The following is a 104,199-nucleotide window of genomic DNA, read 5'->3' as shown; positions in this document are numbered from 1 at the left end:
TTAACAAGTTGCCCAAGTACACTCCCACCCAGGAGTTCTTGCATGAGGAACTGAGCCCTAAGGTGGTATGCACACCTGCAGAAAGCCTAGCTAGGACTGTGTCCCTGGGCCAAGCAGCCAAGTCTCAGGCAATATACAACTGGCTCTGACCAGTCAAAGATGACCAGCTGCTCACAGGTAAGTGTGAACTGGAGCCAGCATGACCATCATCCCCATTTGTTTCCTTCTGTCCTTCCCCTGTCCCTTTCTGTCCCCAGACATCTTCCTAACCCTAAGCAGGTCGGGGTTCTTCAACCCTGTCTATAATAGATTTGCAAATAAAAGCCAAGTAGACTTTCAGCTTTGCTGCCATTTTGTGGCCATTCCACAGGTCCCTAGGCCCCAAACAACCACCAGATAGTCTCCCTGCGTCCACAGACCCTGAGCTCAGACAGCAGCACCCCCACTACACGTCTATGTTGGGGCCTCAGTGAGTAGGGGGCGACACAGGGGATTCCCTCTACCTGCCCAAGTGAGTGAGTAACAATTAATTAAGTTCTTTTCAGAGAGAAGCCACAGAAGGTAACCACGAGACTGTCCTCCAGGGCACAGTGGGATGAGAGGGCTCCTTGTTCTAGGAATAAGAGGCAGTGAGCCCCCACGTCTCTGTTGGCGCCCAACACTGGGACACTGGTAAAGGAGGATGTGTCAAACTTTTCAGTGTGTCACAACCTGATGCTACAAAGAGTGACTGCTACCACCTTCCCACTACATCCCTTTCTATAGCCCTAACAGTCAGCCTGAGTGTGTGGCTGCTTTGGAAGGAACAGACAACCACCGAAGCAGCCAAGCTCCTGGCCAGCCAGAGGCTATGGGCCTAGTACTTGAACAGGGGCTAATGTTTATCAGAGAGCAACAAAGTTAAGCCAGTTGATTCTAAGTGTGTGTTGGGGGGAAATGCCTGACAGACTTGTTTACAGGTGAAGTTAAATTTGATTTTCTTGTTGCTAAGCAGGGAAAGAGGCACTGTCAAAGGAGCTGAGGGGGCATAAAAATAGAACTCTGGGTTTGCACACAGCTGACTGGGAAAGGTGGATTCACACCCACCTAAGTTAAAGAGATGCAGCACACAAGCTAAACCTATGCTAAAGCAGAACCTTAACCAACTGTGCCCCAGGGGAGTCAGGACTGTAGTTAAAGAGGCAGCAACCATGGACCAGCCTTCCTGACCCCAAGGACAACACAAGCCACATCTGAAACAAACAGAATTCAGCCGTTTGAAAGATCCAGGGGGCTGAAGACACGCATCTGAGGGTGTGATGGGTGGACTAAGATACATTTTAGCAAAGTAGTTACACAAGTACAGTGAGAATGACCCATGCTTAAGGCTCTAGTCTAGGAGACCCCAACTACTGCTGATGTGGTTGTTATTTGCTACTTTGTGGGTTCTTCTTTATCCCACCCTTTATCACCGACCCTCTGTTTTACCACCTATCACTACATAGGACAGAAAGAAGATAGAGCAGAGAGAGATAGAGCCCTGAATCTAATGTCTTTCCTTTTGTTTCTTCTTTGAACACATCTACTAATAAACCACAACCACTGCCCCTTGAACGACCAGCAACCACCAACTCCACCTATCGGGGCTCTAGCATTTATATACCCTCTGAAAAGTTCCCAGAATTTCAAAGGGCACACAATCTCAGAAACTAGCTGCAGTGGGCAAAACCACACCTTTACTAGAGCATGAGGCAAATCACAGTCAGCTGCTGCAGACAGTCTGAAGCAGCCCCACATCCCCATACCTGGGATTAAAATGAAAAACACATTCTTATAGTATTGCCAGTATGCTGATGTGGGAGCAGGCACTCTGTAGATGGTGAGGGATGAGCCCGCAGTGAAAACTATGAGCTGTGGTGTGCTACAGTGAGGATAGGTTTTAGGGTCAAAAGCAAAGTCAGGGTTACAGTGGCAAGGCCAGAACATGAGGGTGGGAGAAGAGCTTGCTATGAGATGGACAGACTGACAGACTGACAGACTGACAGACTGGCAGAGAGGAGGATGGACAGGGCTCCAAACCAGTGTCGGCAGGTTGGCAGGGCCCTGAAGCTCTGAAACAACACATGTAGAACACTGTTGCCCTGTCATACATTCTTGCTTCTAATGTAGCTAATTGTAGCAAACTAAGAGAAGCTGGCTTCTGACAACCCCAACAGGAGGGGTTAAACGAGGGCCACGGCATCCCAGAGGGACCCCGTGCTCTCAAAGGAAAGGCTACCTCTCACTAATTTGAGATGTGAGGAAGGAAAGCAAGAGCTACTGTAGTGGGAAGCCACATGCGTCATTAGTTTAGAATAATTTGTTGTTACAGTAAGGTATGTAACCACAAATGTTCCCACTTACATCTGCATAATTTACCCAGCAAAACAAAAACACTGACCTCAGCAGGCGTCTCTCGTCTCTCAGCTCAGCACAGAACTCCAGGGAAAGCTTCCCCAGCACAGTCTACTCTTCCTAATGCTGGACCAGGCTGCCAGGTGACCTGGTACAGGGACCTCCACCTCGGATGTCTCAGTCTCCTCATCCCTCAGGTGAGCAGGGAGCACTGAGCCCTGACCATTTTGTCCAGTTTTAAATCCCCTTTGGTTTCATAAATACACATTGGGTTTCTCAGATGATGCTTATAACACAAGGCAAGTTAATCCAACAGGCCTATTCATGTGCGGCACTAGCTGGAGAGACCTAGGGTCCCCTTTCTTGTCCTCAGCTTGCTGGCTTGTAAAAACAGGTCTCAAGGTGCATTGCTCAGTATTTCTCATGGAATGAATTTTGTTTCGAATGGGTCTCAGCATCCATTCTTCAGTCTCATGTCTGTGTTGTACCAGCTTCCAGGCAGCTGCTGGGGGCCTGTCATGTCTGGGACCAGACTCTCTTGCACATATCTCCAGCACCACTTGAAGTTAATGCCCACCGTAGGTAGTAGAAGCAGGATTAAACATGTGTGCTCCCTGGGAAGGTGCTGTGGCTGTCTTTGTAGGAAGCACCAGGCTCCAGAACCTATGAAGGGGGCTAGCTAAGACCTGCCTGCCACAGTGCTCACTGACATCCAAAAGTGGTCCAAGATCTTCCAAAATCCACCTTGAAGATGCTGTGGCTGACTCTGTGGTCATAAGTATATGCTTTAAGCATGTTTTCATTTAGAAGCTTCTCAGCTTTATGTTGGAGGCTGTCACACTCCATCTTGAAATATTTTAAGTATGTATGAAGCTAATTCACGCCGTTGCTTCCCATGCTGCTTGTTGAGAAGGCTTTGCTGTCCCCACTGAATTGCCTTGGTGACTTTATTGGGCACTAAGCGATATGATTTCATCATTAGCTGCCACGGGTTCGGCTTTTGTTTGCTGTTTTGCTAGTCTTCCAGGTGTGCGCTCCTTCCTAGCTCTGTACATATTTCATTCTTTGTTAATGTGGTGGGCAGTGTGGGCATCGTGAGAGGCTCTAGGCTAGGCTGTCTTCCTGTAAAGAGTTGAGGTGTGATCTAATTGGATTTCCTCGATTCTTTATTTGGGAGCTCTACTTTGGGCTTGAAAATAGTCTTGAGGAAAAGTTCTCCTGAGGGGCCACACCTGAGGCAAGACTTCTCCACTGAGCCTGGCCAGACAGTGGACAGCCGAGCAGCCTGCCTGCTCTGGAATAGCTAGATCTCTTACAGCACACTTGTTCCTCAGGACTCAGACACCTCTGCTAGTCCCTCATAGCTCATAGCTAAGACCTCAAACAAAGACTGACAGCAAGCATGCTTACAGACTTCCAGACCTTTTCTCTATGACCCAGATTGAAAATGTCAGCCAATGTGATAGGAAAAGACACGGGATGCTCCCACCCCAGCCTGTCAAGAATACCTCTCTCTCAGGTTTCACAAAAATGCCCCTATGCCAATCACCTCAGGGTCCTCCTATTCTCTGAACCACGGCTATTGCATTGTCTAGCCCCTGGTACCATTTATCTCAGCCCTTTACCCCACCTCCTGAAAGTCGAGCCCGTACAGATTATTGTCTTGTGGTTGCAGGAGAAGGGATACCCGTGGCTTGTCTGGGCTCTACCTGCAAGCTCTCTGCCTGGCTCTCGAACAACCCCCTCTCATCCTAAGTCAAGAAAAGATTTGTGTGAGGCTAGAGAAATGGCTCAGTGGTTAGGAGCACTGGTCCTCTTCCAGAGAATCCAGGTTCAATTCCTAGCACCCGCACGATGGCTCACAATCACCTGTAACTCCAGCTCTAAGGGATCTCATACTATCTTCTGATCTCCATGGGCACCAGGCAAACATGTGGTACCTAGACACACACCCATACACATAAGATAATAAAAAATAATTTTTAAGAAAGGGTGTGTGGAGGTCTTAGAACATTGCAGGTCTTTGCACTTAGGTCAATTTTATATGGTAATACTCAATTCCCTAATACTCAATTCCCATGGGCATCACTATGCCCAGCTATTTTAAAACAAAGTTGTGGGGCAGGAGAGATGGCCCAACAGTTCAGAGCACTGGCTGCTCTTGAGAGGAATTCAATCCCCAGCATCCATGTAGCAGCTCACAACTATACAGCTCCAGAGGACCTAACACCCTCTTCTGGTCTCCATGGATACCAGACACATGTGGTGCACATCTACACAAGTAAAACACTCATACATATAAAATAAAACTAAATGTTAAAAATTCCTTCTTCATTTGGAAGATACTTCCTCACCTTGGTCAGCCAGGCTAACAAGCATCGTTTTTCACAGTTGGCTTTGTTTAGACAATTATGCAGGATGCCCCATCTAACAGAGGAAAAGGATGTCCTCATCCTTGTGGACCTGTGCCAACTTGTAAGCATGCAGAATTTATCGAGTCAGTGGTTCCACTAAGGAGCCAATGGTAGGAACCTAAAACACCAACTCCTTTACAGCCCAAACGCTCGGTGTCTGAGATGAAACTCCTAACTGCCCTGACCGGCAGCTTCCTGGGAATGGGCGAACCTTGGATCATTTCCTATTATCTCTCAGCGGCCCTTCTGCAGCGACCCTGTTAGGATCTTGCCACGGACCATTGAAACAAGCAAGAGGGACTGGTTTCAGGTGGTCAAGGGGTCAGAGAATGACAAACAGACACAGACGCAAAGTGGTCTTGGATCTGAGTGCAATTTTACTATTAAAGCATCAGACTTTGTTGTGGCCTTTACTCTGCCTCAACACTTCTGCCTCAACGCTTTGGGGCTAAGTGCTCTGGTCAAGAGAGAGTGAGAGAGTGGGGCTCTTGGGGCAAGAGACGCAAAGAATGAAGACAAGACAGGGTGTGATCAAGTCTCTCCTCTATTTTCTCAAGTCTCCCCCATATTGAAGGGAATTCTGAGGTATTTATATACACAAGCAGGAGAACACAGGTGAAAACACTTTACCACGTGCACCATACAGCTGAGGTCACTAAACAGCAAAACAAGCTATGTGGGATAAACAATATATTTATCAGAGTGTGCTTCAGCTGTTATAGGCTTTTGACAACCAAGTCTTTCATCAGGGTATATGGTTCCAGATGGCTGCAAAGTTGATCTAGCCGCTTTCTACTAAAGTCGGCCCCCAACAAGACTTTTGTCTGATAATAAAGCAAAGAGAAAAGCAATGTTGCATAAACACAGGAACAGAAAAGACAAAGGTTCTCAGGAACATTTTTTACAATGTTCTTATTAGATACTCATAAATTGGACCCAATTCTAAGAAGTCAGTAAACTATTCATTTGCAAGGCACATATGAAGTTGATGTTATCTCTAATGTGTGAGACAGTGGCCAAGTTGGCAAGCCACCCAGTGGGACTTGTGGTCAGCAGTTAACTATCTGAGATTATAACCTTCAGTAACCTTTAGTAACCTTCTTCTTGTTGCTTTGTGAGTTGCCAAATTAGATTCATTGTATATGGGCTTCGTATGTATAACATGTCTGGGGTCTTCTCATTTATTAATGTAATCTTTTATGTTAACATCTTTTAATCACTAGGCTTCTTCCTAATTTCCTCTAATATGTTTAATTCTAACACTAACTCTACTTAGGGGCTTTTGTAACTGTCTAATGATACCATCTCTATTCTCTTTAAATAATAAACACCATGGGGGTCGTGATTGTGCCAATTTCTCCATAAATGGGAGTGAATAATATGATACCTTTTCTCCATTGTGATTGGCCCATCGATTCCCAAATTCATCATCACAGGGGGTTCTGGTAAAATAATTCTTACTGCTGTAGTTCTGTCAAAAGTCCCTATTCTGTAGGATTAATGGTGACATTTTCCCACAGAAAGACTAAATCCAAAATAGGGTCAGTGGTCACCTCTATTGCGCTTTCTGTGACCTTTCTTTGTCCATGGGAGGATAGGAGGGCAGGACGTGCCCTGAACAAAAGTACACAGGGTAGAAACAAGACAGCAAGAAAAGATGTCCCAAGCATGGCAGCCATGACGTGTGCAGAACATGTCCTTCTCAGAGGACAGCCAACCCCTCCAGGAGACTTCCTTGAAGTCATCGCCTAGGGAGAGCGTGCCAGGCTTTCGCCCAGTCACAGACTCTACTGGAGGGGCTGTAGCAGGATCTGACATCAGGTTATGTTCTGACTGCTTGAGAAATGCCTGGCTTCTAATTTCCCACAGCCCATTCATTAAAACCAGGTCCTCAGCAGCACAGTGGGTGTCTCAGTGGGACTTCCCCTAAGCACCCATTCAACATTCCTCTGTAGCACTCTGATATGGACAACTCAAGTCGGGCATGGGAGCTCAAGCTGTAATCTCAGCACTTATAGGGCTGGAGAAGGAAGATGGCTGTGTTTGAGGCTAACCTGAGCTACATAGTGAGTCCCGGATAACAGTTTCTGGGCTAAAGACTGAGAGCCTGCCACAAACAAAAACCTACAAATAAAAACAAACGAATGACCTGGGCACCCTTATATTGTCCTGGCCCAAGGTGCTCACCTGGATGAAGCCCAGGCTTGGCCTGAGGTGCTCACTGATTGCAGAATGCTGTGTGCTTACACGCCTGTGGTCTGACAGAGTCCATGGGTGCACGTGTGTCTGAGACTTGGCTGCAGTCTGCCCGGGGAGGGAGGGGCGGGGTAGATTTATAGATTTACATAATGGCTTGGTATGTCCACAGCCAATCCATGCCCAGCTATGTTATTAGAAGTCCCAGGGATTTAGGTAGTCATGCTAATCCTGTCCATTCTGGGATGCTCTGGCCCTTGGTGAAACGAACCCACTCCTGGAGAGGCTGGCCTTGCCCTTGGTCAGGCCCTCTTGCACATGCGTGTGTGGCACACGCCCTGGAGCTGCCACACAGTGGAGTGATATGACCTCAGAAAGAGCTGTCCTCTGCAGGTCCTGTGAGTTACCACCCTCCTGCCGTCTCTTCCCTCTGAGAAACCACCTGGCAGCCACACACCATCCTTCTCCCCCCAAGGCTGTCTGCTTACAGTTTTGGGCCAGCATTCTGTCAACACCCTTGCCTCCATCTCTGTCACCCATGTTCTTACTCACCTGGATGGGTAAGCCTGGCTGTACCGTGTCCTTACTTCCACATTCTTGATAACTAGAATGTGTCGTTATCAAGGCTGTTGCCTCTGTCCCTTAACCTACTACCCCTGACCAGGTAGGCCACAGGTACATCCCAGCCTCAGGCACTCTAGCAATGGACTTCCTTCTGGTTTGATAACTCAGAGATGATTCTCTTCTGACTCCTTAAAGTGAGATTCTCAATTAGCAAAAAGCCTATAGATGGGACTGGAGGCTGGGTATAGTGGCACAGGCTTGTTGCCCCAGCATTTTAGAGTTAAGAGGCAGAAGAACTGTTCTGCTCAGGCCTGAGGTTAGCCTGGTTTTCATGGGACACAGACTGTTTTAAAGGACAAAACCAAAATAAAATCAGAACCAAACACCCAAAACCAAAACAAAACAAAGCAAAACAAGCCAAGCTTCAGTATGAGCAGACAGACAGACAGACATACACACATACACACATACACACATACCAATGATGCACGGAACTATAGAATCAACAATGACATATCTGTGACTGGTCCTATTAGTCCTGCCAAGTTCCCAACACATACTTGAGAGGTCTGTGTCACATTCTGATGTGATGGAGCAACCTGGTATGGAGACAGGGGGCCTGTGCTCCTCTGGTCCTGTATTTCCAATACCCCAACCCCTGCTCCAGCCTGAGACAGGCCTTAGCCTTAGACTCAGGCTAAGAGGGCTGGCACTTTGCCCTGGGTTGCATCGGATACTGGGAAGATCAACTTCATTTCTCAAGGACCGGGATTCCTTCTCCAGCCTCTAGACAGCCTCTAACAGAGAGGCCTTAACAGAATCTTCGAGTCCAAGGAGGGAAAGGGATTTGAGAAGGTGATGAAGAAGTTCCAGGAGAGAGCTGACAAACTTAGGAATGGTCCCAAGAACCACTGGTGGGATCTGAGCTGGGCCCAAGCCTGGCTCTCCCTGGGCATCCTCTCGCACTGGCTAGTATCAGAGACAGCTGATCCCAGTGAGTAGACTTTCTGCATTTACCTTCCACTGTGCCCAGAGAGCCTGCAACACTGAGTGCGGCTGTTGTGCTTAGAGTCACATTCACAGTGCTGTGGAGAGGCTCCGAGCCGGCAAGCAAGCCATGTGGGGGTACACAGCCCAAGGTCAGCCGGGGTGAAAGGCTGGGGCCTAGGAGGAGGTCCAGAGATAGGGCACAACCCTGGCCAACAGTGATGAGGTCACATCCTGTGGCCAGCACAGCACAGGGGGTATCGAGATAGCCTGTGCCACCTACCTTCCCAAAGCATTGCTTCTGTTTAAGGCACTCTTGTGTTGCAGTCTGTAACACTAATACACACACACACACACACACGCACACACGTAGTTCACAATCTACTCCTTCAGGATGCTCTCTGGCAGGCACCCGTGATCCACGTAATGCTCAGGAAGAGATGAGTCAGGAGCCCCAAGCATGCTTGCCTGACACAGCTGCCCTAAATCATACAATCTTGTGGTCCCTGCCCTGCTCCCAGCATGGCTGCTGCGCTATCCTGAGGTTGCCCAATTTCTGCTACAGGTGAGCCTCAGGTGGAGCAGCAGTAAACAACCTTTCGGATTCAGTTCATGGACACAGTACACGGCCTCCTGGTGTAGGAGGCCCGAGGCGGTGTTTGTCGGTTGAATGCATGAGTGAGTGAAGAAGTGGGTAAGGAGTAGCAGGAGCAGGTCTAATGCAACCACTTTAAGAGGATAAGAGCTCTGGAACAGCGCAGGTTTGGCCGACTGTAGCAGAAGATGCTGCCAAGGACCAAGGCTCAGACCAGGGCTTGAGCCCACCTAATGGAGCAGAGGGAGTTAAAGGTGAGCGCCAGGAAAGCTCAGAGCTCAGGTGGTCAGAGAGATGGGGGTTCTGTGCACAGTAATCCTGACGTCATGCTTAGGACCGAGATGCAGTCAAGGAAAAGCAAGAACCAAGTGGAACACAGTGGATTCGGTTTGATCAAATATGTACAAAAATGTAAACTGTGAGGAGGTAGGCAAATGTCACCGAATGTCAGGGAACGAGACGCAGAGACCTGGATTAAAGGAGACAGGAATAGTGTCCTTGCTGGGGCTGATCCTGCCCATGCCTGCGTCCTGTCTGACAGGACACGTGTTCTAACGCTAAGCGCACACCACCCTTGATCGTCACGCTGTCAGCCCTGATGGAAGTCGCAGCTCAGTGGTCTGTCTGCCGCGCATGGCGTTAAGCAGACTGTTAACTTCCCCTGGATATGAGCTGAATCCCTGGAACCTGAAACATGGTGTCCACTGGCTCAGAGCCCCAGAGGTTTCATCCATGGTTCCTGGATCTGATGATCCTGACAGGGTAAGGTGGAGATCACGCACGACAGCAGCATGTGGTGGAGGCCGCTCAGCTCACGTCACACAGGAGGCAGAGAGAGAAGACACGATACAGTCGCAAGAATTATGCCCTCCGTGAACTACTTTCTCAAGGACTCACCTCTCAAAGACTCTAGAACCTTTCAAAATGGCCTTCCAAGCCTCAGTGGGTACATGAGCTCTCCAGGAATACTTTGCAAACATACTTAGAACCAGGTTAGAAAACACTCGAGAAAAGGCAGAAAGAGCAAAGCCTGCTTCTCACCCGACAGACATTAAACACTGTTCACTGATCCTACCTTTAAAGACCAACGGCAGGCAATCCAGTTTCGACCTGAGTTTTAGAGGGGTGTCTCATAATTCTAAAAATCCCATAATTATCATGGGGTACAGAGTGTACATTTTAACTTCAAGATGTGGACATCCTTCCTTCCTCAACAAGGTCTCACTGTGTAGCCCTGGCTGTCCTGGAACTCAGAGACATCAGCCTGCCTCTATCTCCCTAGTGCTGGGATAAAAGGTGTATGTCACTACCCCTCGCTGTGTCATCTCACTATTAAATCTTGCTCTCCAAATATGAGACTTTTGTTTAGGTCGTCTATGGTGCCTTTCAATGATGTTTTATAATTATATGTATGTCTTGCACTCTGAAAACACTTAAGCATTCTATTCTTTCGGGTAATAAATGGAATTGTTATCTTTTAAAAAATTCTATTTTTCTGTGAATGCGATATTTTGTCTACATGTGTGTCTGTGCACCACATGTCTGTGCAGTGCCCACGAAGGTCAGAAGAGGCTTTTGGGTCATCTGGGACCAGGGCTGGTCCCAACTGGTGGTTATAAACCACCATGTGGATGTTGGGAATCTAACCTGGGTCCTCTGAAAGAGCACACAGTGACTGTAATCATTCCAGTCCCTAAGCTGTCTCCTCAACCTCCTGTCCTATCTTGTTCATCACTGATGAACTGAGAACAGCTGATTCTCAGGCTAGGGTGCGGCTCAGTAGCCAGAGTGCAGAGTCACCACATGCAGGAAGCCCTGGGAGCAATCCCTAGCATGGCATAAGCTGGGCATGGGACATACCTGTAATCCCAGCACTAGAGACAGATGGAGGCAGGTCAGAAGTTCAGGGTCATCCTCAGCTGCACAAAGAACTTAAGGCCAGCCTGAGAGACATGAGATCCTGTCTCTAAAAATGAATTAAGGAAAAAGGAAAGAAGCCAGAAAAGCAGAGGCCAACCTCTGATCCACTAACCATGCACCCAGCAACCTTTGTTTCCTGGTCCTGCTCAGTTGTCTCATAAGAATTCACAGTGCCATGCTGCAGGGGGCTGCTCATGTGCAGGGGGCTGCTCGTGAGGACACTTTCTGCTCCTTGAGACCGAGTTTCTTCCTTAGAAAGAGAGGCAAAGGTTACGCCCCTTCTTGCCTCATTGTGCCATCCACAGCAGGAAACAGCCCCTACCCAATTCCTGATTTTAATACAACGCCATTGAGGATGGGCCACACTCATGCCACAGGGATGCACCAGCCCCCAGCCCCAGGCCTGAGAAGAGGTGACGCCACAGCAGAGCAGACCATAAAATGGTTTGGGCAGATTTGGAGTTTATTTGCTGCAGTTCCTTGGAGCTAGTTTACAAGGCAAAACCAAAACAATAATAATAACATTTTTTAAAAACCCTGTCAACAAGTTTCAGTCATTTCTTTGTATTTTGACAAATCTTTTTTTAAACAAATACAAAATAATCTAAAAGGAGAAAAACTATGTATGGATTATTTACACCTCTGATAAATAGACTGACACTGAGCCAGGTGCTGGCCTGCCTAGGACACACCAGTGAGAACTGGTGTGAAGTAGGGGCTCTGGCACAGGCCTGATGCCCCGCACAACCTGGGCAGGCATTGACTGGTTCTGCTGCAGGAGGCTCAGGTTTCCAGCCTGGACCCTCAGCAGTCACTGTCATCTTCACACACTTGAGCATCGAGCACCTGAAGCCACTCGAGGCCGGATCCTGCTGGATCCACAGAAGGGGCCAAGTGCCATCCCCACACCCAACCTTCTCTGCAAAGCTATTTCCAGAGATGCTGACCTCCTTCTGAGATCAGAGAGGCTGAGCTCACACAGCCCAGTGGGGACCCATGGCTCCTCCACCTGCCTGGAGGCAGCATTCTGCCACCAAGGCCTTGGCCACGTGGAGGAGTGTGCCAAGACACCGCCTGCCACCTGCTCTGCCTAGACTGGCATGCTAGCCCTGGCCAAGGAACAGGAGCTGCCCTTGAGAGTCCCTGAGAGAACGGCAGGAGATGCTGCGTTTCATGGCTCCCTTCACCTAGGAGACCAGGGTTCACTCACGTGTGTGCTGTGGTATGCCATAGAGGGCAGGGGACAAAAAGGCCACCTTACCCTTGCCTGACTGCACTGCAACCTGCTGAGCAAGGCCCCTGCTCCTGGAGGCTACCACAGAGTGCACCAGAATAGTCCAGTTGGGGCGGCTTTTGAGGCAGAAAAGGCTGAAGTCCCAAGGGGATCAGGTAAGACCTGCTCCTTCCTCTAGAACGAGGAGTGGAGCTCTTGGGGAGGAGAAAGAAAAACCAGCTATGAAACAGTCGTCACCCAGCACCATGGGTGAGCTCCTCACAGTTTTGGTTGTTAGGAAAATGCAGACTTTCCACTTTAAAGAGCAGTGGGCCTGGGTACTGAGGGCCAGGCAAGGCGCTAACCACCTTCACCCTGTCCACTGCCCTGCTGGGGCCCTGAGGCCTCCCCATGTCTGCTGGGCCCTGCCAGCAATCCTGTTTCTGCCCCTCTTACACACACAGTCATGAGGCAGCAGCCCCTGGGGTGCCTGCAGCCCCAGAGCCCCCCTTTTTAGAGGAAGCTCCCCAAGCAGGGCACAGGAGAGCAGAGTACAGTGCTATGTTCACTTTTGCTTTAAAAAAAAAAAACAAAAATAAATCTTTATAGTGCGTGGCTTCTCTTCCTTTCCTCCTCTCTCCTTAGTACATTGGAGTACACCTTACAGGCATTCACGGAGATGAGGTGAAGGCCCTTGGCCAGGAACACTGAGAGGTAAAGAGCGAGCTCCCTGCGGTGCCCTCAGCCCTGCTGAGCTGAGGCCTGTGAAGCAGCTGCTCTGCTGCTAGCAGCGGCTGGTTCTGAGAGTGGCTCCAGAGCCATGAGTGGCAGCAGAGTCTCCAGCCGAGCCCTCACCGCCCACCCTTCTCCCACTTAGAAAACTGCAGAAGCTGAAGCAAGTCTCTAGAAGAGGAGCAGGCAGGAGCTGGCAGAGAAGCCCTCTGCTCTCCTCTGCTGGCTCCACAGCACCCTCAGGGGAGGCAGGAGAAAAGGCCACAGCTTGCTTCTTGGGCTGGCCGTGCCCCAGTGCACCTCAGTGTCTCTTTGTGGAGGAGACCTTCTTTTTCCGTGCTGCAAGCATCTCGTAGAAAGGGTCTCTGCTGATGGCAGCTCTGGAGCACAGAGAAGGAGAGAACAGGTCAGCCCGTGCTGCCCAAGAAGCCTACGCTGCCCCAGGAGCCTATGTTGCCTCAGGAGCCCGGGCTGCCAGCTGTCACCAAGAACACCCACCCACACTCTGTCCACAGGACAGCTTAAGGTGACACAGGGGGACATGTAACAAAGTAACCGTAGAGTTTCTGCCTTTTTCCCACTAACATGACTTAACATTTGAGAGTAGAACCATGTTATGTTCCTCAGCTGAGTTCCAAGTGTGGGAATTTGGTTTTCTCCACGAGTGCCTGAGCTCTGCAGCCCCAAGTGCCATGGTGTAACACATGCCACAAGTCACTCCACACACGGTGGTCAAGAGGCTGCCACAGACTGCATAGGGACTTCTGGGAGCCTATGTGGGTGATGGCTGCTGCTGGGGGTCTCTCTCTCTCCTTTTTCCTTTACTCTCTCTCTCCCCCACTCTTCTGTGTGTCTGTATGTATGGGGGGGGGGGTGTATCTGAGCTGTAGTCATAGTCCCTGTCCCTGCCCCAGCTCTGCCGAGCTAACTGAGTCTCACCACCACAAGAACTCAGTCTCCAGAGGAACAAGGCTAGCCAGGTCCTTCACTTCCCGGAGTAGGTGATTCTACCTTGGCTTTTGGGGGTGGCCAGCCCTTTCCGGTAGCTTGTCCTTGCATAGCAGTACCCATGGTGCCTAGATGAAAATACGCTCTGCCATGTCTGACGCCTGTTAAGATTTTTGGAGCTGTAAATCACACCTCTCTACACCTGTTGGGCACAGACTCCCCATGGCTGACAGTGGGCATCCCTGGCCTACCGACCGTCCCCATGGCTGACAGTGGGCATCCCTGGCCTACCGACCGTCCCCATGGCTGACAGTGGGCATCCCTGGCCTACCGACCGTCCCCATGGCTGACAGTGGGCATCCCTGGCCTACCGACCGTCCCCATGGCTGACAGTGGGCATCCCTGGCCTACCGACCGTCCCCATGGCTGACAGTGGGCATCCCTGGCCTACCGACCGTCCTCATGGCTGACAGTGGGCATCCCTGGCCTACCGACCGTCCCCATGGCTGACAGTGGGCATCCCTGGCCTACCAAGTGTCTGCTTACAGCCTGCACACTGTTGGATCCAGTGTGGAGATAAACTTCCTTAGGCTGCTGGGAACCTCTAGGAGGAGCAGCTACTAAGAGAAAGATGTGTCTTGGCCTCTACAATGCCCTGAAGTATACTTCCCAGTGCTCTCTTGTTCTACCCTCTACATCTCAACCAGGGGCCCAGGAAAGGCATCACATCCATGCTGAGCACAGCATCCTCCAGGTCACCATACAGGTTGGAGCCTAGCCTACTACTCTACGTTCTTAGCCTTGCCGTATCTCAGTTCCTCATCTATGGAGTGGGGCTTACTGTCTTCTGGGTTATCCCCTGGGGGTGGGATACAGAGACTATGCTACAGGGCGTCCAGCATTTGCACATTCTCCACAGAAGCTGAGTCAGAGCTTCCAGGGAAGCATCAAGAATATGCCCCCAGTGGGATGGTGGTAGGGTGGTGTCAGAAAAGCTTGGCAGCCCCAGAAGGCAGCCTACCATTCACCATAGAGGCCTAGCATCCACAAGGCTCCACACGGACTTTAAAGAACATTCCATTTTCTTGACTATAGCAGCAAAAACTTATATGAGACTCAAAATGTACAAAACCAGCCAGAATTCTTTTGAAAGAACACTGAGGGGAAGGAGCCTCTGCCAAAGCACATTCTACTAACAAACAGTGTGTGTTCACATGGGAAAACAGCAGCCCCCCAGGGCAGCCTGCGAGTCAGTGTCAGACAGACAGCTACTGCACTGAGACCACAGTTCCAGCTCTCACCCTAGACCACTGGCAAGAATTAGCTCCCAACAATTGACACGCAAGGCACAGGACATGCAGTGTGCTCTGTGTTCCCTGGTCTCGAGTTTTTCCCAGACACACAGCCAGTGATGAGAGGACTGGCTGTTCTGAGCCTCCTCCTCATATGTGACTTGTAGCAAAGCACCAGCCTCGCCCCTATCTGAGACGCAGGATGGGCACAGTGGCTGTCACTTGGGGAAGATACCAACTGAAGGCAGCGTGCCGCAGCCATCAGCCTCAGCACTCCACATCAGTCCTCAGAGCAGCTCTTGAAGTCTGGAATCACAGAGAAGAGCAGCATGCCCCAAAGACAGCAAAACTCCTCTGGTGACCCGAGTCCACGCCCCGCCTGTCTGCTTCCTTTCTCTAGGATTTTGATCCGCATCTTTACAGAGTCATCAACTCTTCCAAACGAGTTCACTGTTGCCACATTCAGAACTCTGTCTAATCTTGGCCAAAATACTACACTGGTTAGAGCGAGGTACCCAACACTAACTCAGCTAATGTTACGTCTGAGAACAAACAGCCTGCAACCTGATGGCACATCTTCCTCACTGCTTAGGTCACTGAAGCCCAGATAGCAAGGAAAGCTTTCTAAGGAAAATACCTGCATATTTCCTGATGGCCACAGTACCCAGGACTGTGATTAAGTGTATATTACTGGGAGAAATAATTGCCCAGAGGGCGGAGGAGCCAGGGTGCTCAATGGCTGTCTTCCTGTCAGTCCAGGCTTCATGTGACTTCTAGGCTGACAAGGCTATCAATGGCTTTGCAACACCGGTTTCCAGTCACATGCCACATGGGAAATGCCTGTCCCTGAAGTAAAGCTCACGCCGTGGGACTGTGGCTAATGGTGGACGCCACTCAGGCTGGCTGTGTTCTCACAGCACATGGTGAAGGTTTGGGGCTCTGCAGCAATGCTCTGGAACCTTCTACAACTCAGAACCTGTGGGCCTCAGTTTCTGTGTCTGGAACTGGAGAATGGTTTCACTGAATGAAAAGGTCCAATAAAGCCAAGGCTCCTCACACTGAGCTGGCACAGGAAGAGATGCGCCCCACTCACAGTGGGAGTAGGTGGTACGTATCCCCACTCTGAGTCTGGGTGCCTAGGCTGGAACCAGGGCTTACTAATTCTCCAACAGGCAGGGATTCAAAGGCCCGCTGGGAAGCAAGCTGGGAACCTTTCTGCAGACCTTCAGGGCTGGCAGGACAGGGAGTGCAGAGAGCACAGAGTGTCTGTGAGGGAGCCACCTACTTGATGCATTTGATCCAGTCTTCCTTCTCCTCAGGAGTTGGGGCTGAGATGCGGTACACAGTGTGGTTCCCTTCCACCACTCGCCCGTCTGCCTCCGTCTTACAGGCCTTAATCACCTGGTCTTTATTATCAGGGATATAAAGCTCAAAGCAGTTCTGAGAAGAAAACAAGAAAGTGGCAGTCAGATGTTAGGAAGCTGATGACCAAGGAAAATGTTATTTATCTCCCAAAAGACTCTTTATCTTTATTCTCGAGAAATATGTATCAGAGAACACCTTCAGAACATGTGCTTTCTGAGGGCAGAGAACATAAGTCAGCTAGTGAAGTGCTTGCTATAGAAGGGTGAGGAGCTGAGTCTGATCCTGCATTTACAAAGCCAAGCATGGACGAGTGTGGTGGTGCACACCTTTAATCCTGGCACAGAGAGGCAGAGGCAGGTGGATCTCAGTTCAAGGCCAGCCTGGTCTACATACCTAGTTCCAGGATAGCCAGGGCCGCATAAAGAAACCCTGTATTGAAAACCAAAACTAAACAAACAAACATAAATAAATAAAAATAAATAAAAAATAGCAAGTCAGGTGTGGTGGCAAACACACAGACTTGCAATGCCAACAATGGGGGAAGGAGGCTGGGAGCCTGCTAAGAATCTAGGGCTGGCCAGCCAGTCCAACAGAAAATCCAATTCCCAATAAGACATCCTGCCGTGTGTGTGTGTGTGTGTGTGTGTGTGTGTGTGTGTTTGTAAATGTGCATGCGGTATACCGTACGGGATGGAGCGCAGAGGACAAGCTCCAGTGTCAGCTCTTGTCTTCTTTGAGACAGCCCCCGTGTGTTTTCCTTCTCACACACTGCATTAGCAAGCCCATGGCTTCTGGAAAGTCTCCTTTCTCCATCTTCTACCTCACTGTAGGAGTGCTGGGGTCACAGACAAGCATGATAACACCTGGCTTCTCTGGGGATCTGAATTCAGGTTCTTGTTCTTGCCAGCTCTTGTCTCACCCACCAATCCATCTCCCCAGCCTGAGACCCTGTCTCAGAAAACAAGGTGGACAGTTCCTAAGGAGTGACAAGGTTGACAGCATACACACATGGGCACACAGACACCATTTCTTCCTATGGAAAAAAGAAGCTCAGAATAGATGTCAACTGTGTTTTCAGGCCTGCTGGCTGATGCCGGCCCGATGCTTGCTCCACTCCTGCAGACATGAGCACATACAGAGCTGCAGGTGAGGTGTTCCCAAGCTGTACAGTACATGAGAATTATAAAACTGGCACCAAGCCGGGCAGTGGTGGCGCACGCCTTTAATCCCAGCACTTGGGAGGCAGAGGCAGGTGGATTTCTGAGTTCGAGGCCAGTCTGATCTACAGAGTGAGTTCCAGGACAGCCAGGGCTACACAGAGAAACCCTGTCTCGAAAAACCAAAATAAATAAATAAATAAATAAATAAATAAATAAATAAACAAACTGGCACCAAACTATGGGTGCTCACTGCTGTGAGACAGTCCCTAGATTTTGGTTCAAAGTCTTGGGCACAGGAGCAGGACACTCACCGGCTTCTTGGAGTCCTCCACTTCTCGGATACTCAGGTTCTCCAGGGGGATGATCCCGCGGGGCTCTTTGTCCTGGGACAGGAACAGGGAGAAAGGCTTTACTCTTCATGGAGGAGACACCTCTTTTTCCTCCCTAGGCCCATCCTGACCCCTCCCACTCAGGTCTGAAGCTTCCAGGTTGGCTTCAGGCCATGCTTGGGTTCTACAATGGGCCAGGGTCAGGAGTATGTGGTGTGGCTGGGGAAATCCAAAGCCTTCTATAGATAAAAAGGCCAGAGGGCTCAGCAGGTGCCACCTAAGTGTACCTGATCCATGGGGCCTCAAGCAGGAAACCTGTTAGCCTACTTTTCCTAAGAAAGGGCCTTCCCCTCTTCCACATCTTTGTCTGATTTTCCCTTTCCTTTTCCTGGTCTTAGTTCTGTGCCAGGAACTCCTGGGAGCCTTTCCCAGGCACTCCTGCCCACGCCTGACAGAGGGACTCCTACTGAATTTCAAATTGCCTCTTGCTGACTGCACATCACCCAAAAGTGTGATCCTTACGGAAACACTGTCTTTTGGACAGCTGCTCCAAGATCCATATTAGTGCTGGAGCTCAGGTCCAGAGGAATAGGTCTCCCCACTCCCTCCACCTCAACTGGCCCTCTTAGGGACTGTGCATCTCATCAGCCAAGGCCCTCACCACAAACAGACTTCTACCCCTCCCAGCCAGCTAAGCTTGGTCAAAGCCTGTTGCTTCTCAAGCATACTGGTTAGAGTTACACATGCATAATATGTCAATAGCAAACAAACCCACCAACTAACCAACAACCAAATCCAGTTCTATAATTGTATAAAAGAAAAACAAATGTCTTTCAGACATCCCTCCCCCACCCCCCCCCACCCCCAAACTCTATGGGAAGTTATCCTCTTCCTGCCAAACATTTTAGTGCTAGCCTCAGGACACTGGATCTGAGTGTCCAGTATGAGAGGACACCTACAGGAGGCACAACTCCTGTTTCATCTCTCCTGAGCTAGGGAATGCTAGGTTACTACCAGGTAACCTATTCCACCTTTGCTCTCCTTCCCCCAACTCAAAGCCCACCTTCTAACTGGGTGGTTAGTGTTACATCTATTACTTACTTTTCTATCACAATAGCACTGATGTGTTTTAGAACACCAATGATATGTTTTATAGAGTGTGGTATGGTGTGGTGGGAGGGGGTACCTTAGCAGACCGTTGCTGAGGCATCCCTTCCCTGAGGTACCAGCCATGTGATGGTATAGAATAGAGTTTATTTGGAGGCATGGGAAGGGGAGTTGAGAAGAGAGTATAGGCAGAGAAAAAGAAGACAATGAAGGAGAGAGAGAGAGAGAGAGAGAGAGAGAGAGAGAGAGAGAAACCAGTCTTGTAGCAAGCCAGGTCTACCTGGCTATTGCTAGGTAACTGTTGGGTGGAGCTATTGGGCGGAGCTTAGAAGGAATGCCAACAAGCACATGTGCCTCAAGGGTTCCTTCTTAGGCTAATTCATATCTAGTCTTCTACTCTTAACTTCTAAGCAAAGTCCTTTCAGAGCCAGGGTGGGGGGCTGGGGGGTGCAGTGGGGGGTGGGGAGTGGTGTGTGTGTTAAGGGGAGACTCTAAGCCTGGGGACAGATCATCCCCGAGTTTGCAGCTCTTCACTAGTGCACTGCCTGAGGCCCACTTTCCACAGCATCCTGAGGAAGGGCACAAAAGGCAGAGAACCCTGTTAAAAATCCCCATGGTTCAGAAGGTCTCACCTGGTTGAGAGCTTGGCTAAGTGTGGGGGGAGAGCACCACCCTACTGTGACACATGGCCACATGGCCCCTCCAGTTTTCAGAGCTAATTCCACACTAAGGTTTCCTGCTGGCTGAAGTTTCTCTGTCCTACAGGACTGAGACTCAGGGAGGACATGGACTTGGTGAGGATCTCTTTTCAGCCATTATTCAGGAAGCACATTTCCCACTTGGGGATGGTCTAAAGCTACGGTCAGTGCCTCACGGCTGTCACCCACTTGGGGCCTCCTCTTAGACTAGCTCTTGTCTCCTGTATCATTTCCTGCGTGCTTGTACTCTTTCTGTGAAACCGTTGTTTCCTTCCAGCCTTCCTACTGCTTTATAATTGGCATGCTTTCTTTTCAAGAGCATGTCTGTCTATGCATCTGCTCCTGGGCTCACTGTGTCCCTGTTCCTGGCTTCCAACTGCAGTGGGCCAACTCTCGGACAGCACTAGCAAGCAGTCCTTTCCCCACCTGCGAGCGGCTTTAGCCTCCAGCTGCTCTCAGGTCAGAAGCCTTCTTAGCCATCTGGCCCTGCCACCTGTGTCATTTGCAGAGTGGTGGACTAAGCTGAGCAAGCTGTGGGTTGCAGGCTCTCTTCTCACGAGGTTCCTCTCAGGCTGACCACCGAGTCTGCCTGAGACCCTTGCAGCCCTCTCTGGGGGCATCAGCCACTCACAATGGCAATTATGAGGGAAGATAGTGCATTTACCCACAGTTCTTCTATCCTTTTATGTTACCCTAATCCTTCTATGCACATACAGTGCCCCACCTTTAACAGTGCTGAGAGGATCCCTTGGTCCAGAGACTCAGTGTTCCTTCCTATCTGGAGGGGGAGCCCCCAGGCTGCTGCAGGGAGGGTGGCTGCCAGGCTTCCTCAATAATTTCCAGCCCACTTTCCCATTCCTTTCTTTCCTCTCTACTCTCATTTCCAAGCCACATGGTACCCGAACCTCTTAAGGATTCTGATGTTGAAGTGGGTTGAGTCAAGTCATCCTAATGCAGACCCTGTACCAGCATATTCCCCTGCCCCCCCCCCCCCCGCAAGTTGGGAGGAGTAAAGAGAGGAAGAGGATGGAGAGGAGGAGCTAGGAAGGCAGAGAGATAGGAGGATGGAGAACCACGCTTGGATCAAGAGCAGTCCTGAGTAACAACTTATAACTAGGTTAGTTAATTGGGAAACACCTCCAGTTGTGTGGGCATCTTGTTATTGAGCATTACCAAACATATAAAGCCTTTGGATAATCTAAGCATTAGAGTCTCCTTTCTACCGGGCCTGTGTAGATGGCGGGATGATCTAGGCTCAGCCCAGCCTTGTGGATACAGTGTGGAAGATTGGCAGAGCCATCTCCCACGCTGGCATCTTGTGTGTGGCAGGGCTGGTGTCTCTGGCCTCCTGAGCTGGTGGTCTGAGCCAGTGGCCTTAGCTAAGAGGCGGTGATAATTTGCCTAATTTGCCGCTGCCACTCGTGGCCTCAAGCCTAGGCTAGTCAGGAAGATGGTAGCTGATTAAGAACAAGCCAGATTGGGTGCTGCTGTTTTAAATATTACCTCAATAAGACCCTTGTGAAGCCATGGCGTCTTTACTCTCTAGCCTGCAGGGGTCTGAGGTAATGAGGCACGGTACACAATCTGTGTTCTGAATGTGCAGCCTGCATAAAAAGCAAGGGGGCTTACACCATCTTCTGCCCAAGAGTGAGGACCAGCTATGAAGGCCCTTGTGACCAGCCAGGGAGACCACTGCGCCCTCTGCTGATCTCCCACAGGGGTTCTGCAGGCTGGTAATGGCTGAAGTAAGCCAGGACACTCACTATGCACATTGCACAGAAGCTGCAGAGCACTGAAAACTGTGGTTCCCAACAACTGAAAGTTATGTTCCTGGCTAATAATTCAAGTGCAAAGTATGAAATGGGGTCCCTATGCAGAACTCTTATTCTGTATCTCTATGTGGACTTCCAGAGGCTCAAAGAGCAGTTCAGTTGGAGAAGCTAGGTCCTATCCCCTGTGCCAAAAATAAAATAAGCAAATAATTCTATACCAAGTTCGGGAGCAGAGCGTTGTAGCCCTCACCACTGGTTCATCTGTGCTCCCAATTATCTGTGTTCCCCACAAGGACAGAAATAGCTAGCCCTCATGCCTTTGACCTATATGATTTCTTAAAACAAATATCGCTATCTTTGCAAAAATATTACTTGCTCATTATAAAGAACTTAAAATACTGCAGAAAGAATCAAGGAAAAGTTTCAAAGCACTGCAAGCCAGATCATGAATGATGACCACACAGACAGGAGCCGGAATGACAGTGTGGTACAGAGACAGGGCCAGCTCTGCGAGGGTGGGCTACTTCACAGAGTGTTTTCATAAAGGATGTCCTATTAAGAAAAAAATTTAAGCTGCCCATGCTGGTACACGCCATTAATCCCAGCACTCGGGGGCAGAGGCAAATGGATCGCAGACTTAGAGGCCAGCCTGGTCTACAGCGCAAGTTCCAGGACAGCCAGGGCTACAGAAAAACCCTGTCTCAAAACAAACAAACAAACAAATAAAAGTAAATAAATAAAGGTACAAAGAAAAACAGAAAAAGAAAAAAATGAGGCAGAAAATGAAACACTGTAGAACTTCAAGGTAAATGTTTCCTGCCACAAAAGCCCATTTAAAAAGCAACCTTATTTAAAAAAAAAACAAAAAAAGTCTAGTGTTCAGTCATTTTGTTTCCAAAAGTATCACGTGGTTCAGCATTAGCAGTTTGAAAGATGCAGTATTTTTCCTACTGCTTGGTCCCTGTTGTCACTGGCTTCTTGAAACTTTCCAAGTTCCTAATGCTCCCAGCCTGTCCTACAGCCACAGGGTCCAGCTCCTTAGCGCTGGAATGAGTCCATTCACTGTCCACCCTGTGCCTTCATGCTGCTTCCGTACATGCGATGTTTTAGCATTAGCTCCACAGCACCTGAGTTCCAGCTGTTTGAGTATCTCATGAGTCTTTGTTTAAGAGAATGTCAGCACTGGTTCAGCACTGGTTCTGCTTTTCGTCGTGGCTGGCAGCAGCCTGAGTGCAAAGCCACACTTTGGTAGTCTTGTTTTGGTTGCATAGCTCAGTGCATGATGCCTGGCCAGTTCTCCCATCTGTACAGTTCAGCACTGGCCCTATGTCAGCATACTTGGCCTGCTGAGCTCAGCAGTTCTATTCCAGATTTAAGTGAAAGAAGTTAGCATCCATCCACCCCACCTTCTATATCCTGGGAACAATCCCCTCCATACATCAAAACTTTGATTTTGCAGGTATCAACTGTTCTGGCACAGAAATAGTCTCCTCTCCCTAGCATCTGTTAGCTCACTTCTAATTTTGTTACAGCTACCTTCCCTGCAGGCAGTGAGGGCATCATTAGCTAGTGTGTCCCACTCCTTAACGTCTCCACAGTCTTGCTAAAGGATGAGCAACAACTCCACAACCCTATAGTGATTCAGAAATACGCAGCTTTGGCTCTGATGAGCTGAAGTCCTGTTCTGCCTTCTAGGTCATTCTGGTCATTGTTCAAATGACTCTACACTACCTTCCTGGAGTCTCTGGGGCCCATGTTTGACGTTCTAGGCTTCTCACAGTGCCCTAAGAGAACTGGAGGGAGCTCATGTGAGCATGCTCAAGGGAGCTGACTCCATCTGTTGGCTCACAGAAGCCTGTAAGGCAGCTTCCCAGATGAATGCACTATCCCATGGCCTGTCACAGAGAGTAAGACATCTCACCTCCTCACACCCTTTCCACCCACAGCGGACTTTCCTCCTCTTACAACTCTGCTTCACTGGCACCTGCCTGTGTTTTCCTTCAGGCCAAGGGCAGAGTGAGCTGACCTTATGCGCAGGTGCAGGAGAGCCACTCTGCAACTCAGCTACAACGTCCTTCCCACTGCAGAGAGCAGGATGGCAAACCCAGCTGTGCCTTTTCCTGTCTGGCTGTCCTCACCCCCCAACCCCCCCCCCCACATCCACAAGTTCACTAGGGTTATTCTGTCAGTGTTTCCTAGCCTTTGGTAGGAAACCTGTCCTGCTGTCTCGAATATAAAGTCAAAATAAGGAGGGCTTGGGAGGGTGGGGGGCCTAAAGGGAAACCCACTGAGCCTTTGTCCACAGTACCCTGGGGATGAACGAGGGAGGCTCTTACTGGCGATTTTCCATATCAGAGTATCTTAGTGTTGGAGAAGACTAAGTACAGAGAAGCAACGCCAGTTGCAGAGCTTGGGTGGTGAGTGGGGCTCTGGGGAGAACGAAAGGCCTCGAAATGGTTTTCTGTCATGTCCACAGCACACCATCAGCATGAAGGAGAGAACTGAACTGTAGGCAGCTAGCCTGGAATTCACTATGTAGCCCAGGCTGCCCTCACATTTATGGCAATCCTCCTGTCGACTGTTCCAACTTCACCACAGAGGAGGCTTCCTTCAGCTGTTTCCTCAGTGGGATCAACGGCTTTTACTCAGTGAAGACCCAGCCAAGTTAGCTACCCTGACCCAAGTCCAATATGCATGCAAGAAAAATCACCTGCGTGCTTGCAGGTGCCCAGGAAGATGTCACCAGTGTGGAGTCATGGCCTGAGAGCAGCAGCCTGTGGCTCTCTGAGTGCTACAGAGGGCACCTGCCAGTCACAGGCTCCTGCCAGGAGATCTCATCCCAGTGAGTAGACACCAGCAGAACTTCCATGGTATAAGGAAGTGTTATTTCCCCAAGCCCCCAGACTTCCTCAGGTGACCTGCTCCCTCCCATTCTGTCCTGCTCCTCTTCCTCTGTTGTCTCTCTCACACTGAGATTGTGTCTTCTGAATCAAATTCTTCAGCATGTCTGAGACCACAAAAAATCTAAATTCACCAAATCACAACTATTATCCCCTTTACCAGGTTTTTGGCAACTGACCCCAGTTCCATGTTTCCAGCCCAGCTCCAAGCAAGTGCTATGTTCACAGCTCCCTCTCAGATTTGGGACTTGGGCCTCCTGTGTGTCTAGAATTGGGTGCTACCTCAGGGCCACAGCCTCCTGGACAGCCTCCACATCTTGTTCGGGTGCTCTACTCTGAGATTTAGTTCCCTCTGACCCCATGGAAGTAGAAGGCAGATCTGACTGTCTCCCTAGGGCCCCCTCTAGCTTTGTTTGGCTCATTCTGCCCCAGGTGGACCAGCAGATGCTCACCGTGGTATATTCAAAGTAGTAAAGGCAGTTGTCAGTCAGAATGAACCATCGCCTCTTCCAGGTCTTTACTCTGCCACCTGAGAGCAAAAAGGAGACACTCTTGACAAAAGACACCCAAGCAGGTGCATGCTAAACACACGCAAAGCTTTCTTCCCAGGGAGGGTATGGGGTGGGGTGGGGCAGGGTATCAGGAGAACATTTAGACCATGGCAAAATTTACATCAGTGACAAGACACAGCCAAGACAGAAGCATCTTTCACAGAGTGAAAGTCTATGGTATGAGCAGAGCAAGCGTGTCTGGTGACACTGTGAGATGTCCTGGACAGCAAGATGAGAGCATGGGCTGGGGAAGAGGCCCAGGGTGACGATGGTGCAAAGCAAATGTACCCGAGGCTGGAGAAGCCAGCCACAGCCTGTGACAGAGATGTACCTGAGGCTGGAGAAGCCAGCCACAGCCTGTGACAAAGACAGGCCAAGAAAGGAGAAAGGAGGGGTCAGCACCCTGACGCAGGAGGCATGGGTACCTCAGGGGTTCCGTGGAAGTGACAGGAGAGAAGATACAGAAAGTGAGGTACTGTGAGCCCTTTAAAACCATATCTGTGACTTCCCATTACCCACTTGCCTATAGTGAAGTTCCACACTGATTCTATCCCCCTCAGTTAGTGCCCTGAAAGTCATGTCCCCAGAGATGTGGGTATGAATCACAGCAGGATTCCTTCACCAGGAAAGGACTGGCTTGTCCAAGAGGTAGACTCGCATGACTCTTTAAAACTAAGTGACTACTAGAGGCAGCCTAGCAGCGGGGAGGTGGTGACTAGCTGCTGCTCAGAGCCGTCCTTAGCCCTCCTCCATGCTAGAAGACTGAAGTATCGAGTGTGGGGTCCTCTAGGCTGTTCTACACTGGTACATGGAGGGTGGGGTGTGCTTAACTGGGCCCATTTTGCAGGAAGCTGTGTCCTCACTTGCATCATGCTCAGGATCCCCACTTTCCCCACTTACCTCAGGTGGAGGAAGACTGTCTTGACATGAACTACTCAGAATTGCCCAGGCCTTCCCGTGCTGATACACACGTGGCATTGCACAAACACACTCTGTCCCTGTCCCTTGTACTTGCCCTTTGCTAGGCCCCAACTGTGGAGAACACCGTTTCTCTAGTCTCTGGGGGGTAGGGGAGTGGCATACCTGCCATGCCTACTCCTCTGCCCTTTTGCTAACAGACATGCAGGGCCAGGCAACTTTACAGAGACTCTCTCTAATGCCAGCATCTGCCTGCAGGCTCATCCCTGAACTGGGAAGGAGGAGGCCCAGCAGAACAGGGTAGGGCCCAGACTTCTCTGTGCTATTCTATTTTACAGCTCTGCCTGGGGGTCTGAGCTGGGGGCAGGGGGAAGAGATGTAAGCGGCCATCGTTAACTACGTGATTCTACATGACTGAGACCTAGGCTCCCAGATGGGGTATGCCACAAGCAATCATGTGCTGTGGCATGTGTGTGGTTACGGCAGTGAGGGAGTCTGTAAGTGTCATGGCATGGATAAGTGGCATGGATGGGAAAGCCACAGGAGCAGTATGACATGCATGTCGATAGCAGGAGGGCTGGGAGGAGCTGAGAAATGAGAAGGTGTTCATATCTGAAGGCAGTGTGTCTGAGAGCAGATCCTTTCCCACTTCTGAGCCTGAGAGTGACTGTCTTCTAGTCTCTTGGAGAGATCATTTCCCACCCAGGCCTTGATACACAAGAATGGTCCACCCATGCTGACCTCCCATGCACTCTGTCACAGGACTACCCCAGGTGACAATGAACTCAGGAAATGATGAAGAGAGTGAGTTCGATACCAAAAGAAACAAGATGGCAGGAAATTGAGGAGAAAAAGCAAAGCTGGGAGGTTCTGTCTGGTAAAAGTTTCATTATGTCCCCTGGATGGTTTACTGCACCACAGAGCCTTCTACCATAAAGCATCGCTGCGGGCCCACGGGGAACACTTCCACGTGGAGAGAAAAACAGACATGGGACAAGCAGACAGATCAATGTGCGCCTAGGACAGTCCCTGTGGAACTCACAGGACCCCTCCCCTGCAGGGCTTTTCAGGCCTCCCTTAGACAGAAGGGCTGACTGTCCCAGCAGTCAGCCGCCTGCTCCCAGCACTGAAGGAGGCTGTGTTTGTTCTCTGGTTGCTTGGCTCTGGTCATGCTTAGGTACGACCGAGGAGCATTCTGCCCTGCAAATGTTTCCCCATATTGGCAACCAGAGAACTACAAGGCCGACTTGGGTTTTGAGGATGACTCTTTGAGACAGAGGACGGTTTACACCAGAGGAGACACAGACAGAGGATCCAGGCTGTGAGTCCTTCCCTGATACCCAAGAAATGCAATCAAAGGACTATAGGTAGGGGTTTCTGGTTTTGAGGTTTTAAATTTTCTAGTTGTGAGTTTAGAAGATAATACTTGTCTTTTTTCATGGAAAGACAAATGCCCCCATATGTCAACTGTTTAATCTTGTCCTAATTTTGTCAACCACGGTGTCAGAAGCACGTGACTTCAGGAAGTTACAAGATAACACCCTCTTCTTTGCTCCTTCACTTCAGAAATCATGTTGTTGCATAAATGGTAATTTAAATTCAGCAGTCCCCACGAGCATGCAGCCGACTTCCTCTGCCTTCCTTGGCTGGCTCTGGGCTAGCACTGCTGGACTCCGTGGTGAGCTCTTAGAGCTCTGACCTGGCGGCTGCAGTACTGCCTCTGTGAACACTGCCCCGACCCCTGACCCTGGCCAGTTCCCTAGGGACTGTACAGTAAGTTAGAGAAGCAGCATTAACAGTACTACCAGCAATTAAAAAACAAAATAACCAAAAATAACAAAACTAAAAAAAACCAAAACGCTGCAGCAATGACAGTAGCCTGGCAGGTGAGCGAGCAGGTGCAGGGTTACATACCTCCTGGAGTTTGGGGCAAGGAAAAGGAGAGCCAAAATCATGGAAACATATAAATGAGGGAGAAAAGAAAATTAAAACAAAGAAATCAAACCCGATTGTTTAATCTTAAAGTGCAGCGTACCAGTCACATCTATGTATGCCTGGGGAGGGAGGTCAACCTGGAAACGCCGATGGCCAGTGACCACCATGCTGTGTGCAAGACTGGAGGTGTTCCCTACACGGGCTAACAACCCAGAACAAAGTGTGCACTCTGAGAGAACTGTCTTTCTTAAGATTTCCAAAATGTGTGCAAGGATGCACACATGTACACCCATGGCTATACATGTATATATGTGTGTACACAAGAACACACATGCTTATGGCTCTCTGCACACAGGGACATATACAGACAACTACAGATGGCACAAAATCCTACCCTGTGCAGCACACAGACACACGACCGAGTCTCAGTGTGTCACACAGAAACACTTTATTGAGAGGTTAGAAATGTGAAACGACGGTCTCATGATGAATGAGCCCCATGCTGTTAAGTTTTTTATTCAAGGTGAGGCCTTGCACTACCAGTAAGCTGGCGCCTCGATTTCCTCTGTCCTGTGTGTTTGGGACTACAGGTGTGCATCGTTTCACTCAGCTGAAATTTTTGAGTTTTAAAAATATAGGCTGTCTCATGAATTTACATGGCATCCTGGTACAAGAACCAAGATAATCTCTGTTCTAATTTTAGTATCTCAGCTGTCAAAGCTAACACTTAGCATTCGCATGGAAACAAATTTCCCTGGAGGGGGAATAAGTCTAAACTCGAACACTTCCCAACTTTCCAGCACACTTCCTCTTTACCCTCTGGCTCAGGCAGGAAGACTATGGAGCAGAGGCCGCCTGTGGGCTAACAGTTCAGAGCCTTTTCTTTAGACCTTCTGCTTAGAGACTGCTATTGGCCACATCCAGACACTGCAAGGCTCTGTAATTGGTGAAGTGGTCTTAAAGAGAAATTATGAATCGTCATGTATAAACATAGGTTTTGGGCCTTTTAAATGAAATGTCAACCCTACGATATCTGGAAGAGTTATCAACAGAGGGTGTGTCAGTAACTCTACTGGACGCTGTCAGTAATGGCCAAGAGTGGGAGGGCTACTTATCACAGATCAAGTAACCAAAATGGAAGAGGAGTGTGTCTCTAATGGCATCTGCCCTCCTGATACGGGATTCAGCTCACCCAAGGCCAAGGCAGAAGGATACTAGAACATATGGTCAAAAAAGCCTCCACATTTTCATGTGCAGAGAGTTCAGTGACCTCTCTGTGTCTGACAATTAATAAGGCAGTCAGAAGTGGACATGGGTGTATATGAGAACCCACTGGTTTTCTTCTCTAGTTGGCTACTCTGTCACCTCTCTAGCAAGGCATGACCATACATCTTAACTATACAGGCTCACTTCTGGCAGAGGGAAGAGAAACACTGCAGCTTTTTGAATGACACAATCATTAATGTGGTTGATCGGGACTGCAAAGGGCCCATTGCCAGAGCATGAGGAAGAGTGCTGTGGATTGCGCTGCAGCCAAGGGCTCTAGGTTTGCCATGCACACTGCCTGTGGGAGCCAGATGCAGAGGAAGTGATGATGCACTGGGTGGGCAGGAGTGCCAGGGTAAGTCTGGGATGAGAATAGAGAGATGGATATGGCTGCTTACCCACCCAAGGGTCCGGTCCCTGGAAAGTGCCTCAGAGAATATGGCCAGCTGTTTGTGAGTGGTCACACAGGGCCCAGATACATATGGACAGTGTTTATAAGGGGAGAGTCTGTGTCCAAGAGTCTGTTCTGTGGTGACTGCTTGCCAACAGCTCCAGAATGGTCTGGAGGTAGACTACTGCGACCTCTCCCTTCCCCACCCCCAAGCCTGTGTGTACACAGCCTTTCCTCCTAGACTCTGTTGCAGGCCCAGCTGGGGAAGGGGACTTACCAAGCTTGAGTAGCCAGCCCTCTCGGTCTGGATTGAAGAAAGTGTGAGTGAGATCATTCCCGTCATCTTCTGGGATTTTAAAGGGTTCGTTTTTGATGCTCTCATAGAGATTCTGGATAAAAGACCACACTGCATGTCTGATTCGAGAAGTGCCTGCTCTTCCTCCCCTCCTCTCTACTGTGTCCACAGGCGTTCTCTGTGAGCCTGCAGTAAGGCACAGAGACTAGAGAGGAGCATGGCCATTCTCTGCTAATCAGCAGCTCACAGGGACAGAAATAAGATGCCCGGTGGATAATTAAGGAAAAAAAAATAGCTGCCTGGAGCCTACTTGGGCCTCTCAGCCAGGAGCCTACTCAGGCCTCTCAGCCTGGAGCCTACTTGAGCCTTTAGTTTTCAGTTTCAGATTTAGAAGCCACCTCCCATCTTGATTCTCAGCTGGCCTTTGTGAAATTCACATATTTAAATAAATTAAGTGAGCAGGAACTCAGCAAGTCTCTTTCTGTCTCCTCTCCTACAAAAAAACGGATCCTGTTCCGAGTGCACGCTTTGCCAGCAGACATGAAGCAGCTCTGGCCCTGCTCACCCGAAGCAGCTCCTCGGGCAGGTCTCCTCCGTCGTTGATGCCTCGATTCATGGCGATGAACCTCTCCACCGTTGGCTTGTCTTTGACGTTGGGGTTGTGCAGGCTGGTGTTCAGCATTATGATTGCAAAGGACAGGACATAGCAAGTGTCTGGAGAGAGAGAACAGGCCGTGAGAGCAGAGGAGACGTCTATCCAGGATAGGAGACACTGAATAAGACCAGGAGTAAAATCCCTGGCAGGAAGAGCAGATGAACCAAGTGTGCATGTTCTCAGGCTTGTGTCCTGAAAGGGCAAGGCACATGACTACACTAAAGACACTCATTTTATTTTCAGGTATAAAAAAACGGGAAAACAATAAAATGGCTGGGAGTAATGAAGCATGACTTTAGCCCCCATACTCAAAAGGTATATTTCTTGTGAATTCCACGACAGCCTGGTCTATAGAAGGCCAGCTAGGGCTACACAGCAAAACCTTAGACCACTACAATGTATCAAAAAGAAAAAAATTAACTGCAATTCTATTTAGTAATAATTTGGTCTAATTTATCTCTTCTGTATAAATGTGCCTATAAATTCATTTTAAAAATGCTATAATTCACTATCACCCAAGCATATGCATGGGATAGACACATACACAGAGGATAGGTATATACATATACACACATACGCATGGGATAGACACATACACAGAGGATAGGTATATACATATACACACATACGCATGGGATAGACACATACACAGAGGATAGGTATGTACATATACACACATACGCATGGGATAGACACATACACAGAGGATAGGTATGTACATATACACACATACGCATGGGATAGACACATACGTAGGAGATAGGTATGTACATATACACACATATGCATGGGATAGACACATACACAGAGGATAGGTATGTACATATACACACACACATATATGCTTTTTTGTTAATCTTATCATTTTCCCATGCCAATATCTTCATAAGAACATGATTTTTCTTTCTTTTAAGGCAAGGTCCTGCTTAAGTAGCGTAGCTAACTATATTCATAAATTTGCTTTTCAGACAGAGTTTCTCTGTGTAGCCCTGGCTATCCTGAAACTTGCTCTGTAGACCAGGCTGGCCTCAAACTCAGAGATCTGCCTGCCTCTGCCTCTTGAGTGCTGGGATCAAAGGCTACTGCTGCCCCATGCAGAGACATCTTTAATGGTTATGTGCTTTGTAATTCTGAACCCAGTGCTTTGTGTGCACACATGCACGCGCGCGCGCGCACACACACACACACACACACACACACACACACACACACACACACACACACAAAGCCAGAACTCCTCCACTAAGGACAGCAGGTGCTCCTTGTAGCTCAGTACTGGTCTTATGGATGCTTTCAATCTTTTGTGGGTGTACACACCATTACATAACTGTTCTTGGCATGGACTCAGCCTCTTGTCCTAGCTCCCCTTCCCCAACTCACACAGAGGCCCCTCACTCACCTGTAGACTGAAAGACCCCAGTATTACACTGACAGTACCGCTGGGCAAAGGCCTCCATCATTCGGTCAATCTTCTGGGCCTCTCCAGGGAGCCGGAAGCTCCACAGGAACTGTCTGAGGTGAAGACAGGAGCATTATTTGACCTGTTCTGCTGCTAGTGTGGCTTTAATATCACAGGGGGAAGAAAGTGGGGGGCTTCAGTCCCTGTTAATATCACAGGGGGAAGAAAGTGGGGAGATTCAGTCCATGTTAATATCACAGAGTAAAGGAAGTGGGGGGCTTCAGTCCCTATTAATTTCACAGGGGGAAGGAAATGGTGGGCTTCAGTCTCTATTAATATCACAGGGGGAAGGAAATGGGGGGATTCCGTCCATGTTAATATCACAGAGTAAAGGAAGTGGAACTTCAGTCCACTTTCACAGAAACTGAACAGAAGCAAATTTAACCATTGCCCACAACTGTGGCCGTAACTGAACTGAGAAGTGGAGAAAAACAGCCCCTCTTTAGAATAACACACAAAAGTGAAACCTGGATGTTAATCATTTAAAATGAACTCTAAAGGAAGGAGTCACTCAGGGCGTTCACTATGGAACCTGTAAGTCACATGGGTCCCCACCATGGCCACAAGTTCAGTTTTGCAATACTGCATTATTAAAAATCATAGCTCAAAAAAGTCATCTTAGGATTTATAACCATGGCAGGAAAAAAAATGACTTTAAAGGGCACAAAACAAACTTGGTGAAAAACTTAAAGTTGAATCATGTGGTGGTGGTGCACACCTTTAATCCCAGCACTTGGAAGCAACAGGCAGATCTCTTGAGTTTGAGGCCAGCCTGGTCTATAGAGGTCCTGGACAGCCAGAGATACAAAGAAAAGCCCTGTCTCCAAGGGGGGAAAATTAAAGTTGATTTTTTCTTTTCTTTTTTTAATGAAATACACAGCTACCTAGTTTAGGGTAAGAAATTAAAGGGTTTTCTATTCTGAAGAGTAGAAATAATTTCAGTATTTAAGGACTGAACAGTCTGTCCACTCCCAAGACCAAGCAACAGTCCTAGGGAATGCTCTCCCACTTGGGCATGTGCATGGCCTCCCTGGAAATACTTCAGGACAGTCACAACAACCCCAACAACAGGCTTGGATCAAATAGCACAGAGGATGGGCATACTCCTGTCCCAGGGTGCCCGGCTGACAACACCCACCGCAAGGCCTGGACAAGATTCAGGTCGGTGAACTCGTGCAGCTCCACAAACGCATGCAGGACTTGGATGCTGAACTCATCTCTATCAGAAGACAGACAAGAGACAGGAGAGAGCACATGTCAGACCCTGATACTGACCAGTACCCATTGTGATCCCAAGAAGATGGCATCCCCAGAGTCCCAGACCCTCAGCCCTCTCAGCCTGGCCATCCAAAGTCGGGAGGCTGTCGGTCTGGCTCTGTTTGCTAACTAACCAAGCAAGGCCCCTGGGCAGGTTCCTGCTGCCCTAGTACCACAGTCACCCTCCCCATGGACATAGGCAGCAGCAGCTTACTTCTTCCCATGGTTCTGACCACCAGCTCTAAAGGCCTCACCTCTCCCCAAGGTAGTCACCGATGGCGGTTTTGTTGAGCCCTTCCCCTTTATACAGGAACTGGGCAATGTCCTCACAAGTGTTCTTCAGAAGGCCATTCTCGATTAAGAACTGGATCCCCTGCACAAAGGTCAGAAAGAGCAGTGATGCTGGCCTGCAGAGGCTGGAAAATGAGTATGGCCCCTGGACCCTGTGCCAGTAAACACTCACTAGTAGTTACAGGGATGGGGGACTGAAGTCAGAAACCAGAGTCCCAGACTCAAGAGCCCTGGGGGGAGAGGGCGGGGAAACCATCTGACATTTACTGCAGAGAATACAGCTTAGAGGCCCTGGTCCCTACTGCCCTGCCTCACTTTAATACTCTGGCCATTGTCACTTCATTTTCTGCTTACCTTTTTAGGATCCATGTTAAATTTCTTTCTGCCCATGGCTACCTGTTTGTTCCTCTGCATGTTTTTCCTGAAAGACAATGTAGCCATTAGTGCTCTCTGGCAGCAGGAGGTTCTCGGAGGCTGGAGCAGCCCTCGTGTGTAGCGTTGACAGTGTGGGAAATTGGTCCTCTAAGCAAGCTCAGCCGTGGTCAGCCGTGACGGCTCGGTCCAGGCGCATGCTCACTTGCCTCCTCTTCTCTAGATTCATGGTTTCTCTTAGAATGCTTTTTTCCTTAAACGTTGTTGTCTACACATTGTACAATCTGCCCATTTAAAATATAAGCCTGAATGCTTTTAGTAAGCTTACCAAACTATGTAACCATCCAATAATTAGTTTTAGAAAACTCTTATCAGTCCAACAAAATTTCCCACACCCATTTCCAGTTCACCCACATTCCTCTTTCAACTGTGAGGAACTCTTGGCCTACCTTCTGTGCACAGATCTGCAAAATTCTGGCTGTCTCATTGTGCAGAGCCACGGACTAGCTGGGTTTTTACTCCTGGCTGCTTTCGCTAACGTGCTGTCTTCCAGGGTCATCAGCACAACTCTGTCTAGTGCTGAAGTTGCTCAGCAATGGCCCTCCACATGTCTGCCCTCCATGCAGGGTCATTAACACACACGCGCTGTCAGCACGTGTCCACCTTATATGCATATGCTTTCCTTTCTTTTGGGCAGAAGGGTCAAGGCTGTATCTAGATGGGTCATGTAGTATTTTTGTATTTAGCTTTTTAAGATGCCGTATAAACAAGCAGCAGTTTTCTTAACTGCATCAGACTAAACAAATTCAGGCACAGACCACGGGCTTCACAAACAGCTGAGGAAGTGAGTTCCACATGGAGACTGCCAGCTCCCACTCACAGACATGCCCCGGGCCCTGCCAGGGCAGCTACTCACCCAGTGTGTCTCTGAAGGGCTCAAGGTTCTTCCAGCCCACAGACAAACTGAATTACAGGTTTTGGGCCACTGAGCAAAATTTAGTGGTAGAGTCTGGGTGACATTTTTTTTTTTAAACCTCCTGTAAGTCTGGTATGCATTTGGAAACCTCTGCCACTGCCCTTGTCACAGTAACAGCAGCAGCAGCTTTCCAGTTCTGAGCCAGTGAGCTGCTTGAGAAGAACTCCCTCCCGCTCTGCCTCGGGAGCTCATCAGCATGGCCACGGGAAGGGGCAAGGTCCCTTGCTCCTCTTCTTTTTTAGTTTTTTTGAAAGAAAAAAAAAAAAAAGGTTGAGACATGGGTTCACTCTGTAGCTCAGGCTGGGCTAAAACTCACTATGTAGACCAACAATCTTCCTGCCTCCACCTCCCAAATGTTGGGATTACAGATATGAATGAGCCCACCATGCTTGGCCAGGTTGACTTGAGGTTTGGGACTGGTACGAGTCTCAGGTTATTTCCCCAAATCCAGGAATATTACTTTGATCCAGATTTTAAAAAATAAAAAAGCTGCTGGGTGAGCTGGGAGGTAGTGGTGCACACCTTTAATCCTAGCATTTGGGAGGCAGAGGCAGGCAGATCTGAGTTGGAAGCCAGCCTGCTCTACAGAGTGAGTTCCAGGACAGCCAGGGCTACACAGAGAAACTCTGTCTTGAAAAGAAATCAAAAACCAAAAACCAACCAAACAAACACAAAGCTGCAAGGCAATTTCCTATAAGAGTGTGCAAGGCACATAACAACCCACAAGGACCGTCAGCGTCTTTTGCCTTGGTTTAGTCCCTTATTGAAGCCTCTGGCAAGCCCAGAACCCAGAACCCAGACTTTCGTAGTACACTCCCAGATCTCTGTCAGCTGTCATCGCTACTTCTGAAGGTCCTGGGTGCTCATAGGGTAACTGGTTAAGTTCACTGGTCTCCCATGAAGCAGCTCCTACCCCAAGCCATCCAGTGTTGTAGCTTATGACTGCCGGGCACACTCAAAGGATGTGGCTGGCTAAAGCTCCTAGGTCTCCATGAGTCAGTTCCTGTTTCTACCTGTCTAGCATTCTGTCTATGACTGTTGGGGTAGTCATCATATGGGGCTTATGGTTAGCTCCTGTCCCAACTTGGGCAAAGTCTCCCTTGCACACCAGCTGTGTCACCTGGGTCAACTTGAGGAAGCTTTAAGTCCCACAGCACTATGCTGTCTTTGCTTCTTCCACAATGTTTGGGGTTGTTACAGAATGCTGGATCAGGCCTTTGATTACACACATGACCACCCACCTATGGGAAAGCCAGAATGAGTGAATCCTGACTACACAGAAGCTCAGAATTCACAGAACAGCTCACCTTTCAGAATCTTCAATTCTACAATACCAGTTTAAACTCCAGGGGTTAAGCCATAAATAACTGATGTATGCTTTTGTGCTCAGAAGCACCAGAAACACCGACAAAAGTTGGTTTTTTTTTCTTTATGTTCTCTTTTTCAAATGTTTGTTTGTTTGTGTTATATTTTTCAATGCAGCGTCTCTCTATGTAGCCCTGGCTGTCCTAGAACTCACTCTGTAAATCAGGCTGGCCTTAATCTCACAGAGATCTACCTTTCTCTGCCTCTCGAGTGCTGGAATTAAAGGTGTGTGCCACCATCTCCTGGCAAATTTTTGTTTGTTGGTATTGTGCGTATATACCTACAAATTTGGTGTGGAGGTCACAAGACAGCTTTGAGGAGTCCATTCTCTATTTCCACCTTTGCGCGGGTTCCAGAGATTGCACTCCAATAGCAGGCTTGCCGGGCAAGCTCCTTCCCGTGCCGAGTTTCTTCTCAGCCCTTACATGTTTATCTTTAAGGGGGGTTCTCCATGTTTTAAGTTTCATCAGATGACGACGGCATTGCTTATTAAGTCAAAATCACGGTAGGCACCCAGTTTCTACTCAGACAAGACTTCTCCAGACCAGTCCTGATCTCTAGCTCAGGGTGGGCAGATCAGGACTCCATGGCAAGCACTAAGCCCTGGCAACCAGAGAGCTGTTTTTCTTACACTTGCCAGCTGAGTGTTCTCATTGCCTGGCTGCTGACACTGATGGACTCTTCAGTCCACTGGGACCATGACAATGCACAGGACACTAAGCAAACAGTACCCTGAATTCCAAGTACGTATGCAGGCACCAAAAGACACAGAAAGGAAGTACACTCTGACATTAATCATGGTTCTCTCTGGGTTGTGGATTATGGAAAATCTGGGTTTTTTTTTTTTCATGCTTTTCCATCTTTTTATCAATTTATCGCAATAAACATATATTCCTGGATAGTGAGATGGCTCAACACGTAAAGCGACTTGTAGCCAAGCTGACAATGTAACTTTAATCCTCTGGACCCACATGGTAGGACAGAACTAGCTCCAGAAAGTTGTCTTCTGACTTCCACATGTGCGCTGTGGTATGTGTACCTTTAAATAAATGTAATTTTTTAAATTAAAAAAATCTACCTAGAACCAGGTAAGAAGCAATAATTTGCCTTTTAATCCAGGGATAATTTTCACTCAGTGTGCTGTTCATATCCTAAGTGTCCCAATCCCAGTTCTGACATGTAGGCATGCTCTAGGCAATCACCATTCCAGATGAGGCCTGGTCCTATCTTCCTGCTAGGTTCTGGTCAGGTCTCTGTCTGAAACCTGTCAGCAGACACTGCTATTTTTGATGGTATATCTCAGAGTTTCATGACAGAAGCATGTAGTATGTCCATGTGATCTTCTCTAGTCTGTGTAGAGTTTGCACATGCTGCTGCACTGGACCAGTGTGCTCCTCTGACACTACCAGATAATGGTCCATTGTTCCAGCCTCCTTACCATTCACTCATTTGTGGACAGTTGTGCAAGTTTTATATCAGTTGACTTTAATATGAATGCTGTAAACGCCCTTGGTAAAGGTTTTTTGTGGACACATTTCCATTCTCCTGAGTAAATGTCTGTGTGCTGGACACATAGTTAATGTCTTAAGAAACTGACAAGTGTTTTCTTGCATGCTGACACATTACTATGGCTAGTACTTAGCAACACTAGGTCCCAGCAGCCTTTGATTCTAGCCTGGGTATGGGAGGCTGCACTCACACTAGGTTTACATTGCTCACACCCATAGGGAACAGTGCTAAGCCTCTTTTGTGCGTACATCTCTTAGTATCCTGCCTTTGCATGAATGAGCTGCTCAGCACTGCCCACCTATGTGAGCTGTCTTCACGTTACTGCAGCGTATGCAGTCCATTCTGGACAAGGGCTTTCTCACACACAGGCACTGCAACTCTGACATGCACTCTGTAACGTGCCTACTCACTTAGCAGTTACCTACTTGTCATGGTGGGAGGGCTGCTGCTGCTGGGGCTGCTGATTCTGGGACCTCACATATGCCGGGAAGCACTCTCACACTCTCAAACTCACAGACATCCACCAGCCTCTGCCTTCCAAGTGCTGGAAGTAAAGATGTGTACAACTACACCTGGCCTATTATCTTTTCTAAGAGCAGAAGTTTTAAATCTAGATGAACTCTATTGATTTCCATGTTTGTTTTAGATAGAAGGTAAGGAACTGCAGAGATGGCTCAGCAGTTAAGAACACCAGAGGACCAGGTACAATTCCCAACACCCACATGGTGGCTCACACCATCCATAATTAGTTCCAAAGGATCTGATGTGCTCTTTTGACTTGCATGGGCACCAGGCACACATATAGTGCACAGACACACTTGCATGGGCACCAGACATGCATGTAGTGCACAGACACACTTGCATGGGCACCAGGCACTCATGTAGTGCACAGACACACTTGCATGGGCACCAGGCACTCATGTAGTGCACAGACACACTTGCATGGGCACCAGGCACGCATGTAGTGCACAGACACACTTGCATGGGCACCAGGCACTCATGTAGTGCACAGACACACTTTTAGGCAAAGTACTCATATATGTAAAAATTTTAAAGTCTAAAAACAATTTAATAGAAAATGAGAAAGCTGTAACTCTAAATGACTACCAGAGGCTGGCAGTGTCTGACTGGCTGCTCTCTGTGAAGGATGTAGCCCTTCATCCCTAATGGCACTGCCCATACAAGTTTAAAATAACAAATCAAAGGGCCTTATAAAGCCAGACAGGGAGGCTTAGGCTTAGACAAACACAGACACAGAGGGAACTGAAAGCAGATCATTTATGGGGGGAGACAGTTAGAAAAGGCCTGGGAATTCTATCCAAAGTCACTGGCATCTTATCTTTTTACATTGTAATGACTTCCACACTCCTCTCATTCAAGCATAAGGAGGTGCGAACGAACGTGACATTACACCAGACACAGGTGGGCACATCAGCCTTGGGAAGTCATGTTAGCAGCACTCACTAAGCTTTCCCACTGAACAAGAGTAAAACAGAAACTTAAAAAACGTATACAGAGAGGACAGCATAGAGAATACAATAATCCGCACAAGGACTTATGGGCACTTGGGCCAGTGAGCCTCAACCTTCTAATGCTGAGGCCCTTCAATGCACTTCCTCATGTTGCCATGATCCCCAGCTGTAAAATCGTTTTGTTGTTACTTCATAACTGTGATTTTGCTACTGTTATGAATCATAAATATCTGAAATTTAGGGTATCTGATATGCGACCCTTGTAAAAGGAGTCATGGCCCAAAGGCTGAGAACCACTGACTTAAGATTTTCTGGAGCCTTTGAACTTTCTGACTCAGTTCTGTACATATAAAAGGTTTCCTATGGCTCGGCATGCTGGTGACACTTGAATCCCAGCACTTGGGAGGCAGAGGCAGGCAGGTCTCTATGCTCAACGTCAGCCTGCTCTACACAGTGAGTTCCAGGATAGCCAGAGATATAGAGAAAGACTATGTCTCAAAACAAAGTTTCCTATGTTCATCTCCTTACAGTGAGGGCTCAGAGGCAGGCCGGGAAGGCATCCGTGTGCCTGCTAGGACTAGAAGGCAGAAAGCCTGCTTTCTGCTTGAATGTGCCAGGGCGTCTGGGGTGGGGGCGTGCACTGGGAGCCAGAGCCAGGAGGACTACCCAGCAGCAAGACACACTCACCTTTCCTCTGTGGATCCCAGGCTTTCAATTTCATTAGCAACTTCTGCTATCTCTTCCTTCAGCCTCTGGAAACAGAAGGAGTTACCAGGAGGAGAGCTGCAGACAAGAGCAATACTTCCAAAGCCCTTCACACAACTCCCTCCCCACCAACACCAGAACAGAGGAGAACAGAACAACAAAACAGGCACAAACCTATCAGGTCAACTAGAAGAGTGTGTTTGCTCAACACCACCTACTAGCCCTCCCCTAACCCCCCACCCCCAGACGGTGAGCCTCTAAGGTGAGAGGTAGCTACTTGACCCACAGTTACTGGGCTAGAGAAGAAGTTTTTTTTTTAGGGAAGGTTTTTGTTTGTTTGTTTGTTTGTTTGTTTTGGTACATGCACTGTGTTAAAAAGGTGTAGTCATGGGGGCTGGAGAGATGGCTCAGAGATTAAGAGAACCAGCTGGTCATCCAGAGGTCCTAAGATCAATTCCCAGTCACCACATGGTGACTTATACCATCTACAATGAGGTCTGGTGCCTTCTTCTTGCATGCAGGCAGAACATAGTCTTTATATATTCCTTCAGAACAGAAGTGTAACAGTGTGATAGAGCTAACAGGCACCCGCATACATGGTGGTCTGGTTGTCTGGGCCAGCAGGGGCTGTGCTGGGCCTACATTGTGGCCTCAAACTGTTCTAACTGGACAAAGGAATGCCCCACTAAATCTGCTGACCATTCACTCCCAACCACTGCCTTCTCCTTCATTCAGTCTCGGAAGGGTGTGTCTGTGTCCATTCAGAAGATGGGGTTAAAGTTTCTCCACGTTCCTAGCAGTTACCAGAGAATCAGGGAAAACCACTGAAATAGTTCCAACTCGCCAGTGTCCTTCCACTGTCTTATGAGGTTTGGGCCATGCTTTTTGCAGCCTTGAATCTTACACAGAGTTTTAGAAGAGCAACATCCAACTGCTCAAAGTGAGAATAACCCACTGCATGGCTCCTTCTTCCCAAGAGAGCCTGCAGTTATGAAAAGAAACTTGGAAAGACAATGACATTGCTGTCTACAGTCTAGTCTCTAGGAACATGCCCTGGAAACACCAGTGCATTCGGCCTCACAGGAAGTTGTGAAGGTGCTGTCGTTCCATCCCATGACCAGAAGAACAGAAGTTAAAAAAACAAAACAAAACAAAACAAACAAACCAGAGCCCATGCCTCTACCTTCTACTATCTTATCTCACAGCTGGTAGGTAATGGAGTCAGGACCTACAGGAGGTACCAGCAACCCGGACGGAGGCTGCATTCTATGGTGTGTCTTCTGGGAAAACTTAGCTCAGAGTCCCTTTAGCTCTGATAAATAGAAGTAGGGAGAGCTTTTCTGAGGCTCTACTTTCTGGGAAACCAAAAGTCCCCACTAATCCCTATACTCTGGTCAGAGCAGTGGCAAGCAGCAGCTGTAAGCACACCCTGTGACACATGCACTCAGCAAGCATTCCTGTCAGTCAGCTTCCCAAGCCCTCCAACCTGGATGTCAGCCAGTAGCTCCTGCTTCCTCCGACGGATGTTTTCCAGTTCTTGACGCTCTTCTGCAGTCAGGTCACTGGGGACTGCAAAGATAGAAATGTCACAAAAGCACTCCTCCCACAAAATAACAACATCCCAAAGACTCACAGGTAAAGTGTGACCAGAAGAAGCCAGAAGCCCATCTGGAAAGGATAAACTGCTGGGAATCACTCAGGCAGGGTTCTGAGGAGAAGCAGGACCTGCAGCTCTTACACCCGCTGAGCAGGAATAGTCGTATACAGAGAACAGGAGGGAGATGCCACCAGGTGAACCACCAGGGATGAGGAGAGTGACAGGCCTAGCCACCATCCTCCTGCCTTCCAGCTGGGCAAGGACAAGCCTCAGTTCCCTGATGGTCAAAGTGGAACTACATCCTCACAAGCTGTCTCCTGTAAACTACAAAGCCACTTTTAAGTGCTTTTGTGCCATTCTGGAGAAAAGTGGGTGAGAATTCTTTGCACACATGTAGAGGAGAAAAATCTAGAAAGACACAGCAAACTGAAAAACAGCATTTAAGTCTAGGAGCTAGGATTATGAGGCTCTCTTCAACCTGATTTGAATGTTCATGGTGTCTCCCAGCATCAAAGCACGCTCATCATGAACACTGCCACAGGCTGGCAAGACTATCTTCTTATCTGAGCACTCTGTCAGAAGCAGGTGGACACACAAGTAACAAACACTAGAATCAGCAAAGTGTCCCTGTCCCTATGTCTCCGGTCCCCACTGCCATGCAGATTTCCCCCAAGTCCCCACCACTCCAGACACACTACATCACCCATTCAGCCACATGCTGTTCAATGTCATGAGTGATCTGAGGAGGAAGTGTCTCTCAAGGGACACATTCCAAGAACCCCAGCAGACTTCTAGACCCACAGATAGAACGGCTGTCTCTACGTGCACATCCACATTAGATGACTTTTCTGTCTGGCCCAGGCACAATGCTACACCAAAGTGAAACCTTTGGCAGCCTGAGGAACAGCAGAAAAACAAAACAACCAACAAAAACCGAGTTAAGATTTTGTCAGTGTTACGGCGGGTCACAGACAGGGAAGGGTAAAGCAAGACAAGACTGATCCTGTTACTCAGAATGGCGTGTAAGTGAAGGCTTAGGAATTGTTTCTGGAATTTCCCATTTGGTAGTTTGGCTGCAGATGCTGGTGGGTAATGGTTGTGTCTCAAGCCGTGCCTGGTGTTTAGTGGGCAAAGTGTTGGCTCCTATCCCTCCTTGTACAAAACAGAGTAGGGCACCAACATCCTCAACAAGGACAGACAGCTTCCTTTCTGTTCTTGAGTCAAGGTGCGCCCATGAGGTTCGATGCCCAGCTCCTCGGCGGCACTCACACCTCACATTGGTGGGACACTGGAATGATGCGGTAAGGAGGGCACTTAGCTGACCCCACAGAGGAGGAATATGCCTCTGTTTACAGCACAGATGGACACACACTGAGGATCCAGGAAACATACTCATCTTGACATGGCGTGGCTTTGAGACTTGGAGGCAGAAGTTCACTTTAAAAATAGCTGAGGATACCAAAATTTGATCTGTTGCTTACAGAGCTGGTTAATCAGATCATCAATGAGTCTCCATTTGAGCAGAGCAGAAGCGAGACTAAACTCCAGATCCTTACTACAAAGATAATGGAAAAACAAACAAACAAACCACCTTGTCTCCAGACTGCTGACTTTTACCACTTCAAGTTGCCTCCTGAACCCACCCTTCATTTTTATGTGACAGTCTGAACCCTTTGTCAGCATTTCAGATTCAAATTGTACTTCTCATTGTCTGCCTGTAAGATGCTACTTTAAAGACCAGGAGGACACTCTAAAAGTAAACAAACCTAGACTCCTGTAGGCCTTTAGTAGCCAGGATTTCAGCTAGTCTCCAGGATAGAGAACGTGGGAAGGAGAAGGTACTGACAGGAGAGCACAGGCCTTCCTGGGAGCCTTGGGTGCCATCAGATCTCTGCAACCTAGCCTCTGGGCTCTGTGTGCTGAAGAACGGGAATATATATTTATCCCCAAGCAAGGAAACAAGAGTGGACTAGCGCTGGAGAGCAAGCTACCTAGTGAAAAGCTGACCCAGGTGGGATGGGAACCCATAGGAATGTCCTGCCAGCTCCCTCTTAGGTCTTAAGATCCAACCTGCCCAGAGCCTCCTGCCCAGAGCCTCCTGCCTGCCCTATCAAGCTTGCCTTGTACACTGACACAGCGGAAAGAGTAAGACTCAAACAAACAAACCCTGCAGCAAACAGACATTAGCAAGCAAAGAAAAATTGTTCTTCAGAAGATTCAGACCCTTAAAGGGGGGGTGGGGAGGGATTACAGGAAAAAAATCATACTCTTGGAAATTAACCTCCATCCCTTAAATCCTCCTATCTAAATAAAAATGTTAAGAAAGAACTAGGGCTGGAGATATGTCTCGGAGGTGAAGAGCACTGACTGATCTTCCAAAGGACCAAGGTTTGGTTCCCAGCACCCACATGATGGATTACAACCTTTTGTTAACTATACATGTGGTACATTGACATATAGGTAGGCTAAACACACATGCATGTAAAGTAAACAAACAAAAAGAACTAGAGGACAAACTGAGCAACAGACAGAGACATGAAAGTGAGCAGCCATCAGCTCATCACACAGTAAAATTTATAATCCCACAGAGAAGTCAATAGAAGCAAAGATCTCTACATGGGGGGGAGGAGGGGCATCAGCCCACAGCTGAAGAGAGCCACACACTCCGGTGAGGACTGTGAAGATTCTAACTGAAAATGACCTCAGCCAAGTGGGGACAAGTCAGAGTCATCAGACAGACAAGTAGCAGACAGCCAGTCTCCTGGCCACATGCTTTAAAGTGACTTCAAGAGGAGCACACTGTAGGACAAGGGACAGGGCCAACTCAGGAGCATGAGGATGACAAACAACTCAGCTGGGGATGAGGCAGAAAGCATGTGGAACAGTTTGGCATGCAAGCTGTGGACTATAGAAAGGGTACCCCAAAGAACAAAAGACTGAAAGTAAGAGGGGCATGCAACACACTACAATCCCAACACTCTTGAGGTTGAGGCAGGGCAGCCTGAGCTTGAGGCCAGCAAGGGCCATGTACCAAGACTGTCTTGGGAACACTGGGAACTGTGAAAATGGGATGGCACTACTTCACCTTCTCTTAACAAAATGGAAAGTTCTTGCAAAATGAAGAAACAAACAAATGCATCTCATCTCAAAGAACTCCTGGGAGGCAGGGATGAGAGACCTGGGTTCAGTGCACTGAGCAGCTCACTCAGCGTTTGCAGTCCTGTCCTGAACCACTTGCTGCTTGATGGCTTTCAGAATCAGCCTGCTTGCAAGGCATAAAATGTTCACCAAGGATGAACAACAGTTATCATGGGTGACAATGGTACCATGAAGGATGAAACAGGTGTGTCAGGATAGGATCACTCAACAGGCAGGGTCCCCACTACAGAGGCAGGAGAACAAAGGAAGCAAGAGGCTAAGAACAGACGAGGGAGGAGAAGTCCACAGGGTAGACACCAGGACTTACGAAAGTAAAAACAGAAGAACTAAAAGGCATAGCGAACCACTCAGCAGAAGAGCAGGCAAGCTGAAGTCTGCCCATCACAGAGGAAGCCAGCGGTTCACTCCTGGCTCTGACACAGTAACCAGCCACTGAAGACCCAGGCACCAACACTGAGGAGCTCACAGCTGCTGCTGCCTTGGGGAGCAGATCTGGAAATGGGGTGATGGCTACCATGAATATTGACATGTCACATGTCTGACACACTAACCCAGGGCTTCCAGGGAAAAGGCTTCTGTGTCCCTGCAGCCAGACACACATGGCTTCTAGCCAGTTTGCAGCTATAATAAAGATGTTAAAAGTAAAACACAAAAACGTGACATTTGTTGTCATTTATTTTGATCCAGTCTCCTGACACTAACTATAGGATCTCTAAGTTACTTCTGAAATACTTAATAACCTGAAATCAATACTTCTTCCATTTTGGTTCAAAGAAGAATTAAGAGTTTAGAAGACCCCAAAACAATCTTAATCTCTTTTTATTTTCCTGGAATTTTGCTCTAAGATGAGGGAAATCTAACATTTTAACAAGTACTTTCCTCTACAGAAACTCGACCAACATAACACCGAATCTTTAGTTCAAGCCTTTGTGGCAGAGAAAAAAAAATCTCAACAGTTGCTTCATTTAACCCAAAGAACCTAATGGACTGACAGGGTGCTAGAGGTGTGAAGGTTACTAGGACCTGGGCTGATGACACACATAAAATCAATAGCAGAACCATGCTGGGAAAGAGGAGAGACAGAAAGATTCTGCCTTTGGGTAACCTGGCCTACTGGACCTGGGGGGGCACCAGTTCAGAAGGCTATCAAACCCAGTGGACAGCTAGGGTTAAACTGTACAAGAACATTCTCTGACAGGCCAGATGGCAGAACAACAAACAACCCCCCTCCCCCACTGCCACGTGCTACAGCCACGCTTCTGTGCCAGGAGACAGAAATGCCACTGAGCAGGGCAGCAGGTTGTCTAGTGAGTCTGAGCACAATGGAGCCAGGTCAGAGGAGCCCTTCTGTTGTTCAGTACCTATGCCGAAGGGCAGGGACCCATGCTCTAAGGTTAATGTGTAAGGTGTCCAGCCAGCAGGCAGCCGGAACAGCCAGCACTGGTCTCCTCACCATCCTTTCCCAGGTTCCAATTTAATGAAGGGGATTAAAGTGGCCAAACAACAGGGAGCCATTGTGCCCAGTTGTAAATGCAGAAGCCACACAAGGGAAGCTTTCATTTATTTATTTAAATGTTGCTTTGCAGATTTTAACTGTAGGCAGAACCTAGAGCTGAAACATGGTCCAGCCAGCACATACAAAGGAGGACTGTCTTAAAGGGACGGTGCCTTCTTTTCAAGCCAAGGAGCAGAAAATGTGCACAGGATGGCAGGCAGCAGTCTAAAGCCTGCAGTCTCTGCTTTGTCCCATGACAGCTGCCCTGAGGTCCCATTGCAGATGCAACCCCTGTGACATCAGGTTCTATTCAGCAGTCACTGCTCAAACACACGGGGTCTAGTGCGTGCCGTGAAATCAGAAGGGTCCAGCCATGCTTTGGAACTCAAATTTTTTTCTTGCTTTTTGAGGTCATCTTGCTCCCTCGCAAAAAAAACAAACAAAACAAAAAACAAAACAAAAAACAACCAAACAAACCTGCCTGGCTTAAAAATACACTTGCTGCCTTGTCTTTTTCCTACCTTAATTACTAACCAATATCCACAGAGCCCCAGCCTCACAGTGGATAAGACATTTAATGCAGTACTACAGGGAGATATTTATGAGTTGCCAAGTGCATCTCCTCCTCCCTGTGAAGCAGGTAAACATACAAAGCATGGCTACCATGGGGAGAGCCCCAACCCAGGCCTAAGGGCTCCTCCGTATTTCCATACACAGCCCTCCTGTTAAGATACCTTTTCCTACCCTGGACCTGGACAGAGTTTCCTGAACAGTGAACATGTGTATGGATATTTCCTTTTCTCTCCTCCCACCCTTTTCCCCACCTCTGGCTCACCTCAGGTAAACCTACCACAGCCCAGAATTGCAGAGGTGGTAAGATGAAGCCAAGTTTCCTCATACCTCCACAGAGCTGGCACCCACTCTGAGAGGACACTGACTGTCCTCGTTCCAAGAGCACAGATACAGAAGCTGCAGTTGAAACTTCCTATGAGGCCCACAGGGCCCACAGTGTGAAGAGTCCTGAAGGCCAGCAGCACCACCACAGTACGAGGCACCAACCCCAACCATCAACTGTCTGCCCTCCACTGGACCTGTCCAATGTGACCTTAGCAACAAGGCCAGGGTCTGTCCCCTCCAGGGGCCTGTATCACATTATCTCCCAGGAAACAGAAATCCTAGTGACTTACACTTCGGAAAACTAAACTACTAAAAAGAACTGGATGTTTGCAGGTATACCACTGCACAGCAGCTGTTACTTCTCTGTAAGATGGAATGGCCTCTGTCCATCACTGCATCCAGCACACTCAAGAAAGGAGCCAAGCCAGTTTGCTCAGTGTCCTGAGCCATGCCCCTGCAGATCAAGCTCACTCTCCTCCTCTCCTGCCTACCCAGCACAGATGCTCACCCCACCTACAACCATTGCTGCCTCCAAGCAGGGTGGCACTCTCCCTTCCTGAGTGTGCAGCAGTCCCAGAGAAGACCTGGAGGCCATGAACAACTTCAGAGGTGCACGTTAATGAGGGCTATGTCTACAGGACACTGTGCCCACCTGTGGGACTGGCCAGGGCTGTTGGGTTACAATCACCTGCAGTCCATACTCAGCATCCGTGGGACCCTGGGGAAGCTATCTCATCAGTATATGCCCCTCCATGAACAATAAGCTGACAGGCTGCTTCCAGAAAGAACACTCTGAAGTAGAGACAGCATGGCTCTTACATCATAGAGGAGAAAGTGATAGCCCTAAGGCCCTGTGTTAAGTCAGAAACTATAGGGAAGGGGGTCAAGGACAGGAGGGGCTGGCATAGAAACAAGCAACTGCAGATTCAAAGGCAGGACCAAGTTCAAAGCAGTGATTGCTGCTACACTGGCTAGGAGAGTCTGTTTCCCTCACTTAGAACTCTACATTCACAAGTGATGGGACTAAGTCATTCAGAAGGCCTAAGGATGCAACCTTCTTTTCCTGTATCTTTCAGGTAAGAGCAAAAGATGAAAACCCAAGCTTGGTGCTTCAGGCCACACACCAAGCCAGACATTTCCAGTCTTCAGGATAGGAATCAGGATCCAGGAGGAGAGAAGCTGGACACAGGAAGGGGTGTGACCACAGTCAGAGACCTAGTGACACACTTGCTGCGAGCAGTGTGCCACAGTCCCATCACACCCTTACAGAATCTGTCAGCTCTGGAGAACCAATCCCATTTCCTTCCTAGTGAGTCAAAGCCTTCGAAGTCCTTCCTAAAATTTAATACACTGTCGGAGGTTTAGAAAGAAGAAGGTTCCCGTGCCACTACAGCCCAGGACACCGAAGATGCTCAGTGAAATGGCCAGTGACAGGATGGACACTGTGGAGTCTCCCTTACTCAAGGGTCCTTGGGCCACACTCACAGAGAGAGAGAGTAGTGAGTGAGGGTCTGGGAGGCGAGGGTGGTTGAGAAGATCAGCAGGGATGGAGTGGCAACGTTTATTTCAACACTTCTGGGGATGTGAGCACCAACATTTAAGTATGTTCAGCACATTAACTGTATACTTCAAATGGCAAAGATGGCAAGTTCTATGTTATATGGATTTTGTCATAATTAAAAATAAACAGAAAATTTCCTGGCAATATTCTAACCTCTTGATTCCACTTCAGATCCTTTTTACTATGATCTGGCCCTTGAAAAGGTCTTTGTCTTACCACCCTCCCGCAGCGTAAGAGTTTTAAAGACATTCACACACTCACTGGACTAAAGCCTGTTAAATTCTCATGCAGCAAGCACAAATGCTCCTCGACCCAGATGTGGTGGGCAAACTGCCCAAGTGGAGAGTTACATACTCTAGTTTACATTCTTCCAGACAAACCCACTCAGGCCAGGCCTCTGCTACAATTATATCCACTAAAGACTTTGAATTTTGAGGGAAGACTGGTCCTGTTCTCAAGGCTTAGAGACAGGTCCTCTGATGAACACCTTAACAACAACCTCTGCCTCAGCCTTGCCTGGTGAATTCAGAGGGGACACTGCCCAGGGACAGAGGGAGTGGGGAGGAAGCCAAGGACCAGCCAGGACTTCACTGATTTCTCCTCGCCCCTGTTTCCTTACATGTAGACACAGATTAGGAGTGTGACTTTTCAAAGCTCCAAGAACGTATTTTACTATCATTTAGAGGAAAGAATCAACACAATTTATTGAATAAATGCTAGAACTCAAAGCTGAGTTTGCTACAATTTAAGCAGTTCAGTGAAGAGAAATGAGGTCAAAGTTCAAGGCAGTAAGAGGAACTGAGTCATCAAATTTTATCTGATTTTATTAAAACAAACAAGGACTGAGAGACCCTTACCCTTCTTAACACCTGGCAGGGCCAGTGAAACAGCCAGGAGGCACAGCAGCTTCTCCTCAGCACCAAGCTTCCAGCATTCTCTATGCAGGACAAAGCTGGGACCCCTTGGTGAGGAAGAACCTCTGGAACCCTTCTGAGACAGCACTGGTCCTTAGTTCTTGGGGCAGGTGGAAAGTTCACTATACCAGAAACCCTGGTCATTCAGTTCACCCTCCTCTGGGGGTCAGAGGACACTGAGTCTTTTGGGGGAAGCACTGCCATTCTAGTGCCTGCCAGCTGCAGTCACAGGCACACTGCACAGCTGGGCCACCACACCCCCTTGCATCCCAAACAGAAGCAGAGAGGGGGCTTCAGAAGTCACTTCTCTGTCACTTTACCTCTTCCCTAAAGATCCTCTGCACAGCAGTCCTTCATACACCTTGAAATTTTCTGCGCACTTAAGCCTTCTTTCTGTCTAGCACCTGGAAAGGGTCCCGCTCGTCTTTGTGTGTACTGCTAGCACCTTGGCTGCCCGTGACCAGGAAGGTCCAAAGGCCCAGAGTCAGCAAAAACCCCAAGTGGTCGGCAGATCTAGAGGGAAAAGCCTGGCTGTAAATCTGCACCTTGGCTTTCTGCTACCCTATTTTTAACCTACCCAAAGCCAGAACTGGGAATTGGTTATTGGTGTGCTCTTTAGTCTCAGGACAAGAAAAAACAACAAATGACTGGGTACCTATCCAGAAGCACAGTGGAAAATCCCTGAGAGGAGAGAGCACAGGATGGAAACCCAAGGACAGACATGCAGAGTCAGCGGAGCATGTCAGCTCCTGCTGCCTGCTGCTGCAGGATATGGGGTGCAGGGTGGGAGAGGCTGCATCTAGGCAGAACAAGGGGGAGCTGCAGTCCCGCTCCATGCGCCATCCACCAGGCTCTTACCGGCGGCCGGCGTGTCCCCTCTCCTGTGGCCCCAGTGTCCTGTCAAGCTCTGGGCAGCAACATCAAAGCCTCAGCTGATCCGCAGTTCTCCATGTCAGAGGCCATGGTGGATCTGTACAGCAATCCCACAGGCCCAGGCTTCCCGGAGCTCTCCCAGCTCTGGGTGCAGGGAGAGCTGGAGCCAGGACAGCATTTGTGTGCCAGCACACAAGGGCAGGGGAGGAGGCGTCCAGAGGAGACAAAAGCCGAATGGCCAAACAGCGGGCGGGAGTGAGCAGAGCCTGGTGGGGAAGGCTGGCACAGCCCCGGGGATGGGGACGGTGCAGGAGCTGCAGCAGCAGCTGACACTCGGTGTGCGCGGCTCCTCTCCTAGCAGGCTCATTTCCATGAATGTAATCACACCGCCCCTCCTACTACCCTCTTCCTGGCCTCCTGGGGGAGGGGAGGCACTGCTAGCATTTGCTCATAGGCTGTGCTTGCTTTCTTCTTCCCCTTAGAAGCAAAGCTTGATGGTTGCTCTCTCCAGGAAGATGGTAACCCTTACTTAAGATGTCTTCTCAAACAAGAGACTAGATCAGGGGTCAAACATCTATTACCTGCGTCGGCATAACCTCAATCCTTGTGCCAGTCCTACATCCATCCTACAACCAGCCTGCTTTTTCATACACGCCACCTGGGAGGGTCTTAGGAGGCAGCATCCTACAAGACCCACCCCTAGAGAATCTCCTCCCTCCGCCTTCTCATGGGATACTGCAGCCTTTTAATCTTCTGCTCTGCATGTATGCTAGTACCCGTGTGCTCTTCACCAGAGGTGGACCATGGTTGCTAAGTGTGCTGGGTAGCAGGGCAGGGCTGGGCAAGACCACTCCTGGGGGTGACTGTACAAGATGGCCAGTGACAAGAGACATGGCTACATCCTAGGCACAAGCAGTGTCTGATTCTTCAAGGACTCCAAGGGTCACGAGGATCCCTATTAGGCAAGCCAACTGGAATCCCAGGGCCCAGGACATAGATTCCATAGGTCCAGGCCTGATATTGAAGGGCTACAAGGTGACTGACTGCTGACACACCAAGAAGCACTGCTTGAGGCTATGAAGGAAATAGGTGGCTCTTTAAACAAGCACCAAATAAGCAAGCAGAGAAAACAGAAAATGCACAACTGAACTATGCCAGAGTTCTTTATTCTGAGTGAGCACTATGGCCATTTAGAGCACATGGTTCAGTGGTAGGGACTCATTTCTGTGTGCTTCTGGGGTACTGAGGCAACCAGAGGAGATGAAAGATGAGACCAAGAGTAAGAACAGGCACCTTCTTCCCACTAGGTGCCACAGCCGGCCTCTCTCAGCCAGGTGTGACTACCAAAATGTCTCTAGACACTGCTGAGAGTCCCTGGGACAACCACACTTAACAACCATGACTCCAGACATATAACAAAGGAGATTCCCCAGCCCAGGCCTCTCTTCATTGTAGCCCACTGCATTAGGAAGCCACTATTGAGGTCACCCTTCTCTCCACAGGTGTACCCAGTTTCAGGGTTCAGCCCAGCTGGAGAATGTATGTGGTCAGAGAATGTTGACAGACCCTCATCACCATGGCAGTGTTCCCAGACTGGACTCAAACACTGTGCTTGCCGTTCCAGCCCACGTCCTCTAACAACAGCCATGACAACATGACCAGCGAGTGCCAAAATGGTGGTGCTTGTTTAAAAGAATCCTAAAATCACCTACAAAATTCCTGATTTAAGCTGCAAAAACCTTCAAGTTTTCAACAAAATGAGGGCAGAGAATCCTGCTGGATGCATTAATCGGACTCCTGTCTCCTTGCCTCTAATGTCTGCAGGTTCCACCCTTTCTGCTCTGCCACATCTGATAGGTCCAGGCTTCCTTGTTTCCTCTTGTTTGGAGGCTCATCCCCACACTGTGCATGCCCACTTCTTCCAGGGAGACTCCCTGATTACCTGGGCCACGTCCTTGCTTAGCCCACGTGCATTAGTATCACCTGATAGCAACTCGGCTCAGTGTTTGCAGGTCTGTTTGCGTCACACAGGGTAGTCTCTTACACGTGCACCTTCAGGTGGTACCTCACACTGAACATATCTGCAGTTCTTGTCATAGTCCCAAGGGTGACATCCTTTTTGTTGAGGTGACAGTGCTGACTCTTAAGTACACACACACTCCAGAGACTGAAAGACCCCAGCAGGTGAACCCTGATCTATCCCTTCCACATACACCAGCGATCATACACATGATGTGCAATGTTGGCCATGAGTCTCCCAGATGTGTCTGCTTACAACACGTACACTGAGTGGATCTTCTGCCAGCTTTATTCACAGCACATGAACTGGTTACCTTAAGCTGAAACCCATGCTAAGGGAAGCTGGTAGCAAAAGCCTGTATGAACACAACTCTAGGCATAAACAGTGAAGTACAGGGAACCAGCAGACCAGAAGTTAGGGAGAAAGGCTGCAAACTAAGTCCCTCCCATACCTAAAGAAAAAAAGATGATAAAACAAATCACTGTACAACCAAATTTATGAAGACAGTGGTCAGGAAAAACCTGCAAGCAGGGGGAAAACCTGCTTGCAGAACAGGAATCCCAACAGAGAAAATGGAAGTTTTTAGAAATTACTTTCTTGGACTAATAATTCAACACATCAATCAGAGACCCCTGACCCTGGAAGATACAGAGCTGATATGATGAGTTCCACCTCAAACAGCTCAGCCGTCACCACTTCTCTTACAGTAAGAACAGAGAGCACACAGTGCATTATAAAGGGGCTACAGGCCAGACGACAGAGAACAGGGCAACATTCTCCAGACTGAGTCTACACAAGAGCCAAGACTGATGTTAAGATCCACTGGGAAGGAAGGGAGGAGTGCCCAGCTGAGAGGGGAGAACAAAGGCAAAAGGAAGGGTGGCCCAAATGGGAAAAGTCTGGAAGGCAAGATGGAGTGGGGCTGGTGTCTTTGACTCCAATTCAAACAGTTGGTTCCACTGTTGCTGAGCTGAGGTAAGGAGAGAAACACTCCGGAAGAGCAAAAGCAGCAAGGAGGCGCCTGGGAAAGGCCTGAAGGTCTTCCGGTTTGAGGAGGGAAAACAGGGACTGATGTGAGAGCTCCAGCAGTAATAAAGAGAAGTATATCCGCGTGTACTGGTGCTGGCGCCATCCTTACTGAAACTACCACTCCAAACACACCCGTTAAACCTCCCTCTCTCCTGCCTCAGGCACGTGGTCTGCAGGAGCAGAGAAGCCTTGGACAAGAGTGCAAGGTGAATGGGCACCATCCTGATTTATGTGGTAACTTCTGAGGGAAAGGCTCAGATCAAGGTACTGTTAGTGGTACCCTCAGCTCCCTGTAGGCTCACTCTACATACAAGGTACTACAGATCCATAAGAGACACAAAGTCTCTGGCCAGTCATGACCCTCAATCTCCTGATACTAGAGAATCTGAAATTCTTTATACTTAAAAATGCTTTGTGATGCTTTAGTACAAACAGAAACGAGATACTTTTTCTTTTCTTTTAGGTTTATTTATTTTATATATGAAACTGTCTTCAGACACACCAGAAGAGAGCATCAGATCCCAGATGGTTGCTGGGAATTGAACTTAGGACCTTTGGAAGAACAGTCAGTGGTCCTAACCACTGAGCCATCTTTCCAGCCCTGGAGAGGCTTTTTTAAAGAAGCCACCAACAGCCATCTACTCTTGCTCAGTAAGGGTCTGAAAGCTGAGGGGCATCTCTATCTCACATGTCTTAGGTTCCTATTGCTATGATAAACACCATGACCAAAAGTAACTTGGGGAGGAAGAGGTTTATTTCAACCTGTAGTTTAAAGTCTATCTTGAAGGGAAGCCAGGCAGGATGCACAGGCCATGGAGGAAGTGCTGCTTACTGGTTTGCTGCCAGGGTGCGGAGTTTACTTTCCTATATACCCCAGAGTCATGTGTACAGGGATGGCACCACCCTCATGGGCCTTCCCACATCTATCATTAATCAAAAAATGTCCCCCAGACTTGCCTACCAGCCAGGCTTTCTCAGCTGAGGTTCCTTCTTCCCAAATGAGCTAGCTTGTGTCAGTCAAGGTGACAAAGCCTAAGAAGCACATCCCAGCAGAGTGCCAAACAACCACTCTCTAGAGTTGTCTCTAGTCCCAGTGGCAACACTGAAATATAAAAATGACAGGAACAACTGAAGCCACTGGGTAGAGTCCAGAGCAGTTCAACTGCTGGCCCTGTGGCAGTCACTGCTGTTTCGAAGTAGGCCAAGACTGGGAATACCCAGAGGCCCAGGCCTCTGGCTTCTGCTGCAGGGTAGAGGTGGGTGAGGGGGGCATGTTCTATCTCTGCCCTACCCAGCAAATTATCTCAGGGGCTGCTCTTAGATGGGCCCTACCTCCTGCACAATGCAGAGGAGGCAGCTTGGCATGCAGCAAGGGAGGCCCAAAAGAGCTGGGAGGGTGGGGGTGGAGAGACAGGAAGAAGTAAGGCCTCGTGTCTCTGAGACCCAAGGTGGCTATAAAAGGCAGATTCAAGAAGGAGCACAAGAAACTGAACAGAAAAGGACCGCTCAAGCTCAGTTACCCTGTAAGTAGGACAAAAGCACCAGTGACCGGCCTTCCAGCACGCATGCGCTCCCAGAAGTGTGGGCAGGCTGGTGTAGCCTTCTGTATGTACCACTCAAACACACAGGTCTTTCCATCAGAAAATTTGAGTCTGCTTCTTGAACTAAATTTGGATTCTTAATTTGTGTATAAAAATTTGCCCAATGGCTACAGCATCAAAGTTGTAAAAATTGAAAATCTTTCAAATTTTCATGAAAATTTCAAATCTTTCAAATTGAACATGGTGACTAGAGAGTAAGGTGCTCTGTAGATGCCAGCAGGGACATTCGATGGCACCAGACAGTACTGTCACATTCCTCCTATGCCCTATGTGTGTACTTGTGAACCCACGAGCCTCACACCATCAGCAGCCACTATGTAAAGAGGGCGCATGAGGAAGACACATGCTCCAACTCTTCTCTTCCTACCGGTCTATAAGCTGGGTCCCAGGAACCACAATCTCCACTGCTGGGGCTTCTCAGAAAAAATGCAGAAATGCCACCAGCTCCTCTGTCCAGAAAGAGCCTGAGCCTTTCTTCTGTGTTAGAGACATTCTTGAGCACTGGTTCACTATCAGGGAAACTCCTACTTGGTGACACTGCTGTGGTTGCACTGGTGGCCTTTCATATGGACACACTGCTTAGAATCCTGACTCAGAATAAGACAGGGAAAGAGGCTCAAGCACCAAGAAGAAGGGGTCAGAGCAGCCATTGACTCTGGAGAGAAACTCACAGAACTCTCTCTGAGGTCGTAAGTTGAGCTTCCTTGAGTCCTTTGTAAAGTGTGAAGAAACACAGGGCTAAGGCAAAATATGACTTCCTCATTTTCCCAAGAAAGGAAGAACCGTGCTAGGTGGGTCCTTCCACACCAGCCCATCTGCAGGGTAGCAGGATTTGATTTCCTGTCCCCCACAGCTCCCTGCCACACATAGGCATGAGAAACAAAAAGGTAGTTGATACCGCCACAGCCAGAAGAGGGTCGTGTCAGCAGTGGTAGGTCTACTTAGGTTAACTTAGGCTGTGAGGTGCTCAATGATCAGAAGCCCACTCTCATGGGGGCCACTGCAATGGCTGTCGTAGAGCTGAGCAGGGCTTGGCTGGGTAGCTAGCTGCAAAGGCTCTTCCTGGATCTGGACGACTGACTGCCCAGCTGCTATTGATACCTGGCTCTGTGGTAGAGCCACACAAACTCCTCATGGCTGAAGACCTGGGTGGGTGGGCGGGCAGGAGAACCAACATTCACTGGAGTCATTCATTCCTAAGAGGAAAGCATAGCTGAGCAGAAGACAGATGGGAGAGCAGACACCAGAACACTGTGTTTGGTGAAGTTGCTTTTGGAAGGTTGTCAAGGTCCAAAGGGAAATGAAAGGTGGAAATTCCCAGATATTTCCAGAAAGTCTAACTCTCTTTTTCTGACATAGCCAGCAGCAAACTATGCAGCCTTCTACCCCATTTTAGCAAGTTTTCTGAACCATGCGAAGACTGACTGAACATGGAGCTGCCTCCGAGCTACCCTGACCACTTGTCTGCAGTTTCCAGCTTCATCCTTGCTGACCACTCTGCAAGCCAACAGGGCTCCTGAGACCCCAGACCCAAGTCTGCCTTTCTTCCCACAATTCTGCACTCTTAGAATCTCATTCCACTTTCTGCCTCCCAAGCCTCCTCTCTAACGGGTCTGTGGGTCTGGGATGTCTGCAGCTAGCACAGCTTTCACACTCCACTGAGGAAGGTGGCAGGTGGGGGACGGCCTCAGGCCAGTGGGCCAGGCTGCCTGTCTTCAGAGGCAGAGGCCTTGCTTCTACCCAGCATCTTCACTAAGAAGAAATAAAAGCATGGCTGCTGTGTGCTGTCGACCCTGCTGTGCTCAACAGGGAGGTCTGTGAAGCTCAAACCGCAGCAAAGTGCTTCAATACTGCCAGGGTAGATGGTGACGGGAGCTTCATGCTTTGATGCGTGCTTTGTACAAAGTCAAACATGTTCCATCAGATGGAAGCACACGCCACTCTAAGAAGTATCTGAGGTATTTGCCCACAGCACCAGCACCTTAGGGCTTCCTTATAACACCTAGCAAGATGCTTGTCCAAAGCCAGGACACAGGTCACCAGAGATGCAGCAAGCAACTGAGCACAGCCAGGGCAGAGGCCAAGTTAACATTAAGGTGAACTGTTGGGCCCAGAGTTCCACTGGAGAGATGCTATATGCAACTCTACTTGGTGTGCTTTCCTATAAATAATACTATTTGATATACCACTGTAGTGCCTTATACTGTAGTGCCTTATAGCTTCAGATATTTTTGAGTCCTTAAAAAAAAAAAAAAAACAAAAAACAAAAAAACCTGACAGCTCAGGTGTGAACTGCTCCTCAGAGTTCTTGACTGAGGCAGGGATCCAACACCCACAGCCCGGTTCACACTCCTGGTCCCTGCCCAGTCCTTAGCATTGACTCTCCTACTGAGACCTGCAGATTCATGTAGCAGAGCATTTGTTAAGCATCTGCTGCAGGCGCGGCCTGTGCTTGGAGCTGGGACTTAAATAGCTCCAGACCCAGTCTTGCCAGTGGAAGAGGCGGGTAAGCCTGTGGCAGCAGCAACCTGGCACAGCATCTGTGCATGCCAAGGACACGCTGAGATGCTGCAGAGGGGCCAGCTGGATGCAGGACTTAATGACAAGTCCCAAATGGAGAGGCTGTGGGAATGGTGACTCCCAACGAGGTAAAAACAGACTTAAGGACTATGGGCACACCAAAAGTCAAGGCCTGGGGTACAGTAAGACCAGAGAGCCCCAGGAAATGTCCTTACTGCATCCTGTGGAGGAGAGGGAAATGGACTCACATTAAGGAGTCTGGATTCTATCCTAAAGGGAAGGCTCAGTGGCAACTTAATGGGACTACACATAAACAGATCAGCTCAAATAGCTGATCTAGAAGCAAACTATGGCAGTTAAGAAAATAGTGCCCAGTTAATTGTATTAGTAACACTCACATAGGCAAATAAACACACAATGCTGGGGAGCAACCAATTAAGTACAGATAAAAAGGAGGCAAGGGGCTGGAGAGATGGCTCGGCAGTTTAGGGCACTTGTTGCTCTATCAGAGGACTTAGGTTTGATCCCCAGCACTCATGGTGACTCATGACCATTTATAACTCCAGCTCCGGGGGATCCAATAGCCTCTTCTGTCATCCCAGGATACCAGGCACACATGTGGTGCATGTACATACATGCAGGCAAAACATTCATGCATACATACAGATGATGTTTTAAAAGGAGGAGGTAAAAGGGGCAGGGCTGATATGTGTACTGGAAGGACCTGACTTCTGAACATCTGACCAAAGCCCTCGTCACTGAGCAGGCATGAGCTTGGGATAGTGAATCTGGAGGAGGTAGCTTCATGAGAAGCACGCACTGCCCTCCTTGGAGACCTCTGGGACTTGCCACAGGAAACTCCACTTGTTCCCTTCCCCCAACACCAGCCTAAATGCTACCCTGCTCTGTTGTTCCATCTTGAGAATCTGCTTTGGCAGTGCTTAAAAGGCTCCTTCCCTTTTGTCCCAAGTAGGAAGCACTAGGAGGGGCTGGGAAATGGAGTTGGTAGCCTTCAGTGTTGTTCATTCCAAGCAGAGTGGAGCTGATCCCTCAAGCCCTGGCCCTAAAGCTCTGACCTAAGGCCCTACCCAGGCCTATCACCCAAGCCCTGGATTTAGGCATGCACCCACACTCTGGGCAGCTATGACTCCTCTGACCACACTTCCTAGCTACGCGTGTAACTAGGTGGAGGACTGGCAGCCAGTAACCATGAAGATGTGGCAGGCAGAGGAGTTGGTGGGCACCGCTGGCCTGGCCCTGTGATCTCACTCTGATTAGTCTAACACTTTATTCTGTGTCCTCTTCTGCTCTCAAAACTGTTCCCCTTGGAGCTCAATACCTAGGCTCATGCAGACTCACCCTTCAAAAACAAAAGCTCCCAGTAGGCAGCTCACCCTGGCCTGGCATCAGTCCCATTGCTGTTCCCTTCTTTGAAGGCAAAGGTACTACAACAGAGACGGCACAGCCTCCTCACCCAGGGGCTCTGCCCAGGGTGAGCTCTAGCAGTAGACTTCAAGTGTGTGCTCAGTAAGCCAAGAGAGGGAAGTGAAAGGGACGCTCAGATGTCCTTTGAAGCATGGCCTCATCTCCCTAGGTTTACTCTAGGACCCACAATGGCTGCAGCTGGGCAGACACTTGCCCTTTGTTGCCTCAGGGCTGAAACACTGCTGTGCAGCCAAGCCAGGCACAGGAGGAGACTGCCCAGAGTCTCCTGAGCACAGCTCCACTGTTGGACCTGTGGGAGAGCAGATGAGGGAAGTGCAAAAGACACCAGGAGACTTCAGTCTTCACCCTGCTGCAAAGAAAGAGGAAGCCTCTACTTCGCCTACGCTTCATGTAAGAAAAGCAAACACTGTTGACCACAAACCTCGTCTGCACAACCCAGTGGATGCCTTTACTCCCAGCCGAGCTTCACTGTGGTACACAGTTCCAAGAGCTGTGGCCCAACTGCTCTTCAGATAGTCAACAAGCAGAAGGCTACATGCCACCACGAACATCTACTGCTTCACACAGAGCTCAAGGTAAAGCCGAGGCTGGAAGAAGCCTGGGTGATTATTGTTACCTCATCTAGAATCTCATATTTATTCACTCTCTCTGCCTACACACACACACACACACACACACACACACACACACACACACACACCCTAGAATCTTATTCACTCAGCACACTGCAGCTCAAAGTTCTTCTGAAAGGAACAGAATAAAAACCATATTCTAACTGTGCCCTGGTCCAAAGAGATCCTCAGAATTCCACCCCAGCTACCTCAGGCACCTGGGTCCAGTCTGGGGCTGGGACTCACCATCTTCCCCTTCTCCTTCTTTAAGAACCATTGTTTGACTTTTCACGACAGGACAGGCTTGCTGGGCTTGGCCACGAAGGAGAACTCCTAACTCACTCAGCAAAGTGTCCAAAGGAGTTTCCGGGGCTGTGGTTGGGTGGAGCTGGAAACACCTACTGGGGAGCAATCCAGCCACTAGGGTAGCTCAGAGCTGCTTCTGGAGTACCAGAGGAAGAGCTAGTGGCACAGGGACCAATGAGCCCACTGCAGCTTCTGTCGCCACCCAGTTCCCAGGTCAAGCTCAGGCACCTTCTAGCATATTAAACAGCACTGAGTCATCTTGCCAGCTCAGCAGTGGCCCACCCTGTCTTCACTCACCCAAGCAAGGATGCAGCAGCTGCTTCTTTCTGCCTCACCTCCTCAATCTTCCCAGGTCATCGCCCAGTTAGAAAGCTGCACATCATCACCCACAGACAAAGACAGTGACCATCACAGCGTGCTATCAAACCCCAGCTACCAGCACAAGGCCTGGGGATGAGAAAGGCCACGCTCCCAGTCCACGGGAGGTCGGTTTCAACCCCTTTCTGACTTCTGTAGTTTTTAACACACACATAACAACTGCATGCTTATGAGGGTCTGTCTGATAATTCCATACACACAATGTTGAGATCCAAAATTAAGGTGAGTAATGTATTTCCTTGTCCTTAAGTGTGTATGGGAAATTTCCAAGTTTTCTCATCATAAAATGTGAGGCTGGCTAGATGGTTTAGTGGGTAGAGTTTGACCCCCAGAATGCACATAAGTGGAAGGAGACAACCAACTTCCACAAGTTGTCTTCTGACCACTGCACTGCCATGACGGCATGCACAGACCCCTCACCTCAGCACAATAAATACATAAATATAAGTAATAGTAATAACTAATAATAATTAAAAAATCAGGAAGCCAGGTGTGATGGTGCGTGCCAACACTCAGGAGGCAGAGGCAGTTAGATCTCTGAGTTCAAAGCCAGCCTGCTCTACAGAGGAAGTTCCAGAACAGCCAGCGCCACACAGACACAAACTGTCTTGAAAAACCTAAGTAAGTAAGTAATAATAAGCCAGGCCAGCCAGATGGTTCCACAGGTAAAGCGCTCCACGTACAGAGCTGTCTTGATCTTTAAGGAGCCGCCACGGCATCTGCTGCAACGATGCATTATGCACCTGTGTCCTCGGGGCTTTTAGCTGGCATTCCGAATGATCGAAAGATATTGAGTATTTTAACTATTTTGGTCATTTTTGTTGCCAGGCTTTGTGTTTTTTTTGTTTGTTTGTTTGTTTGCTTGCTTGTTTAGTTGCTTGATACAGAGCCTTACCTTATAGCCCAAACTGGCCTTGAACTCTCGATGCCCTACCTAAGCTTGTAAAGTACTAGAATTACATACAGGCCTTATGTCACCAGGCCCAGTGCATCTGTGGCTATCTGTATTGCTTCTTTTCAGAAAGCTCAGTTTCAATCTCCTGCTCTTTGTTTTTCTGTTGTCTACATCTGTTTGTTTTAGAAAGCCTCATGTAGTCTGAGCTGGCCTCAAACTCTCTACATAGCTGACGATGACCTCACCTCTCCTGCTCCACCTCCCAAGCGCTAAGATGCAGACATGCCCAGCCACTGGCTTGTTTTTTAATTAGGTTTCTTCTATGTGGTTCCTTGTATATTGGTTATTATATTTTCTACATAGCTTACATATTTTTCTCAAAAACTTTTTAGTTTGATAAAATTGCACTGGCCTGGTTTTGCCTTTGTTTGGGGCTCTCAGTCGTCACAGTGTCGTTATCTGTAACATCTTACAGTGCTGCCCTATGTTTTCTATTGGTTTGTACTTTTTATTCTAATTCAGGTCATCTGAAGTTAATTGTTTATGATGGAGAGAAGGGTCAGGTTTCATGTGTGGGCACCCAGTTTCTCTGGCACCAATGTTGGTGTTTTTGTTGAAAGTCAGTTGGCTACAGACATGTGACTTCTGGGTTCCCACTTGTGCTTCAGTGCCTGTGTGACAACATCATGCTGTACGGGCTGCTGTTGTCCTGTAGTGTGTGCTGACATCAGGTGTGGACGCCCCCTTCCTCTGGCAGCGCTCATCTGCTCGGGATCGCAATGCTCATTAGGGGCTCTGTGAGGATTTGTTGTTCCTCTCTGTGACACACTGTTGTCACAGTTGTTCCACACTGTTGTGTGATACACACTTATTCCCAAGCCTGCACTGTGACAAGCAACACTAATCTAGAGCTAGAGTAAATTGCTCCCAAGGAAGACAAGCTCAAAGTGAGCTTCAGCTCACCAACTGCTCCTCTGCCACCCTGAACACTGCCACACGGAGCCAGGTTGCTCAGCCTTGCTCAAGGATTCTGGGGGACATCAGCTCCCTGCTAGTTTCTCTGATGGTAATCACAGTGAAGCTGCACACTGCACTGGGTAGCGCCCCCTTCCTGGTTTCTGATGCACCACATAAAGATGTTCTGTTCTGCATGTTTTTGATGATGTTCATGAGACACATTCACAAATGAAAGTTGAGAACAGTAGCAGGCAGTCTGATCCTGCCCTGTGACAACCACTGAGAGTGCTGTGGGTTTGGTCTGGCTTCTTCTGCATGCAATGTTGGTTATATGTGTCCCTCATGCCACACACACATACACACACACACACACACACACACACACACATCACACACACACACATCACAAAGTTAGTAACTGTTTTTGAATGGTTTATAAACACCTCATTTTTACTTTGTGTGTGTGTGTGTGTGTGTGTGTGTGTGTGTACAGGTGTGCTCACAGTTGTGTGCATGAAGTATTTCTCAGTTGCTTCTCTCTCTTTCCTTTCTTTCTTTCTTCCTGAGATAGGGTTTCTCTACATAGTCCTGGCTGTCTTGGAACTCACTATGTAGATGAAGCTGGCCTTGAACTCACAGAAATCTGCCTGCCTCTACCTCTCAATTGCTGGGACTAAAGGTATGTGCCACCATGCCCAGCTCTTCACCTGATTTTTAGGAGTGGGTTTCTCAGAGCATTGGAGATCATTGATTCAGCTAGACTTGCTGGCCAGAAAGGCCCTGGGACCCTCCTGCCTCCACTTCCTCCAGCAATGAAATTACACACCTGACTTTTACAGGGGAGTGGAGATGGGATTCAGAGTGTGTCATGTGTATATGGCACTTTACCAATTGAGCCATCCCCTAACCCTGGTTTTTCAGGACTACAAAGGGTGTCATGTGTTTTCATTACTCACAGCCTGTAACTTTTAAGCAGGCCCAATCTCAGTGCCCTGTGCACGTGCTCTGGACATAGCTCTAGTTCTCCCCTTAAGACTCTCTTACAAGTAGGGTTCCTTGATCCAGAAAAGCTTGCCCTGTGTTCCTAGGGTGGACTGTGAGGCTCCTTAGCAAGCTGTCTGTAACAACACAAGTAATGCCATGACATCACTGGGTGGTGTCCTAGTTTCATTTCTGTTAATGTGACAAATGCCCTGGTTAAATACAACTCTGGGAGAAAGGGTTTATTTGGCTTAAAATTCCCGGACGCAGTCCCTCAATTCAGGGAAGCCAAGGCAGGAACTTTAAGCAGTGAATCACAGCACATCCACAGCCAAAAGCTGAGAGAAATGAATGTACCCATACCATCTGCTTACTTATTTTGTCTTAGTTCGCTTTAGGGCCCAGCCCATGAAATGGTGAGCTCACAGTGGTCTATGAACTCTTACATCAACTAACAACCAACCAAGGAATCTCCACAGACATGCCAGAGGTCAGCCTGATCCAGGCAAGTCTCAGTTCTCAAGTCACTCCCTTCCCAGGAGTTTACACGTTGTGGTCGAGTTGACAGTTAAATCTAAGCAGTACTGGTGGCTTTCACTAAGTCTTCTCTCTGTGTCTTGCTGACGTGGCCTACCTTGTCTAGTCCTGAAACCCTCTGTGGGGTTTCCTCCTCAATCTCTGCCCTTGAAGAATCCTGTATCACTGCATTTGGCTGCATTCAAAGCCCGTTTAATGGTTCCTAACCCCTATTTCTACCTCTGGCATTAGATCTGATTCCCAGTTGATCTTGACTTGGGAAGGACAGGTCACTTCTGTTCCCTATAGCCTGGCAGTGGGACAGCGTGTGTCTGGCTTCCTAGAGTTTGATCTGTCCAGACAGGCCCACACTGAGTGTACTGACGGGGGCGGGGGGACATTCCCAGTGCTGATCTCTGCACTGGCCTCACTGCCATCAAGGCTGCCTTTCCTGAAGCATAAGAACACTTCTGCTCCATGAGCCTCTGTCCACACCTTGTGGGTTTTCCCCCACTGATTGCCATCCTTCCTACTGATCTGTAGGACAGAACAGACTATTTAGAGCATGTAATGCAATCTGCAACTTATTTTTAACTCCAATTCTACCTTTAGCTTTACACATCTTTTTTAAAACCAATCAAATCTATAATCTTTCCTTTCTACCATTTCCCCCAATCGGGTCCTTGAGTCCAGTGGGTGTGGGCTGCAGAAACATCAAGGACTAAGTGGACACAGTGTTTTCCCTGTGTGGGATGAGGAAGACCATGGGCCACTCCTGGAATGTGCTCTGGGGCTCTGGAAAGTGTGGGGTTCAGTGGGAAGCTGGAAGGACTATAAGGAGATGAGGTTGGGGAGCAGAGGCCTTTGGAGGGCTGTGGGGACCCTTGGGCTGTTTTAAGGGCAGCAGTTTCTATTCTGGGTGAGATGAATGACCACTGCCATGTTCTGGGCAGATCAGAGACATCTGACTTCCTTTGTGACACACCACCTGGAGTGCTGGTAAGAGCATAGACTGCGGGCAGCCACGGCCATGGCAGAAGATGATCTGAGAAGCTGCTGAGAGATGGGCAGCTAAGCAATAAAAGGCTCAAACCCCTACTCTACTTCTGTCTAAGGTAGTGCTGGGGCCTACTGATGGGCTACATGTGAGGTACGAAGAGCCAAGGCCGGGGGAGGTAAAAATATGGACTCCATCTTCTGAGCGTAGGCCACAGACTGGCCTCACAGCTTCTGCTCCCCAGACCTTTCTCTTGACCCCATGAACCCTTACACCCCTACTCCTCAGGATCTTACAGCCTTATCCCTTGGGTCCCTGTGATTCACATTCTCTACAAATCAGAACTTTACAGCCCTGTACCCCAGTCCCTGATTATAGCAACTCGAAACCCTGTCCATCAGCTCCAAGCTTTGGGCCTTCACAAATCTCACCTCCATTATTCAATGATCCATTCTTAGTATAATTCTCAAAAAGTGAATCAAGGGTCGGAGAGATGGCTCAGTGGTTAAGAGCACTGACTGCTCTTCCAGAGGTCCTGAGTTCAATCCCCAGCAACCTCATGGTGGCTCACAACTGTCTGTAATGGGATCCGATGCCCTCTTCTGGTTCTCAGCAACAAGATGCTCATATACATTAAAGTGAGTCAGAGTAGCTCACTCGGCAGCTACTGTCCCTACTTGGGCTGATCATGAGACTTCATGGCAGTCCAGGGGACAGGCCTGAGTCCTAGCTTCTATGAGCCCAAGCAGAAAAACTGCATTATAAACTGGAATGCAACAGAACCCCTGACCATGTCACAATGCCCTCTGCTTCATTTCTGCTTCCTGAAGCTAGCGCAGCATTAACTCTGTTAACTACAAAAGGAATAAAGAAATCAGTCATAAATCCAAAAGCACCATGTTTGACTTTGAGGAAAGTAACTACATAATTATCATCCTTACTAGGCAAGGTATGTGGTGTACCCAGTAATCCCAACACTCAGGATCCTGAGGTGGGGGATCATGAGCTAGAGGCCCACCTGAACTACACAGCAAGACCATCTGTCTCCAAGTCTAAACAACAACATCCAGAGTCCTAGGTACAAGACTGTAATAGTAACTAAAAGGCTGAGGCAGAGGACTACAAATTCAAGCCTAACTCCCATGCTACAAAGTATATTCAAGGCCAGGCTGAGTAACTTATCAGAACTCTACATAATAGGAGGTAGATCAGTAAAAGAGCATTCACCTAGCTTTATCTTACAGACTGGGAATGAGACCTTGAAAGCTGCCAATATCAAGAGTTCCAGCATCCTAGCTGACTGTGGTAGTGCACATCTTCAATCCCAGCACTCCGGAGGCAGAGGCAAGTAGATCTCTATGAGTTCAAGGCCAGCCTAGTCTACACAGTGAGTTCTGAGGAGTTAAGGCTGCATATTGAGACACTGTCTCAAAAGCAAAAAACATAAACAAAACCCTAGTTTGCACCATCTCATTAACATAAATAGGACTATCCAGAACACTGGAATATAAAGTATCTCACACACTAGGCACATCTATAGCCAGTGCCAAATGGAGTCTCCTAGAAAGGTCACTATGCATTTACCTAAATGGGAACTGTTAGGAAGTTCCCATGTACATTTGAAATAACATTAGTAGGCCCAGGCTCAGAACAGGGCTTCAGATGCTGTGGAGCTCCACGGGAGCTGAGGAGGCCATACACTGAGTGTGAAACCAGCCAAGCAGAAGACATTTGAAAGCTATGCATATTCAAATCATGTGTCACGGCGTTCCTACTCGAGTTTGTTTTTAAAATAAATTTTATTGTGCATATTTAAGGTGTACAACATGACGCTCTGGAAGACATGTAGGGCAAGTCAGCACACCTGCCATCTCCGTACTGACTCTTGTGCTCCCACGGCAGGACACAAGGCTTCACTGCTCCTCCATGCTCCCTGGCACACTTCACTGCTTAGCTGCTGGGGCTTTTCAGTGAGCTTTCACTGTCCTGACCTACACCTCACACACTGATGCAGGAGTCTAGACTCAAGGTGTTTCACGGTTCCAAATAATTAAGACACTTAAACATATTTAATCCTTTACTCCCAAGCACCCGCAATGGATAAGGTGAGAACATAACAAAGATGGCTGACTTGCCCTGGCTCTGGCTGACAGGAACACTTCTATGATAGTCTGTGTTTCACTACCATGCTTGCTCTCCGACTCTAGCGCACTTCCTGCCTGCTCCACACGTTATAGCTTAGCTTTCCCACGTGCCTACCCACCAAGTCAAATTACACAGACATTTTTGATGAAACCATTACTTATCATTTAAAAATAAATAAATGGGTTAGAGAGATGGCTCAGCTATTAAGGGCAAGGCTCACAACCAAAATAAAAATAAATAAATATTGCCTACAGAATATGCTACAGATGAAATTAGCACAGTGGCACGAAGGGTCACTGTTTCCTGTCTCATGTCTGTCACTGATTAATTGTCAAATTCTACCACAGCATAAAACAGTACCAACAGGGCCACGTGTACCAAACACTGTGTTCAAAGGTGCCTTCCAGAGAAGACTCCAGGATAAAGGGGGTGATACTGCTGAGATTCCAAAACCTGTTCCCATTCCCTGACAAGCCTCTCTGGCACCTGGACACCTATGAGGTTCTCATGGCTGCTAGAACAAGTGTGTGAGGTAGAATAATAACACTTTTATTATCAAAATGAAGTCAACATTAGCAAGGTGTCAAAACAAACACAGACCTAGTGCATGCCTTTGCCAATGTTATATGCTGCCTGCCCCTCCCCCTTCTTCAGGTTCTTATTTGTCTAGGCTGGCTTTGAACTTGCAACCAAGGAAGCTCAACTCCTAAGTGCTAGGATTACAAGGGTATGTCACCATGAACATCTCTTGTTTTATTTTATTTTTTCTAAGACGGGCAACTGACATTTGCAAGAAAAAATACGACACAGAAAAGCTATAATGTTGTAAAATCAACAAAGATTTATCTTATTCCTTTGTTTAAAAAAAAATCTATTACCAGTGTTGACAAGTGTCCCAGAGTGAGCACTGTATGGCTCAGGTTCCCTGTCTGTCATGAGGACAGACAGCCCTGCCACATTGCCCTTAGAGAAGACCCACAGTTCTCCTAGAATGCAGTGGCGTCCAGAGTATCCAGAAGACTCACAGCTAAAGAGACTCTCTGGAGGCAATGACAAAAGGCCTGGCTGACCACAGACCAGAGATGTTGGGAGAAATATCTTGTAGACTTCACTGACACGTTACTGATGCCAGGGAGACACTTTCCTCCGCGTCCGAGAACATACTGTATGATCCATGGGAGAGAATAATAAAGCTAATGCCGTTTAATCTTCACACCACACTTCAATTTGGCTACTGTAGTACCATTAAATATCTTTTAAGTGAAGTGAACAAAAATTTACTTTAATTAATTAAAAAGTTTTAAAAAATAAACTAAAAAGGAAAAAAGAAAAAGAAAAAAAAAAAAAAACCTCTTGTATCTGGAGACTGGGTCTATGCTGCCCTCTGCTGGCTAAATGAATACACTGTTGCTCGCCACAGCTGTTAAGTTACCTTTGAATGAGTTGGTGCAACCCTAATGTAGGAAATACATTTTGTGATTATGTGGCAACTCTCAGCTTCACTCTCCCTTAGGGTTTTTCTTCCCCTTCATGCTTTGAGACTGGATCTCACTTTGTAGCCCTGGCTTATCTCACACTCATTATGTAGACCAGTGTAGCCTCCACACTGCTGCCTCTGTCTTCCATGCCAGCCTCCCACTGTCCAGCAGGTGTCCCCTTGCCCAGGGTAACTACAGTCAAGTGTGCACTGAATGCTATGCACTGATTTGGCAAACACTGCAGGACCTTCCCGAGCCGTTCTGTCTGGCACTTTGTCCCCAAGTGTTAAGTGTGGGGTTTACTGAAGGACACAGGGCTGGCAGCACTGGAACAGATGACCACAAAGCAGCTAAGAACGGGGTTCTGAGGCTGAGGAGCTCCAAGCTCAGAGGAAGAATACAAAGAAAATTCCCCCCATGGGAACAGTAGAGCAATTGGATAAGGAAAGAAAAAGATATTTCTTGAGAAAACCAAGAACTTGGTGGCATGGTCTGGCATTTACTTTAGAGGTGACCTAGAAATAACAAATGCTGCACGGAAGTCGCCATCTCAAAAGATTATAACCTTTAGGGTGAGGAGGCCCCCTCTGAGATAGAGGACAGTTTCAGACAGAGCTGTGCAGAACAGGAGTCCCCTCAAGACCCAGCACACCTGGCTCCCAACCCTCCACTCCAGCTCTCCCCGTTACTTCACTCTTTGAAAACAACTGTGTGCCCAGTCAACAGCCAGCCTCATTCCCTTCTTAGGCAAGGAACCTACTGCAGAGAATGGGCTACAACAGCAGGGACAGAGAAAAGGCAACCTCAGAGTCCTCTCCGAAAACTGGGCCATCACACTGACAGGTGGGCTGGCAAGATCTGTTACACGGCTAAGAGACCAGAGGCTGCAGTCTGAGAATCCACCGGGTGAATTTTAAATGCATGGACCAGTTCACATGCCTCAGTTTGACTGAGGCAGAATAGGCACACTCCAGTCACCTCATCCTCACCACCACCATCATCATCCCTCCTCCCCCCCCCCTTTGGTTTTCCAAGACAGGGTTTCTCTGTGCAGCCCTGGCTGTCCTGGAACTCACTCTGTAGACCAGGCTGGCCTTGAACTCAGAAATTCTCCTGCCTCTGCCTCTCGAGTACTGGGATTAAAGGAGTGTGCCACCACTGCCTGTCTCATCATCTCTAACTCAAGATGAAATATGCCTGGGGTAAAGGAAGGTGACAGCCACCTGCCCTGGCCATTCTTTGAACACCCTCCTACCTTGCTGTCCCCTGAACCCCACCCCTCCCACATGCTTTCTCTTGTATCTCATCCCATGGTACCACAGAGGCACAGTTGCCTAAACCCTGAGACTCCTAAGTGGCAGCTTCTTGCTACCAAACTTCCCAGGCCAGCACTCGGGAGGCAGAGATGGGTGGATCTCTGTGAGTCTACAGAGTAAGTTCAAGACAGCCAGGGCTACACACAGAAACCCTGTCTCAAAAAAAAAAAAAAAAAAAAAAAAAAAAAAAAAAAAAAAAAAAAAAAAAAAAACAACCAAACAAACAAACAAGGAGTTTTCTGAGAGGCTAAATGCCAGTCCCAAACCCCCAGCTATTAAATAAAGCATAGACACTGAATAAACAGCCTGGGTTGTTTTATAAACACAATGAGATTTTTAGAATATTTCACTGATGGCATATCTTCCTGCACTTCCTTCCTCCTAGTTTAAACTGCATAAGGAATACATGATGACTGTACTTCTGTGGTCCCAGGGCATGCACAGTACATGCAACACAGAAGGAAAAATCCTGAGCCCACTCACAGCCCAAGAGGAAGCCTCCGTCCATCCTTGAGAACCGTCTCCAGAGCATTTTCTCTGAATTCAGCAGACACCCACACGGCCGTCCTGTGGGGAGGGTGGTATGCAGTAGACTAACAGCACTTTCTATGAGGTGTCACAGAAGGAGGCTGCACCTCAGGTTCTATCCATGGGTGAGCTCCACAGGAGAGTCTGTTTGAACAGAGAGCATTCTCTACCATCTCCCGCTGCCTGTACCTGTGAGAATTCTGAGGTAGATTCAGAGCTGAGTTCCACTTGACTGAAACAGCTCTTCACTGTTATCTGAAAAATTTTTAATGGACAGAGAGGCTATGAACCCATGAACCTATCACCCTACTTCCCCTGTGGTCACATCTTATGTGACCATTGCCAGGAACTGTGAATGCAATGAGCTTACCCAGACAGCACACCTTCCACGTAAACGCCCTTTCTGTTCAAACCTCAGAATACCTCACCGGATTTCATTTCTAAAAATTTAAATATTATTATTTGTCTTGTTTTGTTAAGAGAGGGTCTCTGTAACCCAAATAAGCTTAACTTCACTATGTAACTGAGGATGACCTTGAACTCCTGACTCTTCTCCACCACCTACATGCTAGGACTATAGGCGCACACCATCACAGGAGGCTTCCATTACATTTAGCTGTCAAGTCTCTTCTGTCACTTGCAGTTCATGGCGGACACTCAGTGCTCCAGGTTTCAGGGCTTGACACATGAGCAGAACCTCATCAGTTCCTTGGCTTCCATTTGTCAGCTGTTTTCTTCGGGTTATACGAGGTCATACAATTTAGATAAGAATAACATATAAAATGAGGTTGAATCTGGGTGGAATCTGGTATGTGAAACCAATCAATCTTTTGACAGCATCAACGGCCCTGAACACTGGATAAAGGAGAGTAAGCCAGGCTTCTGTGAGGTCACTTATTCCCAGACCCAGACTAGTCTTTTACTGGGGGAGACTCTTGCTCCTCAGCCTCTTCCGCATGGTAATTTCACTGCCAGTGTCCTCAAGGTAGCTCTGTTTCTGAACTCCACTGCTTTCTGCCATCACAAGATCTTTCAGACTGGCTCATTTTGTTATTTGTCATGCCAGGCCATGGCATCAACTACCTTGCTAAGGACTGGAATCTTTTGAACGTAGATGGTATTTGGAAATCAAGATCAGAGCTCCTGAGTGCACTGAGTGAACAACTGTAACTGTGAAGCTACTCAATACCTGCAGAAAGAGGCACCAGTCACTCTCTCCTTCCTACTGGACGGGATGCCAAGCACACACGCACCGTGCTCTATTGGCTGAGTTCTTATTGCTGGTTGTAGATGCTCTACATGTAGCTTGGATAGTGATCCTCTGTATCTATGTGCTACATAGATTTCCAATCCCATTGCCCCTCTTAACTTTCTTCCTAAGGGCTTTGGCTCCACAAAAGTTCACTTATTTATAGTCTAGTCTATCAAACTGGTCTATGACTTCTGGGTTTAGAGGAGTGTGACTTAGGAGGTAGTGTTCCCAATAAAACTAAAATCATCACCAAATTTACATCTCTGTGTCTATCTGTCTATCTGTCTGTCTGTCTATCTATCTATCTATAATCTAAACTCATCTGCAGTTGATTAAGGTACAAAACAACAAATGAATCTAAATTTCTTTCTGAATAGATAGTTAACTGTCATCAACATCTACAGAAATGTCACCAGGATCAGAAAATCCCAGGAGTCAGCTGCCTGGGCCTAGGTTGGACAGAAGTCACCTGCTCTCTCCATGTGAGAATTTTCTCATCTAGAAAATACATTTTTATACTTCACAGCCAGGCATGTGGTCCATGCCTATAACTCTAGCTAAGGTCGGAGGGTCCTGAATTTGAGAACCTGGGCTATGTAGAGAAGGTTTGTGAAGCAAGAAAAGGTAGAAGAGGGGAGGAGGGAGGGAGGAAAAGCAGATAATAGGTTACATTAATTTTAAGACTATACTTTATTTAATCAAATATAGCTGAAAAAGTACTTCAACATGTAACCAATATAATAATTATTATGATGTTTCACATATGTATTTAGTATAGATGTATATTTACTTCAGATGCTTAGCGTCTGTCACACAAGATGGGGTACACCAGACTATCTCATCAATTCGTTGTATATATATTTTTTGATATATATGTAGAGGTGGAAAAGTATTTAAAAAGCTGAAAGTCTATTATTGAAAAATCTCTTAGAAAGCCAAAACCAAGGATTTATTACTATAATAAACAGTTGTGTGTGTGTATAAAATATACATATATATGTATATGTATATACGTTATTGTAGGACATTGGTACAAACTTTCTCTTTAAGACTACAAGTCAGGAGGAAAGTCAGAACACAAAAGTCCTCAGCAATCAGTCCTGAGAAGAAAGGCCATGGGATCCTCCAGAAGAACTGCCTGCCTGGAGTGGGGAACAGGCAGGAGATACTACAGCTGGGTAGAGAAGGTGACGAGGAGGGAGCACAGACAGACAGACAGACAGACAGACAGACAGACAGACAAATGCTCGCCAAACCTGATACTTCCAAAGAAAACCAAAGAAATGTCAAACTGATGCAATCTGTGCTTCTAGGAAAGGCTTTAGAGGACAGACAGAGACTGCGTGGTCCTAGTCACCTTCTATTGTATTTGGGAATGGGGACCATCCTTACAGTGACATTTAAGACTGAGGGACTCGGGGATGGCTCAGCCCTGAGCATACCAGCTGCTCTTACAGAGGACCCAGGTTTGGTTTCCAACACCAAATTCCCCTAGAAGAAAGCCCCAAGCAGACTCCTGCCACCACAGCTATGGAAACCCCCAATGGCCCTTTCCGTCTGGCCAGGCCTGCTATGTAATGTGGCCTTTTATGCCTGGTTGCCACTAATGTCCTCAAGGCCCAGCTAATCTAGAGTTGTTCACCCCTATAACAGCTCAATAATGTTCACTAGATGGCCCACCGCCCTCTGCCTCCCGCTGACCTGCTGATGGGCATCTAGGCTATGTGACTTTTTGACTCTTTTGACAAGTGCTGCTGTGAGCACTCATCAATGTCTCCGTATGGTTCGTCACCTTAAACGACAGTGTCTAGCACTCTGAATGGTGTTTTCTGCTTTTCTGGATCCTAGCATCTTTCAAAGTTGACTCCAGAGCCTCTCTCAGCTGTCTGTCAACTGTGACCACACAAAGGAAACAGTGCTGGGCCAGATTTCTGAGTTCCCCTCTAAGCATTCTAATGTAATGACCTACAAGCACTGTTTTCCACTGAACATGTCCTATGAACAGCATCTGTGACTTACTGGGGGGCACCCAGTAAGTGTACCATCAGCTTGGTGTACATAAGTGCTGACCTTCCCACCAGGGAATGAACAGATGTTTCAACACAGCAGTTGCTAAGAGGATGCTTATGGTCAGGACACAGAGAAATCTGCTGTGCAGCTAGATTAAGGTACTCTATCGCAAGCACTTGCAGTGCATTTTAAAAGTACAGTTTCTAGCTCCTACAACAATCTTTCCAGTACTTTAAGTAGCTGGAAAACATAGGACATAAAAAGGAGGAGGAGAGAGATTATTAAATTGCTTCTTATTTTTCTCTGCATGTCTAAACCAAATTCAATTAGAAGTTTTTAGACAAACTTTTTAGCTTTCACACACACAAAAAAAGCCAAACATAGTGCAAAATTTAAGTTCACTTATGAACTCAGTTTTCTGGCAGCTCAGAGTGGGGCAGATGGGTGGGTGGGGTCTCTGCTGTGGCTGCTTGCAGCACATGCCCCCTTCTTGTTTCCTCCCCTTTCCTCAGTCTAATCACACAGCCCCTTCGTTGTAAAACCACAAGACCAGTGTTACAAAATGATGCACTCCACCCATCTTCCTCGTCAGCTGACAAGCAGCGGGCCAGTGAAGCTGTGCCTGTGACCTGGGGTTCCTGCCAGTTCCACTGAGGTCAAGTAAGACAACAGCTCCTTGATGCTGGTCATGGATGTTAAGAGGTGAGAGCCCTGCTTGGTCTAACTGTTGCGCTAGAAAATAAGGGCTGGTTCAAGAGTAAAAATGAAACAAAACACCTTTAAATCTATTATTTAAACAACTACTCATAAAGTTCTCCAGCTTTCTACTTAGGCTGTTTAAATGCTTGTTTAAAACAAACAGTAGATAGCAGCAGGGACAAAAGCCTTCTAGCTCCAAAAATATCCCACCAGGGTTAGAAACAAATCAGAGATCCAACAGTTAGCCAAAGCAGCAAACACTGTCCCATGTACCGTCCCAGCAGTGCCACGCTTAGCACGTAGCTCTATAGCAATTTAGCACTTGTTGGCAAGCCACTTAAACATCAACAAAAAATGTCAAAAAATGTGATTCTATTCGGCCACATAAAGGCGTTTGTGTATGGGGTGACAGCTGGACTCTGCCATCTTGCTTCTTTACTGCTCTGTGCCCATCCACAAGCCTACTTCACCCTCCATCAGGGCTCCAGGAGATAGCAGGAGCACAGGCAGCACTGTGGCTATCAGTTATTTCATTCTACTTACTCTGTTTTACATAAAAAAAAAACCTGCATGTGCATGTGTTCATGCATGCATGTGCATCCAAGTGTGACTAAGCACATGTCATGGTGCCCATGCAGAGATCAGAAGACAAGTGGGGGACATTATCTTCTCATCAGCACTTCGGTTCTGAGGACTGAACGCAGTTGTCGATCTCAGCAGCTAGCACGTTTACCCACTGAGCCTTCTTGACAGCCTTTCAGTTATTTAGCTCTAAAGTATCTGCCTCAAAGATTATCTCTTGGGAAAAAGCAGGCAGAAATTTACAAATTTGTAGCTTATTTCCTAGATGCCTGAAACTAGGTGAAATGCCTTTTTCCTGCCTCACAATCAAAGGGCTGATGGTTTGGTTGCTGTTGTCTGAGTCCTTGTTCTAGGTTTCCAGTAAATTCAGAACTTGAGAGGGAAGAGAAGAAACTCTTGTTCTCTCTTGCTATGAAGGGAAGTATCCTAGTGTTTTAGTGCTGTAGAGAGGACCCAGGGCCTTACGCATAATAGACAAATGTTCTGCCACTCAGTCACAACCCAAGCCCTCTTTGTTTGAAACCCGGTCTAACTATGTAGCTCAGGCTGGCCTCAAATACAAGATCCTCCTGCCTTGATCTCTCTAGCGTTGGAACTAGAGGTATGTGTCACCACATTCTGCTTCCCAGAGCTTTAAAGTATGTATTTGAAACAGAGGACACTGGGAGCTATCAAGAACATGAGAATGAAGCTGATGGGCTCAAAATGAGGGGTCAGATGGCTACTAGCACCCCTAGTTAACCACAGTGCTTACAAACTGATGTTGGGGAAATCTAACAGATCACATCAATTAAGCAGTAATAACAATTAGAACAGAAAACAGTACATAATGATAATCTGCCATATTGCAGTTATTAAAGAACCAATTTCTCCAAATTTTAAATTAGTATAATTACTTAAATATAATTATTGCCATCCAATTCATCAGGGACGCAAATCACTAACTCTCAGAATAACCTATAATTAAAAACTTAGTTCCAAAGCAGATCATCCATCTACCTGGCAGTTCTAACACTAAATAATCCCCTAAATAATAGAGCTGTTCTCACACGAGTTTTAGAAAGAACCCTTCTAGGACTAGGGCCGAGCTATGTTAGAGCAATTAATTGCCTAGCATGCTTGAGACGCCCCCCCCCACACACACACACGCGTGCGTGCGCACACACACTTTTAAAGAGTAATGACTGAGTGGTAACTGTGTGTGATCTGTAGGTGGACTAGGCTTCCTGATGACAGGAAGGAATCATATATTCCTTAGGAATAAGTGAAGGGTCAAGTGACCATCAGAAGCTATGCTGTGTTGTGTCATAAATGTCATGGACACATAACTACCACAAATATGTCATTTATTTTCATGAAGCTAAAGATGACACTCAGGTAAGTGCTCTACTGCTAGGCTATGGTCCCAGCTACCTGAGCTTCTCTCAACTGACTGTACCTGAACAGACTGTTTTCCTTACCAAACATAAAATAATTATTTTAGTGGATTCACTTTCAAAAGTCTTTAACATATTTGGGAGCACAGAGGCCTCTATAAAAGATGCCTTGTCGTCACAAAGGGATATAAGAATGCTGAGAAAGTAGGAAAAGTTCAACCATGGGCCTGTGCTCAGCAAACCCAGCAAAACACAGATGAGGATTAGTCACGGGGTAGAAGGCAGACAGACATCATGTCACCGTGGTTTTAACTATTAAGAAACCCCATCTGAGCACAACAACTGCATATGCTGCTGCTAACATTCCCCTCTATGGAATCAGCAGGATTCCTTGGCCAAATGTCCCTGGTCATGGGGAGCCCAGGAACCCCAAGTATTTCAAGTCCTGAGTGGCTGTGTGTGTAGTTGCTGGCCATATGAAAGACCATGCCTAGACCCATGGGAAATGGCAAAGCCTTCCCTCCCAGTCCAAGTGCAAATGTTGACAGTGTGTCCAACTGTTGTCCAACAAAATGACCACTGTAGTGCTCTCCCTACCTAAACTCTCTTTCTCTCCAGCTAAAACTGACTCCCGTTAAGCTGTACACAGCAGCCCCACCTCCTTGCTCAACCGTGTATTATAAATACGCTGAGCATCTACAGAGCGAGGCGTTTCCATCAGGGAGCCCAGCCCCAACCCAGCTTTTCTGTGTGTTTGTGTATTTGTCTTTTCTTCATCCCCTTGTTTCCCCATTGCTCAAATTCCTGAGGCTGTGGAAGGAAGGACTCAGTACCTGTTCTTTTCTCTAACTAGAGTATAGTCTTTCTACAGACTGTCCAGTCTGAAGCCTATGAAATACGGTCCTCTGAACAGAATAGCTGTCAACTTCATCTTAGCAACTGTGACTCCTTGCAAGAGACACCAAGACTGGCTTGCACACACTGATGTTCCCTCACTGAGAGAAGGGTAGGGAAGGCCACTGGAACTTAACTTAAGATTCTGGCTGTTCCCTGCATATCTCAGACATCTGTATGTAACTCAACTCTAGCTCACATGGCCTTATGGGATTGGAAGGTCCTAAAGTAAGCAGAAGGCAGAAGACTAACTGAAGGGAGGACTCCCTAGGTAGCCATGGGGAAGTTGTCCATGCTGGGTAAGACCTTCTGAGCGCTGTGGCCACTTTTGGGTCATACATGTTTTCTCTGTGAACTCACAGGTTCTCTAGGCTGGATTTTGGTGGATTTGTGCTTTGGTTCATCACCTGTGCCCTACGAGGTGGGGGTGGACCTTTGTTTAAGTCACCTCAGAGAAAGGGTTTCAGTTACAAGGTGACTAAGAGATACCTGTTTAGTAAGTGAACTGAAAAATGACCTGGTATGGCTAGGGAGATGGCTCAGTCTACTGACTGAGTAAGGCACCCGCCACTCAAGTATGAGGACCTGAGTTAGGATCCCTGGCACCCAAGTAAAAAGCCAGCGCAGCGGGATGAGTCTGCTGAGTGGCATGGGAACTGGGGAGGAGAGAGTTAATTCCTGGAGTTCATTGTTGGGGATAGCCTGGCTGGCCAGGTTCAGTGAAAGACCCTCTCTGGAAAGATGAGGTGAAGCTGGGAATGGTGACAGACAATGTCAAGTCTAGCACATGGGAGCCTGAGGCAGATGAAGCTCTTTGATGCCAACCTCATTTAAATAACAAGTTCCAAGGTCAGTCAGGGCCACAGAGTTCGAGAGACCCTGTGTCACAACAACAACAACACAACAGAGGGAGAGAAGAAAGAGGGAAAGACATCAAACATCAACCTCTGACCTCCACATTCTTACATACAGACACACACATAACACACACACACACACACACACACACACCACACATTTTTGCATTCACACAGACACATACAACTTGGGAAAGAACAGCTATACTTTTGACTGATAGAGACACAAAGTGAGATTTATAGAACAAAGTTAATCCCCACCAACACTGAGATTTAAAAAATATATTTTAAAAAGCTACTCAAGGGGCTGGAGATGGCTCAGCGGTTAAGAGCACTGACTGCTCTTCCAGAGGTCCTGGGTTCAATTCCCAGCAACCACATGGTGGCTCACAACCATCTGTAAGGGGATCTGGCGCCCTCTTCTGGTGTGTCTGAAGACAGCTACAGTGTACTAACATATATAAAATACATAAATAAATCTTTAAAAAAAGAGCTATCAAGGTAGTTCTTACAATAAATAAATAAATATTTTAAAAGGGGATGCTGAGGAATGGACTCAGAGGTTAAGAGCACTGTTCTTCCAAAGGACACAAGTTTATTACACACACACACACATGTAAACAATATGTATTTATATAAAGAGCAGGCCACAAAACAGTCTGTATTTCCTAGAAGAGAGTGAACAGGTAGGAATGTGCACAAGAGAAAAACTGAAAGGTGACAGACACAATGTGAACGGAGAGAGCTGCAGGCCGCACATCTATTTTTGCTTATCTTTGGCTATTTGTATAATAACTTTTCAAAATTCCCCCAAGTGCTACAGTGGAGAAAGTAAAAGGGCATAACTGTTGCCAAGTAAGGCCTACCATGTGTCTAACCCCACAGAAAGACAAAGGCCCTCCAGAGGACCCGCAGGGCAAACAACCTGGCTTCTGAGGGTCTCCTGTGTTGGGCACCAGTATTAAGCCCTTCCCTTACCCAATTGGACAAGTAGAGGAGTATTGGAGGCACGTGCCCTCTGCTGCACAGACCAAGCTGTGCCCTTGCCTAGCACAGCTGGCACTGGTGCAGGGGCTGCCCAGGAAAAGCAATCGCATATGGGGAAGCTATCTCTTCAAAGAGACAAAACAGAAAACCACACAAAGGCACTCAGGAAGCTAAAGGAGGTAGGCAGTTAAACTTGGTAGTTATAATAACAGAGTAAAGGCAGCCAGGCTTGGGTAGTTTTTTATTCTTTGATCTGCTGAATCTCTTCTTAAGAACCTCTGAAAACTTAAAGTTCTCTATGGGGAATTCTGAATGGCCCAGAGCAAAACCACAGAAATCAGACTGGAGAATTTATAGCTGGAGGATGCAACATCCGCCCTGTGCAACCTTGATGGGTACAAAAGCCCTCCTGCCCTCATTCAATACAATTTATGTGGGCAATGAAGGCAACTACCCTGCTGACCAGCCCACGCCCTCACCAGCCTGTGCAGCTTTCCACAGGACCTTGAGGAGAATACTCTGAGGGCTGGGTGGTCTACATCCAGAGTCCCCAAAATTTCAAGCCTTAAAAATAAGTAACTAAGGTTACACACTAAGGTGGCACACTCCTTTAATCCCAGCACTTGGGAGGCAGAGGCAGGCGGATTTCTGAGTTCGAGGCCAGCCTGGTCTACAGAGTGAGTTCCAGGACAGCCAGGGCTACACAGAGAAACCCTGTCTCGAAAAACCAAAAAAAAAAAAAAAAAAAAAATTAACTATACACATGTATTTATATCCATGTATATTTGTGTGTGGTCAGTCATTTCTAGGTCTCAGCTTGAGGTAACTTGGTTCATTAGACAGGAGTAGATTAGAAAGCCAGGATGAGCTGCTTTCTTTATTTTATTTTTAATTATGTGTATATGAGTGTACTTGTGTATGGCTATGTGCATGTGAGCATGGGTGCCCAAGGAGGCCAGAAGAAGTTATGGTGCCCAGTAGAGCTGGCGTCATAGGGAGCTGTGTCCTGCCAGATGTGATCCTGCCATATGTGGGTGCTGGGAACCAAACTTGGGTCCTCTGCAAAACCAATATATGCTTTTGATGATTAAGGTGACTCTCCTGTAACACCCATACTGCCCCCTCCCCTGCTTTTCTTGTTTACTGAGGTAGGGTCTCTCTATGCAGCCATGATTATCCTGAAGTTTGCCATATATACCAGACTGTTGTGGAACTCAGAGACATCCACCTGCCTCTGTCTCCCATATGCTGGGGTTAAAAGCATGTGCCACCACACCTGGCTACTTTTTAAAAAGAGTGATATATTCTGATTTACACACACACATACATATACATATATATTTGTTTTTCAAGACAGAGTTTCTCTGTGGTATAGCCCTTAGCTGTCCCAGAACTTACACTGTAGACCAGGCTGGCTTTGAACTCACAGAGATGCATCTGCTTCTGCTTCCCAAGTGCTGGAATTAAAGTGTGTAATACCACATCCAGCGCCTACTATATTTTAAAGAAGAGAAATGTTTGAGTACAGGACATGAGTATGAATGGATATGGTCATTTTCTCAATGGGTGGGACTTTATGGGTTGCTTTCTGCTCAGCAACACATGCTCCAGAATGCAAGGCAGGCATGTCTAACACTCTCCAGCATAAACCTGGGCTAACCCTGGATGGCCATTCCAGGTATATATCCCAGCATGCTTGAGCACTTCCTACTTTTGAATCCAAACTACTGAGGTCATTGTTTTCTTCAAGGGAGGCAAGTTCTGCTAGGATCTGTTTCTTTTCCTTCTGCTCTTCCAGACCTGTTTTAGTATGGAAATCAGCTGACCCAGGGCTATGATAACATAAAAAACTAAGATCACTGTGACTCCTTCAACTGACTAATGCCTTTCAGAACCACATTGCTGTGAACCACATTTTCTCTGTTGACTTTTGAAGGCCTGTTACAAACATTTTAAAGGCACATGTTTAAACTCCCCTTATTACAATGCTGTCCACACAAGTTTGTATGTTTAAGAAAATGGAAGACTAACACGTGGCCAGAAAGGGAAGGACAATAGTATCTAGCCAGAAACTTGGCCTTAAATCTATTCAGAGCATAAATTAAACCCAGTGAGCCTTTAACACAATCTGGGAAAGACCAACAGCACTCCCCTGCCTCCTCTCCAATGTGCCCGTGTGATGTGGGGACAGACATCTGAGGAAACAATCAGCAAACAATGTCCCACCAATAGTTCCTTCCAGAAGAAGAAACTCCTTTCCTATCAAGCCTATTGTTCAGCAGACTTCCGCTACCTGAAAATAAGAGAACTAACAGTATTCTGGAAGAGGCAGCAACAACACAGCCTTCTGACCCTGTCCTCTGATGAGCCGAGGCAGAGTGCAGGCTGTCAGGATCACAGCTGCCTTCCCCCTTGAATTGGAAGTGTGTTTCTAAAAGGAAACATGTCTAATTAGAAAGTAGACAAGATCAGTCCCAATACCAGTGTCCCTGTGGTGCTGCCTGTCACCTAGGACAAAAACACCAGGACACACAGGTAGACAGAACAAGACCCATAGGTGTTCACATCCTAATCCCTGGAGCCCACAAAGGCAGCAGGGAGACTTGACATCGCTCATAGAAGAGGGAGGTTATCTTCAATCATCTAGGTGGGCACACGTCTCATAAAAGGGGAAGAGAGACGAAGAAGAGTCCATGTCATTGTGGGATGTGAGGAAGATTCCACTGGCCACTGCAGGTTCTGAAGTGGGGGAAGGGGCTAAGACCCAGTGTGCTGCGGCTTTTACCAGGTACTGCCTTCTTGAGGAGAAAAGACAAGAATGTGCTGGGCTGCTATTTTATCCTATTTGACTAGACTTCTGCCTCCATAGCCTTAAGATGGTAGGTCACTGTCATCACTTTTGACAGCAGCAGCAAGAAGCTAATACATGTAGTGTCTTCTTTTTCTTTCTACACGTCCCAAAGATCCCCAAGGTAAAGTAGTATTCCACCAAATATCTGTATCCCTAGCTGTGTTCTTGAGGTTTTAAAAATCAAATACACAAAAACTCAACTACCAATTTTTAATCTTTTTTAAGGAATTAAACACTTGATGGTTCCTAAATTAATCCACCGTCCTATAGGTTACATTAAGCCCCTTTAAAATAATATATTGGTACCCTCATCTTTATAGTATAGAATAATTATATTGTTCCAAGCAAATGTCCACTTTAAAAATAAATTGTACAGAAATCTCAAAGGCACAAAGTGATCTGGGGACACACACATTTAATCTCAGCACTCAGAAGGCAAAGGGAGTCAGATCTCTGTGAGTTCAAGAGCACCCCTGGTCTACACAGCAACTTTCAGGCCAAGCAGAGGCTACAGTGTTAGAGCCTGTCCAAAAAAAGGAAAGGAAAGGAAAGGAAAAACAATCAAAGGCATAAAATGCCTTCTCACTCTCCAAACAGAACACCAGTGAGAAACTCAGCTGCTTTACTCCCCAGCAGCCACATCAGGAAGCAGACCTCCAAACAGGCCGCAAGCTACAGAAGGGGAAGCCAGCCACATGAGCTACGACAGCTCTGCTTCCAAGTGGGACTCACAACTGCTATGAGCAATCCTATGACTTTAGCTCCTCTGTTAAATTTTAGGACTCAGTCAACAAAATTAGAGTCACTGTGTAGAGCCTTGCTAAGCATGCAGGTTGGATCAGATAACAAGAGAGGAAGTCCTGTCTATTGAGTGGGACTAAGAGGGTCAGAAGTCACTGCAGCAGGAACCCCTGGGCCTCTGTGAGACATCCCAGACACAGAGGAGCCTTCCTGCTGCCCTGTGGTACACTCCTAAAGTGCTGCTTCCTCTGAGGGAGAGACTCAGATGGGAGGCCAGAGCGGTTATACTGTATACAGAAACTCCCCAGCCTAAGCCCTGCAATCAATCCTTGAGGAATCACACCTCTTCCACTCTTTGTGACTGCAATCTGAGCAGAGAAAGGACCTGTAAGATATCTGGGTGGTGGTTAGAAACCACAGAAAGAAGAAATTGGTGTAGCAGGAGGTGGCTGTCACAGCACCAGAAGGGTCTCTGAAGCTCCACCTACTCAGTCCAGTTGTCAGGTAGTCATCCTCACCAGAGTGGCAGCCCACCAGGAGGCATCAGAACAGGACGTCATCAGCGTTGCCAGGGCACCTGGATGTGCTCCTGAGACCCACAGCCCGCACTTAGGATGCCAGGTGACACAAATCTGATTTTGCAGAAGTCTCTCAAAGACTCTCTTCCATAGTTCTGAACCCAAGCCCCACATTCACCCTTAACCTGCAATGCTTAAAGCTCTCTGGCCTGTGGACCACTCTGACTGAAACCTGCTTCTCCTCTGGAGAGCACTCAGTCAGGGACACAGACTGCGAGTGTAACTACCTGGCTCTGCTCTGCTCCTCCACTGAATGTGGACTTCCCACAGGCAGCTTCTGTCTTCAGCCTTGACAGGGCTCCAGGTGTCTGTGAGGCAGTATGTTCAGACTTGCTAGAGGCAGTATCACCATGCAGACCTAGGTAGCTGCATGTCTCCTAAGTTCTGGCTGCCCAACCACCAACCTGAAGTGTCTGGGCTCCAAGGAATCAAAGACCAGGCTGCATGACCCTGGTGTTACCAGCCATACTGTTCGCCAGAGACCCTGAGAGGACATGGGTTTGACCAAATTACTACTACCTAGCACGCTTAGGAGATTAGAAACTACCTTTACCGAGGATCCCCAGAAACACCACAACCCTAAGCGTCACAACAACTCTTTCAATATAAATGATTCGGTAGCCTTCAACACAGGCCACACCGAGACATGGAACTATGCCCAACTATGAGGTAAAGACAAAAAGTTTAAAATGTGGATAAAAAGTATATCTAGCATAAAAGAATGCATAAGATGTGTACTAACAGGGGAGGGGCAATAGGCAGGAGCCGAGGACAGAGCTGGTCCACGGGAAGAGCAGCTCCAGTTGGAGAAAGCGAGGTCCTGGGGATGCCTGGAGAAAAGGGAGAGCTGGCAGGGGGAAGAGCGAGGGGAAGCAGGAGGAGCTCAGGGAAGAGGAAGAGGAATGGGAAGGAGGAGGAAGAGGAAGAAGAAGAGTGGGAAGGAGGAGGAGGAAGAAGAAGAGGAAGAAGAGTGGGAAGGAGAAGGAGCAAGAGGAGGAGGAGGGCCCTGTCACTTTGCTCACAATCCACCCCTCACAGTAGGGGTTAAACAGCAAGTGCAAAGTGTCATCAGTTTACCACAGTGGAAGCAGCTCACAGGGTGACCCCTGATCAGGAATGCTCCCCCTTAACCTAGAGCAAGATGGAAACGGTGCCTGCAGGCCCCACAGCCTTGTCCTGCTACCCTCACAGTGCTCCAACAGTCCTCAAAACAACCAGCTCACCACCTCAGCTATTAGCTTTGTGAAAGTAGAACCTGTATTGTTAAGTTCTCAAAACAAGTGCTCTAGTACAGAGAGGACAGATCTGTTTGTTTCTTTTAAGTCAACTACACAAGTGGATAGACAGAAAATAGTTTAGACCAAAAAAAAAAAAAAATAGGCTAGCGAGCTGGCTACAAGCACTGGCTCTGGCTGCTCTTCTAAAGCACCTGGATTCAGTGCCTGCACAGTAGCTCACAGCCATCTGTAATTCCAGTTACAGATTCCAGGCGATGGCTCCTTCTTCTGGCCTCCACATACATGTACACAAATATATATATAAATAAATAAATAAATAAATTTTGGGGGGTGGGGGTAGTACATACCTTTAATCCCAGCACTCAGGAGACAGAGCCAGGTGAGTTTGAGACTGGCCTGGTCTACAGAGCTAGTTCCAGGACAGCCAGGGCTACACAGAGAAGTCCTGTCTCAAAAACCAAACTAAACAAATGAACAAAATGAGAGAGGGGTTGGAGACAGCTGTTTCTTGAAGCATAAGAGCCTCCGTTTGATCCACAGACCCCACACAAGAATGCTGGAAATATGCACTTGTAATCCCAGGGCTGAGAGGCAGAGGCAGGCAAATCTCTGAGCCTCACTGGCCAGCCAGCCTAGCCTACTGGGTGAGCCCCAGACCAATGAGAGACCCCTCTATCTTAAAGGAGGTGAGTACATGGCATCCTGAAGATGATACCAGAGGGGGGGTGAGAAAGAGGAAGAGAGAGGGAGGAAGATGGGGGATGAGAGAGAAAGAGGAAGAGAGAAAAGGGGAGAGAGGAAGGAAGAGAGAGAGAGAGAGAGAGAGAGAGAGAGAGAGAGAGAGAGAGAGAGAGAGAGAGAGAATATGAATATGAGAGTCTCATGATTTCAAGCCTGATTGCCTGGGATGGTCAATGAATGGTGACTAAAGGAAGGTTGTTAATGTATGAGGGAACTCCAGAATGGAGGGGCATGAGCTGCCATGATGCCTTTAGATGGCAAAGGTGTCTGAAACCACCACAGTTTGCTAAAACCCAACATGTGCTCCTACTTTCAGTCATTAGGGCTGTTGGAGATTATGTTTCAGGGTCTCAGCACTCAAATGGGAGTAACTTATGCTGAACAGATTCCTAAAACACATGCAGTCTGCAGCTGCCACACACAGGACACAGGAGGAGAAATGAAATCTGAGCCCACTCCTACGGGAGGGTCACTGCCCAGCACAAAGGAACACTGTTTAACTCAAGACTGGCCTGGAATAACTACCAAATGGGTATTTTTGATTCTATTATGGGCGGGGGCTATGGCTCAGTTGCTCGAGTGCTTGCCTGGTGTACACAAAGCCCTAGGGTCCATCCCAGTACCACATAAACCAGGAGTTTATTCACCTATAATTCTAGCACATAAGACATAGAGGCTGAGTCTCAAGATCACCCTTGGCTACAGAGCGGGGGTTCAAGGCCACCTAGACTATAAATTAAAAGCAGAAAGTGTTTTCCATTCTCCATCACCTCCAGCTTACTGAGTATGCTCCCAGCACCCTCCCCCCCGCCCCTCTTACTCTCTCTCCATTTACTGTCTAGCTGCTTGAAGAGTGATGTGCCTTTATCTCAGCCTCCTTTCCAACCTCTGCTCTCTCCAGCCCTTCAGCAGGCCTCTGCCCAAGATGCCACTGTTGGTTCTCTTCTATCAGTTCCTGGCATCACCTCCCATCACCTACTCAGTCTCAGCTCCATTCAGATCCAGATATCGCTAAAGTTCCAAAGACTCCTGCAGTATGTGCACTACACACAGAGTTCCTGCTTCTTAGCCACTTAGGCCTCCTCCTCCACCCTTGCCAAGCCCATGACACACCTACAGCTTCGGCCTCCTGGCCTAGCTCTCCCTCTGCCTGCAGTGCACTTGCTACATTCACTGACTTAACCCCCCTGACTTCTCCAAAGCTGTCCCAGCACCAGCTCCTCCATGCTAGTCCCCCTCCCCACTGCAGTGCCTGTCACAGCCACTCTGCCATGCTCCTTCATGGCCTGCCTTCATGCCCATGTCATTTGAAGTGCAAACCCCTCCTGATACCTATGCTACACGGAGCAGAGCAGTGACTACTACTTGCTGACTGAGTAAGTAAGCAGTTAGGACCAGCTAACTCTCCCTGAACAATAACCTAGTAAAATCCCCACTCTCCCCACCCCCGCCCCATCTCCTGGGGCAAAAGAAGCAAAAACACCATCACCAGCAGTTTGAAAGGATGTGGGATTCACTTCTTGAACATTTCTAAATGTTTCTCCACCTCCTCCAGGCCTCTATTATTGCAACTGAAACTAAGCAACAATAATTAGACAGACAACCAAGCCGTGGCTGGGGATGAAGTGCAGACAGGTTCGGGCAAGAGCTTTCCTTTGGAAGCCCACTCTGAAGAACTTTCATCTTGGGCCTGGGTGTGGCAGGTAGCCTGGTCAGAGGCACAAGGCAGAGATCTGTCAGCAAGGATCTCCAACCTCTGAGCTTGCTGGTCAGGGCTGCCCTACCTCAGTGACCTCCAATGTGCTTCTGTACCCTTGAAACAAAGAGGCAACTGTCTGGTTTATACTGGAGAATAAGTATTCTACTGATCATGGGTGCTTCAAACAGAGAAGACAAAACCCCGCTAACAAAAGGGTCTCCTTTGGCACATGCAACACTCAGAAAGGAGAGCGTACAGTGCCTCCAAACCCACACAGGGCTGTCTGTCAGCACAAGCCAGACTAACTGTCCATTTAACCTGCAGTGTTTCCTCAAGAGCAGTTCTCAACCTTCCCACAGCTGTGACCCTTCAACATGATTTCTCACACTGTGCTGCCCCCAACCATAAAACTGTTCTTGTTGCTACTTCATAACTGTGACCTTGCTACTGCTATGAACTGTTATGTAAATATCTGTGTTTTCTGATGAACAAAAGTGACAAATGGAACGATTTTATGAAAGGGTTGGTCAAATCACAAAAGGGTTGTGACCCAAGGGTTGAGAACCACTGCTCTAAAGGAAAGATCCTTAACTTTTTTACAGAATAACATAAAGTAGAAAAAAAAATTAATTTTAGGAGTGAAACCAGTGACAGGCTCAAAGCAACTAAAATTGACCAAAATCTGACTCAAGCTCCCATCAAAACTGACACCTACTTTCCCCATGCTTAAAATATCAGGATGAGCAAACTGTGTAAATCAATTGATTTGACAAAGGCCATTAAAAAGAGTTCATCATGGTCAAGGTACCAGCATCCTGTAGCCAGCCCATGATACACAAATATGCAAAGCAAATATTTCCAACCTGTCTAGGCATCAACAGATTTACTGAGGCATCCTTTGATGACCAGGACATCAGTTCTTACTGAAAAGCTCTTAGCTGCTGACCCTCCCACCAGGCTTATTTGTACTTATGTGTACATGTGCCCAGTCCCTGACATGCTAGCATCACCTAGGATATAACTATGGCAGCCGTATGCCTCTAAGACAGCCCTCAGTTCACATAAGTGTGTTCAAGTCAAGTCATTAAGTGTGTAACTAAATTTGAAAACAATAAAAATCATCCAGATCACAGAAAAACAAAGAAAAGTGGTTCTCTATATGGTCAAACACACCCAGGAGAGTCGGCGCTCCTGCGGGGATGGAGAAGGAAAGCAAACCCGATCTCCATGGCTGCTAGGCTGCCTATACGGGACCCTACGCCCCACAACTTGCTCTAGATGCCCCAAAATTAAAAAGCACCTCTTTCAAATGTCATACTCCCTGTCCTGTCCAGAACACTGCATACACTTTGCTGTCTGCAGAGAGCAAAGGCAAGCCATGGAGACCCCATCTCCACTCACTCACTCCCAAACTGACTTTCTATCCATTTCTTCCCTCTCGTAGGAAGAAAGAAAAGTCTGAAGCCAATGAAAAACAACTCCAGCAGGAGCTGCTCCCAGTGATGGTGGCAGGAATACCATGCTCATCCTAAAGACCAGCCATAGAAGGGGCTCATCCTGCCAGGACTCTGATGCAAAATCGTCACTACTGCAAAGTCACCCTGGATGGCCCTGTCATTCCTCAAAGCCTATCGCAAGAGGAGTATGGAGTGATCCCAAGTTAGCTAAGATCCTGGCAAAACCCATACAGTCTCTGAGAGTTCCCAGTCCTGGCAAGAGGCCAAGACCCTGTAAAAAACCCTGGGCACAGAAAATCAGGTTACAAGGCTTGAGGTAAGAAGCCGAGAAGAAGAAACAAGATCCCCAAGTCAGTCCTTGCTTGTGTAGGATGCGCTATGGAGAAATGACTCTTGCTCTTAAAGCCGACAACTGTGAAGCAGGACGTTCACTCATCAGTGAAGAAGTAGTAAGGCCTGAGCGGAGAGTGCCACCTGAGCCAAGCGAGCCGGCCAAGCACCCGAGTGTGCAGAGACCGGGAGACCAACGGTGCTGAGAAATATGAACACCGTGCTTGAAACATCAACACTGTAGAAAATCACTAATCCTATCTCTCTTAAAGCTGATCTTTAAAACCAACTTTAAAATTACTCTTGAGACTGGAGAGATGGCTCAGTGGTTAAGAGCACCTGCTGCTTTTGTAGAGGACCTGGGTTTGATTTCCCAGCAACTACATGTTGGCTCACAACCCTCTGTCACTCCAGTTCCAGAGGACACAATGCTCTTTTCTGGTCTCCAGGTACACTAGGCACTCATGTGGTACACATAAACACACCCAGGCAAAACACTAACACATAAAAAATAAATCTCAAAGATATAAGTTGTTCTTTTTCAGTCTTCACATACCCGTACACATGGATCCCCATGGCTCACTGTATAGCACAGTCAGCTCTTCCTCTGTCTGATATAACCGTCCTTCCAGTTGTAGTACAACACATGGATTCTGTGGTGTTGTGAAGAGTGATTATTTCTACTTTACAACCCTTCCCACCAAAACCAGAGCCAACTCTCTTCTTAGTCCATTCCCTAAAGTACCTTCAAGAGCCCTGGGGTCATAAAATTAGGTTACAACTGGCCAGAAGCTCTGCTTCCACCAACAGGCTACCACCTGCATCCTCTACACCTGCCCTTCTCACCCCTACATCTTCTGTGGCAAGACTCCCACAGTAACGACAATTCAGGACAGCTCTGTGTCCACAAACCACAGTTCTTCTCCTGGCACACTCCAGTGCTTTAGGCACCACACCTAACCATGCACAGAAACCAGGTCAGATCCTGGCCGTCGTCAGTGATCACTGTGACAGAAGACAAATGAGAGGTGGTCCTGAAGGCCTTGGGTGTGCGTCTGTTTTATCTCACCACCCTGGCCCTCATGAGACACCAAGCTTGCAGCTGTGCTTCAGTAGACCCTGCATGCTATGCAAATCAACTGTGTTCCTGTATGTTCTACCTCACTGCTCAGTCTACCAAGAAACTGAAACCTACATTTTCTCAAGTCTTCTTAAATACTGATAATCTAATTAAAATTGCTTCTACTTTGCTTGCATAGGATCCAGGAGCTCAATGTGAAGATTATGTCACAAGCACTTCAGGAGCAAGGTGGGTGCAGGAGCTCTGGCAGGCTCTTCTCTGTGCACAAGAACTTTCCAGTTCACATGAAAGCTGTCCTAAACATAAAGATCAATTACCTGTGGACAGTTTGCCTAAGGTGTCCAAAATGCCTTTGTTATGGGAAAGGGTAGATTCCAAGGGTCCTCCTTTTAAATGTTTATGTAGGGAAGACAGGCATGGTGGCACACACCTTTAAACAGTGCTGGAGAAGCTGAGACAGATGGATTTTTGTATTTCAAGGCCAGCCCGGTCTATATAACAAGTTCTAGGCTAGCCAGGGCTATAGAGTAAAACCCATTTCAAAATAGACCAACGTGTGTGTGTGTGTGTGTGTGTGTGTGTGTGTGTGTGTGTGTATTTATGTACATATATGGTAGCTGAAGAACTGGCTTAGTGGTTAAGAGCTCTGGCTGTTCTGCCAGGGAACCCAGGTTTGATTCTTAGCATGCACACGGCGTCTTATAACCCTCTGTAACTCCAGTTCTAGGGGATTTGACACCTCCTCTGACCATACATGAAGACAAAACACTCACAAAATAAAAACAAAATTAAGTTTGGATGGAGATGATCCTTAGAAAAGAAGTTAAGCTGGGTATGGTGCACATCTATAATGCAGCACTCAGGACGCGGTGGCAGGAACATCTGGAGTTCAAGGGTATTCTGGGCGACATGATGAGTTTGTGGCAAGCACAGACTACCTGACATCTTGTCTCAAATTGTTTTTTTTTTTTTAGATAGTTAACAATTGAATCTAGGAATGAGTCCCAACCTGATGACCATTACTGTGCAGCAGGGTGATGGTCACTCTGGGGAGGCCCCCACATGGAGCTGTGGTCACAACCCTGTGCTGTATTACATAGAGCCCTACCTGAGTCCAGTCAGGCCCAGTGTCTGTGTCCTAAATAAGATACATACAAAATCTAAGTTTACTCTGTTTTTTTTCTTCCTGAACACAAACAGTTGAACATAAAAGCCAGCAGTACTATCTGGCAGAACACCACAGTGCCATCACAGAGTTCTTTCTAGAACCAGGAAAGCCACAGCCTGCATAGGTGTAGTCATCAAATGATCTCTGCCTGGTAAATACTAAAGAGGCCTGCAGGGGAGGCAGGCCTCACTCTTTGTTTCTGAAAGTCCCTTTAGTTGAACAGCAATCCTCCAAGACATGTGCTCTGTCTTCAGCATGCTACACACGAGTTGTGCGCCAAAGATTTTATTTTTAATACAGAACTGATAGCTCTGTAACCCAATGTATTTCCCTACAGAACAGTGATAAAGGCCCAAGGCCAGCACAGAGGCAGACAGGGCAAGTTCCAGACAAACCTGGCCAAAACGTGTGTGTGTAAAAATGTCAAAGCCACAAAACAAATATTACAGCTTAGGTCCATCTGGAAGAAAGCAATGGACGATCTGAGCATGTCTTCATGTTTCAGGAATCCCTGGCAGGTATTTCCTCTTAACATGTGTAAACTGGTCTAAGTAAATTCCCTCTAAAGCCTGATCCTATAACAAACCAAACTGGGAGGCTCAGCCAGACACAGAATCGATACAGGGCCAGCTACTCAGAAGGCTGAGACAGGAAGATCACTTAAACCTAGGAGTTTGAGGCCAGCCCCGTGGAATCACAGGGAGCTGCTCCCCCAACTCAAAATGGAAAGAGGAGATCAGGAGAAGGGGGAAAAGAGAGAATACAAAGAGAGGAAGGGAGGGAAGAAAGGAAGGACGGAAGGAGAGGGGGAGAAAGAGAGGGAAGCTGGTCTCAGTCTCCACATGGCCATTTTATACTACATGATACTCAAGGAGTTTTCTTGTATTTAATCCCTCTAGTTCTTCCCAAATTAAAAAAAATGTAAAGGTGTATAAAGGGGGCCAGAAGCTTCCTTTTCATCCTCCCGTGCAGCTCTCTTGAAGGCTTCCACGCACGCATGCCCACATCTGGGATGGTGAGATGTCCCAGTGGGTTAAGAAGCACTTGGTGTTAAGTCTGGCAACTTGAGTTTCATCCCAGGACTGGCAGAGTGGAAGCAGAGAACCAACTCCTATAGGGATGTCCTCTGACCTTCACATGCACTAGATAAATATTTTAAAAAGTTAAAGATGTGAACATCCCAACCCGCAAATCTTTAAAAGTGGTTCCTCGCGTGGCAAAAGGGAGGCTGGGTTTGCGGATGGCTGCGATCCTTACCCTGGGTTATCTAAGCAGGTGTGACACATACAAAGTGTCCTCAGGAAAGGGTAGCAAGTAGACAAAGCAGAGAGATGTTATCCATCTGCTTTAAAGATGGATACCAAGGGAAGCAAGCATCGTCTAGAGCTAGGAAAGGAAAGGGGGCTGACTTTTTCCTCCAACCTCTGGAAGGAGCAGTGCCCTAACAAAATCTTGATAGCAGCCCAGTATGACCTAATTTGGACCATCTGACCTCCAGAACTACAGGGTAAATTTGGGTCTGAGCCCCTCTATTCCTGGCAGTAACAGGAACCAAAAGCTTCCATTTTTCCTTTCCTAGTACAAGTCATGCCTGAGTAAAAGCAATCACTATTAAAACAACCAGAACAGCAGCCTCTTGCCTCACCCAGCAGGCAATAACCAGGGGAGGGTAAGAACAAAGCTTGGCAGAACCCTGGCACCCAGGGGGCAACAAAGGACAAGAGGGAGAGAAAATAACAGTGGGGAAAGCCGGTGAAGGTTTCCAGCAAAACTCTGAGGGTCCAAAGGGGCCAAGCAATCCCTTGGGGCCTGCCTGCAGGTGACTGCTTTTCACAAAGGAAAGCACACACTACTTTTACCTGGAAGGTAGCAAAGGCCAGCTTCTTCCACTGAACAGGCAGGCACAGGCCTCTAACATTCAGGGAAACACTGTTCACACATCTGAAGCTCAAGGAGTTGTTAGCCATAACCCTCATGGCTTTACCGGGTCGGAGTTCTCTAAGGGTTTACCTGCAATGACCTAACACGCTTCCCTTTTGGTATTTTAATATCCCTCACCAGTGTGTGAGGAGGCAATCAATGCTACCTGTGAGGCAACACACCAGAGTTTGGCTCCATTAAGCGCCATAAGCATGTTAAGTTCCTGATCCATACTTCCCTGCCAAACCAGTAAAGTTCGCCACTCATCCTACCTGCCATTCCTTCTTCCATTCCTCTTGGAAACAATGCTAACAGCCACGTAAAGCATTTCAAATAACCTTCTACAACTCCAGAGACTCCACACCCTCTGAGGGACCAGAGCCCTGGCTGAACGCCAACAAGCAGCAAGGTTAGCCAGGAGAGTCTAAATCGCGTGTGCCCTGTTGGAGGACGTGGACTGGTGTCATTACCCGGCTACCTTCAGGCAACAGCTCAAACTTGATCTCCTTGCCCAGTGTGGTCAGGCCTTGACTGACAGACGTGGGGACCAGGAGCTAATTCACAACGCAATGATAGCACGGAACCTGACCGACGACGTCCCAGGCTCAGAGGCCCCGGTCAGGCCACTTGTGTTCATCTCAGAACAAAGAGCTGGATGGGGGACATAACTTCTAACACCTCGAGAGAGCCGAGAGAGCCAGAGAGCCGGAAACTACTAGGGAGCACAGGCCGGGAGTGTTAGTCCCGCGGCCGCTCCCGGCGTCTGCCAATCCGGTGACAAGCAGCAGGCGACTTGCCTCGAAGACTCCGACCCCAGTCACCCGGCCCTGATGCCCCTCGGCGCCCCGGGGCTCCTCAGCATCCTCACGACCCTCAGCGCTCCGGTTATCCCTCGCCGCAGAGACCCTCTAACCCCGGTGACTCCCTCCTGGGAACCGCCAGACTCGCAAACCTCAGCCCCCAGCGACCCTCGGGTCGAGTAACCCCGGTCCTAGAGCCCGAAAGCTCCGCTTTAACACCCGCCCCGCTCGGCGCCCTCAGGTTCGGGAGACCCCTGCCCGTGACCCTCCAGGCCTGAGTGACCCTCAGCCCCCGCGACCCTCAGGCCGGAGTGACACTCAGTTACCGGCGACCCTCAGGTCCCGGTGACTCTCGGTTCACCGCGACCCTAAAGGTCCAGGTGACCCTCAGCCTCGACAACCCTCAGGCCCTCGAGCGCCTGGGCAGTCACTCCCGGGCCCTCGCACTGCCGCCACCCAGCGCTCCGCGCCCCGTCCCAGGGACACCGGCGCAGGCGGAAGCGCACGAAGGGGCAGAGGACCGGTCCCACTCACCATAGCTGTCATCGTCCTCCATGGTGCCGGCGACCGGTTCCGGCCCCCGACCGCCACTGACCTCCTGCAGCCCGCGTCCTGCCAGACACCAGCTCGCCACAGGCCAGCTCCGAACCACGGAGCCCCGCCCCCCGCACCGCGCCCGCACTGCCCAGCACGCGCCTGCGCACGCGCCGCCTGAGGCACCGCCCCCGGCACAAGGTCCCGCCCACAGCAAAAGTGCGCGTGCGTGAACGCCCTCTAGGCCCCGTCCGCTTGCGGACCGCTTTAGTTTGCGTTTACGCACGCGCGGCACCTAGGCTCTGCCTATCTGTGGCTCCGCCCTAAACCCACGCCCTCGCCTTTAGGTACCGCCCCCTCACTCTCCGCGGGGCGGGGCAGTTTCGGGTTTCAAGTTTCGCAAGCTTGCGTAGGCCGTAGGCGTGGCTTACTAGCCAGGGCCATCGTCCACCCACTGGGCTGGTTAAACAGACTCAAGGTCACGGGTGTCACCGAAGGGTTGGTGGCCCTGGCTGAATCCACCTCGGACTGACTCCAGCATGTGGAGGAGGAAATTACCTAAACTAATATGAGTTCGTTGCTTATACTTCCTACCTGCACCAAGTTTCCCAGGAAGACTGCCCACTTCGCTACCTTAGTATCAATTCACAGGTTCTGCTGCTTTCTTTGGGAGGACCAGTTGAACCTCCTTTGCAGTGGTGGTCAGGGGCTGCTTCTGTGGAGGTGAAAGCATTTATACCGCAGGAGGTATCTGCAGAATTAATCAGTGGAAACACCAACTAATGATCTGAAAAGGCCCTTAGGGAACACCCTGTCCTGTGAACTCTAGACAAGTGACAGGCAGGGAGTGCAGCTCAGTGGCAGAGCACTTGCCTAGTAATGTGAGAGGCCCTAGACTGCATCCCAGACACCAGGGAAAAGGAGAAAACTGATTCCCAAAGACTCAGAGGGTCTTATATGGGTTGGGCATCACCAGGTATTAGGGCCCTGTCCAGAATGTGCCCCACTACACTAACCAGAAAGGCCTGGGGTAGGTGCTTGCCTGTTGCATGCCTGTTGTTAGTCCAGCTTCCCTAGAAGCCGAGGCAGGAGAACAATATAGTGAAACTCCACCTCAAAAACAGAAACAAAACCCTAAAGATACAGAAAAAGAGACATGATTGAAACAAAGACTTGAAATCCTGGCACTGCAGAAGGGCAGCCCCAAAACCAGCCTTCTCCATCCACAGCTTCCTCTTTCTGCAAATCACTGCCTGGAGAGGGTCGTGGGAATCTCTGGGCTTCTCCAGAGTATGAAGGCCAGGCTAACCACAGGAGGAAGAAGGAGAGTCGGGTCTTTCGTTGTGGGTCCTTCCCTTTGCTGGGTGGGCTGCAGCAATCTTTCCTCCCTAGGGGCCGACAGCCTTAGTCTGTAGTTGCTCAAAATCTCTGTGCAACTTTAATGCATTTAAATCCTTCAGTGCACCACCTTATACCTGCCCTGTGGCAGACATACATATTTTCTGAGAAGGATATATGAGGAAAATTGACAGAAATGAAAGGAGAGGTAGAGAAAGCAGGACTTATTTTTTTTTTCTTTAAAGATATTAACATTTTTATATGTGTGTGTGAATACCTCTGTATGCACACATATGTGTGTGAAGGAACCCATGAGTCCAGAAGAAGGCATCTGAACCTGTGGAGCTGGAGATACAGGTTGTTGTAAGCCATCAGAAATGAGTGCACTTGCATACTCAAAATAAATATCAACAGAAGAAAAAGCTGGCATTGGAGAGATGGCTCAGCTATTGAGAGTGCTTGCTGTTCTTGCAAAGGATACACGTTCACTGTTCAGCACCCACATGGCAGCTCACAACTATCATCACTCTGGTTCCAGGAGATCAGATACCTTTTTCTGGCCTCCAAAGGCACCAGGTAAGTATAAAGTACACATACAGACAGACAAACACACATCAAATAAAAATAAACAAATTTTCATCTTTTCTTTCTTTTTCTTTTTTTTTTTTCTTTTTTCTTTTTGAGAACATTAAGATACCTTTGTGAGGCTAGAAGTTGGTGTAGCCATTAAGAGCTCTTACTCTTGCAAAAGGCCCAGCTTCAATTCCTAGCGCCCACGTGGTGGCTCACAACTGTCCACAACTCCAGTTCCAGGGGATCCAGCGCCCTCTTCTGGCCTCCAGGGCACTGCATGCATGTGTCGTACAGCCATACATGCACACAAAATACAGAAAATAAGAAAATTAAATTAAATACGTTTGGCCTCCTTGGCTCTCTCACTACAGAGTGCTCTTTGCTACTTGATCAGCAACAACGATTATCTGTCTGTCTGTCTGTCTGTCTGTCTGTGGGATGCTTAGCAGTTTGCACACTTTACCATATGATTATACAAAATGCTGTAGTTTGCAAGTCTCACCCTCTGCCAGTCTGCATTCTACCTTCCATGCCTGCGTCACTCTTTCCCCAGGATCAAGTCCTGCTCCTGGTCCTTGATTCCTGGTCATTCCACACACACACACAATCTTCTGCAGCCTCAACCTCTGTTGTTCACTACCTTGGTGGCATGTGAGTCACACCCTTGGCTCCTGTTCATCTCATTCTCCCAGTAAGGAGAACCACTGAGCCTGCCTCTGAGCAGGCTCATTATCCTGAACATTAGACAAAACAAAAGAAGAGGAGGAAGGGGAGGAGAAGGAGGAAGAAGCAGCAGCCAAAAACATTATATTAAAAAAATGTATGCATCTTGCTGGGGGTGGGGATAGGGGTAGGTCGGGTGGGGGGTGGCTCACACCTTTAAGCTCAGCACACAAGAGGCAGAGGCAGAAAGATCTGTGAGTTTAAGGCCAGTCTGGTCTACAGAGTGAGCTCCAGAACAGCCAGGGCTATAGAGACCCTGTCTCGAAAAACAAAATTTACCTATGTCACTTTCCCATTGTTTCCCTACACATCCTTAGCCATAGAGCCCCTCTGGGAAATGTTGCTCTTTTAAAATGTTCTTTTGAGAGTCTAATATTATTACATCAGTTCCCACTTCCCTTTCCTCATTTGTTCCCCCCCCCCCCCATTGCTCTCATTGAACCCTGTGACCTTTTTGTTAAGTGTCTGCATGTGTTCCTAAACACATGAACACAACCGGCTTGGTCCGAATGCTGTTACTTGCATGTATGTTTTCACAGCTAACCATTCAGTATTGGCTAACCAGCTGGTATGCTCTCCCCGGCAAGACGACTCCTCCCACTCTTAGCATTCCTCACTGACCTGTAATTCTTTGGCTAGGTTTGAGGCCAGCTGAGCCTTCCTCCTCCCGTGTTAGCATGCCCATCGGCATTGTCCTTGATCGGGCTGTGTTTAGACAGCCAAGGTGGTGAGGCCTTGTGGATTTAATTCTGACTTTGTAGGAGACACAGTTTTACAGCAACCTCCCCAGTCTTCTGCTCTTACAGTCTTCGTACCAGCTCTTCCCCGAGCCTCATGTGCAGTAGTTGTGGTGTAGGTGGAGCAGGTGGGACTGGGCTACACAACACTGTACCTTGACTAGTGGTGGTTTTCTGAAACACTGATGCAAAAAACCAGTTCCTTGCTGAGGAGGGAGAGATGCACTTATCTGGGGGGTAAGGACAGCTATTTAAACTATAGTTAGAGATGGTGCTGGTTTAGTTAAGTGTAGGCTACAGGTTGTCCTCTAAGATGCATGACTTCACAAGCTCTGGGTCACTAACTGGTTTTCAGTATCAGGCAGGATTCCCCTCCTGTCTCAAGTCTAACTAGAGAGCTTTTGCTCACTGCCAATGTATATGTGTGACCACTGCACCCCTAGTTTACCCGCCATGCTGGTCATGGTGTCATAGGTAGGTAGGACTGTTGCTTCCTCCCCTCTGGAAGCTAACACGGCACCTTCTGATACCATGAAAGCTAGTCTCCAAGGTGGTCTGAGGTCAGTTCCAGCTCTTCAGCCTCTGGGCCCTGTGTCTGAAGGACATGGTTTCTTCAGCAATAGGGACTTACTATTTGGGAGGAAGGCTAATAGCAATTGCCTCTAATGTTTTGGGAGTCTTTTGGACAACCCGGTCAACTCAAAAGACAGGTTCTTATGCCTGATGAAGTTTTTGTGTGTGGGGGGCGGGGGGGGGGAGGGATTGTCAGTCCAGATGGGAAATTTTCATTGAGGCTGTCCATTTGTACACTGACTTACATGTATCTTTAGGTAGTTAATTGTAGTTGTCCCTGTGAGTCTTCACTGTTACACTGTTAGGCTACCCTCCTCCCTCCTTCTGTATTTATTTTCCTCACCCCTAACTAGAACCCCCCCTGTTTTTCCTATGTCCCCTTCATGCCACCTGTACTCCACTAGTCCCCTATTTTTCCGTTCCTACCCTACCCCACAATCAACCGCTTTTACTTCCCTGGTTTCTGTCGTTACTCCAGGTTATATATTCACACCTGAAGGTTTGAAGCTACCAACTGATAATTTTTAAAGAGGGTACCTCCTTCCATTACCCCTGCCTTCCATTATAATTTCAAAAATTAGAGTTGAGGAATAAAATTTTTTAAGCAGCAATAACCCAGCAGATCCTTGTGGTATTAAAGCATCTTCAGAGACAATCAACAGGGGACAGAGGGAATACATGATGATTGCTTTGTACACAGAATGTCAGAAGGCTTTGAGAATTCTGAGTCAGTGAGACAGCCAGCCCAGTGGGTGAAGGTGCCTACTGCCCATTCTGTCCACCCAACTTCTATCCCAGGAGCCCCAGGGGATGGAAGGGAAGAAACGACTCCCAAGTTGTTCTCTGACTTCCACATGAACACTGTAGCAACCACCTTAAAATAAATAATAGTGTGATGGTTTGTATACGCTCTGCCTAGGGAGTAGCACTATTAGGAGGTGTGGCCTTGTTAGAGTAGGTGTGTCACTGTGGGTATGGGCTTTAAGACCCTCATCCTAGCTGCCTCGAAGTCAGTATTCTGCTAGCAGCCTTCAGATGAAGATATAGAACTCTCAGCTCCTCCTGCACCATGCCTGCTTGGATGCTGTCATGCTCCTGCCTTGCTGATAATGGCTGAACCTCTGAACCTGTAAGCCAGCCCCAATTAAATGTTGTCCTTGTAAGAGTTGTCTTGGTCATGATGTCTGCTCACAGCAGTAAAACCCTAACTAAGACAAAGAGTTTTAGAAGATCGGCTTAGCTATCAAGAGCACTTGCTGCTCATGCAGAGGAACCAGACTCAGTTCTCAGCATCCACATCAGGCAGAGGAAGGACTCAGTCCCCAGTACCCACATCAGACAGTCCACAGCTGCCTGTTACTCTAGATTCAGGGGATCTGACACCCTCTTTTGGCACCCATATAAACATACACACACCCAGATACACATATATGGACATTAAATAAATAAGCATTATTCTTTTAAGTGTAAGAACACTAAGTGGCTTTACCATGTTTACCTTTAAAAAAAATCGAGGCTGATTTCTGTTTCCTTTTACAAAATGATTTCTCAGCTGTAGGAAGTAGAAACAATAGAAACAGAACATGGGGGGGGGGAAGTTGGGGGAGATGCTGGAGAGATGGCTCAGTGGTTAAGAGCACTGACTGTTCTTCCAGAAGTCTTGAATTCAATTCCCAGCAACCACATGGTGGCTCACAACCATCTGTAATGGGATCCGATGCCCTCTTCTGGTGTGTCTGAAGACATCATGACAGTGCACTCACATATATAAAAATAATAAATAAATTTTAAAAACAGAAGTGTTTAGACATTCATCATTAAAGCGCACAGAAAAGTCATATCCGTTTGTCCTTGTGTATCCATTTCACATAGGCTCCTTCCAGGCTCGTGATCAGCATACAGCTCGACATCAGCAAAGTTTCTGGTAAGCTTTGCCCTGTGAGTCCCCTAATAGAACCTTTTTACATGGTCACGGCTTGAGTTGTGTCTGCTGAGTTGGCTCCCCCCAAATCCCATTGCTTGAGAACACAACCTTATTTGGAAACTATATCCTTGTAGATGTGGTGGAGAGAATCATTAGAATGGACCCTAGTCCTGTGGGACTGTGGGACAGAGGCAGCCAAGAGAAGCATGTGAAGAGTCACAGCGGCTGAAGGGATTCCAGCCTGAGTATCACCTGGAACAACTGGAAGACACAGGGAGGATCATCCCTGGGCTGCTTTGGAGGGAGCACGGCCCTGCAGGCCCACACCTGCCCTCCAGAACCTGAGAACACATTCTTATTGTTTGAAGCCACCCAGTTTTGGGCATGCTCTCTGTATGTTTCTGTTGTTTGATGGTTTATTTGGGGGCTGGAAACATGGCCGACCGACTGGTTAAGAGCACTTGTTGCTTTTCTCTCCAGAGAAATCAAGCCCAGCATCCACATCAGGCTGTTCTTAACTGCCTGTAACTCTAGTTCCAGAGACTCTGACACAAGTCCTGTACACATGTGGCACATGAACTCATAAGGGCACACTCATACATGCGCATAAATGAATAAATACATCTTTTTAATTATGTCCATGCGTGTGGTGGTATATGCAGGAAAGTGCAGGTGTCGGGAGGCCAGCCAAGGAAGCCAGGTGGCTATGGCTGTGTTCACACAGTGTGACCAGCCAGTGCCTACTGGGCAGCAGTCCAAGGTAGACTGCCAGAGGTTTGGGAGAGGATTGGCAAGGCCCGAAAAATAGATCGAGACACCTGCTTCATACTCAAATGAACAAGTGCTGTGCCTGGCCCTGTCAGGATCTCCCATGATCCCTGAGACTCAAGAGAGGAAGCAAATGAGCTGAGGCCGAACAAGTTCCCCTGGAGGCCAGCCTTTGGCCTTTCCCACCGAGGAATGTATGATCAGGCTTTTGACTCAGGACTAGAGACCCCAGAACTCAGTCAGGAGCCACTGTGCCTGCATTTGGCTGCTGTGGGCCTTGGAGAGCCCGGAGGCTCTGAAGATGGCTCTTACGAACAAGCAGGCTGCATGGGCTCAGATGGGGGTATTGTCTACCTTTGAAAATCCCCAGATTTTATTTTGCTACAGCGTGCAGTTTCTTGCATGTGTGAATGGCACTTAAAATGTGTTTGTAATGGAACTTGATTGTATCCAGCTGCCACCAACTGTTCCTGTGCCACCCAGAAGGCAGCTGGCCATGTGCCACATTGGGGCGTTCACTTCAAATAGAGGAATTACCGCTCCGGTTCCAGCTCGACTTCACCAAAATATTTTCAAGTATGAAAAAGACAAAGGGGCGGGTGGGGCCCTCAGAAGGCACAGGAAAGCCAAATGGGCGAAGGAAGAGTTTGAGCCCTGGCTCTGTGTGTGTGTGTGTGTGTGTGTGTGTGTGTGTGTGTGTGTGTGTGTGTGTGTATGTGTGGCTGCCTGCCTCCTGAGCAGTGTAAAACAGGGTCCCAGTCATGCTTCTCACACTAGCTCTCCCAGTTCACTCCCTTAACAAATATTACAAGCTAGGCCCTAGCTACAGGCATTGACCCTGGTCTCTGACAGTGGGAACTATTTAAACTGTAACCATGTATGACAGAAAATGTCAGAATAATACGTCAAGGTGTGTGTGTGGGATACACTTAGAGGCATTGCTTCTGACATAAGAACAAAATGATCATGTGCAGGGGTGAGGTGGCTCTGAGTTCCATCCGCAGAACCATAGGAGAGGAGAGGATTGACTCTTACATGCTGTCCTCTGACCTTCATGTTTGTACCCCACAAAATCAACACCATTTAAAAGTAAAAACTAAATCAGATAAGGTATAGTTAAACAATGTCCACCCTTGCCATGCAGTGATTAAGGTTTAGATTCATTTGATAATATAGTCTTAAGAGGCTGAGAGGTAGCGTAGCAGCTAAAAGCACTGGCTACTCTTGCAGAGGACCTGAGTTTAATCCCTAGCACCCTCATGGAGGCTCACAACTGCTGGTAACTCCATTTCCAGGGAAATCTGATACCCACTTCTGGCCTCTGAGTTCCAAGCCAGCCAGGGTAGCCCTATCTCAAATACATAAACGCAAGCAAGTCCCATGCCTTTCACAGCAAGTATCTGTGAGCTAGACACCGTTAGAGGACCCAGAGCCTGTCTGCACTTCTCATACATGCGGTGCTTCTATTGGCTGCAGCCGCTGTCCTCCTAAGGAAGGGAAAAGCACAGAAAGTAAGCACACAAGACCCAGGGGGACAAATATAGCCTACAGACACAGTCCTGTGGCTCCACCCCTGCCTTTAGAGGAGCAGAACAGGCGACATAATTGGCAGCACTGACTCCAGTGAGACACCATAACATCCAGGTCTGGACTCCTGTCTTTTTTCCGATGGCAAGTCATGATTGAAATCCTCAGTCCAGCCGGGCGGTGGTGGTGCATGACTATAACCAAGCACCAGGGAGGCAGAAGCAGGAGGATCTCTGAATTCCATGCTAGCCTGGGCTATAGGGAATGTTCTTGGGCTATCCTGGTCCACAGGGCGAGTTCCTAGACTACATAGAAAAAATAAAAAAAAAGAAAATCTCAGTCAAATCTGACCTCGACCTTGAAAAAGCTGGAACCAGGCGAAGCAGCTGCACTTGACTAAGTATTGAGCCAAAAAACTGCCTCTGGTTGGTGAGCTGGGTAAGAGCTGGTCCCTGACCTACGGCATTGGGTAGAGGTGGACCTCCCAGATAGGATCTCCAAGGTCACAGGGGCCTCAGGGATGTCTTGGCTACATCATCTGACTGTACTTTCTCATAGGCACTTGTCTGTCCCACCCTTCAGGACAGGGTTCCCTGGTTTAGGAGACCGATGAAATCGGAGAGCTGGATCGGGCAATGACAACATGCCAGGCTGTCTGGTGGAGGGAAGGCACTTCAAGGCAGTAGGCATTAGATCAGGGTTCATGACACAGGTGTGTAGATGTGAGCATATAGGGGAGGAGCTCCTGGCTGAAATCAGGGACTATGGCTAACTACAGGGGTAAACAGGTCACAGGGGCATCCCATAAACCTGCAAGCAGAATGTTCCCAAAGAGCCGCTTGGCCTGTGAAAACACATGCTTTGAGTGCCCACTCTGTCTCTCTGAGTGGAGAGAAACCCTGGGCAGGAGCAATGACAGGCGATTGATCCTGAGAAGCCTGAGGCAAACACACATAACAGATGGGAACTGAATGGAGCTGAGGGTGATAAAAAGGTGAAAGCAGACAGCAAGAAGCTGAAGCAAAGCTGTGTGTGGAGGGGGTGTGAGACAGGCTTGGACAGGGAGCTTCTGAGCACAGTGGAGAGCCAGACCCAGGAGGCAAGCAGGACAACGAGCAAGGTTCATCTTGAATGGAAGACAAAACGGGCGCCCAAATCACCCCAGAGATTTGCCTGTTCCAGTGGCTGCAGGCCACAGCAGACTTTCAGAGAGGATGGAGAACACTGTCCACAGCATTGGTTCACCCAGTCAACCATGGCAGCTTGACAGAATCTAAGGTCACCTAGGAGCCACATCTCTGGTCTGGCCAGTGATGAAGTTTCTAGTTGGGTTTATTGAGGTGGCAAGATCCACCTTGGGTGGCACCACTCCCTAGGCTAAGAACTTTGCTTGCATAAAAAGAAACAAGTAGAGCACCTGTGTTTATCTCTGCTTCCTGAGTAGAGATGCAATGGGACCAGCTGCCTCATGCTCTTGCCTCCATGATTTTCCTGTCATGTCAGGCTGGACTGTAAGCACAGTGAGCCAAAACAAACAAACAAACAAACAAACAAACAAACCCTTTCTTTCTTAAGTTGCTTTTGTTGGTACTTTGTCACAAGAAAAGTAATGAACATAACTTGTGTATCTTTGCCCCTGAGCTCTGGACTGGAGCCTTCTTGGCCTTGTATCCTCCACACGCCACCCCTCTCTAGGTGTAGACACTGTTGGCTCAGGTGTCTAAGAGGCCAGTCAGACTAGGCTAGCCAGTCCCACCTGCTTAGGTCACCTTTATCTCTGCCTGGAGTTATCTTAGGAGCCCAGGCTGACCCCATGTCAGCGATCTCACGTTGCCCTCCCAGGCTCTTCCAGTAGAACTGGCCCCACCTCCACGGGAGCCCTCAGCTGTCTGTGGGATCCTCTGCTGCTGGGAAGTCACCTGCTTGGATTCTCATTCATACCAGGGCCACTGGCATTTGGGAAAGTGGCAATAAGATGTTCTTAGCACTGTCACCACTGTGCCCCAGCAGTGTTGGGCTGCTGACCGTGCCTGGGCAGT

At 48.0% G+C, this 104,199-nt stretch overlaps 1 protein-coding gene across 4 annotated transcripts; it reads right to left on the bottom strand.

Annotated features, from left to right (window-relative positions):
- Positions 1 to 11,491: 11,491 nt before the first annotated feature.
- Positions 11,492 to 94,151, bottom strand: Cyth1 (cytohesin 1). Of its 4 annotated transcripts, none has more exons than XM_034505841.2 (13): positions 93,998 to 94,151; positions 41,469 to 41,551; positions 39,965 to 40,029; positions 33,938 to 34,004; positions 33,547 to 33,665; positions 33,174 to 33,254; positions 31,976 to 32,088; positions 30,487 to 30,635; positions 29,904 to 30,015; positions 25,018 to 25,094; positions 18,071 to 18,142; positions 16,520 to 16,674; positions 11,492 to 13,374 (listed from the first exon to the last, which is right to left on the bottom strand). In XM_034505841.2, exons 1-13 carry the CDS (start codon positions 94,017 to 94,019, stop codon positions 13,296 to 13,298), a joined length of 1,194 nt encoding a protein of 397 aa, XP_034361732.1. In that variant the 5' UTR covers positions 94,020 to 94,151; the 3' UTR covers positions 11,492 to 13,295. The 4 variants fall into 4 exon arrangements, with proteins under 4 accessions (XP_034361732.1, XP_076791504.1, XP_034361731.2 ...); XM_076935389.1 differs by lacking the exon at positions 93,998 to 94,151 and adding an exon at positions 50,464 to 50,630; XM_034505840.2 differs by lacking the exon at positions 93,998 to 94,151 and adding an exon at positions 59,952 to 60,080 and having other exon boundaries at positions 13,144 to 13,374.
- Between the last annotated feature and the right edge of the window lie 10,048 nt (positions 94,152 to 104,199).

The sequence above is a fragment of the Arvicanthis niloticus genome, chromosome 6 (genome assembly GCF_011762505.2).
Source record: "Arvicanthis niloticus isolate mArvNil1 chromosome 6, mArvNil1.pat.X, whole genome shotgun sequence".
NCBI classification, from domain to species: domain Eukaryota; kingdom Metazoa; phylum Chordata; class Mammalia; order Rodentia; family Muridae; genus Arvicanthis; species Arvicanthis niloticus.
This window is presented reverse-complemented; position numbering and strand designations above follow the sequence as displayed.

Excerpts from the sequence above, each read along its gene's own strand:
- Cyth1 (XM_034505840.2), bottom strand. The coding sequence starts at position 59,982 with ATGGTTCTTAAAGAAGGAGAAGGGGAAGATG. Across the intron at positions 30,636-31,975 it reads TGGGGTCTTTCAGTCTACAG|ACACTTGCTATGTCCTGTCC; the intron begins GTGAGTGAGGGG and ends CTCTCTCTCCAG. Across the intron at positions 16,675-18,070 it reads TGGAGGACTCCAAGAAGCCG|AACTGCTTTGAGCTTTATAT; the intron begins GTGAGTGTCCTG and ends TTTTCTTCTCAG.